Source organism: Alosa alosa, chromosome 21 (genome assembly GCF_017589495.1).
Source record: "Alosa alosa isolate M-15738 ecotype Scorff River chromosome 21, AALO_Geno_1.1, whole genome shotgun sequence".
Classification (NCBI taxonomy): domain Eukaryota; kingdom Metazoa; phylum Chordata; class Actinopteri; order Clupeiformes; family Clupeidae; genus Alosa; species Alosa alosa.
The window spans coordinates 23,903,991-24,048,169 of NC_063209.1; the positions used below are offsets into that span (position 1 = coordinate 23,903,991).

General features: G+C 40.4%; 6 protein-coding genes and 1 long non-coding RNA gene across 11 annotated transcripts; all 7 read left to right on the forward strand.

Moving 5' to 3' along the window:
* Nucleotides 1-5,783: 5,783 nt before the first annotated feature.
* Nucleotides 5,784-8,486, forward strand: LOC125286466 (12-(S)-hydroxy-5,8,10,14-eicosatetraenoic acid receptor-like). The gene has a single exon (XM_048231574.1). It carries the CDS (start codon nt 6,760-6,762, stop codon nt 7,750-7,752), a length of 993 nt encoding a protein of 330 aa, XP_048087531.1. The 5' UTR covers nt 5,784-6,759; the 3' UTR covers nt 7,753-8,486.
* A 15,890-nt stretch (nt 8,487-24,376) lies between these two features.
* LOC125286138 lies at nt 24,377-31,418 on the forward strand. The gene is made up of 11 exons (XM_048230905.1): nt 24,377-24,404; nt 24,634-24,927; nt 25,059-25,361; nt 25,515-25,616; nt 25,717-25,741; nt 26,262-26,311; nt 26,392-26,434; nt 26,522-26,580; nt 30,442-30,476; nt 30,928-30,955; nt 31,122-31,418. The coding sequence occupies exons 1-11, from the start codon at nt 24,377-24,379 to the stop codon at nt 31,208-31,210; spliced, it is 1,056 nt and encodes a 351-aa protein (XP_048086862.1). The 3' UTR covers nt 31,211-31,418.
* A 945-nt stretch (nt 31,419-32,363) lies between these two features.
* On the forward strand, nt 32,364-49,766 carry LOC125286589. 2 transcript variants are annotated; one of them, XM_048231780.1, is made up of 8 exons: nt 32,364-32,421; nt 32,541-32,582; nt 32,683-32,997; nt 33,550-33,849; nt 34,052-34,168; nt 39,930-39,948; nt 44,413-44,450; nt 49,595-49,766. In XM_048231780.1, the coding sequence occupies exons 1-8, from the start codon at nt 32,397-32,399 to the stop codon at nt 49,654-49,656; spliced, it is 918 nt and encodes a 305-aa protein (XP_048087737.1). In that variant the 5' UTR covers nt 32,364-32,396; the 3' UTR covers nt 49,657-49,766. The 2 variants fall into 2 exon arrangements, with proteins under 2 accessions (XP_048087737.1, XP_048087738.1); XM_048231781.1 differs by lacking the exon at nt 49,595-49,766 and adding an exon at nt 44,673-44,759.
* LOC125286590 lies at nt 41,427-42,181 on the forward strand. The gene is made up of 2 exons (XR_007192205.1): nt 41,427-41,756; nt 41,907-42,181. It is a non-coding gene; the product is annotated as an uncharacterized LOC125286590 (long non-coding RNA).
* Nucleotides 49,767-51,410: 1,644 nt separating the features above from the next.
* LOC125286551 lies at nt 51,411-59,232 on the forward strand. Of its 4 annotated transcripts, none has more exons than XM_048231730.1 (7): nt 51,411-51,823; nt 52,857-52,904; nt 54,592-54,888; nt 55,914-56,216; nt 56,411-56,437; nt 56,534-56,647; nt 57,141-59,232. In XM_048231730.1, exons 1-7 carry the CDS (start codon nt 51,799-51,801, stop codon nt 57,146-57,148), a joined length of 822 nt encoding a protein of 273 aa, XP_048087687.1. In that variant the 5' UTR covers nt 51,411-51,798; the 3' UTR covers nt 57,149-59,232. The 4 variants fall into 4 exon arrangements, with proteins under 4 accessions (XP_048087687.1, XP_048087689.1, XP_048087688.1 ...); XM_048231732.1 differs by having other exon boundaries at nt 55,944-56,216; XM_048231731.1 differs by lacking the exon at nt 56,411-56,437.
* A 6,208-nt stretch (nt 59,233-65,440) lies between these two features.
* On the forward strand, nt 65,441-96,314 carry LOC125286139. The gene is made up of 12 exons (XM_048230906.1): nt 65,441-65,540; nt 65,734-66,042; nt 75,284-75,316; nt 88,380-88,679; nt 88,918-89,043; nt 89,702-89,735; nt 89,835-89,857; nt 90,419-90,446; nt 90,656-90,708; nt 90,885-90,909; nt 91,111-91,151; nt 95,916-96,314. The coding sequence occupies exons 1-12, from the start codon at nt 65,441-65,443 to the stop codon at nt 96,017-96,019; spliced, it is 1,176 nt and encodes a 391-aa protein (XP_048086863.1). The 3' UTR covers nt 96,020-96,314.
* A 36,269-nt stretch (nt 96,315-132,583) lies between these two features.
* On the forward strand, nt 132,584-135,242 carry LOC125286686. The gene is made up of 6 exons (XM_048231911.1): nt 132,584-132,637; nt 132,811-132,858; nt 132,967-133,266; nt 133,940-134,236; nt 134,491-134,601; nt 134,844-135,242. Exons 1-6 carry the CDS (start codon nt 132,613-132,615, stop codon nt 134,996-134,998), a joined length of 936 nt encoding a protein of 311 aa, XP_048087868.1. The 5' UTR covers nt 132,584-132,612; the 3' UTR covers nt 134,999-135,242.
* The last annotated feature ends 8,937 nt before the right edge of the window (nt 135,243-144,179 follow it).

The following is a 144,179-nucleotide window of genomic DNA, read 5'->3' on the forward strand; positions in this document are numbered from 1 at the left end:
TCATTTTACTAAAATGTGCGCTATACTGTTATTGACAATGACCATCAGCTATGAATGTCACTGTATAAGCTGCATGTATTTGTATCACTTATGCTCATCTGCTTTGTTGAAAGCACCATATTAGCATAATTTGCATTAGCATATTTTTTAAATAAATGATTTGATGTCTTGTTCATTTCTCTGCTCCTCTCATTTCTCTCTGTTCAGCTGATTGCCTTTGTGAATTTCGGATCAATGGAATGCTACCATCTAGTGGCGAAGGTGGTGATGTTGACTAAAACTAGATATACCACATAGCGGTACAAAATACAACCGCCGCTGAGTCCTGTACATCCTCTCTGTAAATAAATGACGCTTGTCAAATTCTCTCCATTTCCTACTCCATCCCCTACTCTTGCAACTTTGGTGTATGCTTGTAGCCTATGTGTGTGCCTGTGTGCGTGTGCGTGTGTGTGTGTGTTAATGTGTGTGTGCCTGTGTGTGTGTCTGTGCGTGTGGATGTGTGTGTGTGTGCGTGCATGTGTGTGTATTAATATAATTTACAATTAGAGCAGATCCATATTGTTAGTTTTGTCAAGGATACAAGGATACAAGGATACAAGGAAGTTTATTGTCACATGCATATAGTTACTGGAAGTAAGAAATGCAGTGAAATTATGTCTGGTGTCAGCCTATTTGTGCATTAATGGGGGTAAAAGTGCAGTAGAAGAGGGTTTAGTAGATTAAGTGGCAAGGGCTGCATAAAAAGGTGGGGAGGATTGGGATTGGGTGGGGGGCACCAACAAGGAGCACCCAAGAGCAACAGGGGCAAGGAAAAACTCCCTTACCAAGGAAGAAACCTTGGGCAGATCCACGGCTCAGGGGCTAACCCAACTGCCAGGGTCTTGGTGTGTGTGTGTTGGGGGATGACAGGGGAGATGGGATAGTGTGCTGTGTATGTGGGGAGAGAGGGGCAGTGTGCAATATGTGTGTTGGAGAAGCTTCCTCATGAGACAATGTGCTGTGTATTGTTGGGGGCAGTGTGCTGTAAGTATGTTGGGGATGTGTGTTGGAGAAGCTTCCTGATGAAATAATGTGCTGTGTATGTAGGGGGCAGGGACTTTATATTGCAAGCAGAGTACTGTATGTAATGTATGTGAGTGATGACAGTGAAGATGTGTGTGTGGGGCGGGGGGGAGTGGAGCAGTGACTGTGTGTGTGTGTGTGTGTAGTGTGTGTGTGTGGGTAGGTGGGGGCAGTGTGCTGTAAGTATGTAGAGGATGTGTGTTGGAGAAGATCCTGAAGACAATGTGTGCTGTGTGTGTGGGGGCAGTGTGCAGCAAGTATGTAGAGGAGGCTTACTGTAGCAAGCAGTGTGCTGTATGTATGTGAAGTGATGACAAGTGTGTGTATTGGGGGGTTAGGGACTTACTATTGTATGTATGTAATGTATGTGAGTGATGACAGTGAAGATGTGTGTGTGTGGGGGAGGGGAGTGGAGCAGTGACTGTGTGTGTGTGTGGGTAGGTGGGGGGTGGGGGGGGGGGGGGGCAGAAAGGCAAGGCAATCAAGGACATGGGTAGATGGAGGAGAAATCAAAAATAATAAATAAAAAGTGTGCAAAAGTTGGAGAAAGTCAGATGTGTGTGTGTGTGTGTGTGTGTGTGTGTGTGTGTGTGTGTGTGTGTGTGTGTGTTTGTGACGTGTGATGAAATAAGAAAATAAATAAAAGGTCTGTAGCATAGGGAGAGGGATGTAAAAAGTACTAAAAGTCTTGTAGGTGTGTGTGTGTGGGTGTGGGGGGGTCATGAGTGCTGAGGAGTGAATGAGTGGAAAGTCAGTATAGTGTGAGTTCAGAGTTGGGAAATGTTTGAGAGTGCTGAGGAGTGAATGTGTGCAAAGTCAGTATAGTGTGAGTTCAGAGTTCGGATGGCCTGGGGATAAAAACTTCTCCTGAGTCTCTCAGTTCTGGCTTTGTGACTACATAGGCGTCTTCTTGATTTCAGCGGTAGGAATAATCCATTGTTAGGATGAGAAGAGTCCTTCAGAATCTTTTTTGGGCTCTTAGGAGTACTCTTCTGGAATAGATATCTTGTAGAGCAGGGAGTTGAGTTCTTATAGTATATCCTTGCAGCTGAGCGCACTACTCTCTGCAGAGTACTACAATCTCTAACTGTGGAGTTCCCATACCAGGTGATGATGCTACCAGTTAGAACACTCTCAACCAGCTGAAGTGTAGAAGGCCTTCATGATGGATGTAGAAACTTTGAATTTCCTTAGCTGACGAAGGAAGTAGAGTCGATTGTCTGGACTTCTTCAGAACATATTGAGTGTTAACAGTCCATGTTAAGTCTTCAGTAATGTGGACACCAAGGTATTTAAAACTTGTGACTCTCTCTACAGGTTGCCCGCTGATCATTAGTGGGTGTAACTGTAGTTCTGCTGCTGCCTTCTGTAATCCACTACCATTTCCTTGGTTTTATTGATATTCAGTGTCAAGCTGTTAGATTGACCCCACTGTGCCACCTCATCAACCTGATCCAAGTAGAACTGTTCATTGTTGTTACTAATCAGGCCCAAGATCACTGTGTCATCTGCAAACTTGATGATGGAGGTATGACTACTGTTGGCTTTGCAGTCATGTGTGTAGATGTTGTACAGCAGTGGACTCAAAACACAGCCTTGGGGAGCACCAGTGCTGATGGTTAATGAGTCAGATGTCAGACCCCCCACTCTAACCACTTGTGAACGGTTGGTGAGGAAGTCAAATATCCAGTGACACAGGGTGGTGTTCAGTCCTAAGGCCTTCATCTTTGTGACCAAGGTGAGAGGTACTATCGTGTTGAATGCTGAACTAAAGTCAATGAACAGCATCCTCACATAATTCCCATTCCCCTCCTCCAGGTGAGTTAAGGTGGTGTGCATGAGGTTTGAGATGGCATCCTTTGTAGACCTGTTGGCTCTGTAAGCAAATTGGAGGGGGTCGAAGGAGGCAGGGAGGGATGAGCAGATAATGTTTTTCACAAGCTTCTCAAAACACTTCATCACTGTAGGCGTCAGAGCTACTGGTAGTCATTCAGACATGATGGACTTTTGTTTTCGGTACTGGAACAATAACAGACTGCTTGAGGCAAGTAGGAACTGTCTCTTGAGCCAATGATGTGTTAAAGATATAAGTGAACACAGGAGCTAACTGAGCAGCGCAGGATTTCAAAACCCTGTTAGAAATTCCATCAGGTCCAGTAGCCTTTCTACAATTTACCCTCCTAAAGGCATTGCTCACATCGACCTCAGAGACACAGAAAGGTGCATCCTCATTTGCTTCACATGCTGCAGCTAGTCCAATATAGTCTGTGTTTTTCATGTCAAAGCGAGCATAAAAAGCATTAAGTTCATCAGGGAGGGCTTTACTCACTCACTCTCATAGGAGGGGACTTTCTTTCAAAGCCAGTGATGGTTCGGAGTCCTTTCCACAATCGTGCTGGATCACCCTCCAAGAAATCAGCTTCAACTCTGTCTCTATAGCGCCGCTTAGCATCTTTAATAGCTCTACGTAAACTATAAGATGCTGCTTTGTAATCCGTCATATCCCCTGAAATAAGCCCAGCATTATAAGTCATGGTGCGTGTCTTTAATGCCGTTCTCACTTCTCTATCCACCCATGGCTTCTGGTTAGGGAAGCTTCGGATCTTTACAGTTGGGATGATGGAATCAGTTAGCATATTGATGTAACTCAATGATACTTCCGTAAACTCATTGATGTCAGCAGAGTTCGTCTTGAACATCTCCCAGTCAACGTTGCTAAGGGCGTCCTGTAGCCTGGCTTCCGATTGGTCAGTCCAGCGCTTGACCTCCTTCGTCACTGGGGGGTCCGTCCGACTTCTCTGTTTGTACATAGGCAGTAGGAAAACAGCGGCATGATCTGATTTTCCGAAAGCTGGTAGAGACTTCGCTTTGTAACTGTTCTTGAACTGTGTGTAGCAGTGATCCAGTGTGTTGTCACCACGTGTAGGGAAGTGAATGTGTTGAATAAATTCAGGCATGGACCGGTTCAGATGTACTTGATTGAAATCACCGGCCACAATAAGCGCAGCTTCAGGGTGCGTGTGTTGTTGTCTATTTAACACTTCTTGCAATTCTGAAACCGCAGCATCTGTGTTGGCTTGTGGAGGACTGTAGACAGCGTTGAATATTACCGAAGTAAACTCACGGGGCAGGTAGAAGGGTCGACAGACGATCGCTAGATGTTCTAGATGAGGCGAGCAGGACTTTGAGAGAACGGTGACATTTCTAGGATCACACCACTTGCTGTTCGTCATGATGCAAACACCGCCACCTTTCGATTTTCCAGATTCCTCAGTCCTGTCAGAGCGAGCAGCAGAGAAAAACTCCACCGGAGTGATGGCACTCGTCAGCGTCTGTTTCAAACAAAGCTCTGGTATCTTACCTCTCAAAATTCATTCTGCTGTCATGAAGCATTATTATCATCTATGTCGATTATGTTTTACTAGCAAGTCCGTCGAGAGGTGTGCCAAATTGACACTGTGGCAATATTAACATTCCTGGCGAGTGTGGAACTGAAAATCTCCAAACAAAAGTTGCAACTCTGTCAGGAGAGAGTTAAGTATTTGGGTCATATACTCACTCCTGGCTGTCGGGCCCTAGATGCATCTTATCTCAGCAAAAACTGCTTGTCCCAGACCCAAGACAAAGCAGCATATGTTGCGCTTCCTATGAATGGTTGGCTACTGCTGTGCTTGGATTTTAAATGCAGCCTCTCCAAGCATGCATATGCAAATGTAAAAAAACATGCATATGCAAATGTAAAAAAAACATGACTGACAAACTGACAATTGTGATAAATCCTTTATAGATCTAAAACAAGCATTAGTGTCTGGGGTAACTATAACTTACCATTCCATTTATTTGTGTGTGAAAAAGCAGGGTACGTGTTGGGGGTGTTGTGTTAACAGCATGGTGGTCATCACAGACCAGTGGCTTACGTATCTAAGCAATTAGATCTAGTAGTGAGAGGGATGATGTGGCAGCAGCTGCAAGTGTTAGCTTGTTAGATAGATAGATAGATAGATAGATAGATACCTTATTGATCCCCAGGGGAAATTCAAGGTCTTGTTAGCTTGTGCTGACATTGTGTTGTTACATCCACTCACTGTACAAGTCCCACACGAAGTTATCAGCTTGGGCAAGCCTGGCAGTGAACCCCAAGAAGGCTGCCAGCCCAGACGGAGTACCTGGCAAGGTGCTCAGAGCGTGTGCCCACCAGCTCGCCCTCATCTTCACCAGAATCTTCAACCTCTCCCTGGCCCAGGCAGTCATCCCGGCCTGCCTGAAATCAGCCACAATCATCCCAGTGCCGAAGAAGTCTCCCATCACCAGCCTAAATGATTATCGTCCTGTGGCCCTCACGCCTGTAATCATGAAGTGCTTTGAGAGACTGGTTCTTCAGCAGATCAAGGACTATATCCCCCCAGACTTCTCCCCTCAAGGACTATCTCCCCCCAGTACTTTATGACACAATATAGTAGTGAAGCACATTAAACAGATAATTAAAAAGAACTGTATTTCTCCCCTTTCCTCTAAGATACTTGGCCACTGTGAATGTAGTATTCCAGGTATGTGTGTATGTCTTTGTTTGTGAGGTTATCTACATGTGATACAGAAAAGCGTCCTCAGAATATACTGCTGCTCTTGTGCTCTCCAAATGATGAAATGATAAAAAAGGAAAATGCTGATATGAAAATGCTTGTGTATTTTGCTAAACGGTTATGCTTCATAACATGTTGTATATTGTTTTCAATTATATATTTCTTTTTTTCTTTTCACTTTTAACATGTATTGTCATGTGATCTATCAATCAAGTGATCTCTGTTTGTAATGTGACCTACTTGATTGACCTGCTTTGAAAGAGTGGCAGCCATTTTTGAGTGGCTCTGTTGAAGGCCAGTTTAGCCGAAACGCGTAGGCATGTTTAAGCAGCTAAATAAGAAAATACATTTTTATATGCATCCTTCTTGAGTGCCTCGGATTTGTCTTTATCTTAATTTTTTAATAAATCTGGAATCCCTGCGCCGAAGAGCACCATAAAGGAGTTACACCCTGTAGCACTCCAAACAGAACTGTTTTTTCCACTTTTTCATCATATCATTTCCTCGAAAGAGGGCTGTGTCAACTTGTCTGACTTTGCAATGTGGGCATGTTTGAGTAAAAAATATTCCTAAGTTGGTTGAAAACATTTCCTTGGAAGAGGGCTGTGTCAACTTGTCTGACTTTGAAATGTGGGCGGGTTTGAGTAAAAAATCTTCCAACTGTTGGTTGAAAGCATTTCTTCGAAAGTGGGTCGCTCCATCATGTAAGACCTCAAATGTCCAATCACGAGAGCATGTCTGAAGATGTGTGTGTGTTTGGGTCACTCATTTGTATGTGAGCGCGTACTGGTGTGAGGTGAAAACAGACATTTTGGTCTCATTGGCTGTGAAGCTGCCAGTGTCCTGCACCACCATATTAACTTCACACACAACTTCAGATTCTTTCTCATTGGTTATTGCGGTCTGTCACAAGTCTGAACAAGTCAGTGTTTAGTGACAACACCCACCCTATGCTTGGGAAACTTGAGACTTTTCTCACTGACCAAATGCATTCCTATTCTCCAGGGTCTCTGTTTGAGGATATCCACTACATGAGGTGATCATTTTGCTGTCACTTTCCATGAGGAGGTGATCATTTGCTGTGTTTTTCCTGAACTGGATTTATTTCTTCGTAATGGAGGTGGACCATCTGGAGGACAACTGCACGGCCCAGAACAAGCCCCTCTATGTGTTCTACTCCACGGTGTTGTTTGGGGAGTTCATCTTAGCTCTCCCCCTCAACGCGTCGGTCATCTATCTCTTCATCTTCAAGCTCAAGTTCTGGAAGACCAACGCCAGCAACATCTTCCTCTTTAACCTGGTGCTGGCGGACATCTTGCTCCTCTTCTGCCTGCCCGTGCGCGCCTACAACTTCCAGCAGGGCAAGAGGCGCAGCGAGAACGAGGTGGTCTTCCGTGCCTTGCTCTTCATCCTCTTCCTCAACCGAGGTGCCAGCATCGTCTTCCTCACCGTTGTCTCAGCGTACCGCTACTTGAAAGTGGTCCATGCTGGTCGCAACTGCACGCGGGAGATCCACAAGCACTCGCCGCTCATCGCCGGGCTCATCTGGCTGGTCCTGCTGCCGCTGACCATCCCCATGATGCTGCGTCCGCTGAGTAAGAGCCTGTGCAGCGACGAGGACAATGTTGTGGACGTCTTCCGTGAGATCGTGTTCTTCACGGAGAACCTCGTGCCGTTCGTCATCCTCGTCCTGTGCACGGTGGGCATCACCACGCGGCTCCGCCAGAACACGGTGGGCGACCAGACCATGCTGCGGCGGGCGTCGTTCCTAGTCGCGTCCGTCATACTGGTCTTCTCACTCTGCTTCCTGCCCTGCACCATCTCGCGCATGGTGCTCCTGGTGGTCAGCCGAGGGTCCGAGTTCTCCCCGGAGGCCAAGGACGTCGCGCTGCAGGTCTACGATGGCCTCAAGTGTCTGGAGTACCTGGAGCTCCTGCTGGACCCCATAGTCTACTGCCTGAGCAGCACCAAGTTCAAAAGCCTTTACATGGAGACCTACTTGCCTTTTCTGCTGACTAAAAACAAACAGGACTCGTCAAACGTGCCCGCCGCCAGGCAAGCACAGGCACTCCAGGAAGAACCGACTGAGGAATCCGATGACGTCTAATACACAAGAATACTTTCAGTGTTATGGTCTACAGGGTAACAAAAACTAAGATTTATATATTTAAATTCCATTGGCATACTGTCTATAGTGGGTGAGAAGTTGCTTACACTCCTACACATGTTGTTTTTGCAACAAATAAATGTTTCGTTATTGGTTGATACTTGTGGGACCGTGTTGAAAGGTAGTCTGAAGTAGACAGTCTGCAATTGCCTAAACAGGGATATTTCACGTTTCTTTTGTATGGACAACCTTCCTCGACCCAATACACCCCTATCCTCTCTTCTAACCACCATCACCAGCACAATGTTAGCTGTAGATGATATCACAGAAGCCAGTTTGTGGCAAATGTTTTTCATATTCACATAGTTATATAAAAGTCTTGTTCTAAATGATGAGATGATAAAAAAGAAAAATTCTGATATGAAAATGTTTGTGTATTTTGCTAAACGGTTATGCTTCATAACATGGTGTATATTGATTTCAATTATATACTTTTTTCCTTTTCACTTTTAACATGTATTGTCATGTGATCTATCAATCAAGTGATCTCTGTCATGTGACCTACTTGATTGACCTGCTTTGAAAGAGTGGCAGCCGTTTTTGAGTGGCTCTGTTGAAGGCCAGTTTGGCCGAAACGCGTAGGCATGTTTAAGCAGCCAAATAAGAAAATAAATTTTTAGCATCCTTCTTGATCCTCGATTTGTCTTAATTTTTGAATAAATCTGGAATCCCTGCGCCGCTGTTTTTTTCCGCTTTTTCATCATAACATTTCCTCGAAAGAGGGCTGTGTCAACTTGTCTGACTTTGCAATGTGGGCGGGTTTGAGTAAAAAATCTTCCTTAGTTGGTTGAAAGCATTTCCTCGAAAGTGGGTCGCTCCATCATGTACGTTGTTAATTAACCCCTCTCTTCTGTTAATATGTGTAATATATAATATAATATATAGTAATTGACTGCTGTAAAGGTATTTATTTAACTGATATTTATTACACACAAGGTCAAAAGGTCACCCTATTTGCTATGATTTGTCTCCTTACACCATAATAATTTAGCTTAGTTTTATTTGTAATAATTGAGGGGGTTTTGTGTATGTATATGTGCCAAAGCCAAACTGCCGCACTAAAGGGGGCTTCACATTGTACGCGCAAGTGGCAGCGCTGCGCTATGAAACCCATTATTGTCAATGGCTTGCACGCGCAAGAACTGGTCTGCGTTTAGCCGCTCTTGCGCGCGTCGCGGTCAAAGTTGAACCATGCTGAACTTTGACCGTGACGCGCTGTAAATCATGGGTCTTTTGCGCTGAGCCGGCGGAAACCACAACACAAATCTTTGGGACATTACCTCAACCAAGAGCAACCTAGCGGCGAGAGCAACACATGCCATGAACAATGTGAAGCCCCCTAAGGCAAAAGGTTGTAACTTCGATTTTTGGCAAAAATTAGTTATTGTAATTTTTAGGACAATAAACAAAAGTTTTATCATGTACACAAACATCAAGTTTCAATTCGGTTGTTTTTTGGGGTAAATAAGATGATGTTTGTGCCGTAACTTCAAAAAGCCAAGGGGAAATTGTGGTAGAAGCCGGGTGATGCAGATACCATTTTATGCCTTCCTTTCACGCTTCTACTGAACACTCAAATGAAGTTACGGTGTGAAGTTACGGCACGCTACCTTGTTCTGACCGACCATCAATGTGAAAGTATTGCGCGCTGGAGTTAAGGTATCTATGTATCATGCAATTAAATCACCTCAGACACACACACACTTCAATAAATTGTATGCAGTAGGCCTACATGTTTTGCAGTACTGGTTGTAGACAGGGTTCTAAATTAACTTTTTTGATCACCAGCCAATGTGGCTTGTAACTTTCTAAAGTTACTAGCCAATCAGAATTTCTGCTAGCCAATTTGTTCCCGGTAAAAATACGATAATTATGAGTTTATCAGATGAGTGTCACTGAATGCATTTGATCTTTATTAACATTGTTGGCATTTCCACTTTAGAATGGGAGCCAATCTCCCAGTTATTATGACCGCCGCGCAGCGAAGCGGCGGTCATATAGGTTTAGTCAGATTTTTTCTTTTCTTTTCTTTTTTTTTCTTTTTCGCATGCCCAAATTTCCGTCAATGATTCCCGGGACACTGAAAGACCGGGGTACACGAAACTTGGTGGACATGTAACCCCACATGGATAGCATGGAACCATCGTTTTTCGTTTTGATCTGTAGCCCCTCCGCTGAATTGGACCCCGAAAGGAGGGTAGGGCAGACACAGTTTTCTGTGAATATCTCGAAAACCGTAGGGTTTAGGAGGACCATTTTTTTTTGTATGTTGATCTCAAGGGGCCATGTCAACCCATTCCATAACCACTCATTTCATGTATAGCGCCACCTAGTTAAACACAAAAAGAAAAAAAATGAGGTGGTGTAATTGAAGGTATCTGTGACCTAACATAGTCAAAACTGCACAAAATTGGAAGTGTAGGATCATTATGACACCCTATGTATGCACGCCAAGTTTTGTGGAATTCCGTTAATGGGGGGCCACACAATAAATTAATTTATGTTACTATACACCAACTGGCCTGTAGGTGGCGGAGACAGTTTTCTGTGAATATCTCGAGAACCGTAGGGCCTAGGAGGTCCACCTTTTTTTGTATGTTGGTCTTAAGGGGGCATGTCAACCCATCCCATTACCACTTATTTCATGTATAGCGCCACCTAGTTAAAAAATTAAAAAGCAAAAAATGAGGTGTTTTCATCTCAATATCTCTGGCTGACAAGGTCAAAACTGCACGAAATTAAAAGAGTAGGATCATTATGACACCCTCTGAATGCATGCCAAGTTTTGTGTACTTTCGTTCATGGGGGCCTTACAATAAAATAATTTATGTGTACATTTAGTGGCGATACACCAACAAGGATTCGGGACACTGAAAGACCGGGGTACACAAAACTTGGTGAGCATGTACCCCCACATGGATAGCATGGAACCCGTCATTTTCGTTTTCATCTGCAGCCCCCGCTGGACTGGACCCCCGAAGGAGGGTAGGGCAGACACAGTTCTCTGTGAATCTTTTATGGTATGTTGGTCTCAAGGGCCCACATCAACCTGGCTCATAATCACTCATTTGTGATTTGCCCCCCGGTAAAAAATGAAAATCAGTAGGATTAAAAGAAAGCCAAAATAAATATTCATCATCATCATCATGGCTGCATTTTCAGTATTGGCGAGAAGTAGTCGTTTGTCCACTAGATGGCGCATCGTTGCAGTGAGACGTAATTTTGTTGGAAGTTAAAAGTGGGTTGGAAAAAACAATGGACGCTTCATACAAGGACTGTAATTTACCGCAGCTTAACATCTAATAAGGATGGGACGATGTTCACATGAAGTGTAATTCCCATTTCTTCTTGAAGCCAAAATAAATCTGAGGATGTTTATCGGACATGCTTGGTTTTTACTGCAGGTACGTTAATCTTGTAATATCAATAAGGACCAAGGTAATGTTACCGTTAGCGTTGGTTGAGTGATGGAGGCATTTGATTTATTGCATTTGTAGAAAACTATAAATGCGGTTATACCAAGCAAATGTATAGCAGCACTGTTTGTATCTTTCGACTGTCATTTATTGCACGTGCTACAAAATCATTCTGTGCAATGGAAGATTTACCAACGTTACACCGGTCTGATACAGTTTTGCCTATACATCGCGGGAGACTGAGACGCCTGTTTATTTTGTTTTAAGTGCGTGCAGGGTGTGAGAGGGGAATCGATGTGCTTTGATTACAGCTTGGTAGTTGTAGTCTGTGAAATTAAAAAGCACGTGTGTGTGAAGTATCCAAACAATGACACCTTCATTTCATTATGGCTGCTTTAGCAAAACACCTTAAGCTACTGTGTAGTGGGTCCCATTTAGAAGTGGCTACTTCATTCGTGCTTTCCTTGACTCATGGAGCTGCGTGAATGTTATTACAACTTTTCGCCACGATATGACAGTTTAAGTCCACTTGATACTGTAAGGCGTAAGCCATTGGTTTCCAAAGGAGATTTTATTTGTGTCGCCAGCATAGCCTATTGACAATTTATGTTGTAAATAGGCCTACCTTATTATCCTACCTGTAGCTTAGGGAAGCTAACAGCTTTCTATTAGGATCTAGTTTGTTAGTTACCGTTTTGTCATAACTCCCTGATGCATTTTTGCATTTAGAATAGCCAGAGCGTGTATATCTCAATCGAGGAAAATTAAACAATATCGGTGCCTATGGACTAGGCTGGGTGAACCCAGCCTGATCTGCCCGCTATTTATTTTTTGATTTCTTAAAAGATTGAGCTTGGTCTGATGAAAGCCAGACTAGCCATGGACCTCAGTTAAACAATGCAAGGGAACATGAATCAGCCTATATTTGCACTAACAATAACGGACAAAAGCTCTTCAACTTTGGCCCGTTAAAATGTGTATGAACAGTCTAGCGACGCATTTCATCAAGGCCCATTTGGACATGTCCGTTATTTGTGCATTGACAATAAAGTATTACATGAACTAAAGATGACTAAAATCTTATGTAGAAGAAGAAACATTCACAAAAAATCCATCCATCCAAAAATGACCTTTGTTTTTGATAGCTGTTGAAAACGGCATGGAACTGACAGAGATGTTTTTGTTTAAAAATACATAAAAAATAAATAAATAAATAAATAAATAACATTATGCTGATACCTTTTGCTTTTCCCAAATACAATGTAGCCTACAGGTGTAAGTGACCTTTCATCAATCCAGTTGCAATGGATGAACTGTGATGAACTGCCCTACTTGTGATTGTTTAGAGATTTTAAAGGTTTTATAACAATTCTACATCTTCTTTGGCTATTCTACAATCTATTCACCTTTTCAGCACCAGTAGGGTACTTTCTGTGCAGCCAAGACACACACACTCAGGCATGCCAAACAAGCATACACAAAAGTTTCAAGAGTGGGGGATGGAGTAAAATATGGAGACAAATTGAAGTGTGATTTATTTTCGCGTAACGGATGTACAGGACTGAGCGGCGGTCATATTTTGTACCGCTATGCGGTACATCTAGTTGGCTAAATATTGGTCCCTCCTCTGTCTCTACGCACAGTGCGTGATGCGTGTGGTGGTGGTGATCACTGATCAGGCAACTTTTTAAAACTGATAATTTTCGCCTATACAAGCTTCTCACGTTCCTCTCCATCTTCAGCTATAGACAATAAAATAAACGATCTTGCTGCTTCAGGTTTTGCGGCCTCCACTACATGACATCAGGCTCCCACAAAGGAAATAGGCTAGGGCTAGGTAAACACAATGATCAAATGCAAATGAAGGATCAATATGCCGTTTTCCTATACTGAATTTAAAAATATTTATCGGCCGTTATAAATGCCTATACGATAGTTAAATCGGTCGGGCTCTATAGTGTGTGTGTCTGTGCGTGTGAATGTTTGTGATTCAAATTGGAAACAATCAAATTCTTTCTGAAAATTTGAGATTTAATCATCTCAAGGCCCTAGCTTTCTCTGACAACATGCACTGTACCTTAACTGTCCACATGATGAGTATCATTATCACGCTACAAAAAGGAAACCAAAACACATACCACACTTCTGCCACAAGAGCAAAATGCTGTTAAAAAAAAAAGAACTCAAGACCTCAAGAGGCGCCAGGTCTAGCTGTTCTAACTTTAGTCTGAGTGATGGCTGGTTTACTGACAAGAAGCTTGGTTCTCACACCTTGTGAGATGTTTATTCTACAATTTATTCTTGGTAAGTATACACGTATACTCCTGGGATATTGTTTTTAATTGAACTGTTGACAAAAAGATTTATAAATGCCATAATATGCAACAGCATGTCCAGAAAAGGGTAGATTATTTTCTTCTGTGATTCTTCATTGATAGAGTGATTTACCTAATGCTCTTAATTCTAGCAATAGTTTTGGTATTTTCAAAAAGCGTTTAAAGACTCATCTGTTTATCTTGTATGAATAAATTCTTACAGAGTCAGTTTGTATATGTTTATGGATATTGCTTTTTTTTCTGTTCAATTCTAATTATTTATATTTATTATATTAAATTCTATAGTCAAATTATAGTATTGCTTTTTTTACTTTATTCATATTATTATGACCGCCGCGCAGCGAAGCAGCGGTCATATAGGTTTAGTCTTTCTTTTTTTTTCTTTTTCACATTCCAAATTTCCGTCAAGGATTCCCGGGACACTGAAAGACCGGGGTAGACGAAACTTGGTGGGCATGTAACCCCATATGGTTAGCATGGAACCATCGTTTTTCGTTTTGATCTGTAGCCCCCCCGCTGTACTGGATCCCCCGAAAGGAGGGTAGGGCAGACACAGTTTTCTGTGAATATTTTGAGAACCGTAGGGCCTAGGATGACCAATTTTTTCCATATGTTTGCCTCCAGGGGTCATGTTAACCCATTCCATGTGCACACATGTGCATAAACAGATACACACGCACACACATACATTCACAGCAATCATACGTATGACACATACTCACACAGTAGACATATGTACGCATGCATGCACATGCACAAACACACATACGCAGGGAAACACACAAGCACGCACACACACACACACACACACACACACACACACACACACACACACATAAACATAAACATGTACACGCACACATCCACACAATTCAAGAATTTCTCAGAATTATGAACAGGCAAGATGGGGGTGGGGTTGTATAAAATGAATTTTACATGTGAAATCTATGAACTAATCATGTTTTGGTACTTGTTGTCTAGCAGATACCAGTGAGAATTGAGTGTGGATAATGCAATTTAGTGAGACAGTTAGAATCATATAGGCCTTTCAGCGTGATTTATTTTTGTGGAAAAAATGTGCTGGACTGGGCGGCGGTCATATTTTGTACCGCTCTGCGGTACATCTAGTTTTATTTTATTTAGGCTATATGACTTTACTTTAATATTTTAATATAATGTTTATCAAAGACATTGTAAGTCCCTTTGGACAAGTGTCTGCTGAGAACTATAAATGCAAACATAATATGGCAGAGACGTTTTCATATAGCTGCATTAATTTATTTCATACATTTGCAGTTATTGTGACTGAGGAACATCCAACAGTGTCCCAGGGACCAGGTGTGTGATATTTCATTAAATAAAAAAAAAGGGAAATCTGTGATATGTCAAGACCATATAAATGCATTTAAATGTATTATTATGACCGCCGCGCAGCGAAGCGGCGGTCATATAGGTTAAGTCAGATTTTTTTTCTTTTCTTTTTTTCTTTTTCGCATGGCCAATTTTCCATCAAGGATTCCCGGGACACTGAAAGACCGGGGTGCACGAAACTTGGTGGGCATTTAGCCCCACAAGGATAGCATGGAACCATCGTTTTTTGTTTTGATCTGTAGCCCCCCTGTTGGACTGTAGCCCCCCTGTTGGTCTTAAGGGGACATGTCAACCCATCCCATTACCACTCAATTCATGTATAGCGCCACCTAGTTAAAAATTAAAAAGCAAAAAATTAGGTGTTGTAATCACAATATCTCTGGCTGACATGGTCAAAACTGCACGAAATTGAAAGTGTAGGATCATTATGACACCCTCTGAATGCCTGCCAAGTTTCGTGCACTTTCGTTCATAGGGGGCCATACAATTAATTAATTTATGTGTACATTTAGTGCACCAACAGAGTTTTCTGTGAATATCTTGAGAACCGTAGCGCCTAGGATGACCAATTTTTTGCATATGTTTGCCTCCAGGGGTCATGTTAACCAATTCCATATGCCACATGTGCATAAACAGATATTCACACACACACATACTTTCACAGTAATCATACGTATGACACATATACACACAGTAGACATATGTACGCATGCATGCACATGCACACACACAGGCACACAGACCAGCAGATACCCTGACTTTGCTGAATTACTGAAGCTAAGCAGGAACAAAGTAGGAAATTAACACAATTTGACAAGCATGACTTATTTTTGTGGAAAAAATGTGCTGGACTGGGCGGCGGTCATATTTTGTACCGCTCTGCAGTACATCTAGTTTATACCAGTTTCCACTAGGCTGTAGGACAACTGAAACAACACAAAATAAACAGGGCAACTTTGTTGCCTGTTACTGGGAATATTTTATTCCTGGAGGCTAGGCTACTACCTACCTATATTGCTGGTACATTTTACACTAGAGCTACATGAACTCATGCCCTCTAATGTCTTTAAGTAGCCTATTGTATAGTTTATAGCTTAGTGGCCTTGTGCATTAATATGACTTAATGTTTTGTAGCCCACATTTCCGTCAGTCTACAGTCTTTTAGCCCATCTTTACCAAGGGAACCCTTCCAACGCTCTACTTTGAGAGACCAACCACCACTCATGTTGTCGATGTTGGATTTTGGGCTTCTGACGGAAACTGATCATTCTGACCAACAATTAACATCGATTTGACACTCTTTTGCTGTCCATGTTTGCAAATCATTCATTTAGAAAACATATGTTGCCCTATGTGTTATTGTGCAGTGGGCCTTACTAAGTCATCATTACTACCATTATCACAATTAATAAGTCATCATAATAATCATCGTCAGCATGGCATGTCACACATCACTGAGTTCTTGCAAATCACGTAGCCTCAACTAGACTACACTCTCCACCACTCCACTGTCCCACTGCTCTGTATGCTTGCTTACATCTCCTCATTCAAATTCAGCGAACTTCAAACTGTTTCTGACATAGGCTAGCTTACTTGCAATATTGCAGGCCTATATTTTTGAAGCTTCTACACTGGTGTTATTTTTGCACAATTGGCACAACCGGCACCGGCTACATCGATTTAACCATTTTGATGCGCTCACAGAATCCTGGCTCTGAGTCAAAGTGGGAGGAGTGGGGCCTGACAAGAGCTGGGAAAATGCCCGGTATGCCAGATGGGCAGTCCACACTTTCTTGTAAAATCATTTGAATTAATTTAAGAAGAGTTTGACATTTTTTAAAAATGTCTCATCCTGAAAACATGCAAATTTGTCTGCCAGTGTGTTAAGCAAATTTGTCCTAACACAAGCAAATGTGTCTGCCAGTGCATTTAGTACATATGTCATGAGTACATAATATGACTCTCTTAAATTAAGTCAAAATTATCTTTCAAGAGAGCGCTAGGTAAGTCTCTTTATACTAAAAACAATACCAGATTTTTTTTATCTTAATATAATATTAATAACACTGGGTTAGATTTGATTTTTTTGCAGTGTGTGACTGCTTTGAGACCAGACATGGTGTTGTATTTGGAGAATTAGCGCATTGTCTACTTTATTGAACTAACTACTCCCTCCGGGTAGCTAAAGTAAGGGAACGTGGCTGGCAAGGACACGACCAGTGGAGATAGGTGCTAGAGGCTTTGTAGCAAAATCGCAACACTTGGTTTTCGAGGTCGGTCACTGAAAGGAGATATAAAAAAGTTATCAGAGGCTGCTGAAAAGGCAAAAAAAAAAAATGGCTATTACTCACTGGCTACTTGGGGTCATGACTGGAGAATTTGTATTTGTTTGTATTTGTTAGTGCATTAAAGGTAGATAGATAGATAGATAGATAGATAGATAGATAGATAGATAGATAGATACTTTATTGATCCCCGAGGGGAAATTCAGGAGGTTTGGGTCTGTCTGGTATGTTGCTAATCATTAAAGGCCACAGCAACAAAGAGTAATGACCAATCAATTTCCTGGTACTTGCTGGTGTCTTCATCAAGGGTTTGAGTTTGGTTTGGATATGTTTCTGATTCGATCATAAATGGCCACAGCAATTAAGAGGATTGACTGAAGAATTTGCTGGTATTTGTTTCTAGAGAACCCAGTATGGAGGGGGGTGGGTTCTGGGATGCCATATATCACTGTTGAGCCTTCTGGAGGTCTGTTCAGTTAGAGATTGCTTTGTTGGTGATTTTGTTTTTGATGATGAATAGACTTGATTGTTGATGGGACCTGTGGGAAATCCTCTACCTATAGCACTGAAAAGTTAACATTTATCCTGTGTATATCTGAAAAAATGGCATTTCATTTATGCCCAACCATTGTCCACATTACAAATTTAAGCAAGTCCAATGGGTTATTTTTTTAGTGATCCCTGCACGCATTTATGGATCTTCTGCTAGTTTTAAAGTTGGGGAATCCTTTGAGCCATGGTGCAGCACATTTGGATTAAAGGAAGCCAGTGAGCAAGTCTTTGTTTACCTCTGCAAGAATGGAGTTGGTATAGCAATGATTGAAAGCGAAAAAATGGACACCAAATTCACTGTGGGAAACATCACAAAAGACCATACAGCAAACTACAGCTGTATGTTCTCCAGAATGAAACACCATCCCTGCGTGGTGAGAGGCCAGGGGGAAAATTCCATCTCCATCCAAGTGACTGGTATGACCTCTCATCACTTCATATTTGAAAAGTGCAAATATTAAATTGGTTTGTGTAATATTTTGAAAACAAATACATATAAAGAACAGACTGTTTCAGTACCACGCTAGTTGTAAAGGATTACTGACTCCTTTTCTCATGTGTGTGGTTGTGTAGATAGAGTCTACCCAGCAGCCATAGCTGCTAAGTCCATAGTGAGATCAGGGGCAGGAGTGGATCTCAGTTGCTCCTCTACTGATGCGCCCGACACCAGCGTCCTTCTTGCATACCTCTGCAGGAATCACACCATCATCGATGTTCAAATGTGGAATTCTCAGAAGAAACAGGCTAGTTTCCATCTAAAGACAGTGCAGGGGGGCAACACAGACAGCTACAGTTGTGTGTTGTCAGAACGTCCGCTGGCTGCAGTAGAGTTGGAGACCTGTGGAATGAACTCAGTGTTCTTGCATGACAGTGATAATGTGTTCCAGTTAAGTGGTCTAACATGTGAGTACTTCTGACTTTGTAGTTTTTACAGACAGTGTTGGTCCATGTTCAGCTTGCTCTTTATTTTGAAGCAAACCCTATTTTACAAGCCATTTTGTTATTGATCATTTTCTCATTTCTATTTTTTGTGTAAATAGCAATGATAGCTGTTGATGAGTCCAGAGTGAGAGGAGGGGCAGACGTGCACTTCAGATGCTCCTCCACTGATGCTCCAGACACAGATGTTCTTCATGCATACTTCTGCAGGAATCAGACCATCATTGCCATTGAGATGTGGGACTCTCAGAAGAAACAGGCTAGTTTCTATCTCAGAAGTGTCCAGGAGGACGATACAGGCAACTCTAGCTGTGTGGTATCAGAGATACTGTTGACTGATGCATGTGGAAGACATGCCGTTTTCCTGGAAGTTTATGGTGAGTATATTTGCAACCAAGGTAATTTGAATAGGAATTTGAAAAGTAACATAGTAAGTTTAACTTTGTTCTGTTATCTGTGAAATCTGCTTTGTTATTAATTGTTCTTGAGTTGTATTAGTAGCTTCTTCAATACCATGATCTATTTTTATTGAGTTAATTTAATTTCCAACAGTTGCTTTTATTTGATTCATTTTTAATTCAATTTTTAATGATCAAAGCAAAACAACTGCAACATTGCCTGAAATGTCCAGTTTTATTTGGGCCTTTGAATTTTCCTGAAAATATCTATTTTGCTACTAAGCTGTTCTTTTTTTGTCTGCACCTATTGTGTTAGAATCTGAGCCTATTTCACGTTGGAATGAGAACTTACTTAGGATACTGTGTTCCATTGGAGTGGTCATAACTGCTGCGTTTATTCTTCTGAACAGAGTTCAATTCTGTCAACAAAGAGGTAATCACTGAAATAAAAACATTGCTCCTCTAACAACTTTCTACCCTATATACAACCTCCATGGCAACCAGTGATCCAATTTCATTGTTGCAACTAAAAAGTAGCCCTTTGTTCCTCATATGCATGTTCTGTTTACATATTCAGGTGTTGGTGAAGGAATGACCGAGACTAACCCTGGTGTGTGCATTCCCATGGTATCCCAGTCAGCTTCAGTGCAGAATGAGCCGTGCCATGCTCCACAAGACATTTAATCTGAGTCATGTGATGAGTATGGATCATGTCTGTGTTTCCATCTGTCTGTTCTAAGTAACTCATGTAAACAGCTATGTTAGCACATTTATGTTAGTTTTCACATACTGCTTTTAACCAACTTTGTCTTGTAATACTGTGCCTTCTAAAAAATGACAAATTTATATATATATATATATATATATATATATATATATATATGCAAATAACACATAACAATAACAACATGCATTCTTATATCAGTAATTCTGATGCTGATTCTGCAATAAGTGCAGTTAAAGGCAAAAACACACATAAAACATTTTTTTATATACAGCTATATAAATTCAGGCGTTAAGGGGTTAATGGTAACTCTCATAGAACCAAACAGTCTCACAGGAAGTCAGCTATCTAAATTTATTGGTGTAGCATCTTGAGTTGCTGTTGCATCTCATCGTCCAACCTATTACCAGACTCTGATCTCACCTCAGCTCTAGGTTTCAGAAACTCAGTGTTTTTTATTTAGAACAGTGGTTCTCAACCTTTTTTCAGTGATGTACCCCCTGTGAAATATTTTTTCAGCCAAGTACCCCCTAACCAGCGCAAAGCATTTTTAGTTGAGAAAAAAAGACTTAAAACAGAGCACTGTGCCATCAGTGTCTAATTTATTAAACTTTGGAACTGATAAACACATACACAATTCAAACATTTGGAAAAAAACTATTTTGAACATTTTAAATTTTAATAATCCATGACTAAATTTATTGCAAATGATTCAAACTAATGTAGTGAAAACAGTGACCATATAACCATTTAAAACTACTGAAATATAAAATGAATTTTATGAACTTATATTTTCCTGAATTATTTATTAAATAATTGTTTTTAAAGTATTTTTGCATGGATTCTACTTTTTAAATATATGTATATTTTAAAATCTCACGTAGCCCCTGGAGTACCTTCACGTACCCCCAGGGGAACGCGAACCCCCATTTGAGAACCACTGATTTAGAAAGTTTCATGTGAGTCAGTGTATGAGAAACTATTTTTTTTTCTTTTGTTTGTGTTACTTGTCAGTTCCTTTTGTGAAACTCCAAAGTGGTCAGGCTTATCATAGTAGAGACATTTCTGTCTCATTCAAGCAATAGGCTATACATGAATTCCCCCAGCTACATTGCTGGGTTCTCCTTGACCCATGGCCAAAGGGGAAGAGTTTCCATTGCTGGGCCCAACGGCTAAAGTAGTTACACTCTAGGGGCATGAACATGGAGGACAGTTACACTCTAGGGGCATGAACATGGAGGCTCACAAACATGCCCCGAGAGTGTAGCGCTGTAGCTGCTGCAGCAACTCCAGTTATGTAAAACCAGAGACTTTCTAATGTGGAGACACAGCACTCAAAAAATACTCCATAGAAATGCATGGGGCTAGTTTGTCACGCCAATATGGCCGTTGTCTACACATATCCCACCATAGACATAATATACATAGACGCCGCATCGACCGCTACTCCTTACTAGCGCTGACGAGATTTGGAGCCGCCATCTTGGACCGGTCATCCACTCCACTCAGTGTAATCTGTTTGGCGGTGAGATGAGCTGTCAAGCACTTAATTAATCATATCTCACTGAATACCGAACAGATTCTCACATGGCGTTTTTTTTTTGCTGCAAAGGTCATACATGTAGCTATGATATAGGACACATGATTTAGCGTATTTTAATATTCATAGTGGGTTTAACAGTAATAGAATATTCTGATATATGATATAAAGTGACCTGACGTCCGATATCAAAACTGGGAACATAATCCATGTTTGACAGCATAGACAAAACTAGTTTGATACAAGTTTAATGAGTTAAATATAGTTCACAGTTGACAGAAAAGTTCCATCAACAGCATTATTCACAGTCCACAGAAAGGTTCCATAAACATTTAAGTGAGATCAGTGCAATTCAGACATCTGAGGCGTATTCCAAGTAGGCCTATGTGGTTTAGTGACAAACTTGGGTAAACTGACTCAGAATAAGTTGTAAACCTCCCAGTAGAAAAGCTGTATGATACAGGAAACATGGTTGTGTGTTATAATATTCATAGTGGGCTTAACAGTAATAGAATATTCTGATATATATGATATATTATAAAGTGATGACATCCAATATAAAAACTGGGAACATAACTAATCCACGTTTGACAGCATAGACAAAAACTGGTTTGATACAAGTTTTAATGAGTTAAATTTACAGAAAAAAAATCCATTAACATTTTCAGTTCAGTGCCATCAAAAATAAAGTGATGAACAGACATTGGTGTGGCATAAAGGAAATGGAATAGCTGGGTTCAATATCAACAGCATTTGTTAGACAAGTTCCATAAATATTGTAAAGTGCAAATTTGTAGGTTTGTTTCTGATCCTTAAAAAACAGACATTGGTTTGGCATAGTAAGTGTAACAGTTCATCAATTCAAGACAAAAAGGTGACTTGTCACTTGTACAGTGTCAATGGGTTCATCAACAGCATCTGTTATTTACAGTTCACAGAAAGGTTCCAGCCCCAATGAAGAGATTAAATAAAAAGGAATTAAGAAACATTTTAGAAACTGCTAAGATCAACCCGTTCATTGCAATCAGTAAAGAATCAGGGAGTGTCTTCACAGGCTCAGTGAGACAGAGTTACCGTCATGCAGTTGGTTCTATGATTTCGACAACTGGTGCATGCCATTTTGTATGTTCCCACCTTGCTAAAATTGCTTGGGTACACTTTGGCTGAGAACAAAAGTGCTTCAGACAGCAGGTGGGCAAATAAGATGGCATAGTAAACTGGGTAAACTCCATAAAAGAGGACTGAGTCAACCAGACGATGGGAAAATGGGACACAGAGTGGCGAATGCAGGTGATGAAGGTGGAGCTCATAAATCAAACATTCAGTCACAGTGTAGCAGATGCCCTGCAGTACTGGAATGAAGAGCTGCACCTTCCTCAGTTCCAGGGGTGTGAGGAGACCGTTCAGTTCATTCACAGTCTTCTTGAACAAGGCAGTTGTTCTGGAGAGATACAAAATGATAAATAAATGAATTAAAAGGAATTTGAGAGGCATCTTATTCTTGTTAGGGTAAATGACATGTGTTGGGCAAGCTACTTCGACATTTTAGTGAGCTATCAGTTACTCTGCCATGAATAAAACACTACACAAAACTACCACCCAGGCAAATGTATTAGTAGCCTAACACAAACACAGCAGTAGGCTAGTTCACTACATAGGAATACTAAAAAAAAATCCCGGAGAGACACCCCCGGACCCCCGTGTTATTGTGATTATAGCCTATAGATCTAAAATCTAAATGTTTAATGTCTGGGTTCAGTTTATGAAGTGTTGCTACAGCATAATAGGCCTACTGGGTGTTTGTTATTTATGGGGGGGAATCAGGGGGGGATTTTTTTTTGGGGGGTCGTCGGTCCAGTGGTGGGCCGGTCCAGGAGAAAATTGCCAGGGCCGAATTTTGTTCCCAGTCCGACCCTGCCGAGTACCCAAAAAGCGTTGTCAAATGGCCGCCGAGTGGAGGGACTTGCCTAAAAGGACTTTGGTAAAACCGATGTTTTTTTGTACCGTCAGTACTCGGTGACCTCAAGAAACGGAGATCTATGTAAAAAAATACATAGACTGCCCCCCACAACATACACTTTTAACTTTTGCTTGAAAAACCATAATGTGTACTAGTAGGAGCACAATTCACACATGATTTGGCATATTTTGGTGAATTATTAACACAGAGTAACACAGTCTGGAATGGAGTTTATCTGTGGGAGCCTCTTCATACAGAACCCCAGAGGTGTCATTGTAAGATATATTGTGTGTGTGAATATCAAGATAATGTGGAGTGTGCTCAATTTACTTGGTGCTCTCATTTGACTAAATTGTGCTTTCATTTTACTAGAATGCACGCTATAGGCTAACGTTATTGACAATAACCTTCAGCTTTGAATGTCACTGTATAAGCTGCATGTATTCGTATCACTTATGCTCATCTACTTTGTTGAAAGCACCATATTACTAGCATGCTAATTTGATTAATATCATTTTTAAAATAAATGATTTGATGTTTTGTCCATTTCTCTGCTCTCGGTTCATCTGATTGCTTTTGTGAATTTTGGATTCATGCAATGCTACCATCTAGTGGCGAAGGTGGTGAGGTTGACTGAAATAAATGTATCAAATTCTGATTCAACAGCCCTTCCAGTTCTCCTCTTCTCACTGGCAGATGAGAATATCAAAATGCCCAGATTATACACTTAACATTCAGACCTGCAAAAACGTTCTGATGGGTAAAAATACACAGAAAAGGAATGGTAAAACCCCTCCGTTTTGATCACTATTCTTGTAAAGTGCCAACCATACACATAGTTATAAGCTTCACCACTGCTAAACACAATACTAGGCTACTATACATAATAATATAGCATAATAAAGCACAGGACACATAAGCAGTTCAAGTTGACTGCCACTCAACAAGACAGGAAGTGGATTTAAAGATGTGCTCACACAGTCTGATCTGTAGCTATTTGTACATCAGGCTTGAGTGCCAGCCATTCAGACACCGAAAACAACATGATGAAAGCCATCCTCTCCACCCTGTGTGAGTTAATACAACACACCTGTTGATAATATACCAAGAGTAAGCATTTTGAGTAAGTGTGTTGTATCTGATTAATCTGATTTGTCTCAATGTGTCTGCAGTCTTTCTAACATCTAAGGTGTCAAGTCTGACTGCATAAGGTCATAAACCTTATGCAGTCCTTCTTCTATGAAATGGAGTGGCATGTCTTCATGCACCAAATTGTATTTCTTCATTTATTCTTGCACAGCTGTGAAGCCAGCCAGGGTTTATGGATCTTCAGCTGTTAAAAAGGGAAACAATCTCACAGTGAAGTGCAGCACATTTGGATTGAACCCAGCTGGAGGTCATGTGTTTGTTTACCTTTGCAAGAATGGGGTTGGTATAGCAATGATGGAAAGCAAAACGGTGGACACCAGTTTCACTGTGGGAAACATCACAAAAGAGCATTCAGGAAACTACAGTTGTGTGTTCTCCAGAACAAAACACCATCTCGGGGATGTGAAAGGAGAAGGACACAATACTATTTCTATCAAGGTGATTGGTAAGTGTCTTCATTTGCTGATTACATTTGATCATGGCATTTTGTCATAGTGTGTTCAAATTGATAGCAATGCCATTGCACTGGTGGGCATTTTGACTCTAGGCTTCTCCTGTCTGTCAATCTTTCTGCAGATAGTCTATACCCTGCGGTGATAGCTGTTGATGAGTCCAGAGTGAGAGGAGGGGCAGACGTGCACTTCAGATGCTCCTCCACTGATGCTCCAGACACAGATGTTCTTCATGCATACTTCTGCAGGAATCAGACCATCATTGACATTAAGATGTGGGACGCTCAGAAGAAACAGGCTAGTTTCCATCTCAGAAGTGTCCAGGAGGATGACGCGGGCAGCTACAGCTGTGTGGTGTCTGGCCGGCTGCTTGCTGCAACAGAGTTGGGTGCCTGTGGAAATCTGAACGTTTTTCTTGCAGTGTACGGTAGGAATGGCCAACATACTGACACATTTACAGTAGTGCAGGTTAGTTATGCATAATTAATAACTGTGTTATTTTGCCAAGAATGTGCTCAAGAATGTGCTCATGCTTGTATCTCTCTCTCTCTCTCTGTGGGTGTGTGTGTGTGTTTTCTAGAATATCCTTCCTCTGCTTTTAGTCAAGTGATGCTACCAGGAATGTATGTATCACTGTCCCTGGTATTTCTGCTGTTGTTGTTCCAACTGGCCTGGTACCTGGGTAATTTCCACTTACCATTCAACACACCATATCTGAAGTCAAATAAGGGTTTAGAAAATGTTCATATTGACATTTGCACTTATGTACTGTGTGTGTACAGGGAAGAGGATATGGCCATGTAGGAGGTAAGACATATCTGTCTCAGTGATCTGAAAATAAATCCTCAAATTTTGCTCAAAATGCCATTATACTTCAGTGGTACTGTGGAGAACTGTGAATTATTGTAAACGCTGTAAATGTAGAGATGTTATAATGAGGACTGTTCGCTGTTAACTCGTCTTCTGGTCACTGCCATCTCGACTTGTTGCCACTGACTTGGACGGACTTTTTCTCAAGATGGCGGCGACCGGAGGATGAGGTTTTTTAATCAACAAGCTTCCCTTCTTGACGTGAAGGGAAGAGATGTGAACGGCTCATTCTCGTCTCACTGAATCACATGTTTACAGACCTGGCAGCCCATAAACAAATGACTGGGTTTTGTTATGTTCGTGCTTTTGCATTGGTAGCCCATATACCCAGTTACATACATAAGAGCACAGAAAACGTGTAACATTCATTACATGTGTCATGTAAAGGTACAGCACAACACTGACACAAGCACTCTGTCTGTCTTTGATACGTTTTATGTCATACTGTATGCACCAGACACCCACAGGTATCAGGTAACCAGGATGGAGTAGACACGACGTATGCAGGTACGCATCTTCGCTTGTGTTTACTTTGTTTTAGCTTTGCACTGGCCTTTGTGGATAATCTCTGTTTTATATTAATGTAGTGGTCAGTGAGAGAAATCAAAACTCAGATGAAGCGGAAAACATGTAGGTCCCTTTTGTTTTTCATAAACATTGTTGGTCATCGTGGCTACTAAATGTTTGTAATCTGTAGGCTTTTTTCTTTTTTTTCAGGAGCCAAAATGAGTTCTCTGACTTCACTGAAGAGGAGAACAGTGACAGAGGATACGCAGGTGAACTCATGCACGCAAACACACACACACACACACACACACACACAAAAACTTTGGAGTGAGATTTGGTGGGCTTAACCAAAATGTTGCCGCGCACAGAGCAAATTTTACTTTCGTTCATTCAGCATCATTACAGTACAGCAAAAAAGAATAAAAAACAAAAATGTTAACATTGGGGTACCTAGTGGGACTAGGACCACTGCAATAACCATTTTTGGTTACTGGCTGAAGCTGTGTTTCTCTGAAATTCAGAGGTTAGACTTGCTTATTTGTATCTATGGATGGAAATATTTGTGCTGTAGCCTAAACTAATTTGCACTTCATAATTTTAACCTTGCACACACAGATGTTATAGTTATGATGATACTGCAATAAATACACAACCACAAAGCTATTTGCTGAGTTTCACAGTTCAGAAATGGTCAAAAATAGTGTACATTTCAGCACTCCATGAAATTATGCAGAAGGTCAGTGGTGTTGTTCAACTAGTTAATCCTATCATTGTAATGGGCATCTATACACGCTATATCTTCCTTTTTCAGGGCAGTCTGGGCTACCTATATGTGGGAAAGTATGATGGTGATAATATTTGCATATGTCTTATGTCAAGCTTTTGTATATAAAAAAACATTTGTGTTTCATTATTTTTTTTCTTCATATTTTTGCATTAATGTCACTATCAGCATGTCAGTATAAATATATAAGTTGGATTGTCTGGAGTCTGGCAATATAAGAACCATGATGGCTGGATACTCTATGGCTAAGCAATTTACAAAAATTCATGTAGGCTACTGACATAAATAGTTTACATGAGAATACATTATAATGTCAGCCCAGAGTTGGAGACCATGTAGAAATGTACAATTTTAAAACCGGTTTACTCCGGAATCGCTTATTGTACAGAGGCATGCTTTATATCCTTATATTTGGTAAGGTCTGCTGTTTATTGTGATTTAGGGCCCTATTTTCATGACGCAAAACTTAGCAGAAAGCGGATTATTATCCCAACGCAAAGTTTATAATTATCTTACACTCAAGTTTTGCGCCATGTGCCTCTCTTTTATTGAACAATGCACTCAGGGGTGTGGCAATTAACGACCTCTGGTGTGGTCTGGCTGTGGTCTGGGGTCTGGCTTTGATAACGAAAACACTTCCAATGTAGACTGGACAACCCACTAAATTTAATTAAGCTATTCGCTAGTGACCATGCGTTTTAGACCGCTAAAATATTCCCCTCGTTCACGTGATATGCTGTGTGATCTCTGTGTGTACTCCGCAAGCAATTTAGTTTAACCTGGACTTAAGATTTTATTGGGACACAGCAGTTAAAAGGGTCTGATGCCCCTGTTAAGGTAGAATCCCAGAGGATTTTGAAGTTCCGGCTGGACGAATTTATTAGGTCTCAAAAAGAGAACATGTCTGCAGAAAAGAGGACGTCTGGACACCCTACAGATAATCTCATCTGTATTTGACCGACGGGGTTGACACTCCAGCGTGAGAAATCGGGGGGATGGCGTGATAGCGTGTGAACTCAATCAAATGATTGAGTCTCACGGCCAGTGCGTGAGAGTTGGCAGCCCTGTGGTTTGTGCTCTGATTACTTTTTATGCCAGTGTGTGGTCTATTGCTGCAGTCTTTATGTGTAAAAGTGTACCCTGCACATTCAAAATACAACCATAACTGCTCATGGTATTTCTGTTTGTTGCTGGTGTACCGTCTGTTTCAACCACAAGTATTTTGACTTAGTGTCTCTAAACATACACTGCAGAGTGCAGAGCACAAAGCTATGTTCTTTAAAATACACATGCCACAGCATAGTTCAATTTAGGTGTATAAAGATGTCACTGATGATTAAAAACTGAAATGTCCATAACACAGTCAAGTCAAGTCAAGTCAAGTTTATTTAAATAGCACATTTCATACACAGAGGTCATTCAATGTGCTTTACATAAACAAAACCAAACGATAATAACAAATAAAAGCATAGAAGGGCAATATAGTCAAAGAATAGTTAAAAGGTAAAGATCATAATAAAAAGAAAACATAAAACACAAGGTAAAATCATTTAAAAATAAAGAATAATTAGTAAGCAAAAACAAAGGCAAAAGTAGTAAAAAAAAGTAATAAAAGACAAAGTAGAATAATTATCGAGGCAGATTCAGAATTTGTAACTCGGCACAGTTAGCAGAAAGCGTCTGAGAACAGTTTGGTCTTAAGTCTAGATTTAAAACTGGCTACAGTTGGGGCCTTTTTAATGTCATCCGAAAGTTGGTTCCACAGCTGAGTCGCATAGCAGCTAAAAGCTGCTTCACCATGTTTAGTTCTAACTGTAGGTTTTACTAGCAGGTTTTTCACCTGGGACCTGAGAGGACGAGAAGGTGTGTACTGCTGAAGCATGTCTGACAAGTATTTAGGTCCTGCTCCATTTACTGATTTATAAACAAGCAATAGTGCTTTAAAGTCAATTCTGTGACTTACTGGAAGCCAGTGCAAGGACTTAAGAATTGGAGTAATGTGGTCAGTTCTTTTAGTTTTTGTTAGAGTCCTAGCTGCTGCATTTTGTATCACCTGAAGCTGTTTAATAGTCTTTTTAGGAAGGCCTGTGAACAGTCCATTGCAGTAATCAACCCTGCTGGAGATAAATGCATGAATGAGTTTTTCTAAGTCATGTTTTGACATCAGCCCTCTGAGTTTGACAATATTTTTGAGGTGGTAAAAAGCTGATTTAGTTATCGCTTTCATGTGGCTGTTGAAATTTAGATCACTGTCAATTAATACACCAAGGTTTTTAACAGTATCCTTTGCCTTCAACCCTTTTGTGTCAAGGAGAGTGGCAACCCTAAGTCTTTCCTCATTTTTTACCAAATATAATTACTTCAGTTTTTTCTTTGTTCAGCTGAAGAAAATTTTGAAACATCCAGGTGTTGATTTGTTCTATACACTGACACATAGATTCAAGAGGACCATAGTTGTTTGGTGATAGAGCTAAGTAAATTTGTGTGTCATCTGCATAGCTATGATATGAAATCAAATTATTTTGAATGATTTGTCCAAGTGGGAGCATATAGAGGTTGAATAATAGTGGCCCCAAGATCGACCCTGGGGAACACCACAGGTCAAGGACGTTGGTGTTGAGGTACAGTTTCGATGGCAACAAAGAAGCTCCTTTCTTGTAGATATGATTTTAGCCAGCTGATAACTATGCCTGTAAATCCAACCCAGTGTTCTAGTCTGTGTAGTAAAATATTGTGATCAACAGTGTCAAATGCTGCACTAAGGTCCAGTAGCACTAGGACTGATGTTTTACCTGAATCTGTGTTGGTATGTCATTGGAAACTTTAATGAGAGCTGTTTCAGTGCTGTGATTTGCCCGAAAACCAGACTGAAAGTAATCAAAATACCCATTTGATGTTAGGAAGGTGGTTAATTGATTAAAGACTACTTTTTCAATAATTTTGCCAATAAAAGGTAGATTGGATATGGGCCTGTAATTGTTTAGCATGGAGGCATCCAGGTTATTCTTCTTGAGAAGTGGCTTTACAACAGCTGTTTTCAGTGACTTAGGAAAAGTGCCAGACAGCAATGATACATTTACAATTTGAAGGACATCCGCCGCTATGAGGTGAAAAACAGTTTTGAAGAAATTGGTAGGCAGAGTGTCTAAGACACATGTGGAAGGGCTGAGATTCTGTACCGTTTTTTCAAGTGTTTCGTAGTCTATCAAGCACAGGTTTTACTATCTAGATCTACGTTAAACAGTTTGTACATTTTTTGTTTTGTCATTGTTCATGGCATGATGTGATTTTGGGGTAAACAAATGGCTTAATGTGTCAATGCATTTCTTGTACCTGCACCACACAGAGGATGTCACATACCAGGAAATTGAGGATAACAGGGTGAGCCTAACATTAACACACATTAGGCTTCTTGGACATAATTATGTAGGAGATTCATTCAGTTCTATCTGCAAGACAGTATGTATCTGATCCGGTTTTCATTCATCTATGTCTTATTTCAGCATGTATTGACAGTAACTGTATATTGATCTATTGACATCAGTGAATATCACAAACATCAGTAAATATTTTTTTAAACATCAACTCATGTGCAAGTTGATGAAGTGAGAGGGAGAGCTTTTGTCTAAAGTGTATATCTACAGTTACCATAGCAACAGTTACCACTGAGAGTTTGACGTCATATTGTGAAGGGAAATGTGTTGAGAACACAGGACTTGTATTTTTGGCCTGGTGTGTAGGGTAACGGTCACCACCTACCTTTTAATCATACTGCTTTTTTTAATCTCACATATCTCTAACCCTTTTCAACTCTGTCTTATGTCCTTCACAGGGGCAGGAACATGCTGACATGTGGACAGGTCAGTGAGGGATTCTCCACTGTGGCCTCTGCACTGGACTGTGTCAGATTAGATTGTTTCTACCCAGTGATCATCATATTGTGTCGGTACTAGGAGTTTGCACAGATAGTCGGACAAAATCTCAAAACATTTTTCTCTGTGTATGTTGGTCCCTCCCTGACTCCAGGTCCTGACGGAGCAAGAGTGTCACCACCAACCAAAAAGGTTCTCTATGCCACACCACTGAAGAGCAAGAAACCTTGTCATGTGGATTAAAATGTTCTGTCATTTTGTCTGCAAAAGCATTATCTTTGTTTCATAGTCAATGAAGGTCTACAACATAAAGAGCAGTATACTGGAATAACTCTGTGTATGAAATGTGTTAAGACAAACTTGCCTTTTTTGCATCTTTGGCTGAATGATGCAGAAGCAGGCAGTCTGTACAACACTGCCATCCAATGGCAGTATTGGGAAGCACAAGATTTTTTCATGATGTGAAATAAACAACTAGGGTACCTAAAGTATTTGTGTGTGTGTTTTTTTTTTATTATTTATCTACTTTTTTATGAATAACCAACATGAACTTATGAGCTAAAATAATTCCATGAGCAAAAGCACAAATAAAGGATGTTTGGGTGAATGTTGAAATAAAGGACGCAAAGTATCTTGAATTTCCCCTTGGGGATCAATAAAGTATCTAACTGTCTATCTAAGTAGGTGAATGTGTGTTTATTGTGAAAATAAGACCTCAGGACCATATGATTCTGTGTTGGTGCAATGAAGATCAGAAGACAGAAAAGCCGCCACACTCAGCCTTGCGTCAGGGTGTGTGGGGAACAGGGGTGTAGCACAAGATGGGCCCCTATAGGCAGTCCTGATGGGCCCCTATAGGCAGTCCTGATGGGCCCCCGTGTTCCTCAACCCAGGTAAGATAAAATATATTCTAGATTTTTCAAGGGCCCTCTCTCCCCTTGGGCCCCTATAGTGTTTTTACTCCCAGTCCTGGTGGGGAAAGAACACTTAATGCTGACCACAATGCCAAAGATCCAGGCTCATTAGAGTGGCAGTCAGTCAGTTTTTCAAACTCAGCTGTAGTGTCCACTACAAGTGCTGACAACACCCTACCCATCCTGAATCTAGTATAATATGTTTACCCGTCATGCAACAAACAAATATGAAAATGCTGCAACTATGTAATTGACATTATTTATGTCTGTGTGTCCTACACAAACCTGGGGATGGATAATCAGTTACAAATAAATAGCCTACAGTACTTTACTTACTTACTTGTGTTCATTATGTCAAATATCAGGCCCTGGTTTGTTAGCACTCAGGAAAGACTAATAAGTCAACTCTGGCCTGAGAAAGCCTCAGGACCTACTTCCACATACATGTCATTTCTTAGTTCTTAATTCAGTCTGAAGGAAAACCTGCTACAGGCTTGGTTCTCACGAGTTGTGAGATGTTTATCCTACTGCTTATTCTTGGTAAGTAAATACTCATCAGGTATTGTAAATTAAAATGCTGAGTAGTTGGTACATTAAGTCAGGGAACTATTGACAGTGTATTTGCATTGATTTGTTCATTTTTTTTCTTTCTGTTGCAGTTACTGTGACTGAGGCACTTCCCCCAGTGGTCCAGCACACAAGTGTGTATTTGTTTAGTTGCATTGTGATACAGAAAAGTAGGAATGTGTGAAAAGTCAAAGCCATATAAATTCACCATGTGTATATATCATATTTTTATAGGGGCTGCAGATGTAGATCCTGTACACCCTGCACGCATTTATGGATCTTACTCAAGTGTTAAAGTTGGAGGAACTTTTGAGTTGAGGTGCAGCACATTTGGATTTAAGAAACTCGAGGAAGAAATCTTTGTTTACCTCTGTAAGAACGGAGTCGGCATTGAGAGGGCCTCAACCAATATTGACGACTCCATTTTCCAAATTAAATGTGTCACTAAAGAGGATGCCGGAAACTACAGTTGCATGTTCTCCAAAACAAAATGGCATCCCAGTGAGGTGAAAGGAGAAGGAGAGAGTCCCATCTCCATTGAAGTGACTGGTAAGAGCTCTTGTCGCATCAGGATCGCAGTAATATTTGCCATAATTTTTATATAATATTAATATAAATGAATTAGTATACAGGTTTGTGACTTGTTTTATTTACAATTTTTTTTGAAGAGTTAAAGGACAATTCCGGTGTTTTTGCTCTATTTCTCGAGGTCACCAAGTAGTATCGGTACGAAAAAAAACGAAAACAATTGGTTCTACCTATCTTGAGTTGCTGCAGCCAACAGCTAGTGTAGCAAGGCACTTACAGTGCTACACTCTGGGGACATGTTCATGAGCCCCCATGTTATTGCCCCCAGAGTGTAGCACTGTAACTGCCTAGCTGCTAGATAACTCCATTTGAACAAATATGCAAAAGCATGCTTTTTTCTATTGTGTATTCCATGATAAATCAAACTCATGTTTTGGGTTGGTTTCAATTAAGTAAAAATAAAACTGATCAAAACAACTGAGCTTCAGTTTGATTGATATTACTTGAAACCCATGATTTATATAATTTATGAAAAGAGTACTGACTCCTTTTCTCATGTGTGTGGTTGTGTAGATAGAGTCTACCCAGCAGCCATAGCTGCTAAGTCCATAGTGAGATCAGGGGCAGGAGTGGATCTCAGTTGCTCCTCTACTGATGCGCTCGACACCAGCGTCCTTCTTGCATACCTCTGCAGGAATCACACCATCATCGATGTTCAAATGTGGAATTCTCAGAAGAAACAGGCAGGTTTCCATCTAAAGACAGTGCAGGGGGGCAACACAGACAGCTACAGTTGTGTGCTGTCAGAACGTCCGCTGGCCGCAGTAGGGTTGGACATCTGTGGAATGAACTCAGTGTTCCTGCCGGTGTACGGTGAGAATTACAAAAGCATACCCACCATACCACAGACTGGGGCAAATATTACATATTTTATAATATATTATCATAATAGACCAATCTTGTGAAATCTTGTGTTGAAACACACACACACAGACACACACACACACACATACAAAGTGAATGTTTTTAACTTTATAAATGCTAACAGCAATTTAAACTCTTTGGTGTCCAACAGGGGAACAGAATGAAGAGTGGCCTTCCTGTGCGTGCAGTGGAGCTGTGATGGCCCCTCTATATCTGCTGCCCTCCTTCTTACTGCTGGTCCTTCTGCTTTTACTGCTCTGGCGGAATGGTACTTCTGAACTCAGTTCCTTACGGAGCCCAGGAGGTGTCATTGCAAGATATTTGTATCGAGAGAATGTGCGCTCATTATGACCGCCACTAGCATCTACTTCCTGAAATTTTGGTCAACGATACCCGGGACACCGAAACACCAGGGGCACATGAAATTTGGTGGGTATGTAGACCCACTAGACTTTTACGGAAAAAATGTGTTTGTTCCCCGGGGGCCATTCCCTCACCGCGCTGGGCCCCCCGAAACCCAAAAAATGCAGTTTTTCCTAAATAACTACCTGAACCGTGGCACCGAGGATGAAGAAATTTTTATGGTATGTTGGTCTCAAGGGCCCACATCAACCTAGCCCATAATCACTAATTTGTGATTTGTACCCCCCTGGTAAAAAATTAAAATGCAATATCATTCTGCTTTAATCGCCCCTCTCTTCAGTTAAGATGTTCAGAACTGCACCAAATTTTATGTGTATGATTAACCTGACATTCTCTGGGGGTATGCCAAGTTTTGTAGAATTTCATTCATGGGGGGGTCTAAAAAAATTAAGTTATGTGTACATTTAGTGACTGTACACTCATTGGCCTGTAGATGGTGGTGCACACATATACACACGCACACACACACACACACAGGCACGCACATACTATCGGTATCGGCAATTAGAACGGCCGATACATAATTACAAATTCAGTAGGATTAAAGGAAAACCAAATATTCATCATCATTTGGCATCATTTCCAGTATTGGCGTCATGTAGTCGTTTGTCCACCAGATGGCGCATCGTTGCAGTGAGACATAATTTTGTTGGAAGTTAATCTAAAGTGGGTTGTAAAGACAAGGACAACACTGTAGTTTACCGCAGAGAACGTCTAATAAGGGTAGGATGATTTCAACATAAAATGTCATTCCCATTTCTTCTTGAAGCCGAAATAAATCTGAGAATGTTTATCGGACATGCTTGGTTTTTACTGCAGGTAGGCTACGTTAATCTTGTAAACTAGATGTACCGCAGAGCGGTACAAAATATGACCGCCGCCCAATCCAGCACATTTTTTCCACAAAAATAAATCACGCGGAAAGGCCTATATGATTCTAACTGTCTCATTAAATTGCATTATCCACACTCAATTCTTACTGGTATCTGCTAGACAACAAGTACCAAAACATGATTAGTTCATAGATTTCACATGTAAAATTCATTTTATACAAACCCACCCCCATCTTGCCTGTTAATAATTCTGAGAAATTCTTGTGTGCATGTGTGCGTGTACATGTTTATGTGTGTGTGTGTGTATGTGTGTGTGTGTGTGCTTGTGTGTGTGCCTGCGTATGTGCCTGTGTTTGTGCATGTGCATGCATGCATACATATGTCTACTGTGTGAGTATGTGTCATACGAATGTATCTGTTTATGTACATGTGTGCACATGGAATGGGTTAAGATGACCCCTGGAGGCAAACATACAGAAAAAAATTGGCCATCCTAGGCCCTACGGTTCTCAAGATATTCACAGAAAACTGTGTCTGCCCTACCCTCCTTTCGGGGGGTCCAGTCCAGCGGGGAGGCTACAGATCAAAATGAAAAACGATGGTTCCATGCTATCCATGTGGGGTTACATGCCCACCAAGTTTCGTGTACCCCGGTCTTACAGTGTCCCGGGAATCCTTGACGGAAATTTGGACACAAAAAAAAAAAAAAAAAAAAATCTGACTAAACCTATTTGACCGCCACTTCGCTGCGCGGTGGTCATAATTATAGCCTAGGAGGTAGCATTGGTTGAGTGATGGAGGCCAATTTGATTATGTATTTGTAGAAAACCATAAATGCGGTTATAGGCTACCAAGCAAATTGAAAACAGCACTAATTCTATCTTTCGACTGTCATCCCATTCTCTTATGACCATAACCTAGGCTACTAGCAGGAGTAAAAGTGAGTTAGCCACAACACGTTCGCTAACGTGATGGTTTTCTAATGGAAAATATATACTGTAGGCTACCTGAAAGATAACCTGTCTATGATGCATCCTAAACATGCTGGGACATTTCTGCTCAAAGTCTCAAAAATCATCTGAGTCAATGTTCATTCCCAAACACCCACTATGCTACTTCAATCCTCTATTTTCAAAGTTGATTCAAGTAAGGAAGAGCATGGCTTAAAGTAAAGTAACTAGGACTGAAACATAAATTACTGTATCCAATTTGTTTGCGTGCTACAAAAATCATTCTTGATAAGTTTTGCCTATGCATATTTAGGGTGTGAGTGAGGGTGTGGGAGTCGATGTGCTTTGATTCCAGCTTGGTAGTTGTAGTCTATGCGATTAAAAAGCATGTGTGTGTGAAGTATCCAAACAATGATAACACTTTCTTCATTATGGCTGCTTTAGCCACAGACTTTCAGCTACTGTACAGTGGGTCCCATTTAGAAGTGTCCACTTCATTTGCGCTTTCCGTGATTCACGCAGCTGCGTGAAATGTCTTGCTACTGATATGCAAAACTATTAACTTTTTATTAACTGACACGCCATTTTGGACATGTCAGTTATTTGCACCACTGGGTAAAAAAAACTGCATTTTGTTTTAGACTACTGGTATTTAATTTGTGCATTGACAATTAAGTTGAATATCATATGAACTAGATGACTAAACTCTTGCATAATGTAGAAGAAGAAACATTCACAAAAATCCATGACATGACCTCTCTTCTTGATAGCTGTTAAAAACTGCATGGATCTGACAAGGATTGTTTTGTTTAATAATAAATAAACAAATAAATACATTATGCTGCTACCTTCTTCTTTTCCCAAATACAATGTAGCCTACAGGCGTACCTTTAATCAGTCCAGTTGCAATGGATGGACTGTGATGAACTGCCCTACTTGTGATTGTTTAGAGATTTTAAAGGTTTTATAACAATGCTACAAATTTACTACTTTGTGTGCGGCCCGCAAACACACATTCCAAACAAGCATACACAAAAGTTTCAAGAGTGGGGGATGGAGAAGAAGATGGAGACAAATTGATAAGTGTGATTTATTTTCGCGGAATGGATGTACAGGACTGAGCGGCGGTCATAGTTTGTACCGCGGTACATCTAGTTTTACTAAATCCTGCACATGTTTTACTAAATTGTGCACTCATTTTACTAAATTGTGCTCTCAATTTAGTAAATCGTGCGCACGACTTAGTAAAATGTGTGCACATTTTAGTAAATTGTGCGCACGTTTTACTAAATAGTGCACTCATTTTGCTAAATTGTGCTCTCAATTTAGTACAATGTATGCACGATTTAGTAAATTGCGTGCACGTTTTACTAAATTGTGCGCTCAATTTACAACAATTAAAATGAGAGCACAATTTACTGAATTGAGAGCACAATTGAGTAAAATGAGTGCACAATTTAGTAACCCCTGCGACATTTAGTTTAGCTATTCTATTTGCAAAAATGCATAGAGGGAGTTATGACAAAACCGTGACTGTTTAACAAACAAGCTATATAAGGTTCATTCTACAACATAAATTGTCACTAGGCTATGCTGGCGACCCAAATAAAATCTCCTTTGGGAACCAATGGCTTACAGTATCAAGCGGACTTAAGCTGTCACCTCTTGGCGAAAAGTTAATAGTTTTGCATATCAGTAGTAATACATTTCACGCAGCTGTGGGAATCACGGAAAGCGACACTTCTAAATGGAACCCAACCCACTGTACAGTAGCTCAAGTTCTATGGCTAAAGCAGCCATAATGAAAGCGTTATCATTGTTTGGATACTTCACACACACGTTTTTTAATCGCATAGACTACTACTACCAAGCTGGAATCAAAGCACATCGACTCCTCTCACACCTAAACCGCGCGCCGAACAAACAAAAACGTCTCAGTCTCACGGTATAGCCATGGGCAAAACTGTATTGGACCCGGTGTAGCGTTGGTACTAAATCATCCATCGCAAAGAATGATTTTTTTGTAGCACGTGCAACAAATATGTGTAGGTACAGCCCTGCCCTGGATACATCTCTCAGCGTGCGGCTCTAAAACATTTGGTTTAAATGGAGATGTAGATCCGGGTGCGTTAATAAATCTACATTCGGTGAGTTGACACAAATTATTCACTTTGACGAATTTATGTAGTTTCAGTCCTAGTTACTTTACTTTGAGCCATGCTCTTCCTTATTAACCTGACCCTAGCCAGATGAATTTCGCTCCGCCTAGCTCCACTCATCCATCTGGAACCGATCCATTGAAGTGTTGCTTCAGAAGGCTGGGCCTAATCAAAAAATGCTTGCAAATAATTGAATAAGCCACTTGTCCGTCATCTATTGACGTGCTACTTCAACCACTCACATCGAAGCCAACCCGTGACGCTAAAAACAGTCTCACAGTCGCTTCTACGCTATGTCACATCTATGAAACTCCGCCCTCGCCCTGATTGGCTGTACCATAAAATCGGTTGCAGAAATCACTCTCAATGGAAGAGGTCCCAGATGGATGTGAGTGAAGCTAGGCGGAGCTAAGCGGAACGAAATTCATCTGGCTAGGGTCAGGTTACTTCCTTACTTGAATCACCTTTGAAAATAGAGGATTGAAGTAGCCTATATGGGTGTTTGGGAATGAACGTTGACTCAGATGCTTTTTGAGACTTTGAGCTAAATGTCCCAGCCCGGTGTTTAGGATGCATCATCAGGTTATCTTTCAGGTAGCCTATATTTTCCATTAGAAAACCATCACGTAGCGAACGTGTTGTGGCTAACTCACTTAGCTCCTGTTAGTAGCCTAGGTTATGGTTATAAGCAAATGAGATGACAGTCGAAAGATGCAATTAGTGCTGTTATCAATGTTCTTGGTAGCCTATAACCGCATTTATTGTTTTCTACAAATACATCAATAATCAAATTGGCCTCTATCACTCAACCAATGCTAACGGTAACATTATTTTACCTACTCTAGGCTATTGATATAATTTAAGATTAACGTAGCCTACCTGCAGTAAAAACCAAGCTTATCCGATTCGCAGATTTATTTCGGCTTCAAGAAGAAATGGGAATTACATGTCATGCAGAAATCATCCTACCCTTATTAGACGTTCTCAGCGGTAAACTACAGTCTTTTCCTTGTAGGAAGCGTAGTGTTTTTCCAACCCACTTTAGATTAACTTCCAACAAAATTACGTCTCACTGCAACGATGCGCCATCTGGTGGACAAACGACTACATTACGCCAATACTGTAAATGCAGCCAAATTATTATTATGATGAATATTTGGTTTTCCTTTAATCCTACTGAATTTGTAATTATGTATCGGCCGTTGTAATTGCCGATACTGATGGTAGTGCGTACCTGTGTGTGTGTGTGTGTGCGTGTGTATATGTGTGCACCACCATCTACAGGCCAATGAGTACAGTCACTAAATGTACACATAACTTAATTTTTTAGACCCCCCCATGAATGAAATTCTACAAAACTTGGCATACCCCCAGAGAATGTCAGGTTAATCATACACATGAGTGCCCCAGTGTTTCGGTGTCCCGGGTATCGTTGACCAAAAATTCAGGAAGTAGATGACGGAAAAAAAAAAAAAAACTTTGACAATCCCTATATGACCGAGCGGCGGTCATAATGAGCGCACGTTTTCTTATATACCAAAAATATTTTGGAATGACCCCTCTAGGGTTCCGTACAGTAGTTCCTAGTGTCAGTGCAACATATCATAGAGTATTGGTGTCTTCTGTAAATGCTCTGTTTAACTCTGAACCTTACATGTTCACAGGTGTATGCAAGCGTAAGAGGTAAGAGACTGCCATTATATGTTTGCATTATCCTTTACAGTACAGATTTGATTTTCTTGTCTTGCTATCCCAATGACATCTGCTATTAGAGACTAGGGGTGTAACGGTACATGTATTCGTATTGAATCGAAACGGTACGGGCGTCACGGTTCGGTGCACGAATTTACACATAGAATACACGGTATAAAAATAAATAAAACTTCGCGTGCGATTTAATTAATATAATGCAGAACTATTTTTAGATACGCGGGTTCTACAGACAATCTGTAGCCCCGCCTTAGCTCTGAAGCTCTGGTTGGTGCCTATATAGCCAAGCTCCGCCTATGTAGCCTATTTTTTGTCAGGTTGATGGACAACGCAGTGAGTGAGTCAGAGATAACAGCACGAGTATGGCGAGTGGTGGAGACCCACAGGAGCTAGAGGACCCGCCGGCCTCTTTAAGATCCCAAGTTTGGGAAAACTTCGGTTTTCCAGTCAGTTGGAGTAGCACAGGCGAGAGAATGGTTGACAAGACGAGGACTGTGTGTCGGCGTTGCTCAGCAGTTGTTGGGTATGTGAGTGGTAATACATCTAACATGCTAACGCATATCCGACGCCATCACCCAGATGTGCCAGTAAGTGGAACGAGACGAAAGAAAACTGTCCAACTTCTCCTCCCTACAGTGCTTAACCAGCCATTAGATACAAATGCTAATAGGTCCAAACAAATCACTGAAGCATTCGGAATTTACATGTCATCTTCTATGCGCCCGTATTCACTCGTAGAGGAACCTGGCTTCAAATATTTGCTATATGTACTCGAACCACGTTACAATATTCCATCCCGTCCACACATGAGTCAAACAATAGTCCCTTCCATATACAACCGAACACGGATGTTGATGGAGCACGAGTTGTCAGCTGCACCCTCCATTTCATTAACGATTGATGGTTGGACTTCTCGTGCTACGGAAAGCTACCTCACTGTTACTGCTAATTTTATTGACTCTAAGTGGAAAATGAAAGTGTCCGTTCTACAGACGAGGCCCCTATATGAGCAGCACACAAGCACTCACCTAGCTGAGAAGCTACAGGAGGTTGTGGCAGAGTGGAAACTAGAGAGGCCTGGAACAACTATTTCAGTGACCACAGACAATGCAAAAAATATTGTTAATGCCCTCAGAGAAGCAGGGCTGGGTCCGCATGTAGGATGCTTTGCCCATACTTTAAATTTAGCCACACAAAAAGCACTAGCAGTCAACCAGGTATCTCGATTACTAGTAGATTACTCGTAGCACGACGGCTGCGCATGTTTTGGAGTGTAAACAGGTGATCCTCGACTTGCCAAAACACTGCCTCATACATGATGTATCGACACGCTGGAACTCCAGCTACGAAATGGTCGAACGCTATCTGGAACAGCAAGTTGCCATTTACTCTGCGTTGACAGACAAGTCAGTAAAGAACAAGGACGCCTCACATCTGTCAGATCAGGAGAGTGTGGTTCAGATTATGAAACCTTTGAAGACCATCACTACAATGTTGAGCACTGAAACAACACCGTCGGTTTCAATGATCCTACCCCTCAAAACAATGATAATGAAGTCTATGGAACGAAATGACGACGATGCTCCCATCGTCAGGGAAATGAAGCATGCCATCAGAGAGAACATGCAAAACAGATACATTGACCCAGATCTCCAGGATTTCTTTAATAAATGCACTGCATTGGACCCCAGGTTCAAATCGCTCCCTCACTTTGATCCTGTCTATCACCATAAGATTTCTTTGAAGATCTCATCACAAAAATTCTGAGCAGAACAGAGCAGGTATGTATTTAATGCTAAGGTTTTATTATTATTATTATTATTATTTGATTGATTTTTCCTCACTTCTGTCATGTCTTAACATATTGTTGTTACAGTGTTCACTGATGAAACCCAATCATTTACTGTTGTCTTTGTTGTATAATACTGCAGACTGAGACCGCAGAGACAACACAGGACGGGCCATCAACTTCACAGGCTACTTTCTTACCAGAGATGCCAGACTCTGACACATCATCCTCTCCACCTCCTCCAAAGAAGTCAGCCATGGAAGAAGTCTTTGGCTCCCTCTTCGCAACTGGTCAGAGGAACCATCCTGTTTTTTCAACGGCAGGTGACATAGTCACTGCCACAAGATCTACCCTCACTGGTGAAAGTGTGGACAAACTTGTGTTTCTGAAAAAAGACTTAAAAATACAATGAAGCTACCTTTAAGAGGTACATTGTCTTGTGATACACTGCCTCTTTTAAGCACAAATTGTTCTTTTCTTTTATACAGTTTAATTTAACTTCACCCATCAGAAATATGGACTATGGGACAGTTTATGTTCACCACAGCAAGCAGTGGTTTAACTGTAATGTGGTAATACAAAAAAAGTTTACTTCCTAATATTTTCTGAAGTTACCAAATTTGCCAGTTGGCAAAGGTATGCCTGTTGCACTTAATAGCCACAAGATCTACCCTCACTGGTGAAAGCGTGGACAAACTTGTGTTTCTGAAAAAAAAAAACTTAAAAATACAATGAAGCTACCTTTAAGAGGTACATTGTCTTGTGATACACCAGATACACTGCCTCTATTAAGCACAAATTGTTATTTTCTTTTATATTTTATATAGTTTTATTTAACTTCACCCATTAGACATATGGACTATGGGACAGTTTATGTTCACCACAGCAAGCAGTGGTTTAACTGTAATGTGGTAATACAAAAAAAGTTTACTTCCTAATTTTTTCTGAAGTTACCAAATTTGCCAGTTGGCAAAGGTATGCCTGTTGCACTTAATAGCCACAAGATCTACCCTCACTGGTGAAAGTGTGGACAAACTTGTGTTTCTGAAAAAAAAACCCTTAAAAATACAATGAAGCTACCTTTAAGAGGTACATTGTCTTGTGATACACCAGATACACTGCCTCTATTAAGCACAAGCAGTGGTTTAACTGTAATGTTGTAATACAAAAAAGTTGACTCCTTATTCTTTTCTGAAGTTACCAAATTTGCCAGTTGGCAAAGGTATGCCTGTTGCACTTATTTTTATTTTTACATTTATTTTTGTTATGCTATGTAATTTGCACTTTAATAAATAGTGCACTTTAATAAATAAGATGAAAATTTGCACTTTAATAAATAAGATGCTGTATCTTCAGTTTTATTGCTGATTGTCTTATTTTGTTTAGAAGTTACAGATGGAGTCTGGAGATGATGTGGGGTACTTATTGTTTACTCTTTACATCTGGAGATGATGTGGGGTACTTATTGTTTATCTGGAGATGATGTGGGGTACTTATTGTTTACTCTTTTGGAGATGATGTGGGGTACTTATTGTTTACTCTTTACATCTGGAGATGATGTGGGGTACTTATTGTTTACTCTTTACATCTGGAGATGATGTGGGGTACTTATTGTTTATCTGGAGATGATGTGGGGTACTTATTGTTTACTCTTTACATCTGGATATGATGTGGGGTACTTATTGTTTACTCTTCACATCTTACTTTACACACCAGGTTGTTGCCTTCTGCATTTTTGTTTTGCTTTTCTCTCCATTGTACCGAACTCGTACCGAACCGTGATGTCCGAACCGAGGTATGAACCGAACCGTGACTTCTGTGTACCGTTTCACCCCTATTAGAGACACAGACACATAATGTGATTCATATGATATTTTATCATGTATTGTGAGGATCTGTTTAATTCTCTTTGTACAATGTAAATGTTAAAACTCACTCACTGTTTTCATCACTCTTTTAATTTTTCCATGTCATTTTTTCCTGCCTTTCTTTTACAATTATGTAAACAAGAAAAAAAATCACTGTTGTACACACAGTTCCCTGACACATAATGCTGTCTGGTAGTCTTTTGAGGTGTGCACTTAATGTTTTAATGTCATATATCCTCTTTCCCTGGTGTGAAATATGAATACACTTGTGGTGTAGGGATGGGAGAGAGCAGTGACCGCACCCGGTCTTGAATCCAGGTCTCCGGGGGTAATCAACGTGCAACTTGACCAAAACGACATAGAGCCATGGCTCTTTGCTGCATGTTTAGTGCCCCGGAGACCCGGGTTCAAGACTGGGTGGGGTCACTACTCTCTCCCTTCGCTACATACGTTGTCAGAAGTGGGATGGCTGCCGTGAGGCCATTGGAGGCGTGCCCGATGTGTGAGCCGTATGAGGGGCCCCAGGATAGGTTGACCCCTGTGTGGGGGACCCCAGAGATGGGTGTGGAGCACCCTGGGATGGGAGAAGTATGGCTGGTGGATGCGTGAGGGATGGCAGTGTGCGTGAAGTGCATGGGCACGCTTCGCGAGGGGGAGGGCAGTGTGACGGAGTGCCGTCACTACGGTTGAGTATGCGCTCTGACTGCCATGTCGACGAGGTTTAGTACTCTGCTTCCTCCCTTCGCTACATGTGGTCTTCATTATCTGCTTTCTTTACAGGGCCCGCAACAATTGGAATGAGTTCTCTGATTATCATGGTAAGTCTACCAGAAAAAAATAAGGGGGGGGGGGGGCTTCTTATGTACTGTGATGCAACAACTTGAAAGAGTACTTGGAACAACAACTTGGAAACATGTTTTGCACAGTCCTCACAACTTGTAACCAATATCACTTTAGAGTGAAAAATAAACACTTAACTTGGGCTCTTGCTGTGTACCTGGTTCCATAATCTCTATAATGTACATAACGGCTTGCTGCAGGTTTAAGGAGGTTCAGTCCACAGGACTGATATGCACTTACAGACTGCATCGTTGGAGATGATGATTAGCCTGGGAAGCAACCAAATCTGAGAGTTAATTTAATTTGTTCCTGGAAATCCATCTGACCTCCATCTGACCCCCTCTCCCATTGAAACTGATTTCCAATCAGCTGAGCCAATCAATGGGATGGTCTATGATGACAGTCACTTCTGTAAAGGACCAATCTCATTTATAGACAAAAGCCCGAGTCAGGTTACTACGAATGAACTTGCAATGAAGAACTTTTTTAGAATGTATGCCACCCTCTAAAACATGTTTACGACATGGTTATACCTGACATTTTTACAATAAAGGTGTCCTGTAACATGTACTTGGACCCGATTACTAACTGAGTATTACTTTCTTGATTTATGCAGCTTCTCACACTGCACAGTCTGCTACCGGTGTTTTAGCATTAGGGGAAATAGATGGGAGTATTATTTGGAACATTGTGAAGATAGATTTAGACAGCAGAGACTGCACAAAACTTGGGGAAATTTGATCAAATTAAAGACACTTTGTTTTTTTGCAGACGTTTTCATATACCATACTAGAGGAAACAAGACATGAAGGTATGACAGTGGTGAATGAAACAATAATATATGTAAATAATATCCCAATACCAAATAAACAATAGAGCAGTACAAAATATGACCGCCACCCAGTCCAGCACATTTTTTCCACAAAAATAAGTCACGCTTGTCAAATTGTGTTCATTTCCTACTTTGTTCCTTTTTTTGTGTTTGTAAATGAGTGTGTGCAGAGTGTGTGGTTGTTTTTGTGTACTGTATGTGTTTTGTGTGTGTTTTTTTGTATGTTTGTGTGTGTGTGTGTGTGCACGCGTATGTTTGTGTATGTAGGTGTGTTTGTATGTGTGGGTGCATGTGTGTGAGGGTGTGTGTACTGTATGTGTGTTTATGTGTTTGTGTGCGTGTTTGTGCATGTCGTGTGTATGCATAATGTGTGTGTGCATGTGTAGTGTATGTGTGTGTTGACGTGTCTTTGTGTGTGTGTGTGTGTCTTTACAGTATGTATGTGTACATAAATAAAGCAAATCAGGGAACCACCTACTCTTTGCGATAAGTGCCATGGGATTTTTAACCCTTAGAACCCTAAGCTGTTTTTAGGGCATTTTCACTACCTTTATTCATAAGGATTTATTCTGGTCATTGTAAGTGCCACACACACATATTATATGTTATACATATTACATTATACACATACATATATACGTATTGTTTTTTTTCAGCAGAGTGGATTAGTACTACCATTGATTTTATTTTAATTTTTAAAGAATTAAAATATAAAAAGCGTATTATAAAAATTATTATATTTTGACATTTATCTCACCACAGCAAGCTCATAGCTCTACATGCATTTCCTGTTTGTGTAGGGCAGACTGTCCTGAATCGGGTATATTCCCGCAAGGTGCTTTGAAAATGAGAACCAAAATTATTTTTCAGACTTGTGAAGTCTGCTGTTCAGACCCTGAAGGGATTTATTTTCTGTTCATTGCTTTTTGTGAGAGTTTTCTACTTATCTCAGTAAGGAAAATAAATCAAGAGCCTGTGTTGGGTACAAATATGTCTTCTGAAAGCCTAAACAGAGCCCAGCCAAAAACTCCAATAAAATTTTGATCAACTTTGAGGGGCAGCTATGACCATGCAGAATTATCCAGACCAAACTTGATGATTTTGCTACCTACTATTCCTATTTATGTACCAGCATGCAAAATTTGAGCCTCCTACTGTACATGTTTTAGTTCTTGCGCTGTGGGCTTGTGAACTTTGACAAAAAAAAGAGGCTGAACAAAATCGACACCCCCCTCCCCCTGTAAAACTGGCTGTATCTTGGAAAGTATTGATCTTACATAAGATTAATTTTACAGTGAGTCTCCTGGGTAACATAGGTACACATAGGTATTTTTTTCAGAATTTTTTGAGACCTAAGTGCGTGGGCCCTGGTTGAATTGACGTGGAATGACCCGCATATATGATTCTAACTGTCTCACTGAATTGCATTATGCACACTCAATTCTCACTGGTATCTGCTAGACAACAAGTACCAAAACATGATTAGTTCAGAGATTTCATATGTAAAACATTTAATACAACCCCACCCCCATCTTGCCTGTTCATAATTTTGAGAAATTCTTGAATTGTGTGCATGTGTGCGTGTACATGTTTATGTTTAAATGTGTGTGTGTGTGTGTGTGTGTGTGTGTGTGTGTGTGTGTGTGCGTGCATGTGCTTGTGTGTGTGCCTGTGTGTGCGCCTGTGTGTGTGCATGCATGCGTACATGTGTGTGTATGTGTCATACGTATGATTACTGTGAATGTATGTGTGTGCGTGTGTATCTGTTTATGTGTGCATATGGAATGGGTTTACATGGCCCCTGGAGGAAAACATGTGAAAAAAAATGGTCATCCTAGGCCCTACGGTTCTCAAGATATTCACAGAAAACTCTGTTGGTGTACAGTCACTAAATGTATACATAAATGAATTTATTGTATGGCCTCCCATGAACAGAAGTCCATAAAACTTGGCATGCATTCAAGTTCAAGTTCGGTTTATTATCATATGTATTTAGTAGGCCTACAATACAATGAAATGCATTTTGCTCTGTCACTCACATGCAGTATAACAGACAAGGAGACATATAACAGACAAAACAGACATATAAAGTGCATAGTGCAAGACAGAAAGTGCATCCACTATTCAACAGTCTGACCGCCTGTGAAAAAAAAACTTTTACATTATATTACACTATAACATTACATTCAGAGGGTGTCATAATGATCATACACTTTCAATTTTGTGCCGTTTTGACCATGTCAGCCAGAGATTTTTGCTTTTTCATTTTTTAACTAGGTGGCACTATAAATAAAATGAATTGTTATGGGATGGGTTGACATGGCCCTTTAAGACCAACATGCAAAAATGGTGGTCCTCCTAGGCCCTACGGTTCTCAAGATATTCACAGAAAACTGTGTCCGGCCACCTACAGGCCAGTTGATGTACAGTAACATAAATTAATTTATTGTAAAAAAAAAAAAAAAACTCTGACTAAACCTATAAGGATGACGCCCGGTGCCTTGGTCATAATAAAGAGGTCACCAAGTCAAGCATGGAGGACGACAGAGGAGGAGGGGAAAAGTCAGCATGGAGGACGACAGAGGAGGAGGGGAAAGGTCAAGCATGGAGGACGACAGAGGAGGAGGGGAAAGGTCAGCATGGAGGACGACAGAGGAGGAGGGGAAAAGGTCAAGCATGGAGGACGACAGAGGAGGAGGGAAAAAGTCAAGCATGGAGGACGACAGAGGAGGAGGGGAAAAGTCAGCATGGAGGACGACAGAGGAGGAGGGGAAAAGTCAGCATGGAGGACGACAGAGGAGGAGGGAAAAGGTCAAGCCTGGAGGACGACAGAGGAGGAGGGGAAAAGTCAGCATGGAGGACGACAGAGGAGGAGGGAAAAGGTCAAGCCTGGAGGACGACAGAGGAGGAGGGAAAAGGTCAAGCCTGGAGGACGACAGAGGAGGAGGGGAAAGGTCAAGCATGGAGGACGACAGAGGAGGAGGGGAAAGGTCAAGCATGGAGGACGACAGAGGAGGAGGGGAAAGGTCAAGCCTGGAGGACGACAGAGGAGGAGGGGAAAAGGTCAAGCCTGGAGGACGACAGAGGAGGAGGGGAAAAGGTCAAGCCTGGAGGACGACAGAGGAGGAGGGGAAAGGTCAAGCCTGGCTAATGCCTCACTATGCCTGGAAATGTGCAACAACTTCTCTAAATATTAATTAATAAGAACAATTGACAACATTTGGAGGCCCAATATTTCATGATATTGACCGCTGCAAATAATGACTGCTAGATTATGACTGCTGTCATTGGCATGTTGCGTGCTTCTAATTTTCATATTCTGTAAGTACCGTTATCATTCCACAAGTAGTCCATCCACGTCAGTCCGAACTTCATCGTCACTGAGTCATTAAGTAGCTGAAATACACTGGTGCACAAAACATGAAACTATAAATCTCTGCTGTATTTGTGTGAATAACTATTTTTCACTCTGTGTAAACTGACGATCCAGCTTTCAAGAATCCTAGAGGCTTCCCCTGAGGCAGAAACCTGTCCTACACCAAAACATCCCATATGGACTTGTTTTCAATTACAAGAAGTATTTCATTATTATTGAATAAAAATTTAACATGCAACTAAAGCTGCAAAGAAAATTGCACTTTCAGACCTTCAAATTCCGTGACTTTTGGCATTGGTCTAATAATAGGCTTATGCATCCCATTTACTCATCTGTGCATGCCAGATTTTACACCTTTTTTAGGCAGTAGGCTAACTGTGGTTGATCACTAGGTCTTATCATAAAAAAACTGCACCAATTTACGATTTTTTGGTCCCAAAGGAATATTTACGCCACATCCACAAACAGACCCAGAGGTTGTTGTTAGACTGGAGTTTTCCCTTAACAATGACCAAACCAAACCGAACCCACCAAAGCCACCCTTTTGCACATGCAGGGCACAAAGGTCAAGGGTGAGTCGCTGTGTAATGCAGGCCAGGGTGTGCGTTCACAAATAGAACCTTCCTCTGCAGGACCTTTCACTTGTCAACTTCTCCTTTGCATTTCCTCTGTTGTAAATCTCTCGGTACTCATGACCCCATTTTCTGTTCCTAAAAAGATTGCATGGTTCTCTGTTATAGAGCTGTGCACTTGTTTTTTTTCCGCATTTCTGACAGTAACAGGAGGCTAAAAATAGCATTGATCAGTGAGTGACAGTCACTTTCCATGTCTGCTTCAGCTGTATGTTAGAAAACTTATCACACCATTAGCCCCACATTCAAATGTTTGTTTTTGTTTTGTGAACTTTCTTTCAGATGCGGCTCCCAGTGAAGCAACCTTAAACATTTTGAATATCTGCAACATACAGCACCAATGAAGAGGAAGGGAGACACCTTGTGGAATAGTATTGCCATACTTTTTTAAGTATACTCTTTTGATCCCGTGAGGAAAATTTGGTCTCTGCATTTATCCCAATCCATGAATTAGTGAAACACACACAGCACACAGTGTGGTGAAGCACACTAATTCCAGCGCAGTGAGGTGCCTTGCTCAAGGGCACTTCAGCCGTTCCTACTGGTCGGGGTTTGAACCGGCAACCCTCCAGTTACAGGTCCAAAGTGCTAACCAGTAGGCCACGGCTGCCCCTAAAGCACTTTAGCACTATCTCTGTTCTTGAAATATAGAAATAAAATGGCTTAAGCTCCTTAATAAACTCTTGTGCTATGAATGATAAATAGTACTCATGAGTGTCAATTCTTTTTGGTAATAATATAACATATGAAAAACAATAACATTATATGAGAAGATATTTCATGGTGCTTCTGGATTTTCAATTGCATTTATCCAAACGTTCACTTGGACCTTTTTAAATCTCATCAGAGAATTCTCTCATTAGTGGATTAGAGAGACTCACTACTTATCTGTGGATTAGAGAGACTCACTACTTATCTGAATGTTTTCATATGCTGTAATCATATCTTCCTGTATTGCCTGTGTTCACCCGATGGCCACTGTTCTGTCCCTCTCGCACAAACTGAATTCTACTGTCTCTGTCAAAGAGTTAACCTCATCTCTCATGTTCTCAAACAAACACGCCAGTGATTTTAAAACCTGATTAAAATCTATTTTACAATTAGACAAAATGCTGCTATGAAGCGCTTCCAGCACTTAAGAAGATTTGCTCTCAGGGTCCCCCTACAGTTGGGAAGCGATGAAAAAGAAAAAACAAACTCTTTAAAGGTTGTATCAGCGATTTCAGGCCGAAAAAAGGCCCAAACATTAATGATCACATTCATCTAATCTTACCTAACGATCCGCTAGCTGTCTGCCCCATAAGCAGGCCATCAAAAAAACGTGTCTCTGTAGGCACCATAGGCATCGAAATCTGTACACAAAAACAATTGCTACCAACAAGGGTTGGCAACCCACTCAAAAGCAAAATAAAGTGTTTCAACGAATAACTGACGAGATGCGCGTTTAGGAGTGTTAATTGCACGGGAGGGAGGGGGAGGGAGTAGCGAACTAGCTCTCTGTTTTGTTTGAACATCAACAGAAGTGACGTATCCCCGCTATCGCTAATACAACCTTTAAGGGTGCCTTTAAAGAGCCATGACCTATACATAGCATTCAGCTAGACTAAATGCTCACTGTCACAACCTAGTTTTTCATACACACACACAGGCAGACACACTCTCACACACACACCTATTATTAACGGTATATGTCATATTATGAGCTCAAAATGTAAGTCACACAGTCTGTATCTTGGTCTTGTTCCAGATGGGGGAGATTCAGTAGTGGTGCATGCCTAATATGAGTCCATTCTGATATGTTCTGATATATGTGATGTTTTAAGCGACCCACCCCATATAGGTGCAGAACAAAGTAGTCAATGACATGATATCAAAAACATGATATTGTCTAAGTTAGATACAGCATGAAAGGAGAGGTTAGGGTGGAGGTGGTTGCAAAGTGTATTGCAGAAGCAGCAAGACTATAGGTGGGCTAGAGCAGCTTAAAACAGGTGTCCTGCATTCATTTAGCAACCTGTAGGCGTAACAGGGGATCAGCTGAAAGGTCAGCTGGTTGAGATCAGCTGATTGAGGCTTGAGCTTGAGCTTGTGGCCTGCCTCAACTAAGACTATGCTCAATTGGTCTTGTCCTGCCTTGATGATGATGCATGCTTTTTTTAGTTAGCATTTGCATGTGACTTGGTAGAAGCGCACTGTTTTAATGTTCATGTGTTAAGACATTTATGGTTCATCCCCAACATTCATTTTCATATTTCAATTTCATGTTTGACATTCACGTTTTAGCTTTTAATGCTATTAATTGTGGTGGGAGGAACAAGGCAGAACACTGACAGGAAGTTTTGAAGTTGTTCCTGGACGTGTGTGTGTGTGGAGGGGGCAGAGGGTCCAGTTCCAGTTCCATTTTTAACTTGCTTCCATCACTGCACTTCACAGTAGACAAGAGAAGATTCTTCTTTTTGAAGCTCGCAATCACAAATAATTCCACAATGTTTGTAAACTTCTCACTACCAAGTAAGTACAATATTTTTTTCAGAGAATAGCACACCAAATCATCACACACATCACACATAAACTAGAAAATGTAATTTCGAGGAAATTACCAGTGCATGAAAATATAAATATACTGTATATTAACATAAAATGCAAAACAAACTTTTATTTGGAAACAGTTGGCAGGAGTCATAGTTGATAACAACTGACAGTTGAAATGTCTAAACAGTTAAATAGTTGAGTAGTTTAAATAGTTAAATTATTTAATAGTGAATTATTGTAGTGAGGACATGTATTTTGAAACAGTTGTGGGCAGAGGAAATAGGAACAGAATCTGTAGTCTTAATAGAGCCAGATTGTATGCTTAAAGCCTGAGACAGAGTGTATATAGTTTAAAAGTTGAATTTAGATAGTGTAATGGATGTTGATAGACAGAAAGTTGAATGGATGTTGATAGGCAGATTGTTTAATGGATGTTGGTGTATAGTTTAATGGGTGGATGAGTGAATGGTTTGAAGAGGTTAGAAAGTGAATGGATAGAAAGTTGGATGGAATGTGCCTTATATCCTTGTAGAATGGAGAGACACAGAGAGAGTTGGCCTAGTTAAGCAGAAAGCAGTTGATACAGGTGCAATCAGTTTAACTGGCCCTTTGATGGGTCCTAGTAGTGAGCAGCTGGAAGTTGATACAGGTGCAAATCAAGTTAATTAGCCCATTGTGATGTCATCAGCCCATGTTAAGTCTATGGGGAAAAATAAGCTTGTTTTTTATTAATATCTCAAAAAGTATAAAAGTTTACAAAAGTGAAAAATACATTCCCCACGTGTCCTTTTCAAGACCTACGTTACAAAGTTTGAACAAAGTTTCTACGTTAAACGGTTAAAGCTGAATTAGACGCAGAAATTTGGTGGGAAGAAGAAGAAGAAGAAGATTTCGGATAACAGAACAGTGCATTTTCATGCACTGTAATTAGACATAACATAAAGTAATACCAGTAGTCAAGTTGTACAGCATGTTAAATATATTTACATAATGTGATTGTTTCAACACACAGTAACTGCAGCAGTGACATTGGCACATCTGGTTATAGCACAAGGCGCAGGCAAGTGTATAGTTTCATGTGTATATACAGTGTGTGTGTATATATATATATATATATATATATATATATATATATATATATATATACATATATACATACACACAGGTGCTGGTGATATAATTAGAATATCATTAAAAGTTGATTTGTCAGTAATTCCATTCAAAAGGTGAAACTTGTATATTATATTCATTCATTACACAGACATATTTCAAATGTTTTTCTTTTAATTTTGATGAATATAACTAACAACTAATGAATATCCCAAATTCAGTATCTTTATATTATAATATATAACATTACTTAAGACCAATGCAAAAAAAGTTTTTTTCGAAATGTTGGCCAACTGAAAAGTATGAACATGAAAAGAATGAGCATGTACAGCATTCAATACTTAGGTATGAGCTACACCAGGCGCGTAACTTAAGCGTTCCGTTCGAGTAGCGTCTGCTGCAGCAATTAGCTTCCACTATAATAAATGAAACTGGCTACACTAGACGTGATAGTGGCGCGTACATTTGAGAAAAAAAAAAAAGACCAGTCTTTAAAAATGGATTTTACGTATCGCGAACGGAACGCTTCAGTTACGCGCCTGGTGTAACTCATACCTCCTTTTGCCTGAATTACTGCAGCAATGTGGCGTGGCATGGAGTCGATCAGTCTATGGCACTGCTCAGGTGTTATGAGAGCCCAGGTTGCTCTGATGGTGGCCTTTTGCATTGTAGGGTCTGGCATATCGCATCTTCCTCTTCACAATACCCCATAGATTTTCTATGGGGTTAAGGTCAGGCGAGTTTGCTGGCCAATTAAGAACAGGGATACCATGGTCCTTAAACCAGGTACTGGTAGCTTAGCACTGTGTGCAGGTACCAAGTCCTGTTGGAAAATAAAATCACCATCTCCATAAAGTTGGTCCACAGCAGGAAGCATGAAGTGCTCTAAAACTTCCTGGTAGACAGCTGCGTTACCCCTGGACCTCAGAAAACACAATGGACCAACACCAGCAGATGACATGACACCCCAAACCATCACTGACTGTGGAAACTTTACACTGGACTTCAAGCAACGTGGATTCTGTGCCTCTCCTCTCTTCCTCCAGACTCTGGGACCTTGATTTCCAAAGGAAATGCAAAATTTACTTTCATCAGAGAGCTTATCCCTATTGCTTGTACACTTTTTTTCTACCACAACTTTTCCTTCCCTTCGTCTCTCTGTTAATGTGTTTGGACACAGAGCTCTGTGAACAGCCAGCCTCTTTAGCAATGACCCTTTGTGTCTTGCCCTCCTTGTGCATGGTGTCAATGGTCGTCTTTTGGAAAACTGTCAGGTCAGCAGTCTTCCCCATGATTGTGTAGCCTACAGAACTAGACTGAGAGACCATTTAAATGCCTTTGCAGGTGTTTTGAGTTAATTAGCTGATTAGAGTGTGGCACCAGGTGTCTTCAATATTGAACCTTTTCACAATATTCTAATTGTCTGAGATACTGAATTTTGGGTTTTTATTAGTTGTCAGTTATAATCATCAAAATGAAAAGAAATAAACATTTGAAATATATCAGTCTGTGTGTAATGAATGACTTTTTTGAAAGGAATTACTGACATGTATAGTTTATTATTCAATTAAGAAATTTAAAGGCATCTGCGAAATGAAACATATCCATTTCTCATAATAGTTTTTTTTTTTTTTCAGATATAGAACCTGCACGGATTTTTGGCTCTACTTCACGTGTTATAATAGGCCAAGATTTTGATTTGAGGTGCAGCACGTATGGATTAACAAAAGCAAACGAGCAAGTGTTTGTTTACCTCTGCAAGAATGGAGTCGGCCTACAAAGGGCCACAACCACAAGTCACGACATCCCTTTTACAATCAAAAGTGCCACACTAAACCATACAGGAAACTACAGCTGTGTGTTCTCAAGGAATAAGCATACTCCTGCTGAGGTCAATGTAGAGGGAGACATGCCAGTCTTTATCAAAGTGATTGGTGAGTTTCTTATTACACCGGCAAAAGACACAATCCACAATTCTTATATAATGCATGTTCATACAGATGTGATCATAACCTTCAGGGATTGTTTTAAGACTTGTTAAATTGCAATTAACTTATTTGCCTCCCTTATTCACCATTTATTTACCAATGGTCTGTTGTATCTGTAGACTCAAAAAATCTCAAGGTGTCAACAAATCAGGGTCAACAAATACTGGTCAGCTATATGTAGTTTACCTCTCAGTCTTAAAGATTAATCAATTTGTTAACACAATCAAATACTTTTAGAAAGTCATCATAAATACACTATGTTTGATATAGTGTGTATTGTTTTATAATAAATAAAAACACAGAAACAATTTAGTTTAAAGGGACACAAGGAGATTGGGGATAGGAAAAAGGAGGAGAGGCAGGATAAAGAGGGGCCAAAGAAGTAGAGGAAGAAACACAGGTGGTGAGATAAGACAACATGCACAGGAGAATAAGATTGGACTAAACCAAGGGGCCAAACAATATATTGATTTAATTCCCAAATTTTCATAATTTTAGGAGCTGGGCATCACAAAATTTTCCTTAAAGCGTTTTTGCTCTGAGCAAAAAGTAGCAAAACAACAGTGAAACTTGCCAGCATTGAGCATAGAGCGAAAAGCAAAGGGGGCATAGCAGCTACTGCTGGTGATGAAAACCCCTTTGTTCCTTGATTTTTTCCCCAGCAATTTGGCTATGGACACAACTGGACAATGAATTTTGGAATGCCAAACAATATATTGTTTTAGGAGCATGGAAATTAAGGGTGTTCCTTGATTTTTAGCAGTGAATTTTGGAATGTGTGATAGTAAATGTGACAGCCATTTGTGATAACCACAATTTAGCATAATGCATGGCGACAATCAAACTAGAAACTTGCAGTGAAGTATAGTCACATAGTATAGTCACATCTTCCGAGCTTCCATTAAGATAATTTAAGTGGTGACACTTTACTGAAAAAGCTGAGACACTACTGCCAGTCTCTCTTTGAACAGATTTTGTACACCCCGCGATAATTACTGTAGATGAATCCAAAGTAAGTCAAGGGGCAGAGGTGGAATTCAGGTGTACTTCGGAGGAGAGTCCAGACACAGACATCCTTCATGCATACCTCTGCAAGAATCACCGTGTCACTGATGTGAATATATGGGATTCTGTGAAGAAACAAGCTCGTTTTCATATGGGACGAGTCCAAGTAGATGGCTCGGGCAACTACAGCTGTGTGCTGTCCCAGAGGTTGCTGGCTGCAAAGGAATTGGACATGTGTGGAAGAAATGCAGTATTCCTGCAGGTTTACGGTGAGAATTACACAAACAGGAAATTACATGCCAACTGATGTGATAAACTTGACAAAACAGCTTTTTTGGCCACTGACTACTTTAATGAATGAAATTAATTACATTACATTTGTCATAATGCCATAATGTCCTGTGATACTAATGTCCTCCTATGATTATTACTGATGGCACTACATTGCTGGTTTTCTGTCTAGACACACACCCCGTTGGGATTGTTGTCAGTGAGTGTATTTGTTATTTTCTTTGAAATTCTGTAAATAAATATTCTGTGAATATTTACTGCTTAACACATACCATCTGTATCCATTTTGTTTTAGAGTCTGAAGGGAATCCAAAATGCAATGAGAACCTCTTTCGGATGCTGTGCTCTGTTGGAGTGGCTATGATAGCTGTGGTTGTTCTGGCCAGTAGTCATATTTGTCGACGAAAAGGTAAACAATTAATTAAATATATCACTATAGACTATGATTCATTAGGGACAAACTATCTGTTTGACTTTACAAATACAGATATGGCACTTCTTTCATAATTGTTCACTTACTCATTTGCCATCACCATGACACTCACTCACACAGAGCACCTTACCTTACTATGCACAGAGAATCACAGGCTCAGTACCTGCCTCAGTCATTGCAAGCGCCTCATGATTAATCACCCACTATGTGTATACTGTTTTTAGACTTGATTTAGATTTTGTGTTATTTAGTATAATTTGTATTTTAGTATATTCTTTATCTTCTACTGTCCTTATTGCTTAGCAGTGTTTTTTTTAATTTGTTTTATATGATATACTTTTTTTCTGCTGTTATTGAATATGTGTGTGATGTCTGTATGCTACTGAGACCTTGAATTTCCCCTTGGGGATCAATAAAGTATCTATCTATCTATCTATCTATCATCTTCATGTCCTTTTGAACATTTCAGATGTGTGAGGGACTAGAGGAGCCGTCCCGTGTGAGCATCCCCATGGTGACCCTAGCAGTTCCCATGGTATCCCTGCCAGAGAGGACTTAGCCACGCAGTGCTCCACATGCAAATATACTTGTGTGTGTGTGTGTGCGCGTGTGTGTCGGTATGTCTCTGTATGTCTTTATGTGGGACAGGGACAGTGACAGTGTTTTGCGATTCTATATAAGATAACCAGTATTCTATGAAATTTGCAGGTTCTTCACTGAAAACGTTAGCACTAACAGTGATTTTCTAACAACATTAGTTATTATGATGCTGAAATATTACGAAGTAAATTCAGCAGGCTAAAATAGCTTAAATATCTATGTCAAATAAACTGTATTTGACACAATTGATCTTTTTTTTTTTTAAATCCCTGCTATTTCCAATTAAATAATAAGAATTGAGCACTTCTTTTCAACAACAAATTGGTTAGATATTATGGAATGTTGTGTGTTTCAGTTTTCTGCAAACAATAAAGATACGTATTTTAAAATGACAGGAATTTGAGGGTGGTTTGTGCCAACATTATGTTACAATTGTCCTGGTGCTTTAATTTGTACTTATTAATAATGTACTTATAATTATTAAACATTTTGAGGCACACTGACGTATGTGGGTACTTTTACACTTTCCCTGATTGTGAAGTTATCCAAAAGCTGATTTTTGCACCCTAATATTAACATTTGACATGTTTAATATTAGGCTGCAACTCAGCATGCAGAAGTACATGCACAAAATGTAGGCTACACGCATTATGATGGGCATAACAAACAAAAAATACTCTATATAGCCTATATTCATTATTTTTAAGATCAGTTGAAAATAAGGAACTTTTCAAATTGAGAAATATATGCACAAGTGCATGTAAAATGTAGCCTCTTTACAGCCCATTTCAATGAAGTGTTTAACAAACACCAGTATGACCAGACGTCCTGGTTTAATCGGCACAGTCCTGAATTTGAGTTGCATGTCCCGAGTCCCGACACAAGCCTGAAGGGACGCTAAAATGTTCTGGTTTACACCAACCACTGTGAAAGTGTCCCGGTTGTCAGTGATTACATAGCCAACATTATAGCCTGCTCATTAACTAGGCTAAACCCACGAAGAGAGATTATAGCCTAAAGCATCCAGCGATTTCAACAATGTGTGTCCCACATATCCACTTGGCTGGAGGTTTCAGAAATATTCAGTGATAAATCCTCTGTTTTCGTGTAAATGAAAGGCCAAACCACATGGAAATACATGCATTTTTCCTATGTGTAAACCAGGTCTTAGAAACCATTTGTCTAGCTTCTAGCCACAGCGTTTTTGTTGTTTGTCGTACAAAGCCTAATTTGATTGGTCCGAACAGCTCTGGTTCGGGTATAGTTGCTCCACAACGGAACGAGTCCAGACCGAACTTCCCAACCTCAAATGTTGTGGGCAACCGCATTGCAATTAACACGTTAATGCTGACAGCCTTATAATAACATTTAGTAGAGTCGCTAAGGGAAGTAAACAAACACTGTGAGTGGGTTTAGAAATACCTGAATGTGGAAACATATAATTGGTAGGCTACAAAGCAACTTCATGTTGGTTAACAGCAAAAGCACAACAACGTTGCGATACCTGCATCATCAATCAATGACAATCATACAATGAAAATTACCAGGATAAGGCTGGCTGTGAATTATGTGTCCCTACAACATCACTATGCACTAGATTTGTATTTTCATTTTAGTTAGCTAAAACTTCTTAATTTTTCTGAGATGTTACATCACATGATCACATAATGATGTAATTTTCAGAAAAGGTGTGTGTGTGTGTGTGTGTGTGTGCGTGTGTATTCATAGAGCATCCACATGTATTTGAAATTGAAACCCTTCACACAATATTGGTGGTTATATAATATAATGTTTAGACAAGACCAGCAGGTGGTGCAAAACCTTACAACACCATGGTGTCCCACTTTTGTCTGATGGTCTCAACAGACTTGAGGATAGGCTACAGACTAAAAGTTACAGGCATGTTAAATGGTCTGCCCTTTAACCACTCTTTTACTGTGTTTAAAGGGACATTTTGGGAAATGAGCTTACAGTATTAGCTGTCTACAGCAGGGGCGCAGCTACCCATTTTTGAGGGGTATGCTACAACAATATTGCCCCCCCCCCCCCCCCCCCCAAAAAAAAAAAAAAAAAAAAAAAAAAAAACCAAAAAAACAACTAAAGCAAAACAAAAGGCCAATAATTTACACTATTACTGTGCATTAGTGTCTATTGAATATGTTTTTTTAAAGAAATGCTGCCAATTTGATGTTTAACTTGATGTTATACTTGATAAGTATTGATAAATGGTGCATTGCCACTTTAAGAGAGTCTAAACGGTTCTCATAACGTCCTTTTGCCAGCTATTGCTCACAATGGATAAGGCTGATAGGCACTCTAGTCTTGTTTGTTTGCACCACATTGACAACACAATATTAAGTTATTACAAGGAGCCTTCATTGTTAGGATATGGAAACATGTAATGAGTTGCTGCTAGCATGACATTTCTGTTTGCAGTGTGCCATTAAAAGTGCAGTATGAGCATGGTAGCCACCTAGCTATCTGAATGGAATAGGCTATGTTTCAATCGGCATTATGCTTAACAAACGCTAGTTAGTCTGTTAACATTCATATTTGCAAGCCTCCAAGTAGACGTCATCACTTTAAATCCTACCTTTTGCCTTTCACCGTCCACTTATTTAACTGCTGTTGCATCCCTTGACATGCCATCTTCTTTTCCCTCTTTCTTTTTCTATTTTTAGTCGTCAACAGCTTTTTTTGCTGTTTCCATCTTTTTCCATAGACGGCAACTCACTACTCATAGGCCTATCTGCTCACCCAGCGCTCACGGCGCCCCCACTCCCTCTTCTATGTCAAAATTCTATGATGGAATCTTATGAAATAGGGCGCCTACTCTAGCCTGTTACTCCTCTAAAATGTTATAGAACATTGAGAAAATGTTGAAATGATTTAGAAACGGACAGCAGTAGCTACATATAGAAAATACCAAATATATTTTTTTATTTTTTTTACCATCGCTTTGGCGCCCCCATGGAGCTGCGCCCCTATGCGCCGCATATAGCGCATACCCACTTTTTTTGCGCCACTGGCTGTCTACACATGAGTTAATAAACAAGAGGATACCCTTCTCTTCTCTGTGCATGCAATAACCCAATCTGACACCATTACCCAAGCTTAGCAATACACTGAACTGCAACTCCCTATCATGACTTAATGTGCTATCAAGACCCCTTACTGCTGGTCAAACATCAATATGGGAATATAGCACAGAACTTATATGACCTGTTCTTAAAGTTAGCATTAGTCACATCCTCTCACCCAGATCTTGTGGGCAGTGCTAGAGTAGCAGCTAATGAGCTGGGCTAGCACGTAGAAGCCTGAAAAGTTGTGGGTTCAATTCCTGTATTGTGCCCTTGAGCAAGGCAATTAACCCTGAGTTGCTCTGGTGGTAATGGCCCTTATAATATAATTGATATATGTAAGTTGCTTTGGATAAAAGTGTCTACTAAATATATAAATGTATCGCTGTTTTGCCCTAGCACCTGCTGTGCTCAACCTTCTAAATCCTAACATTCAAGAATCCAAACTCCTGATTGGCAATGTTAGCACCCTAACTAGTTAAAGACACACTCTTAAAAAAAAAAGGGTGCTTGTGGGTGCTAAATAGAACCATGGGGGTTCTTTGCCATGAAAATAGAACCTTTTGCCAGAAAAGGGTGCCATTTCTGATTCTAATGATTAATGATTCTTCTATGGAACCCTTTCCCGGAGACGCACACTATGCAGTGGATTTAATGGTAAGTGGCACAAAGTTTTTTTCTCCTTTTTCCCCATTCATAATCATTGCCCGTGTTGCCTGCAAATAGAAAATGAATTGATACTTCTTTAAGCAAAAGCAAGGGGCGTTCCTCGCAAACGTGACACACATGACGGTCAGCTGTCAGAAGTAGTAAATAGTAACGTTAGAGGTTCGTTAAATAATGTTAGCAGCAGCTAGCTATCATAGACATTGATTCACCCTACTGGATCCATAATTAAGATACGTTTTCTACTTCCTTGTCAGCCTGGCAATAAAATCAACTATCGATTATATGATTTCGAGCTTGTGTAGAACTACACTACTGTTTAATATCCTCCCTCTCCCCGATTGAGTTAAAGCTATCTACAGCTAGCCTGCTAGCGCTAGCTAGTGGACATAGAAGCAAAGCAGAGCCCGGACATTTCTCTGATAGAAGTCAATGGTTGCCTAACATACGATGCAAATGATTTGACAATAACTATACTTCATTAGCAGACTGTTTAGTTAAATTACAGGGAAACCAACCAACAAGTTAGGATAGCTAACAGTAGCCAATAGTGCTATAACAGACTTTTTAAAAACACATGAGATAGCTACCAGTTGAACCTAGTTCTATCATGCTGTACAGTTAGGCTCATTGAAAATTACAATGTATTTAGTACATCTGTATAGCTAAGGCTACGGCTCTGGAGTCTGTAAGACAATACAGGAATCTAAAAGAGGATGGAACTCACTAACTCACTACAATATGTACTTAATGTCTCTATGTCTTATTTTTCATTTTAGATGACAGAGCACTGGACTGTGGAAGATGTCTGTCCATCAATTTAATTGACGGCAAGATAGTATCCATTACCTTTGACTATCTTTAAGTGTCCAATTTGTGATGTAAAGTTTTATCTTCCCAAATATTTGCAACATCTACAGTTACTTCATCAGCATCTTCCTGATTTCTGCATTGTTTGCATTATATTTAATGTAATGAAAGTCTATTGTCATACTTGCATTAACAGAACAGCAAATTAATGGGGAGACTGCTGGGGTTGACAGAGGGGATGGTTGAACAACTGTTTCCTCTGATGAAACACAGTCTTGTTTTTTAAGGGGGAAAAGTTATGCAAATCATCGTTGGTTCAGTGAGTATACTTCATTAATTTCTCCTGGTAAAGAGATTTTTTTCATGAAGGTGTTTTAGGACCACATGTTATTTTTTTCTGCCTATTGTTTAATAACGCTCAGCATCTCCTTTGCTACTAAAACCATGAGTAGGAAAATTCTAATTCCAATGATTGTTCTTTCAGGTACCCAAACCATAAAAAATACACTGATGTCCTGTGGTGTCTGATCACTAGATATCCATTTCTTAACGACCACAGCTCATCTGGATATGTATTTTATTTTTTAACGTTTTGTTATGGAAAACATTATTCCTCAATTGAATTCCTATACTAGCCTACTCTGACTCTGTATGAGCCTCATAATTCATGTCTTTACTCAAAGGAGACCATGCTGGAGTGTCTTAGGAATAATTTTAAAAAGGAAAGGTCTCCTTTGATAAACTTGACGACGGTGCAGGAGATGAAGAGAAAGTTTGGTGTCAAAAGACAAAGAATTGTGGACCATGTGCCTCTGGAGGACCCACCTGGACATCAGGTGCCATTTTTACATTCTTGCTTGTCTTTAGTCCGTTTGTTTGCTTGTCTGTATATCTATATACTAGCTAGTCACAGTAGCCACTGTTTGTCAGTACAGATATCTTAATATTACACATTTCTCTTTGCTAATTTCAGAGAGAAAAAAAGTGCAGAGTGGGGGTCCAGATGTCTTCTGATTATGAGCCAACACAAGAGGTTTGTAATATGTTTGTGAATGAAATGCTGAATCATACAGCAGTTAGGTCCGGCTACATTATTTATTTATATCTGATTGAATGAAAGACTATCTGGCTTGAGAACATTTATATTATCATTGCTCACATACGTAAATTCAGTTTTGCATTCTCTACATGTCTTTTTTTTCCAGATTATGTTGGACCTTGAAGCAGTTGGGGAGGACTACCACAGCTTTTAAGAGCATATAAAACGCCATAAACAATTAGTTGTGCCGTCGTCAGCCAGATATTAGTCATATAATGGACAGGATGAGGCAAACTGTCTATAAGAGGGTAGAGCAAATGGGAAAGCCAACTGAGGAGGCGATGGAGATGTTCCCATTTCTTTGGGTGTCAGAGCTGGTGAGTAGCACAGTCTTATAGTAGTATTACTATAATGTGAGTTCAGTGCTGTTCAGGAGTAAGTTCTATAACCATTTATTGGTAACTACAATTTCCTCTGTTTTGTTTTGTTTGTTCATTTGTAGATGCATCATGAAATGAAGTTGCGGTTTGGACTGGACTTAGAGCTAAGCCTGCATAACACCCTCAGTATATTGACCCCTGATGTCATCAGAGTGGCTGACAGTGGGAGTCAGAGGGAGAGGCTGTCAAGCCTACGAGATACGAACACGGATGGTTAAGTCACCAGCTTCTTCTTTTCCCTTGCACCCTTCAATTATTTAATAATAATAAGATCATTAAACTATGTTTTAATGAAATCATTATTTGTTTCTTTTGAAATTTCAGACCTTCAAAAAAGTGCTGCTGTCCTAATTTTGCCTGCCCTTTTCAAGGAGGATGACAAGTTTCTGTATTGTTTAGACAAGGTATTTGATATTTTTAACATTACAATTAACATTGCTTTATGTTGTCAATTCACATCATAGACTCTTACAGGAGATCCCTTGTACATTTCTCATTTGCATAGGAACCACTGTGTTTCCAACCATCATCTTCCAGGGTGGCGATACTCCCCTCTTTGCCAGGAGAGCATCCATAAAGATGGATGGCATCACAATAGCAAGTGGAGAGATGGATGCCCTCCAATGCCTGCTGTATTACATCTTTGGTGTGGAGTACCACATGCAGATTAAGGACACACTGGCTTTTACAGAGCATTATTTGTTCAAGATACCAAGTCAAAAAAGAGTGTCGACTCCTGTTTTGAGACTTTACAATCAAATTTGCTAGTCTTCATTAATATTACCTTTTATTATATTATATATTTAATAAATTTGCTTGATTATGCCTAAATCTGTGTGTGGCCTTCCTGTTCATGTTTTTATGTGTAGAGCCAGGCACAACTCTTTCATAGTATTACAGGGCTTACAGCATGTAAACAAAGATTTGTGTAACAAGTTAATGGGTATATTTTCATTTAAAGTAAAAGCCTCCCTCTTTCCTAAACAATTTTACAAATATTATTGATAATCACTATACAATATATTCATCAGTGATCACTAGTAACCATTATCATTATTTATGATTAAACATTCAAATATGATCAACAAGTAATAAAAGGTTTTGGGGGAATGAATGAACCTCTTAAAAGGTACTATTTAGAACCCTTTTATAAAAAAATGAAAGAACCCCTAAGGGTTCTTTATATTGAACCCTCTGAAATGGTTCTATATGGAACCTTTTGAGGGTGCCATATATGTACCAAGTTATAGAACCCTTAAAGGTTCCATTTAGAACCTTTTGTTTTAAGAGTGCAGAGTCACATAGAAAGACTGCAGAGGGACTACAACAAGGGGCCGCCATGCTATTTTTTACCACAGAGGCAGGTTACCATAGAACATACAGCATTTGCTCCTTAAGCACGTTTCGTACAGAAATACACATGCACACAGTCGCAGAGCTGCAACTCTTTGATATCATACATCCGCTGTCCTCACAAGTGGGGATGTGGTGAGAATACTTGTCTCTGTCTCACAAAAAGAAGAATGGCTTCTCTCGTTGTTGCGATATGTAAGTTGTTGTTTCCAAAATACTTTTTAAAATAATGTATACTCTCTGATATGACATGTGCTTGTTTATTGTGTGTCTTTGTTTCATGTTCAGATGTAGTGTGACTTATTTACGCTATGTCTTATCATTTTGTGTCCATGCTTAGCGTTACTGGTTGCACGGATGACCATGTTGAATGCCGGTAAGATAGTCACTCTATGATTGCGATTGAGACTAGACTAGAACCATGCACCATGTCACTAACCAACATGTACAATGATATACAGTTCATACTTTTTACAATTAGATTGTTGTTGATCCCCAGACAAATTGCCTGTCTAGACTAAATAAAGAGCAAAAGTAAACAAATGTGTACCATCATTTTTTTTGTTCATTTAAAGGTGCTGTTACACACCCAGCGCTTATATCTGCATCAACAACTTCGGTGAAAGAAGGAGACAGTGTGACACTGAAATGCTCTATATCTGATGCTAAGATATCAGAGTATCATCAGAACATGTACCTGTGTAAGGATGGGGTTGGCATACGTATGCAAATTCTGATGCAGGAAAATATCACATCTTTCGCTCTGGATAACTTCACAAGCATGGACTCTGGAAAATACAGTTGTGTGCACTCCACTAAAAAAGTACCATCCAAAGACGTGCACTCAACAGGAAAGAACTCGGTTGTCATAAAACTTCATGGTAAAGAAAAGTTTCTTTACAGTCATGGTTTCACCTTATTTGAAGGATTTATAGACAGTAACATGAAATAGGTACACTGTTCAAAAACATTTTATCTGCAACATAAATTCACCAGACATTGTTTCAATAATAGACATGACTGTTACAGACAGGTAACTAAAATAGCCTTAGACCAATAATTTCCTTTTGACAGACTCAGGATTCCATGCTGTCCATCCTGCAACCATTTCTGGGGAAAACACTGTGTTAACCGAAGGAGGGATTCTGCAGCTCCAGTGCCAGATAACTAAACGTGAATATCGTGATCATCTTGTTTTCCACCTAAGCAAAAATGGCGTTGGCATCCCTGTGACACCAGAGAGGAACAACAACAACTCTCATGCTGTCTTCATGATCAGAAACATCACAACTAAAGACTCTGGCAACTACAGCTGTGTGTTTGTTGACGAATACACGGCCCTGGAAGTGAGAGGAGAGGGAATGAACTTCATTCACATTAAGGGTGAGATCATTTTCCTGTGCTCAAAAACAGTTGTGGGTCACCTGATCCGGTACAGTGTACCAGTTCATCAAACAGATGTTTAATATGTATTAACTGACGAAGGCAAGTTAACACTAACCCTGAACCTAACTGTAAGTTCATTTTCTAACCGCATGTTAAACTAATTGTACACTTGAGGATGTTTTATATTTCCAGGGATATATTATAGCAGAGCCTGGTATTTTTTTTTAAGTTAAAATGCAGTATATTACATAATTATCTTATCAATGTGTAATTGCTATTAAAATTATATTATTTGTACACCATTGTTACAGCCGTAGAGTAGGCATGAAAACTATAAATGGATAGACTATATGACCTGGCCTATTCTATTTATAGTTCCTACAATAGTCAGCCTGTCACAATGAAAAGGCCTCTGTCCCAGAACTCTTTGCCTTATAAATGCACTAAAGTTGTTGTTTTGCACGTTGCATCTGTTGTTAGCACATCTCTTGAGATGTTAGGAGGACTGTTAACTCAGTGCAGAGTTCTCTACTAACTGGTTACCATCACATGTATACAGTTCTTAAGCGGACAGTCCTTGATTATGATTGGCTGAATCGTGCACGCTCAATGCCTCTCTACAACCCAGCCTATCTCCCTCACGTTGACCACATTTCATTCTCACTGCCACAAATAGACAACACCCTTAGCTGTTCTAAACTCACTAGATCTTGAGGCTCATATGACCCATTTTACAGAGGGAATCAGGGACTCTCTTTCTTTGTTTGTTTCTTTCTTTCAGATAGATAGTTAGATAGCTAGATGGATACTTCATTGATCCCCAGGGGAAATTCAAGGTCTCAGCAGCATACAGACAACACAAACACATTCTTTAACAGCAGAAAAAGTAATTAAAGTATATAATATAAAAACACAACTGAGCAATAAGGACAGTAGAAGATAAAGAATATGCTAAATATACTAAAATACAAATTATACTAACACTTAATCTAAATCAATTCTAAAAACAGTATCCACATAGTGGTGATTAATCAATCAGAGGCGCTTGCAATGACTGAGGCAGGGACTGAGCCTGTGATTCTCTGTGCATAGTAAGGTATGGTAAGGTGCTCTAAGGTGCTCTGTGTGAATGAGTGTCATGGTGGTAGTGCAATGGTGATAGTGCAAATGAGTAAGTCCAACAGTGCAACAATGCAGAAATAAAGTAAAGTCTATATATTTAACTATTTAAAGAACATGTATAAATGTGGCCACATTTCGGCTGTGGCATGGAGGGGTGGGGGTTATGCATATGTGCTAATGTGCTAATATAGCACTCAAACAGTGAGGCATAAAGACAGTGGTAAAAGTGGCTAGTGGACAGACAGTATCCAAACATGGAGGGGGTGAAGAGGCAGACAGACTATGCAGAGAAGTCTATCTCTCCTCTTCCCTTAAGTGAGGCATTGAACAGTTCAATGGCCCTGGGGACAAATTACTTTCTCAGTCTGTCAGTTGTGCAAGGCAGTGAGCGAAGTCTCCAGCTGATCAGGCTCTTCTGCTTAACAATAGTGCTGTGGAGTGGGTGACACTCATTGTCCAAGATGTTGATCAGTTTGTTCAGGGTCCTTTTATCAGATAGTGAAGTGATGCACTCCAGTTCAGCTCCCACTACAGAGCCAGCTTTTCTTACCAGCCTGTCAATTCGCCCCGCATCCTTCTTCCTTGTGCTTCCTCCCTAACATACTACTGCATAGAAGAGGACGCTGGCAACAACAGACTGGTAGAACATCCTGAGGAGCTTACTGCACACATTGAAGGACCGCAGCCTCCTCAGGAAGTACAGCCTGCTCTGCCCTTTCTTGTAGAGTGCATCAGTGTTGGCTGACCAGTCTAGTTTATTGTCCAGGTGGAGACCCAGATACTTGTAGGTGCTAACCACCTCCACATTGACCCCATCAATGTGGACTGGTAGCAGAGTGGGCTTAGACCTCATGGAAATCCACCACCATCTCCTTGGTCTTTGAAGTGTTAAGTTGAAGATGATTGAGTTTGCACCATTGCACAAAGTTCTCCACCAGGCTCCTGTACTCCTCCTCCTGCCCGTTCCTGATACACCCCACAATTGCAGTATCATCAGAAAACTTCTGCATGTGGCATGACTCGGTGTTGTAGCAGAAGTCAGATGTGTACAGGGTGAACAGGACTGGAGAGAGCACAGTTCCCTGTGGGCCTCGGTGCTGCAGATCACAGTGTCAGAGAGACAGTTCTTCAGTCTGACGAACTGTGGTCGCTCGGTCAGGTAATCTGTAATCCAGGTTAACAGGTAAGCGTCCACACCCATCTGCAAGAGCTTGTCTCCCAATCTGAGGGGCTGGATGGTGTTAAAAGCACTTGAGAAATCAAAGAACATGATTCTCACAGCACTTTTCCCCTTGTCTAGGTGGGAATGTGTCCTGTGTATAAGTGATGGCATCGTCCACGCCCACTTTCTCCTGGTATGCAAACTGTAACGGGTCTAGTGCATGGCGTACCTGGGGTCTGAGCATACAGTACCTAAGACCAATCGCTCCATTGTCTTCATCACATGTGATGTAAGAGCGACAGGTCTGTAGTCATTAAGCTCACTAGGGTGTGGCTTCTTAGGGACAGGGGTAAGACATGATGTCTTCCACAGTGTTGGAACTTGTCCAAGGCGTAGGCTCAAATTGAAGATGTGCTTCAGTGGCTCCCCCAGTTCAGCAGCACAGGCCTTGGACACAGTCTGTCTGTCTGTCTTTCCTTCTCTCTCTCTCTCTCGCTCTCAAGAGACCTATTTGCCCATTTGCAAGGAAGGTCACGTTCAATTGTTCTCGTTACAGTATGTAGAATAGATCTTTGCATAAGGCCATCCTTAAAAATATTTTTGTTTGCAGTAACAGCCAAAAAATAAATAAAAATGGGTCGGTAGGTAGGTCAATATTTTTTTTTTTCAAGATTCAAAGTTAAAAAAAAAGTACAATTTTGGTCATGGTGATTACATAGGAATGAATTTACACAAATGTGCATATCGTGACGTAACTGACTGGGTCTTCAACCCGTGCCTTCAGGCGCACCATTGCAAACCTCATTCTGATGCAGGTTATATAGACCAGCCTTTCTCAAACTTCTTTGACCTGAGGCCCGGTCATGGCAGACTTTGGGGTCATAGGGCTCATCTACATGTACCCAGAAAGAAGGCTACAATAGCTCTTGGCCACGTTATATTGAAATTTGACAATACAATACTCAATGCTATACAGTGTATTATACAGTCTCTGCTCTGTTTCTAAGGAAGTTCCAAAAAACAACGTCGTTCTATTAAGTTTCGTTAAATAAATAAATAGCCTTCCAACAGGTTGAAGCGGAGCTTTGATACCGACATTATCGATTAGTTTCAGTTTCTCTCGCGCAGACGCGCATTGAATGAATGCTCATACCACCACTTAATTGTAGGGCTCCATGTTTAATGACATCGATAGCAGAAACGTTTGTTTTCTTTTTTCGTCGATCCGCGGTTTCTTGATCAACTGCGCAGCAAATTATCAGATGAAGCACCGGGCCTAATTTCACTCCACGACTCCGCGGACCAGCAGTCTCCATGTTGCGGACCCATATTTTGAGAAATGCTGAATAGACCACAACCAATTTCAATACTCCGACCACGGTCACCGTTAGACTAGGGGAGAAGGGATGAGAAAAGATCTGGCCACAGTTCTTCCAGAACCGTGCCAAGTAAAAGCGTTATCAGTTTGTGTGAATGAAACGAAGCGTAGGCCATAGTGTGACATGCGTAAAACCAATGGTGTAGAGATGACGCCACAGGGTTTTATTTAAGTGAGCCACGTTTGCATGTAGGCAATTTATATTCACAATACTTGGGCCTACTAAAAGAAATATTATTTTATTGCATTTGTATTGGTTGTTTAGAGTAAAAAAAAAACAATCGGTCGGTATTAACGCAAGTTTACAACCGGCAAGTCGGTCGGACTAAAAGGGGAAAAAAATAAATATTTGGGTAGGTTCTAAATTGACAGGGTCGGTCGGGTTACGGCAAACGAAAATATTTTTAAGGATGGCCTAAGGGTTGGCCAAGGGATGGCCATTTTTCAATCAGGATAAGCACGGTTTCATGAGGCCTAAAGAAATAACCCCTTTGAAATATCATTATTTCATTATTTTGTTTTGTGCCTACAAGTGGTATTTTTTGCACTTATTTGACCAGATGTTATCCAACATAATTACATATTTTGGCAACCTTGACAGTGTTCTATTTATTTACAAATGCACATACTGTAATTACACGTATACATAGCATAGCCATTTTCCACTGCTCTTTATACTATTCATCCTGCACATACACTTATTATGACCGCCGCGCAGCGAAGCGGCGGTCATATAGGTTTAGTCAGATTTTTTTTTTTTTTTTTTTTTTTCATGCCCAAATTTCCATCAATGATTCCGGGACACTGAAAGACCGGGTACCGCGAAACTTGGTGGGCATGTAACCCCACATGGATAGCATGGAACCATCGTTTTTCGTTTTGATCTGTAGCCCCCCCGCTGGACTGGACCCCCCGAAAGGAGGGTAGGGCAGACACAGTTTTCTGTGAATATCTCGAAAACGGTAGGGTTTAGGAGGACCATTTTTTTTTTATGTTGATCTCAAGGGGCCATGTCAACCCATTCCATAACCACTCATTTCATGTATAGCGCCACCTAGATAAACACAAAAAAGTAAAAATGAGGTGTTGTAATTGAAGGTATCTGTGACCTAACATAGTCAAAACTGCACGAAATTGGAAGTGTAGGATCATTATGACACCCTCTGTATGCACGCCAAGTTTTGTGGAATTCCATTCATGGGGGGCCACACAATAAATTAATTTATGTTACTATACACCAACTGGCCTGTAGGTGGCCGGAGACAGTTTTCTGTGAATATCTCGAGAACCGTAGGGCCTAGGAGGTCCACCTTTTTTATGTATGTTGGTCTTAAGGGGGCATGTCAACCCATCCCATTACCACTTATTTCATGTATAGAGCCACCTAGTTAAAAATTAAAAAGCAAAAAATTAGGTGTTTTCATCACAATATCTCTGGCTGACAAGGTCAAAACTGCACGAAATTAAAAGTGTAGGATCATTATGACACCCTCGAATGCATGCCAAGTTTTGTGTACTTTAGTTCATGGGGGCCTTACAATAAAATAATTTATGTGTACATTTAGTGGCGTACACCAACAAGGATTCGGGACACTGAAAGACCGGGTACACAAAACTTGGTGGGCATGTACCCCCACATGGATAGCATGGAACCGTCATTCTTCGTTTTGATCTGTAGCCCCGCTGGACTGGACCCCCGAAAGGAGGGTAGGGCGACACAGTTCTCTGTGAATATCTTGAGAACTGTAGGGCCTAGGATGACCAATTTTTTCCGTATGTTTGCCTCCAGGGGTCATGTTAACCCATTCCATGTGCACACATGTGCATAAACAGATACACACGCACACACATACATTTACAGTAATCATCATGTATGACACATACTCACACAGTAGACATATGTGCGCATGCATGCACATGCACAAACACACATACGCAGGCAAACACACAAGCACGCACATACATACACACACACACACACCCACACACATAAACATAAATTTGTACACACACACATGCACACAATTCAAGAATTTTTCCCGTCATCTACTCCCTGAATTTTTGGTCATTGATACCCGGGACACCGAACCACCGGGGTACATGAAATTTGGTGGGTATGTAGCCCCACTAGACTTTTACGGAAAATTTTCATTTCGTCCCCGGGGACCACCCCCCCCCCCGTGCTGGGCCCCTGAACCGCCAAAAAAAAAAAAAACAGTTTTTCCTAAATAACTACCTGAACCGTGGCACTGAGGATGAAGAATCTTTTATGGTATGTTGGTCTCAAGGGTCCACATCAACCTGGCTCATAATCACTCATTTGTGATTTGCACCCCACCCGGTAAAAATGAAAATGCAATATTATTCTGCTTTAATCGCCCTATCTTCAGTTAAGATGTTCAGAACTGCACCAAATTTTATGTGTATGATTGACCTGGCATTCTCTGGGGGTATGCCAAGTTTCGTAGAATTTCATCCATGGGGGTCTAAAAAAATTAGGTTATGTGTACATTTAGTGACTGTACACTCATTGGCCTGTAAATGGCGGTGCACACATATACACATGCACACACACAGGCACCCACATACTATCGGTATTAGAACGGCCGATACATAATTACAAATTCAGTAGGATTAAAAGAAAGCCAAAATAAATATTCATCATCATCATCATGGCTGCATTTTCAGTATTGGCGAGAAGTAGTCGTTTGTCCACTAGATGGCGCATCGTTGCAGTGAGACGTAATTTTGTTGGAAGTTAAAAGTGGGTTGGAAAAAACAATGGACGCTTCCTACAAGGACTGTAATTTACCGCAGCGAACATCTAATAAGGATAGGACGATGTTCACATGAAGTGTAATTCCCATTTCTTCTTGAAGCCGAAATAAATCTGAGGATGTTTATCGGACATGCTTGGTTTTTACTGCAGGTACGTTAATCTTGTAATATCAATAAGGACCTAGGTAATGTTACCGTTAGCGTTGGTTGAGTGATGGAGGCATTTGATTGATTGCATTTGTAGAAAACTATAAATGCGGTTATACCAAGCAAATGTATAGCAGCACTGTTTGTATCTTTCGACTGTCATTTATTGCACGTGCTACAAAATCATTCTGTGCAATGGAAGATTTACCAACGTTACACCGGTCTGATACAGTTTTGCCTATACATCGTGAGACTGAGGCGCCTGTTTATTTTGTTTTAAGTGCGTGCAGGGTGTGAGAGGGGAATCGATGTGCTTTGATTACAGCTTGGTAGTTGTAGTCTGTGAAATTAAAAGCACGCGTGTGTGTGAAGTATCCAAACAATGACACCTTCATTTCATTATGGCTGCTTTAGCAAAACACCTTAAGCTACTGTGTAGTGGGTTCTTAAAAGATTGAGCTTGGTCTGATGAAAGCCAGACTAGCCATGGACCTCAGTTAAACAATGCAAGGGAACATGAATCAGCCTATATTTGCACGAACAATAACGGACAAAAGCTCTTCAACTTTGGCCCGTTAAAATGTGTATGAACAGTCTAGCGGCATGATTTCATCAAGGCCCATTTGGACATGTCAGTTATTTGCACCACTGGTTAGATGTAAAACAGCATTTCGTTTCAGACTAGGCTACTGTTACTTAATTTGTGCATTAACAATAACGTTTCAGACTACTGTTACTTAATTTGTGCATTGACAATAAAGTATTACATGAACTAAAGATGACACAAATCTTATGTAGAAGAAGAAACATTCACAAAAAAATCCATCCATCCAAAATGACCTTTGTTTTTGATAGCTGTTGAAAACGGCATGGAACTGACAGAGATGTTTTTGTTTATAAATACATAAAAAAAAAAAAAAAAAATAACATTATGCTGATACCTTTGCTTTTCCCAAATACAATGTAGCCTACAGGTGTAAGTGACCTTTCATCAATCCACTTGCAATGGATGAACTGTGATGAACTGCCCTACTTGTGATTGTTTAGAGATTTTAAAGGTTTTATAACAATGCTACATCTTCTTTGGCTATTCTACAATCTATTCACCTTTTCAGCACCAGTAGGCTACTTTCTGTGCAGCCGCTTTAACACACACTCAGGCATGCCAAACAAGCATACACAAAAAGTTTCAAGAGTGGGGATGGAGTAAAATAGGGAGACAAATTGAAGTGTGATTTATTTTCGCGGAACGGATGTACAGGACTGAGCGGCGGTCATATTTTGTACCGCTATGCGGTACATCTAGTTACTCTTATAATGTTACTGTTTCTGCACTACAATGGTACTGTTACCACACTGCACATAGCTGTACATGTCTGTCTATATGATTAATACTGAATAACCATATTTATTCTGTTTTTCTTATAATATATTCTTTTAATAAACTGCATATACCTATATTATTCTTACTACTATTCTAATGTTACTGCTACTACATTGCACATACATGTTGTTCATACATTGTTCATATTACATAGCCATATTTATTCTGCTCTTAAGGTACGTTAACTGCTGCTAATACACTGCACATTTATATTTAATTCATATTACTTTAAACCACCTGTAAACCAACTGTATACTACTGTATACACTGCATTATATTTCTTGTCCTGTCTATGCATCACCTGTCTATACTTTGTATATCACATTGCACTTTTCTGCTTTTTTTGCACTTCTGATTAGACGCAAACTGCATTTTGTAGTCTTTGTATTTGTACTCTGCACAATGACAATAAAGTTGAATCTAATCTAATCTAATCTAATCTAATATTTTGAGGTATACAGACAGTGTTTACCCTGACCATGAAAAATAGAGAAAATGCAATTTGTCAAACAGCAACACTTACTGTAATTTCTGTTACACAAGAGCATGTACAGTATTCACATAGAATCTTAAGGCTAGAAGTAGCTGAATTAAGAGAGACTTCTAAACATAATGGAGGTGTCAGTCTTAACTTTGGGACTCCTATTTTCTTCTTTAGACTAGTTCTGTTAGTATTGCATTTGTACCCTATTCTTTATATTTATGTATGTGTTTGTTTGTTTGTTTGTTTGTTGTTTGTTTGTCATTATTCATGGTACTGGCATACCTAACTAGCACAGGCCTGTCACTCATCAGTTAATCATTGAAGTACTGTAATTGCAAGCAAAATTATTTAATTTTAGGATTTGTCATTCCTCCTCACTGGCAGTTGGGTAGAGTTGTGGATCAGTTCTAAGAGAAAATTCTAGTTAAAAATGATCAGTGCTATTTAGGAGGTCTCTTAGCGGTAAGATAAGAATGCTTTGTGAATAGGAGCTCTGTTGTAACCTGTACTCCAATATATACGTTGCATGGCCTCAGACACTCTTATTTCAGTCCACCTCTATGACCTGTGTCCATCTAAGATAGTTTACATAAGAACAGACCTAGCAGTCTTAGCAGCGTGGCCTTAACAGCGTAGCCTTAGACTGGAATAGAAACATCACAATGTTTGTCACTCTTGCTATCCTATGTGAGTGTCAGTAGAATATATAACCTGTAGTTTTTACGCTGTATAGCATATTATTTTATGCTAAAAGGATTATGTGTTTTTTTCTGTCTCTGTTAGTGTTATCAGCTGAGGATTTGAATGCGGACTGTGGTAAGTACAAACTAATCCCATTTCTGATTTTTAAATTTTCATTGCAAAAATTGTAGCTATGGGAGACTAGGTACAGTTTTTTTTTTTTTATATACTGCATTGTAGTATATGCCACATGTGCCTCTGGGCCCGTATGCTCAAAAAATTTTAAGGCAAAAGTAGCAGAGAACCATTGAATTTGGGAGAAATGCCTCAACTTTTTGACTAAGAGGAATTCACAAAGCATTTTAATGCTGAAAGTAGCTCCCCAAGTCTGGGAGAGCTTATATGATGCAGCATTGCAGCAGCAAGTATTTGATAATCTTTTGAATTGATCTCACCAGTGTGTACAGTGTAACAGTGTGTTTTTTGAGGTCTTTTTGAGTTATGTCTAAAGGCAAAGTTTGTTTTTTCAGATTGAATGGTTTTGTGTGAAGAGTTTAGTTTTGACCTGAAAGTAGGACTTTCCTAGCCTCAAGATGTAGGGTCTGGGAACTTACCATAGGCACTGCTCAATCCGAGGTGCGGGATAAACGGTTGTCTTTCAAAGTCCCTTTGCAGGCAATAGGATAGCGCTACAACTCATGAGTTCCATGCGTTTTCCCAACAGCGGAGCTAGTTGGCTGGTTGATCAGACTTTTGCCAGCTTAAAAAAAAACTTAACGAGTCGCAATTCAAAGACCCCTGTTCGTCAGCAGCAGCATCCATCTTCTTTGTTTTCAAGTAGCAGTGAATGCACAAGGAACCGTTGCAATTCTGTCGTCATTATGTTAGCCCATGCTGTAGTCTACGTGATACGCAGTATCGGGGCGCCTGCAGGAATTAATGCTATGGTACGCACACCCATCACCCCCCCGCGAAAAAGAAAAATTCACTCGTGAACAGTATAGTCCGTTTTAGGTCCGTGCATTGGTCAGTCAGCAAAAAAGTAGCCTACATAGCATAACAACATCCACATGCAATAATACAACGACAACGTCTACAATGACCTATTCATTTGGACAACAGAGGACAGAAGTAGGTTGCTAGTGACAAAATATTAGCTGTCAGTGTTTTACAATGTATTTGTAAATTACGATTAATTAAAAAGTGTTTAACTCCTCCTGGTTTTCCCCACCACTTAAAAAGCATCACCATCTCAGTATACCCACTTAAAATAGGCAACATTTGATCACAGTATACCCACTGCAGCTAACTACAACACATAGGGTTGCCAACCATCCCGAATTGGGCGGGACATCCCGTATTTTGGGTGATTTCAGGGACAGCACCACTCCCGATTTTCAATCACAGCTCATCGGCCTTGTTAACTTGTCAATAGGCTACTGTAAACGCACCTGGAACAAAGTGTCCAGTGGCGCCGCAACCATGCGTATCTCGCACTGTGCGCACGGCACCAAGGGACAGAAGGGGCACCACAATGTAGCCAGAGAAGCTTTACTGCAAACTGCTTTTCACTCTTCTTAGAGAACGATTACAATGTGAAAATGCAGCAACAGCATCTTGCATAAGGATGATACTTTTTGGGTCCTCTCAGTCTCTCTATTATGCAGCAGATCTAACGTTATGCTACTCGTTTTAATTGGGAACGAGAGGGAGAGAGGGTGGAAGTTTCCAGCTGGCTTGTGATCATTGGTAATTGATTTCACCTTTTTAATATAAGAAACTTTTAAAAGGAAATCATGAGAACAACAAAAACAATGCGAGGAGATTGTGGAATTATCCGGTTCGCTATGCTACTGACCATTTACAATGTGAGGGCACTTTGACATAGGCTGCACGCACTGTGATTTGGACTGATAGAATATGAAGAGTGGTCAATTGCCTTTTTGTAATGGAATTGGTGAGTCTTGAAGTCTTCAATAATCCGTTTCCCTTAAACTAAGCATTTACATGAAGCACATGATAGCTATGCCAATTGAAACACTTTCCACTTAGATAGCTAGGTGGCTACAAGGTTCATAATTCACTTTTAATTGCAAACAGAAAATATCTAGCTAGCATCATTACATGCTTCTATTTCCACAGGAATGAAGGTTGTTTACACCAACTTAATATACTTATCATCAGTGTTGGCCAAGTTACTTCAAAATAGAAATGTATTATGCATTACTTATTACTGTCATTTCAAAGTAATTTGGTACATTATAATATTGCTGTCTCTGAATTGTAAGGCATTACACTACTATTGCATTACTTTTAAGTTACTTTCACCAAAATATCTGGAAATATGGATTTGCCATTCTAAATGCAGTTTATTACGCTCAATCATAGTCAGAATTTTGTTAAAAACCGACAAAAGGTCAAAGTCTGGTAAATTGTGATATAAATACTGTAACTCTAAGCCTGCTCATTAAAATCAATAGAGAGCCTACTATATTGTAAATCAAAGCTTAAAGAAACTGTATGTAAGATTGTGGCCAAAACTGGTACTGCAATCACTTTCAAACTCCTGCAGAGGGATGTATCCCCTTTCCCTCCCCTCTGACTGGCAGAGCTGGCAACATGGATGCCGAAACACTACTGACTTTGTGATTAGTAGATAGGTGGAGGGTGGCGCATCAGGCCAAAACACAACATGACAACATCAGTTGAGGGCTGCAACTCCACTTTTTAAATGACAATATCCTGGCCAGACTACTGTTGTCAGTGATATAAGTATTTGAAAGAACATGATTTCTTAATGTCTAGTGACATATCAGGGCCATTTATGATTAATTGAAATACATTTCTTACATACGGTTCCTTTAATAAAGACATGTCAAGATGGTGGCCTACTGACCATTTTGGTGCCCTAAGTGAGTGGTTTTGAGTGAGTGACATTTAAATGATAACTCAAACACCTAAAGTAAAATAAAAGGCCTATTATTTACAGACTGTGTGTTTTTAAACATTCATGCTGTTTTCTTATAAATGGTGCACTGTCACTTTAAGAGCATTGATCTTCTCATTGACGTTCTCATAATGCCTTTTTGCCAGCTCTTGTTTACAAGCCTTGTTTGTTGAGTTACATTGATAGCACAATATTAACAATAGTATGCACAATGTTAAATTGTTTTAAGCAGCCTTCATTGCTTTGAAAAGTATGCAATAACATGTTGCTTCACATTTCGTTTTGCAAATAAAAGTGAATTATGAGCCCCTGGTATCCACCTAGCTATCTGAATGGATTATTTTTTTGTCAACTCGGCATATCATGTGCTTCATGTAAATGCTTGGAAAACTAATTATTGAAGACCCACCAATTCCATTCTACTAGCACTACGTGGTGGAGATTGAGAGAACCCAAAAAGTATCAAACTTGCATGTACCATGGTGTTAGTGCATTCTGACATTGTAAACGTTATTGATGAAGAGTGAAATGCAGTTTGCAGTAAAGCTACTATTCATTGGTTACATGTGGGTGCCCCCTCTGTCCTTTGGTGCCCTACGCAAAGTGTGGGATGCGCGTGGTGGGAGCGGTGGCACTGCCATGCTACACAATCTTTTTCTGCATTTCTATCCCTTTATTCTCTTTAATTCAAGTTCACAGCTCAAAGTTGACATGCACTAGAAGTTTGTGTTAAATCAAGAATCAAAAGATTAGCGTGGCACCACTTTAGATGTTTCATTAAATGACTTGTGCTATTTCGCGAGGCATAGTGAGGTCTTTCGGTTTCGCACAAAGTGCACTAACTATTATGTTCTTCATATCCTTGTCTCTGAGCGTAGGCTTATGTCCATTCGCAAATAGAGTCCGCCTGCGAGTCTGCTGCAGCCACAGTCATCTTCAACCAGAATCAGGAGATAACGTTCTACTATTTTGCGCAGATTTTTTCTCCTCTGTTGTTCTCGCGGTGGTGTTTATGAATATGTATCAAAACAAAACACTGCTTAATTTTTGGTTAAAATGCATTGTAAGTGTTACTGAAGTTTGTACCGAGTAAAATATTACCCAATTTTTTTTTGTAATGCATTACATTACCGCGTTACTGCAAACAGCAATATATTACAGTAATTACATTACTTTTGTAATGCATTACTCCCAACACTGCTTATCATTGTGCTATAGGCCTAAATGTGGCACAAACAATGTTAGACTTTGTGGAATGACCATAGGCTATATTTGAATGGAGCTGGCAAAAATTAGCCTGGCGAGCCAGACCCACATTAAAATGTAGGGTCTGGGCACTCACCGTTCGCAGTGCTCAGTCCGAGGGGCGGGATAATCAGTTGTCTTTCAAATTCCCTCTGCACGCAATAGGACGCAATAGGATATTTGTTTTCAAGTAGCAGGGAATTCAAGTCAAACCATTGCAACTCTGCCATCAATCATTATATTAAGCCCACCAAACGACTCTATACACGATTTCAATGCCCTGATTAAGTTTCGATTTCTGGAGCTCACAAGCCAACGGAGAGTTGGAGAGTTGCCCTAGAGCAAAGTAATTTGCTGCCGCTAGGGGCGCGTCTAGATTTCTAGGCTAGGCAAAAATCGCATTTGAAGTGAAGTGAAGGTTGAGGAAGTTGGCAACCCTAATAACACAGTGTATCCACTACAGCTAACTAGACTACAGTGTTGCTAGACTACCCTGGCTGCAAATTACATTTGCTGCCGCTAGAGTGCGTCTAGATTTCTTAGCTCGTAAAATAATGCATCATGCAAAAATAGAGAGAGAGAGAGAGGCCGGAAGAAAAGAGAGAGTCGCCTCAAGCCAGGGGCAGAGCAGAGGAGCAAGAGAGCTCATCTCCTAAAGTAATAGTCCTTTATCCCCAAGCACATCCATCAACATATCCACCAACCCAACAGACACCTCCCAGCTGGCCCAACCCAACAGACACATACCCAGCTGGCTTCAAATAACAGCCCAGTTCATTGGCTAGTTGGCATGTAAAGGATAATATGTCATGAGGTTCTGCCTGGTAACACTGATTAAAGTCTGATGACCTCCACAGTGTAGTTCTTAGTTTATAACACCAGTTACCTGCCTGTCTTGGTAAAACTCTTTGCCTGTGAACCCAAATAACAGCCCAGGCTTTTATTTTCCAAAATTGACTGTACTGCCGTTTCAACTGTTGTGTGTGTGTTTCCCCAGGACTTCCCGGATCATCCAGCTCCGGCCATTGTATTTGAGACAGGCATCTTGAAATTGGAAACCCCACTTAAATAAAACTTTTTCCCTCCTGCAAAGATGAGAAATATTATTGAGTTAATTATTTCAAACAAGCTGAATGTCTACTCATATTACTAGGCTATTCGATGATAGGCTTAAATTACGGATCATTAATTTAGTGTTGAGATGTTGCTCATTGAGTGTTAATAATATAATAGAGATAACAATCCAAAAAAATGCCAGGACAGATGAAACACGTTTTAATCAAACATACAAAGATACAAAGATATCATACTATACTGAAAGCTAAAATGTTGTCTCCAGCAACCTACATGTAGGTTCTGTCCTCTGTGTAATACAGTATTTTCAGCCCTGAACAAAAAACAGGCCGGTCTTGTATCTGAGACCGGCCTTTGTTTATACAAACCTGTAACCACATCAGGCGCGTAAAAGAGACAGGCGTTTAAAGTTTTTACCTCCAGCACAGATTAGGTACAGTAAATTGTAGTGAAACCATGATCAGAGTGCTGCCCACATTACGGGACTAACTTGATGCATATTCAATTTGAGGATTTGGCCTTGATGCAAGAATTGAGTGAACTGCATTTAAAACCTTTGTTTAAGAGATTGCTACAACATAATTTTGTACGTTTTGGGAGGTTAACGCACCAATTTAAGTTTAATTTCACTGCTAGTTACACCCTGCTGGAAGTCGTCAATCAATTAACCTTTTCCAGACCGATTCTTAATTACAACTGAGAAGGTCTGCGTGCTTACCAGGCTATTGCATTATGTTACTGTAGCTGGTAAGGGAATGGATTGATACCTTGTTATCTGATGTTAAAGGGAAACTTGGCAGGATTTCCGCCTCTGCTGGAGAAATTGTGCATTATGCTATTTCAAACTGTGGAAAAAGGTAACGATAAAGCACATGGATTTGTTTACAAGCTAGCAAAACGGTTAGCATAAGTTTGGCAGACAATGTATATGTTACAAGGTAAGAAACACGATTTAAAACGAGTTTTTGTTTCTCACTTCTTTCCGGGACGGTAGTCGCAATGTTGCAAGGTTGGTTTTCCCGCCTGGGGATTTTAGGCAGCGGAAAAGTCACCATTTTCACCGGAACAGGTCATTTAACCATCCAAATGATTTCTAAACGGGTTTATTACGTTGAAATAGTTGCCAAGTTCCCCTTTAACATAGAATGCAACTTTGGTCTGTCAAAAACATGCTCAGATGCTATTTTACAAGCATATTTACAACCCTATGGTTGTAGAGTAAAAGAAGGAACCTGGGTAGTACCGTTCTTGCTAACATCGCTGTCAAGAGTCCTTGTCAGTCTACCCCAATCCAAACATTTGGACAGTCGATCTATGTAGCGTCACGTGACTTTGTCATCTCCGTGTTTTTGGAGGCTGTGCAAGGGATTGTGGGATATGAAATTAAATTAAAAAGATGCACCCAATGCATCGTTGAAAATCACTGAAAACGAAGTACAGATCAAGGGAGAAAGCTTGACCTTTGGGTAGCCTTGTCTGTCATTCAACAAATGCAATCTACCTAGAGCACGTTCAAAACGTTTGGACATGCGTGTAATCAGGCTGGGGGATTTTAGCAGATATGTAACATCCCCATGTAGTCAGCTGAAAATATGGCTTGACCCCAAAAAAATTTAACAAAAGGTTTCTCAGTGGTTTACAGTAGTATCAGATGTACTTAAAAACATACTAAAAGTTTACCAAAGTTTGACTCCAAGAAAGGCCCCATTTTCAAAATGGCAGCCATCAGGTCCTTGAAATGACCATTACTCCTTTGTATTTCTCCTAGACCAGGAATACTGGTGTCTGATACCAGTTTTGGCCATATAATATTCTAATTAGTATATTTGCATGAAAAATAAGTGATTACAAGTACAATTATATATTAAAGCAATTGGTTATAAGCATATTTATGTGAAAAATAAGTAAAATTTCCCTTAAGTAATTCCATATTTCTCCTTTATCATATCGTTTTTCCTAGTGTTGGTGGTTTCTGTGGTTCATAACCATTATTTTGATTCCAATAAAGAATAAATTCATTAGAACTGTGTGGTACTGTAAAATTAGTCAAAACAGGGCTGCCGCGTGAAGGCTCAGTACTGCTAACTGCCTTGTGTTTTTTTGTGTTTATTTTTTATATAAATATATTTTATATATTTTATAATGTGTTTTGTTTTGTTTTTGCCTTTTGATTTTTATATATTTTTTAAAATATTTTCTTATTTATACATATGTTTTTCTATTTTCTTCAGTTGTTTCCTCTTATTCTGGTTTATTTTTTTGCGCTGGGACCATCACTAGATTCACCATTAGTCGTCACACTCTTCCTCCCATTGAGGTTGATTATAGTGATTCTCACAATTCCCAACTTGACATGGTCCACAAGCAGGCATGCATGGTAGTCCATATGTCCTGCAACTGCCCCATTGTGTTCGGCATGCAGTTGTGCAATTACAGTGGATCATCTGCAGGAGGCTTTCTGGGGCAGCAGCCTTACTGGTCATAACTGGCAGGAACCGGTTGTCCACCAGTTTCCATTACCAATCCACTGGGTTCATGTCACCTTCCTTTCCAATCCACACCATGATCTGGAGGTAAACTCTTTGGCAGTGGTATTTGGATGAGGACTCAGTTGGAGGCAGATGTTCTGGGGTAACAAATGATCTGGCGGTAACGATTTTCTTGCTAAAAAGGTTGTAGCGCAAAGAGGCAAGTGAATCGGTACTCTTTCCGCCAAACAACACTGCCATTGCCTTGGTCCCATGGTCCTCTATGACATTCCTTGCTTGATGTGAGAGCAGAAACACATTTGCACAGGACTGGATGGTTGAGTCACCATTCACAATTTTCTGGAATGCTGTCTGTTTGCCAACACTAAAAATGTGTGAAGTTGTATCACATCCTGTGAAGGCATGGATAAACAGCAACTGGGAGCACAAGTCACTACCCAGGACTTGTTTCATCTCACTGATGTTGTACACTTTAGTAGCTTTGGACTTGTCTGACCGAAAATAGAGGCCTCTATTGTTCGTCCCAGCATAGTAGAGAAGAATGAGTAAGTCTGTATCCTCCCCTATCAAGGTTGTGGGCTGATGTTCTGAGGCCTTGATTGCAGCTTTGACAATGTCCACGTCTGCATCACCTGATGCATTGATAACAGTGCAGCCCTTCTTCTCCAGCTCTTCGGTCATAAGATTGATGAAGTCCTTGTTTGTTGCAAGATCTGGAAAGGAAATCATCCTTTCTTCCCACAAACTCAGTCTCCGCATTGAAGTTAACGATAGGGTGAGTGTTTTCACCATGTCTCTGATGTGTATTGTCTTTGATGGAAGGACCTTCACCATAACCATCAAAAACGACTGTTGCTTTACCATAATGGCGTATGGTAAAGTCTGCATATGACTGTGCAATGGCACCGTAACTGTCACCCTTTTTCCATGCCAAGCGGTGAACCAGGGAGCCACCGTCAAGGACATAATGCTCAGTTGGTGGGATGGAATCCAGGACAGTTTTGTTGCATTTCTTGCTTGAGAACTCAGTGACTGCCTGCGCTAGTTGGGGATTCTCGGTGCTGCTCGCTGGTCGTGTAGGTGAGGTCATTGAACTCCTGCATGGCATTGTTGTATTCAGATGTGATGGGTGTAGACATGGTCCACAATGCTCTCATTTCTTCAGTCATTCCACTTCCATGGGTCAAGCCTCCACTGCTTTTCAAGGATCGCATCAATGTCTGCTCGATGACAAGGTCAGAGCTAAGACCTGCCCAGTACTGGTTGCTGCGGCAGATCACATGGAAACCCCTGGAAAACTTGTCATGCACGCACCTCCGATTTCAGGTAGTTGTAGTGCCCAGCGGCAGCAAATATTGGCAGACAGTCCAACATTGCTCCCAAGTGCATCTTCCAAGATCCTGTACGATCTGCTTTGATCAGAGCTCGGGCTGTCTGCAGCATCGTCTGATAGTTTACCCACAGCCGGCTGGTTTTTGACCTTGTGCTAAGGTTTGCCCTCTTTGTGTTCACCTGTTCCTTGATTTGGTTCAGCATATCTGATGCTGCAGCACTCTCCAAAGTTGTTTCTTTCGTTACCAGGGATGAGTACATCTCTCCAGCTTGGTTCAGCAATGACTCAAACTGTGAGTCATCCTCTTGCAGCTCTGACACAACTAGGTGATTGAGACATCTGTCCACCAGCAAATGTCCACGAAAAGCTCTTTGCACTGACTTTCCAGTCATCATGTGCTGGACGGCATTTGATCCATAGACAACTTCCATAATGTTCCTGAGTCCTGTGCCTTCCATCAGTGTGCCTATTGCACCAAATAGGTTCATAAAAGTATGAAAACCTCCAAGCATTAAGACTATGCTTTTCAGGGGACTACTCTGTGGTACATCCACAATGATCTCTGCTGCTTTCCAGTACAGTGGCTGATCAAAGGTAATAATGGGTGGAGCATTGTGTTTGATAGCCAGGTCACAAACAAAACCCAAGGTGGACAAAATACACGTTTTGTCTCCAGAGTACAAGTCACCCTGGGGTCACCCTGGGGTTTCTTGTTTGAAGTTCAGTGAGAGCTCCCTGAACTGTTTTGTCATAGTTGATCAGTGCTGGGAGGTCGTTGAACACAATGGTTTGGCACACATGTTTCGCAAAGCGATATTCAATGACTGGGATTTTACTTTGCACTGCAAAATCTAGGTTGGTAATGTGTCTCCTTGGAATGATACGGTCCTTTTTTTTCGCCCTAGAGTGATTGCTGCTCTAATTCCCATTCCGTGGAAGGTCCCCTTACCATCAATAGTAAGGATGTTGTGGTCAACATTGTCCCCAGCAAAAGGAAGTTCTATGACTTCTATGTCATTTGCTAACATATCTGGGGCAACTGAATCTGCTGCATTCTTTTCAAAACGCAAAACTTCCTTGTATGATGAAGCAAATCCCATTCCATGAAGGGTATACACCAGGAATTGTGACCGATACATATGATGTGCCTGCACTGCAAGGCCAAGTTGTAATGGAGCTACCACAGCACGTGGTCTTGCTGCCTGGACAATTGCCTGTCCAATTCCTGCAACCTTTCGGCTTGTCTCCTTACCCACAAAAAGACCATTCAAAAGTGTACGGAGAGTCTCAGGAACAAACGAAAGGGCAGAGTCAAGCTCAAGTGACTTTGTGCTGTATCTGTAACGGAGAGGACATTAGACTTGATATCACTTTTCATCAGTCGCGCAGCTGTTTGAATGATCGCTTGTTTCTGGGATTCCTCATCCTTTTCTTGCTCACTGAAATAAGATCGTAGTATTTGTGATGTCAATGTCATCCTCTCTCAACACAGGTATTAGAAATCTGTCTAATGTTCTGTTCATGGGCGTAGATTTGCGTGGGGACCGAAGGATGTGTCCACACCAATGTCAAATTAGGACTGAAATGTCCCCACCAATATTCAGGTTGCACATGCGCTACACAAAGAGTTAAATCATTTGTCACTTCAGTGCTGCGGATCATCTCGTACAGATCTTGTAATGTGCAGTAGGCTAGCCTACAGTGTATGAGGGTAAATTGCGCTGATTTGAAGTTACCTATAATAACTACCAGTGAGCCGCAGTCTCCTGCGCAGCATTGTGCAGCGTTTCAGCTTCACTTATGAATATAAGTGCGTCGATGTGCGGCATATGAAGTGCGTCGAAATTCACCCATTCTTCTCTGTTGAACTCCTCGAGAAGTAGGCCACTCATCACACATGTGTCACAAAAGAGCCATTTCTCAGCTTTTAAACGGTGCTAGCCACTATTTGCTGTGATGAACAGTTCGCGAGAAAAATAACTTCAAGACATTGAATAATTATTCTCTGCGCCCATCTCCACATCCATTCGTCTTGGTGGAATACACACTCTTCACGCAACACATGACAAACCATATATCAGAATAAACAGCAGACCTTACCGAACACAAAGGTGTAATGCATTCCCGTGTATAGTTAGCTGTTCCAGAGTAATCCGGTTCAACATGGTCTTTCGGCTTTAAGCATTTCTTAAAACTGAGCTGTGCTTACATCGCCTAGATATCTGTAAATATTAGAATCAGAGAATATACAGGCAGCTCACGGTGAAGAGTCTGTCAATGTATTCTTAATGATTTCTTTTCACAAAATGCTAAGCATGCATGTATTTAAGTTTCTTAAAACTGAGCTGTGCTTAAATGGGTCAATGCATGATTTCATAACAGACCAAATAGAAAATAAATGTTAAATGTTAAATATAGCCTACATATCTGTACATATTAAAATCAGATTATGTAGGCTACACAGTATAGTTAGATCAAGTTGGACAGTAGCACATTTTAATCATGGATAGTTGGACAGTAGCACATTTTAATCATTGTATATATCTATAGTGGCTGGTGAAAGAGTTGAGTGGCTTTTTTTTTCGGGCGGGGGGGGTGGGGTGGTCAGTGGGTAGTGTCCCCACGAAAGCTCAGACCAAACCTACGCTCTTGGTTCTGTTGACAGTTGAGTTACCATGGCTGCCATAAATAACTGCCAGAAAACAACTGCCAGAAGGAGGGTGGGGTTTAAGTAGTTTTAAGGAGGAATTTTGTTCGAGCAAAATGGTATGTGCTGCCAACAACATTTTAATGGGGCAAGCAATAACTTAATATCAGTATTATCTTCCACCATCTTCTGAATTGCTGGAAATTGTGAATTTAGTTTTTTAGTTTAGTTTTTATCTATAGAGGATGCATTACATATGTATTACTGTACCTTATTCAAATTTAAATGAATGACCAATTTAGAAGGTAGTTGTTTATGAGCAAAGTTTATATATATAACTACAATTTAAGGTACTTTTGACTTTAGGGTTAGGTGTTTTTTTTCCATATATGCAGCCGCCTAATGAGCTTATCTGGCACCCACATGAATAATTAAGTGAGCTTTAACGCTGATTGGCTGCCTTTAAGTCTGATCACCACTCACAATAAGCCACAGCAACTCCAGCAACCTGAATCTTCATGGAAACATAATGTGTAAAGGGAACATAATGTGTGGAGGGAACATATTGGGTGTTTCGAAACGGGTAATGTTGCTGCCTTTTAAGATATCTAACTGGGGAGCAAGGCAGCAAGTGCGGTTCAAAACCGAAAAAACAAATTCTGCTGCCTTTTAAGATATCTTAGAATTCCCAAATAACGGTCATTTTTGGAGGCAGCATCGATGCACACTTCATGCTCCCTCCTACCCATAATCCCTTGCGGCAACGTCTGAAACAGCTGTGAAAGGTAAACAAACATGGCGGATGACATCGGTAATGGCTGCTGAATCTGTTTAAAATGTCATTTGTGTGACCTTATTTTGCTTAGATTTGTAGATTAGAGATGAGAAATAAACAATTTACTATCTGATTATGCCATTGTTGTAAACCATTAATAGGGTCTGGTCTGATATATCTGCCAGCCATTAAAAACTAATTTATACCGTTAGCCTGGGCTAGCTTACGTAAGCTAATTTAGTTTAACGTCAGGCCTTTGCTAACGCCATACCGTAGTGTTAACCAAAGATTCTAGAGTGCTACACTCATTTTAAAAAAGATGCATTTAATCCAAAGTCATGTCTAGTGAGACAGCTCTCTATGTAGGGAGGGAGGCAGTAGGCAGCTGTCTCCCGTTTCGAACACACCCAATCTGTGGAGGCGATCAGAGGGGTGGATTGTATCACAGTATGTGTTCACATCATATTCTGTCTTTGATCAGATTCACCCATTTTTTTACGGGTCATTTAAAAAATTTGCATATGAGGGTGGAAACAACCGTGTTTCCTGTTTATGGTAGCTTTGTGTCCATGCACATAACTCACCATTTATTTGAAATAAACCATGTAGTTATGCATTTTCAACCAATAAAATGTTATGAGTGGACTGTCTAACCAGAGTGTTCATATGGTCTGCAATCCCAACAAAGGTCAAGAGCTATGCCATCCAGCACATATTTCTCCTACAGTACAGACTACAGTATTCAAAAGAGACTCTCTACAAATCACCTGTTCCATTGAGAATCCTAAACATAAGTCTGGTCAATTCCACATGTACCTTTGCAAGGATGGACGAGGGATCCGGATGTTTCCAATAATAGGTGGAGGGTTTTTCACTGTGGAAATCAATGTGTCAGGTGACTACAGTTGTGTATATTCAGCAGCTAAAATGGCTACTCCACAATGTCGTTCAAACCCAGCAGCAAACTCTTTCCTCCTCACAGTCTATGGTAAGAGGTTGCTATTATATACATGTCTATTGTCTCTTGTCTGCTTTCACCACCTATCTTACTGAATGCAAAAAAAAAGAAAAACATTGTTGACACTTTTACATTTTTTTAACGGTACATTTAACTTTGACATTTTCACACTTTTATATTAATTTATGTAAGTAGCTTGACACACCTGGACAAGCCCAAGGACATCTGAACAAAATAAAGGACTTTCTACTCTTGCTTAACTTCACAGACCCAGATGTTTCTCGGGAGTCCAGTGGATCAGGATCCTCAGCAGGCCTTGCAGCCATGACAGTGATCTTTCTGCTGGTCCTAGCAGCACTCTTAGGATATCAGAAAAGGGATTGCCTGAAACGCTGTGAGTATGAGGGACCGACTGTTGTTAAATAAACACATTTAATAATCAATAAATTCTCATTACTTGACTACATTGCAATAAGAACATTTTCTCTATTGGATGCTGCCATGCTTTTGGTGATTTGATTGCTGGAAATTCAAAGATTGTTTTTTGATGGGCGACATATTGATGGAGTGCAGTAATGGAGCAGTTGTCTGAATGTATGAACTTAAAGGAACACATCAATGTTTTGGGAAATGTGATTATATGCCGTCTACTCCAGAGCTAGATAAGAGGACACACACCCTTTTCTTCTCTGTGTGTTCAATAACTATAACTAATGCTATAGCTAGGCTAACTAGGCTAACTTCTCTGTGTGTTCAATAACTATAACTAATGCTATAGCTAGGCTAACTAGTCTAACTTCTCTGTGTGTTCAACAACTATAACTAATGCTATAGCTAGGTGAACAGGTGTAACCCACTTCCAGTGCATTATGCTATAGGCAAGGCATATGCTGTCAGATTGGGTTACTGCATGCACCAAGAAAAAAAGGATATGTATCCTCTTATTTAACTTTGGGGCAGACCTAAAAATAAGCTAACTTCTAAAAAAGTACATGTGTTCCTTAAATAAGAGGTTTGTGAAACATTACTAACACGACTGTTGTCTGTTGCAGTGATATGGTCAGACAGAGGACGACAGAGACAAGGGTACACTTTTAATATTAATTAAATATTAATTAAAGAACAACACAGCTTTAATACATGTTGATATTTACCACATGGAATATCCCTCATCCTCTTTTCTAGTGGGACTCAGGGTCATATGCCAGGTTAGTTTCTCATTTGTTGCTTAAGTGATTGAAAGGTGTACCTTCTGCGTTGTTTTCCGACGTGGGGGTCCGTCAGATAGACATTCATGTTAATCCCTCATCGTCAAATATAGACGAAAGGAAATAAATGTCCATCAAAGGTGATGTAGCCTACAGTTGTATGTAGGTGTGTAGCCTACAGTTGTAACAGCGTGCAACAGTCGTTTTACTCCCCGTATGCGCTCATTATAAAAGGCTCTGCTCCTGCCTAGATTCGAACTCAGAACTGCCTGAAAGTTGCAGACCTGTTCTGGAAATACGTGCATTAACCCACTTGACTGTCAGACAACGTTATCTGCTTCGAGTAGGCCTATTAGGTAGGACCGTACAGTCCTCAGTACAGCACAGTACACTCCTCAGTCCTACTCGAAGCAGATAGCGTTGTCTGACAGTCGACCATGTCTGACAGTTGTCTGACAAGTGACCATGCGTCAGACCTTTGACGAGTAGGGAGTGAGACTGGGTTGCTTTAACCCCATGCTCTTACACATGTTTTGTGTTTTCTCTTTGAACTTTAAACAGCAGGAGGAACTGAACAACAACATCAAAGGTAAGTGAGAGTGATTGTTGAGGAGGTTTGGTGTGTGTTGGGGAGGTGGAGGTCATTTAACCTTGTGGGTTACAGTAATGTCACTTTGGTATTTCACAACTTCACACTCTCCAAATAGCACAAATATACACATGGCTGTATTGGCTTTGTTTAGTGTACACTGTCTGTGTTGAACATGCATATGCAAATAATCCATTTGTGCTCGACAGCATGGCAACATATGAGGAAATTACAGGATACGCCTCAATATCAGACCTTCAAGGTAGCTGCATCTTCACTGTTTCCTGTAGTTCATCAATGTCTTGTCGTGATCTTGTCATATGGCTAAACACAGTCATGTTTGTTTCTGTAGTGCTTTTCCACATCTCTGTGTCTGTGAGTCCGCCATCTTGGGTGTTCTGTTTTAGAACTTAACTGCAATCCCTTATTCACTCACAGGTCAAAACACAGCTGCTGCCATCAGGTACTTTAACAACTGATTTATTCATTCTTAATCAGTTAGCACATTGCCTATCAGATAGATTTGTTTGAAATTACAGTTTATTATATTATATTATATTATATTATATTATATTATGGTATATTATATTATATTACGGTATATTATATTATATTGAAAGTGTTGAAAAGGATGTCACCTAATGGTACCTGTTTCTCTCTGTAGTAGTACCATTGACACTGTGTATATCATGGTACAAAATCAAGGTAAGGTCCCTCCACATCTAGTTTGATGTGACCAAAAGTCAACAGTTTTTCTCTCTCTTACTTTTATGACTTTCCTATACACATGTGGGCTGATGAGGCGTAGATGAGAGTGGAAGACCACTCGAGTTCAGCTGAACTGGTAATAGTGTGTGGTTTTAAGGACTACACAAGTGACATTATTGTGTGTCTTTGTGTGTGCATGTGTGTGTGTATGTGTCTTTCTGTGTGCATGTGTGTATAAGTGTGTGTGTGTGCATGTGTGTGTGCATGTGTGTGTGCATTTGTGTGTGTGCGTGTGTGTGTTTTCGTGGTGAACTATAGCACTAAAACCGTTGCTCCTGATTTGGGTGACATGTTTCTCAGCCATCTATTCTGCTACATTAATAAATAGGCAAGCTTACAGGCTTACAAGACAGTCCTCAGTAGCTGTGGTCTACCACAACAGATGAGCCTCCAGCATCATGAGACAGTTGTGAGTGGCTGTGGTCTAGCAGAATGGATGAGGCTCAATAGGTATCTTAGCTTAGCTCAACTGACAGTGTGTTGTAGGTGCACACTGTGCATGGGCTTGCTATACATAGTGCATGCATGTCGGTGAGAACTTTCCACTTTCTCAGTGGAAATTCAAATACATAGCAAAGCTGCAACCGAAGACATGCACCTTTTTCAGTATACAACTACTAATAGTAACCTTAACAGAGTGAATGCATGAAGGCATAAAACTGCACTTAAAAAAAAAAAAAAACAACAAAAAAAAAAACATGTTAACACATTCACAACAAAAGCTGTGAAGTAACTTGGGTCTGTGTATGATTCATTCATTTGATATTCAATTGAGAATCCAAAATGAAAAAAGGACTTATTTCATTATTTGTTTATGAATGTGATACAAACAAACAAATAACGCTTTGTTTTGTCAGACTTTTGTTTTCCTGGCCAGGTCAAAAGTAGAACATTTAAAAAATGGCCTGAAGGTGGTCCGTGTATCATTTGTTCATTTGATATTCAATTTAGAGGTTTAAAAAACGGCCTCAGGCCCAAAACTGATTTTGATATTTATTTTTTCCGATTGCTCTGACCCGGACTTCCATTGCCAGCTGCTGCTTCTAGGCCTACCAGTCCGATTATAACTTTACCACACACAATTTAACCTAAAGATCTATATTTAAATGACCACTAGGACAGAGCAACAGAATCTCTTTTTTTCCCCTCAGTCGGCAGTCTAAACGAATAGGTTTTTCTACTCCTATGCTCGATTCAGTAGCGTAGCCAGACATGTTCAAATGGGTGGGCACAGAAAGAAAAGGGTGGGCAAAGCCAATTTGATTGAACATAGCCTAAGAGAAGCCTAGATGAGATACACCATACGTGGAGTGGAATTTATTGAACGCATTTGATCACAGCTGACAAATTAGGCAGAAACATTTTAAACTGGAGCAAAACAATGCATGGATGTAGGCCTAGCTTCGGCGAGTCACATAAAAACACAATTGAGACAAAAGATTGACCATATTGTACAACTGCAAAGCCTTATCATAGGCATGTTACATTCATGACATGAAAAGTAGAACTTATTGAACAAAAATGGCAAATTACACAGTCGGCTAAACATTTTAAACTTGCGCAAAACGGCATGAACACAGCAACGGTGCGTCGCATAACTTAAAACACAAACTGAACTACTGCAAAGCCTTTCCTTCCATAGGCATGCAATGTCTATGACATAAAAAGTGGAATATGAACGCATTTAAACGGAGCTGCCGCCTGTTCGCGATTTGACTGATTCTTGAGCTCTCAGAGCAGTGTTGACTTGCGCGTCTTTTTTAGATGGTGAACGTAATTGGATGGCTCGATTTGAATTATTTGCTCTGTTTGTGAATGAAGTTGTAGCCCCTCTTTCCTTTGATCAATGTGCTTGTTGAACGATGTGTGTCCCTAGTTTCCCTGTGTAAGGGTGCCTCAGACTATGGATAATTATTCTGTACACCGCTGTCTTGACGTGTCAACCCTCCCCTGTGAAGAACTATATTCAATAGCAGCCTAGGACGTGGATTGACAGTAAACCAATCAGTGGCTGTAAAGGTTGTTGTGCCGTCCAATGGGGAGTATGGAGAGGGAGGGACTTGGAGAAGGAGCGCGAACGAGTGAGAGAGAAGATGGCAGCCTCCGTGGACTACACACGTTAGACAAAAGTGAAGGTACTCTATCGAGTTGCATTAAGTTAAGTATTAAGTAAAGTATCTTTAAGTTCAGTTCAAAGTAGTGTCATTGTGTTCCGGTTGCGGACGAAGGATACCTGGAACGGTTGTGTCACGGAGAAGAACAAGTCTACACTTCAATCAACTTTGCGTTGTTGCCGTTCGGAAAGTGTATGACGTCGTAGTGTGAGGTGGAATTGCCTCACTAGTTATCCTATTGTGAAGTTAAATTAGTTTAGAGAACAAAGTGTTAGTTTCGTCGTCTTTCTAGATCAACGTGGGACGTTTCATCACGTCAGCTTGCAAGAGAAGCCAGCGCTTGTTCGTCAAGCTCACTCTCTCCCCTCCCCTCCCCTCTCTCACTCCCGCGGCACCAACGGTGTGGTCTGTGAGTATTCCCTGCCACATGAGACTCTCCACTCCAGTTACTGGCACGAATAGACGTTCACCCCGTGAACTGGCTAATACTTTTCTTGTGGAACACTTTTAAGTGACCATCCTGTCTGACACTGAGCGAACATTTAACTATAAGTGACAACAGTCGTTGACAGCGGGAATTGAGTCATGCCAAAGCATTGAACTTATTGGGAGGGACTTTTGTGATACTGAATCACGTGTTGTGGTGCTTACAAGTGTATTACAATGTGTTATGTGCTGTTGATGTTATGATGTGTAATTGAAGGGGGTTTACTAAATCTAAATGCCTGTTGAAGGGAATTGTTAAGACCTAGTGAATACGGAACTATAGCCTAAAGGTGAACTAAGAAAGGGGCTTATTTGATTTTGTGTTAATACTGTCATGATTTGGGTTTCATGTAAATTGATAATTGCTTGGTTTGGTTGCCCCTCATTTTCAGTTTGTCAGATTTCAGATTAATACCTCACCAGTGAGTAGGTGTAAGGGTACCAGGTTTTCATAATCAAAAAGGTTTGATTCCAGTTAAAGCAAATGAGAAATTAAAAGTAATTTTGTTGACCATAACTTAAGCGTTCTGGTGTGAGGTTACACCTGTCATAGCTACTGTCTTTGGTGTAATCTCACCAGAAGGCTATGGCAGCTGGCTGCCTTCCAATGACGTTGGCGACAAATGACGATCTGAGCTGATAGATCTAACATCTAGGCCTACTTCCCTAACATGGGCTGATACTACATAGCCTAGGCCAGTCATTACTTCTATAATCATGGGGCAACGCTTTGGGCGAACTCGATGTTCATAAACGAAACAGGCATGATAAGGGAGATGATTTTCTGTCGATTCAACAAAACCGAGTTTGCCATCGTTGCGCAAGTCGCCCAATTTCTCGCTATAGTTGTTATACAATATTTTCTGTCGCTATGGGATGGCCAAAATTAGTCGCTAAATCTAGCAACAAAGTCACTAAATTGGCAACACTGAGCACTGACAGGTCTAGACCAAAAAAGTGACTTGGATAGACTTCCAGGTCACAGAAATCGGAACAAATAAATATCAAAATCAGTTTCGGCCCTGAAGCCATTTTTTAAACGTTATACTTTTGATCTGACCATAAAATCAAAAGCCTGGAAAACAACGTGTTATTTGTCTGTTTGTATCACATTCATAAACAAATAATGAAATAACAAGTCATTTTTTTTTTTTTTCGTTTTTGATTCTCAATTGAATATCAAATGAACGAATGATACACGGAACGAAGGCCAAATATGATTTTGATATTTATTTTTTCCGATTTCTGTGACCTGGAAGTCAATCCGACAGATTTACCCAGAAATTATTTGTTGACTTCCATTGCCAGCTGCTGCTTCTGTTTTGCAGTGTTAAATCAGACTTCAATAAATTGATTAAAGAAATATGATAAATTGATTAAACCTAGCACTACAAACCATCCTCAGGAAAGAAGAAGAAGTGGAACATGGAAGTAGGGCATTTCAGGAGAGAAAGAACAGCAGTACATTATTTGTACTTGTTTGCTCATAAGTGATATCATCAAATAACACTCGAATACCCATGGGGAAAAATCATAATGACCATGACAATGATCGCCCTCCAGGAGGTCTCATTCCTACAAATCCGGCCTACTACCTACTATAAGTTTGACACCCCTGGTCTAAACGAATAGGCTTTTCTAACTTGTAGGCCTATGCTATGCTCGATTTGAATTATTTGCTCTGCTGCTAAATGAAGTTGTAGCACTATCCTTTGATCAATGTACTTGTTGAACGATGCTGGCAAGCGTATCCCTAGTATCCCTAGGGATGGCCAAAAGTCACTAAATATGTCAGATTGACTTCCAGGTCACAGAAATTGGAAAAATGAAATATCAAAATCAGTTTAGGCCCTGAGTCTGTTTTTTTAAATGTTCTACTTTTGATCTGACCATAAAAGTCTGACAAACAACATGTTATTTGTTTGTTTGTATCACACTCATAAAGAAACAATGAAATAACCAGTCTTTTTTTTTTCATTTTGGATTCTCAGTTGAATATAAAATGAACGAATCATACACGGACCAAATCATACACAGACCCACTTGAAATATATACCATGTGCAAATGAATCTTCTCATACATTTATGTTCCCATTTGTAGACCAGGTGGCAGAAGACCCAACATATTGCAAAGTAAACAAGAAAGGAAAAACTAAAAAACCCAAAGGAGAAACAGATGTATACGCCTTGGTCGGTCATCCGTGACAATATCCCGTTATTCTTTCTCTCTCAGAATGCTCAACGCAAACAGAAACTATCTAACTCTGTAATGTAAATGTGATACTGGTGAAGAGGTTTTATGGTGGTCATTGTAGAAGTGTATATTGTGTTTGATGTCTTTATCCTAAATGTCCCTCTATGTACTATGGCTATATTGTATCATATACATTTAAAGGAAGAAGGAGAGAGAACATGTGACAGCTATTTGAATACTCCTGTACTCCTGTATATCAAATGTATGACAAATAAAAGTTAAACATTTAAAACTTTGAACACATCATATACATCTGAATTATCATCATTTTTGTTAGAGAATGCATATTAAGGAATTCAATAGCATCCTGATTCATAGTATGAAGACTGTCATTCACATTGCCAGGCCATTTCTGCCTTGAATGTTTCAAGTGTAGCCTCGAATATAATCTTGAGAAATCCGGCTGATTTTTACATGGATCTTACAGAGTCCTTACGTGACAAAACGATGCATTTTCTACTAATTAGCTGTGAAGAAACCATCTAAATTCAAAGTTTGTACTGCCACATCTGCACACTACTCTGTTTGCCTTTTCCTGCAGCAACTGAATTCCCACGATACTTCAGCACGAGCTAGCTTTCAGTAATGTGCAAGCTTAGGCATCATTTGGACCGTTTCCATGTACAGTAGTTACATAGTCATTATATGGTCATAACCATTACAGTGGTCAATTACCTATTTTTGAGGGGAAATAAACAAGTTTCCATTGCAAAGCCGGCATGAGCTCGACAACAGACTTTCTTGAGCTTTCCTGGAAGCGACTAATGGAAACTGAGGCTACAAACTTTGAATTCAAAGGGTTTCTTCACAGCTAATCAGTAGAAAATGCATTGTTTTGTCACGTGAAGGACTCATGTTCATATTGTACAGACCTTTTGAGTCTGTTAAAGAGGAAATCCAGCCATTTTAACTCCGAAATCCTTCTGAGTTTCCCTTAAGGTCACTCCGTGTTGGGGTAAGCAAAAACAACTACAAAATTGATTCATACCAATATGAATTTTCTCAACTACAGTGTAACAAATTGTAATACCTTGTTTCGACTCGACAAACTCACCAGGGGAAGAGACAGGAACAAAGACGGTGACAGGGACTGTAACGAGGACTGTAACTAGGATGGTGACAGGGAAAGAGACACAGACAGGGACATAGATGGGCATGGTGATGGGAACAGAGATGGGAACAGGTAGGATGGGAGACCACAGGTGAAATGAGAACAGACAACACAGGTGAAACGGGGACAGAGAAGGGCTCGGGCAGAGGCGGGGCCGGACAGTCAGACCCAGGCGAGGCAGGACAGACAGGCAGAGGCTGGGCTGCAGGCGTGGCATTGGGCGACTGGGCTGCAGGCGTGGCGTCGGGCGACTCGGCTGCGGGCACAGGAGCGGACTTGGCTGCGAGCAGACTGGGCTGCGGGCACAGGAGCAGGCCCCTCGGGGTTGAGCACTGCTCTCCCATGCCCACATCCACGGCTGAAGTGCCCTTGAGCAAGGCACCTAACCCCTCACTGCTCTCCCATGCCCACATCCACGGCTGAAGTGCCCTTGAGCAAGGCACCTAACCCCTCACTGCTCTCCCATGCCCACATCCACGGCTGAAGTGCCCTTGAGCAAGGCACCTAACCCCTCACTGTTCCCCGAGCGCCGCTGTAGCAGGCAGCTCACTGCGCCGGGATTAGTGTGTGCTTCACCTCATGGGATCAAAAGAGTATATATACTTATACTTATACTTATACTTGTGGTTAACAAGTATAATGTTTTAGAATATTTGTATAATATTTGTCATTGTAATTGTTTTTATATAATTATTTAAGAGTGACAGTTGGAGGACGTGGTTTGGTGTGGTGGTTAAAAAATAGTTCCTGCTTGCTTCTTTGACTCATAAGACATGGACAGAAGCACGTAGTCCACTACCTCACACATATACTACAGCCCATGGACGTTGACTGCCTGCAACTTACTGAGGAGCTCCAATATACGACTATCTGGGGAAGAGATAAACAACAAGATAACTTGACAGGTTTGTTCACAAAGTCTTCTGTTCAATTGGACAGATATCTGAAAGGAGTTTGTGTCAGCTGTGGTGTTCCAGAATCACATGATCATATCAACTTGGCATATAGGTATTAATTGCAATGGAGCTACATCTCATCCTTACATGTGAGTGTATCTAAGGAAATGAGTGTTATTTTGTCTTTTTTTAAGTGAGGCTCTTTGATTGTAAAACAGTATTTCTTTTCATTAAATGTATAAATCTACCACTATGAATCTCATTACACCCAAATGCATATGTAGATACCTAAACATACATGTATCTAGTGTGCTTCTAAATTTAATCAATAAGATATATAGAGTTGAGACAAAAAGATGAAAATAAATCAATTGTTGGTGTTCAGCAATCTCATGTTATTTTTCATCCCACTAGTGACATGGATTTCTGACCTGTATTGTCAGACAGGTATTTACATTTGAGTACACCTAAACCTTCAATTTATTTCCAATGTAATGTTATTGTTTACCTGTAAATTGACATCTGTGTGGTTATTTGTCATTTTTAATAATATCACTGTGTATTATTATTTGTTTTTAGAGCTTTACACTTTCAAGCCTGCACAAGTTTTTGCGTCAACTGAAAGCCCAATTGAGGGGGGAGATGTGACTTTGAAGTGCGGTGTATCTGGTGGAAATTCCCCTGAGAGCCTCCATATGTACCTTTGCAAGAATGGTGTTGGTGTTCAAATGGAGCGACTGAGTGATGGTGTTGATGCTATATTTACTCTCACTAATGTTACATCACGAGACTCAGGCAATTACAGCTGTGTTTATGACTATAAGAAAATTCCATACAGTGAGGTGAATTCAACGGGCAAAGATTCCATATCCATCCAGGTTCAATCTGAGATTAAATCCCTGCCAGGTACAGTTACTATGTGTACATATACAGTACCAGTTTGTTAAAACTGGTTAAAATTGATTGACAGTTATGTGAAGAGGATTGCTTTTATCTCCTAGCTCCAGATGACTGGAATACATATAAACTGTCATCCATTCAGTCGATTCTGCTCTTGATTGCGTCTCTGTTGGCATTGCTGGGGATATGTTACATTGCCTATAGAAAAATCTACAAAAAATGTAAGTATTGAATTAATTATCGTCTCATCAAGATGAGACCTAATTTCTCAGTTAGGGTGGTCTTAAAAGATAAGATAAGACTTTATTTAATCCTACACCGGGGAAATGTACTTGTTACAACAGCAAGGGCACATTGTTCCAGCAATAATAAGAATAAATAGTAGAAATAGTAAACAATATAAGAATTAAAAACATATTGTTTAAAAGAATATAATAGTGCATACTTGCATGTGTATGTGTGCTGGAAGAGTGCAATGCAAGCAGCACTGTGGTCAGGTTTCAGAAAGTGGATGCTGCGTGATATGCAAGTGAGTGTTTCTAATATGTTAGCATGGCTTTGACTTAGGACTTTGGCTGACTTCATAACTAGATATCCTAATAAGCTTTTGAAATGTAAATATTTATTATTTACTGATACAATTAGCTCATCTGTTTTATTTGTTTTCTTTTCTTTACTTTTCCCACAGTCAACACAGGATCAACAGCTTACACGTAAGGAGATGTACTTTATATGTAAATTATTTTTACATAGAAACCTTTTTTACATTAGAAACATCCTGCTAAAATAACACAACAATCCTGATCCTTTTATATATCCTCTTTCCACAGCCTTGACAATAATGTTATATATTATGACCACACTGGAGAGCCTGTGCAGGACATCTACGATAGTTAGCATTGAACGATGCATCATTCAACTAACCGACTTCTAACTAACGACGGTTTCCCGAAACTGTCCAACATAGTAGTAACCATTTGAACCATGATAGTTGAGGGGATATTCCAGAAAGGAGGTTTAACACTGAGATAACACTGAGATAAACTGTAAACTCTAGGTTGTCTAAACCTGTGAGAACTAAATCCAGGCTGTCGGTTCCAAAACACCTGTTATGAATTAGTTCAATCAACCCTGTGTTTGTTAACCTACAGTTGTGCGCATTCATGGCGATTTTATAAAGACATCATCTATTGAGAGTCAAAATGAAGAGCACCATATTTTTCAGAGGCAGAGCAGCAAGTTCTCCTCGAGGCTTATGAGGAGAGAGCTGTAATAACAAAAAAAGATTGTCTGCTAAAGAACACAACCTTGCTTGGCAGAGAATAGCCTAATTGCGTAAATGTGTAAGTTTAGAATAGACATTACGTATTGACTGCTTTGTATGATGCTTTGTATGCTTGACTATAGACTTCCTTGTCACAGATTGAGTGTGTCAGTCCACGTAGGTCCATGGGAAAAACTTTTTTCCCAGTGAAAACATCATCATTCACGTTACCTCATGTGGGAATAAGAGGTGGGAAACTAGGGGAAGATTTTGCTAACGGAGTTGCCCAGTTGAGGGCTCGTCATCACTTTTGTCGTCACGTTGTTGTTCATTTGTAGACCATGTGGACTTTCATGTCCAACAACTTTAATGTGAATTAAGGAATTTGCATGTTTTGTCACTTGAAAGCTGCATATCCTTCTTTCAAAAGAGTATTACACCATATTTTTAAACAAATACAGTTGTTTTAGTCAAGGCTAAATTCATCCAGGATAACCAATAAATCCCAGCTAAATCCCTTATCTAGGTTTGGTCTGAGCTTTGGTGGGGACACTACCCACTAACCCCAAAAAAAAAAAAAAGGCACTCAACTCTTTCACAAGCCACTATAGATATATAAAATGATTAAAATTATGTGCTACTGTCCAACTACTATCCATGATTGAAATGTGTTACTGTCCAACTTGATCTAACTACTGTGTAGCCTACATAATCTGATTTTAATATGTACAGATATGCAGGCTATATTTAACATTTAACATTTATTTTCTATTTGGTCTGTTATGAAATCATGCATTGACCCATTTAAGCACAGCTCAGTTTTAAGAAACTTAAATACATGCATGCTTAGCATTTTGTGAAAAGAAATCATTAAGGCTACATTGACAAACTCTTAACCGTGAGCTGCCTATATATTCTCTGATTCTAATATTTACAGATATCTAGGCGATGTAAGCACAGCTCAGTTTTAAGAAATGCTTAAAGCCGAAAGACAATGTTGAATTTTGCTACAATTTATTTCAAAACAGGATTACTCTGGAACAGCTAACTATACGGGAATGCATTACACCTCTGTGTTCGGTAAGGTCTGCTGTTTATTCTGATATATGGTTTGTCATATGTTGCGTGAAGAGTGTGTAGGCCCATGATATTCCACCGAGACGAGTGGATGTGGAGATGGGCGCAGAGAATAATTATTACATCTCTTGAAGTTAATAATTATGACCGCCGCGCAGCGAAGCGGCGGTCATATAGGTTTTGTCAGATTTTTTTTTTTTTTTTCGCATGTCCAAATTTCCGTGGATGTACCATTGGATTCCTTGGATCGTACCCTTGTGGATTAATCCCTTTGAGGAATTACTATGAAGCAGCGCGGATCCTGAGCAAAATAGGACCGGCTCAAACTACTTTGTGTTGCGCACGACGGAATGGATCGGCAGCATGGCAAGATGTTTTCCTTTCTCTTGTCGAGGTGTTGCGAAGATCCATGGTTCAAGTCGTAGGCCTACTCTGCAGTTCCCCTGGCTAGTCTCCCGCTGGTAACTCAACACTCATCTCCGAGTTTACGTTTCCCTTCCTCCAGTATAACAACTAATTCAACATATTCCACAACTCACTTTCCTTCAGTGACACAGAGACTCTTTCATACTTTTACATTTTGTTTAAATATCATTTCATTTTCGATTGTATGGAGGGACAATGATTATTTAAGTTGTGTATGAATATTTTGGTTTAATTTAAACTATCACAATATATGATTTGAAACGTATAAAACGTGTTTGTGTTGTTTGATTTGTGTGATAGTTTCGCTGTAAAGGTGGCTACATTTGAATTGGCAGCTAAATACTGCCTGGGACTCCAGAGACAATTTAATCTCTACATTTTAAAAAATAAGATTCAGATTAGTCACGTTACAACACAGTAGACATATATACGCATTAGGGGTGTGAATCTCTCATGTAAAAGACGATACGATTCGCAACTAGATACATGGGCACGATTCGATACAAGAAAAGATACATGTTTATAAAAAGCGATTCGATGCAATTCGATGCAGTTCAAGAATGGAAAGCATTCTGAAAGATTTTTTATAATTTGCTCAAGGTGCACATTAATTTTATATTATCAATTATCATGGTCATGGTTGTCAATTAGGCAACAAAATGTGTGAATATGATTATCTAAACTGAGGTTTGTTTCATATACTGTATTGAAATGAAAAAAGAATAGTCTCAGTCAAGCACAGCAGCCAAATACAACATAAAAATACATTTTTATAGACTTTACAGATTTTATATCTGTTATATGATTTTATATCTGTTTATATCTGATTGTTTTCATGGAGCTGTAGCCTTGTAGAGGTAAGACAATACCGAAATAAAATAAAACAGTGCTTAAGACAATCATATAGGCCTAATCTACAAGAATAAAATAGGCCTACAAATCAATGAATCTTATTTTGTTCCAACAGTAGACCTAATGCAGAAACCTAAAATGCCACAAGTCTGAGTGAATATGAACAAAATCATTGGCTAATAATTTATGCATCGTTTTAGCAGCAAGGGCCAAATTATTATTTAACATGAAGGAAATCCCTTCATCAAAGGTAAGGCTACTCTACAGACTATTGTTGCTGTTTAGGAATGCTATAAGTGCTTAATTTCGCACTGGATTTCGAAAAACAAAAGCCGACCGAGTGCAAGTTGTCACATGGTTAAGTTGCAATAGATGTATGGGTAATGAGGTCATTTGACAACTTTGGGCAATGAATGTAACCAAAAACGAACTGCATTACCCACAATTCCGTGCCACATATAGTTTCAAAACCGGAAGTGGGATGAACGCGCTGCTTGGAACGTAAATGAGTCTGAGCGAGCAGAAAAGGTTGTGCACCGATTCATAACAAGTAAATCGATATAACGACCAGTTCATTTCATTTTTTTTCCGATACGGGGCTTCACATATCGATGTAGCCGTATCTTACACGTTAAAAACGGATACCGATACGTATCGGTTAATCTTTACACCCCTAATACGCATGCATGCACATGCACACACACAGGCACATAAACAGGCAAACACACACATGCACGCACACACACCCACCCACACACACATAAACATGTACACGCACACATGCACACAATTCAAGATTTCAATTTCTCAGAATTATGAACAGGCAAGATGGGGTTGTATAAAATGTATATTACATGTGAAATCTATGAACTAATCATGTTTTGGTACTTCCCGACAAACACGGGATGTCCCCCGGACCTTATGCCGACATTCACGACGTCCCCGATTGGTCCCGAACGTCATGTTCTCTAGCGGACGTTCCGGTGACCTTATTGACGTCCGGAGCAAGTTATCGTTTGGTTATTGCGTGGCGTCCGGGCAGGACTTTCTGGGGCGCCACCGTCAGGTCCCCTCGGATGACATTTGCATTTGGTAATTTCAAATACCTTCTAAGGACCCGACAATAACGTTATCCCGGGACATGGGGACGTTTGTTTATTCACACATGGCAGCTGAGTTGAGAGCGCTGGGCCGCCTGCAGGGACGGAGACATCACATCCATGAACGACTTCACGTTACCGCCTGGGGATGACTAAAGTATCTATCTATCTAGTCTGTTAGTCTCTCTAGCAGTAGCTGCATTAGCCTACCGTATCATACAGTTACCTACCGTATCATACACATATCATACAGTTTATGAAGTTGTGCGTCTATTTGCTCATAGACGCACAACTTCATAAACTGGGAAAAGGGTTGTTAACGTTAAACTCAAAATGTAGGCCTATGTGCTACATAATTCAGCATGTCTGCAGACATGCTGAATTATGTAGCACATACATTTTGAGTTTAACGTTAATGTATAACGTTACAAACTAGGGAAGGGATTTTATCAAATTCATGTTAGCTGATGTGATGCTTGGTGTAACGTTAGCAAAGTCGCTGTTCTTAGCTTCTAGCTTAGCCTACAATGCGCATTTCTTCAGATAACTGTCATTACGTGATGCATGTAACATGCTCTAAATAGGCAGTGGTTTATTTAACGTAGTCACATACTTATTATCTGTTTTATTTTCAGAAACACACACATGGCCGAATTGGGACTGAACCGACTTTTGGAGCTGAATACGATGCAATAAAACTAGAGAAATGTTAAAAACAGACCACGTAGCATTTGTTTAGGGTTGTCTAGCAACAGAAGTGACTACTTAATTTGTAAAGCAAAACGATCTAGCTCTACATTGCAGAAGAATTAAGGATACTGCTTCTTCATGACTTGTTTAAATGTCATTGTAATATATTTGACGCATGCTCGCATTTAAAAGTGTCACGCATAGCTGTCCCCGATGTTACAGCAGCTCCTTGTGGAAACAGCAAAGAGTGCACATATCCGATTAGATTTCTGACGAGGCGCAAGCTCTCTGCCTCACCAGAGCCTTACTGTTTATTAATAAAACAGTGATATAGAATAGAAACATCTGGGCTACAAAGAGCATTCAGAGAAAACGATACATTTTTCTTTATCTGCAATGTTCCAGGAAGATAGGCTTACATTTATAGGCTGTCCCTGTTTGATCACAGGTCCAAGAAAACGAATGGATATAACGTCAATGCATTCTAGTTATGTTTCATGTACTTTATTTCATGTTGAGTTTTGCTTCCCAGCATGCATTGCGATTAATTTAGTATTTTTGGCTATTATTAGTTTTTAATATTTTGAAACAATATGGTATGAACAATTTATCTTAGGCTAGCCTAGGCCTACTCTGATGATGTTTTGAACAATGTGCTACGGGATATGCCCATTAAAACGTCGTATTAGTTTATTAAGAAAATGACACCGTAGATGTGAAAGCAGCACACACATCCTAGCCCGGTATAAATGTCCATGTATACTCATCATTAGTGTAATGCATTCGGAGGACGTGATTTCATGCGTGAAAATATGAGGTGAGTGAAGTTGATTGTGTAGCCTAGTTGTAGAACAAGTCGATAATGCGTGTTCATGTTCCTTCTCTCCTAGCAACACTGAGACAAGATGTAATAGCTTACCATACTAAATCGCGCTTCATGTTTTTTTTTTTTTTTTACTATCGCAGAAATATAAACGTCGCGTGCATAACGCCACGGTGACCATTACAGGACGTCCCTCTCAAAGTCTCGTGGGGCGTCTTTTAGACCTCCGAAGAGAGGTCCGCGGGGACGAAGGGAACCCTACACAATGTCGAGGAGGTGACGTTCGCCAGGGGACCTTTAGGGGACGTCGCCAAGACTTTATTTTGTTTACTGGGTTGTTGTCTAGCAGATACCAGTGAGAATTGAGTGTGCATAATGCAATTCAGTGAGACAGTTAGAATTTGCTCCATGGTCTCCAGGCTGCCTTAGCAGCGTGAATCAAATCGCGCGCAAGGCAGCATGGGAACACCCAGGCTAAGCCAAAATACTACCTTTATTGTTTTTGTAGAGAAGACAATTACATTTGTATTTATACAGGGTACAAAATAGGCTTAGTTAGGCCTATTTATGACATTATTTATTTATCCATTAATTCATGCTCAACATTTATTCATCTTCGACTCAAAGACATTCATGGCTAATGTCTGAAACACTTCGTGACACAATGCTATCCTTAACTTTTACCAGCAGAGGTCCTCATAGAGTTCTGAAGCTTCGAGTACTGAACCTTTTTTCGATACAATTGGATTAAAAGCTTCACTGGTTCAGAAAGCTTCAGTTCGCCATCACTACTGTACGTACACACCGCCGCCAATTTGAGCTTCCAAAGATTCACGAAGTCATTCATTTTCATGGAAGCCGGCTTCTCTCAGCTGCCAAAAGCGGCAAATCCGTCTGCGTCGCGTGTTGGGCATCTTGAGCGTTAAGAAGAAAATTGAAAGTAAGTCAACTTTATGGTAATGTAGCCTGGAAAATCCAGACCCTGATAATCTAGAAAGATTAAGGGTCTGGCAAAGAACAATGTAATGGCCCAACTCGAGGGGCGGCAACAAGCATGCATTTAAAAATCTCACTGCACGCAATCGGATAACACTAGACCATGTTTACTCTGAATGATTTCGGACTTTGACGCAATCGGATAACACTGCGACCATGTATACTGTCCTCCAACGTTGCAGCGCTGTCTTCATCAGTTTAGCTGGTTCCCCGGAATGTTAAAAAAGTAAAAGTAAAAGTAACATGCATCATTGCTCTTTGCCAGAGTGTCTCGCAGAGACAATTCCATTATGCTCTCGCGAGAACTCTGGATTTCCAGGGGGTAATGAGCTATGACGCGGTTCAGGGACCAACGACCAGCAACCAATCGGAATAGTCTGCCTTTAAATAAAGTAGCAAGGTAGAACATGATCGAACTTAAAATGCTGTCACGTCAGAGTGGCCAAAGCTTCCCTGTACTTTTTTGACAAGCGTCCTTGACAGGGAGACCAGAGCTTCTTTGGAAGCTCAAGTCGGTGGCGGTGTGTACCAGGGCTTTGAACCGGTTCAAGGAACGAAAACGAAAACCGGAAACTTTTTGTATTTTACAGAGAACAGAAACGAAACCGGAAACATTATTATTTTTTATGTTCTGGAACAGGAACACTTATTAAAAAATAATGGTAACCGGTTAATACCGGTTTTATTTCGTTCCTCAAAGTTTTCGTTGCCTAATTAACTAAAAAAAAGTAATTATTTTCCTGCGCACGTTACCATGACGGCTGAGGTTCACTTCCTGTGTGACATCACATCAGACATTCGCTGACTGAATGGAGAGAGAGCGGTGGATTACAAAGTCTCCACTCCACATCTTAAATAAGAGGTAAATTAAGATCCATCGTTAATTAAAACTCTCATTCCAAACACAATATCAATAGCTATATTTGTCGACTCCACGTTAATGATGGACTAGCTTAACATTAGGCCTACTGGATGGCCTTTCCCCGACAGTTGCAATTTGTTGTTGCCTGAGTGGCATAACCCGCGTGTCTTAATAATGTCGTTACGTTTGTGTGGAAATTTTCTCTTTTAACAATAAACTACACATTTGAAATAATTGTAGGCCTATTTAATTATTATTATTATTATTAATAATATAATTATTATAATGTAATAATGGTTGTAATATTATTACATTTGGTTTAAGCTGGATGAGACAGATGTGACATAATTCTATAGCATTAAACAGCTGACAGGAACGAAATTAACCGTTCCGGGAACAGTATTTTTTTGTTCTAACCGGTTCGGGAACGTCAATTTATTGGTGGAAATCATAACCGGAAACGTTATAATTCCGTTTCTGTTCGAAACGAACCGATTGGAAAAAAAAATCGGTTCAAAGCCCTGGTGTGTACCTACAGTTATTGGTTCAGCCAGCTGCCATTAAAATCAGACCTCCATGTGAATTTTTTAGAGCTTTATTCCATTTATATACCATCACAAAGCACAACAGATTGTCTGCCTGATACCATATGGTTATCATTTTAATTATGGCAGCCTTATAATTATACACATATTTGTTGTTTGCTCCTTTTGTTGATAAACTTTGATACATTTTTCAAAGGTGTTTTCAACTAATTCGGTTATAAAGACAATATGAAGGTATTTATACTCATACTATGTGCATCTTCACAATGGAAAGCACTTTCTTAATGGCGTTGCGTGCTGAGATAAGGAAGCACTCACACGTGGGTGCATATATTTGTATTCATTTGGTCTACCACGCCTACTCTCGCTGTTTTACAGAAATAGCAGTGTTTCCCCATTCACAAAAGGAAAACGTTACTTCATAGTTAGTCCCTATCAAAAGCGGTTGAACACTTTATGTGAATGATGCTGTTTTCTGCATTTTTTTTAAATTCCAACCGTGGGTTCTTTGAAGGAGAAACAAGAATGCTGAATTACTTACACCTGGCTTGACATAGTCGCTCCTACTCATCCTGTATTGGTGTTAATGAAACGTGTTGAGCTAGGATGACCAGACAACGCTATGTCAAGCCTCGCTTTATCACATATCTTGGATATTTTCATTCTGCCTTTGTGAAATACCCCTCAGGTTGCATTAGTTTGTTTCTGTTGCCGTTTGTGGAGCCTGGGCTGTCTAAAGAGACAGATTTTTTACAGTGTGTTCAGGGGACAGGCAGCTAACAGATAGTGAGGAGATGTTTGCTGTATGTGACAAAAAATGTTTTAGTCTTAAAAAACGTGACATCGCTTAGAGCAGGATACAGGGTGAGTGTCGGAAGGCATTGGTATCCTCTATCCCCCAGAAAATACCCATCACATTCTCCTGTAATTGCACATACAGTAGGCATATAACATGAAAGGACAAGTTTGGTATTTTACACTTGAAGCCCTGTTTTCAGATAGTTTATGATTAAATAGAACGTTTAAGATTGAAATTTGGACACATGCTGCTGTCCTGAGAATTTTCGGTTTCTGTGGTAGCACCCCCCTGTAATACCATACTGTTGTGTACACATAATTAACAAAACCAATTTAATTACACACTGCTAGGAAAAGTAAGGGGACTACTATTATGAAGTATTATTAAGAGTCCAGCAGTGTTGGTTGTTATGGAAACGGCTGTGTGAGGTTAATGGGGTGCGCATGCGATGTAGAGTGAGTGAACAAGTTGAGTAAATGTGTAATATGCATTCTGTGTGTCTCTGCTCATTTCTAAACAATATTGGCGACGAGAATGGCCGAATTTGGTTTACCCCCACCTGCACACTTTCTTGCCGTCCCCGGAGATCTTCCGGTTCCATGGGCAAACTGGCTGGAGAGTTTCACAGTTTATCTGGACGCGTTAGACTTAGAGGATATTATTGACAAGAGGAAAATGGCTCTCCTCCGCCATTATCTTGGAGTGGAGGGGCAACGCATTTTTCACAATCTTGGGACGCCTGCCAACTATGATGATGCAGTTACCCTCTTGACGACCCATTTCACTGGTCGCCAAAGGATTTTACTCTGACGGTACAAACTTCGAAAGCGCCTGCAACGACCCGGTGAGTCTGTTCGAAGCTACGTGACAAACTTAAAAGACATGGCGCGCTTGTGTGACTATGGGGTTCTGCGAGATCAAATACTTCGGGACCAGTTCATTGAAGGGACATTGTGTGAGAAAACAAGAGAAAAGCTGTTACTAGAAGCGGATGATTTGACTTTAGACAGAGCTGTGGAGATAGCGCTGCAAGTTGAGACAGCCATGGAATGCACTTCTCTGCTAGCAGGCGCGCGGCCCCTCGCGGACAGCGCTGCACAGCAACTTCAGCCTGCCTATCACACCAGCATGCACTTCACCGACGACAGCCGGTGTTCAGAGCAGGGTTTTCCGGTGCAATTCACTCAGAGACAGAACAGTAGGCGAACTGCAGAGGTATGTGGTAACTGTGGTTCTAAATCACACAATTCTAAGGCACCGCATTGTACTGCCAGAGGACAACAGTGTAGAAATTGTCAGAAGCAAAACCATTTTGCCAAGATGTGCCGTTCAGCCTCTGCCACTCTCCCACAACACACAGGACCCCCACCAGCTCGGCACAACTACACGGAGATCAGAAATGTGACTGCTGGTCAGGTGCCTTTCAAAACATGTACTGTCCAGTTAGCCGAAGTGACCCTGCACTTATTAATGGACACTGGTGCGGCTGCATCACTCCTAAACTCAAGCACTTACTATAAGTTTTTCTCTCACCTGCCATTAGGACACCCTGCCACCGCTCTATGTGGCTACGACAGCTCCAGGATTGATATCATAGGTGTGCTCCATGTGCCCGTTCACTACGGCTCCAAGCATCTACCATCTTTCCCCTTTCACATTGCAAGGAAGGGAGCCAACCTTCTAGGCCTGGACCTGTTCACAGGCCTGGGATTCACTCTCAGGGATGATGCTGGCTCCGACATTCACCACATCACCTCCACCTGGCAGCAAAAGTGGCCGGCTCTGTTCGATGGCCTAGGCTGTCTCACAGCCTTCACACACAGGCCTTTGGTGAACCCTGATGTGTCACCTGTCATCCAGCCCCTGCGCAGGATTCCCTTCGCCTTGAGAGACGAGGTCACCCGCGAACTTGGGACACTCCTGGACATGGGAATTATTGAACCAGTCAATGCTGCTCCCTGGATTTCAAACTTAGTCATTGAAAAAAAAAAATCTGGGGGAATAAGAATATGCGTTGACCTACGTTTGGTGAATAAGGCAGTTATTCCAGACAGATATCCTTTGCCTACCTCAGAGGAGCTCACTTCACACTTTCACGGCTCAACAGTCTTCACAAAGCTTGACTTACGTCAGGGCTACCTGCAGGTACCACTCCACCCAGCCAGCAGGGACCTCACTGCTTTCGTGACGCACGCTGGGGTGTTCCGATACACTCGAATGGCTTTTGGATTAAGCTCCGCCCCTAGCTGCTTCCAGAAGGTGATGAGCACAATCCTAGCTGGCATCCCTGGGGTAGCGGTTTTCCTGGATGACATTGTTATCCATGCTCAAGACATTGAGACACACAACAAGCGCCTCCAGAGGGTGGCTCAGGCCCTCCTTCAGAACAACCTGACTCTGAACAAAGAAAAATGCTGCTTTGCTGCCCCAGCCATCGACTTTGTGGGGTTCCGCCTGACAGCCAAAGGCATTTCCCCACTACAGTCCAACGTCGACGCCATACACAGGATTTCAGAGCCGACCTTAGCCTCTCAAGTGGCCTCGTTTTTAGGCATGACTGCGTACTACCTCCGTTTTCTGCCCCACTACTCACAGACCAACGCACCTCTCCGCCACCTGCTTAAAAAAGAAGAGCCATGGCACTGGATTACAGCATGTTCAGAAGCCGTACAAACTCTGAAAGCCCAGCTCACAACACCCCCTGTCCTAGCCCACTTTAACCCTGAATGTCCGACTCCTAGTCACCTGTGATGCTTCAGATCGGGCTATTGGTGCAGTCCTTTCACAGGTGCAGGACGGGGTGGAGAGACCTGTAGCCTTCGCCTCCAGGGCATTAACACCAACAGAACAGCGCTACTCTGTTGGTGAACGTGAGGCGCTCGCCTGTGTGTGGGCCTCAGAAAGGTGGCACCTTTACCTCTACGGACGTTGTTTCACCATCAGGCCCTGACTGCATTGCCGACAGCTTCAGGATCTGGTCATAAACCCCTGCGACTGCACAGATGGGGGGAAAGGCTGAGGCAATATGACTATGAACTGAAATTTACCCCAGGAAGGGACAATGTAGTCGCCGACCTACTCTCTCGTTCCATCGATGCTCCCACACCAATGGTCTCCTCGGACGAGGACACAGAGACTGAATTCATTCACATGCTCCACACACCCTTGCAGTCGGCTGTGTCGTTGGAGGAGTTGCAGCGCGAGTCTGAGCATGACCCCACACTGGCCTTGCTACGTACGCGTATACGCTCTGGATGGCCAGCAAAAGTTTGTGATGAGCTCATGCCATTCGCAAGGGTGCGTGATGAACTGTCATGTTGGGGTGATGTTTGTGTCTCTAGGGGCTTGTGCACCGTGGTGCCCTGCAGCCTGCGGGCCCGCGTGCTATCCATGGCACATGAGGGGCACCTAGGCATTGTTAAACTCAAACAGCGATGCCGAGATCTCATCTGGTGGCCAGGCATCGATCGCGATATTGAAGCCCTGGTTAAAGACTGTGTTCCAGGCCTCCTCAGTGGGAAAACTGGACCTCCAGTGCCAACCCCTCTGCAGCCTGTTCCATGGCCGTTCCACCCATGGGAACATCTCCAGCTCGACATCTGTGGGGAGATCCATGGCCGTGGAATTCCATCATCAGCGTTTCCTTGTGGTGCTGTACGACCTCCATTCAAAATGGCCCGAAGTGGTTCCAGCTGGAACTGTCACAACACAGGTCATCACAGACATCCTAGAAGCCTTGTTCGCGCGTTGGGGCATGCCTCGCGCCATCACGACAGATAATGGGCCCCAGTTCATCTCTGCAGACTTCTCTCAGTTCCTCAGTGATAGGGGAGTCAAACACATCCGCACAGCATACTACAATCCACAAGCAAACGGCGGTGTGGAGCGGTTCAACCAGAGCCTAAAGAATAGCGTCCGAGCCCACCTGGCTCAGGGGTGTACATTCCAGACGGCACTCAACCAAACCCTGATGCACTACAGGGCCAGCCAACACACCACAACTGGGGCCTCTCCAGCACTCCTCATGATGGGTCGGGAGATGGAACTGCCACTGGACAGACTCAAGGCACGAGGCATGGCAGTGCCTACAGCCAGCAGCTCTCACGCTCAAGCCAAAGCCGCCATAAACAGACATCAACAACGGATGCGGCAGTATTTTGACCGGAAACACAGGGTCAAGAGCACTTCTATTACCGCTGGTGACTGGGTTCGAGCTCGTAGGCCTCATCGGGGCAACAAGATGGCTTCATACTGGAGCCAGCCCTTCCAGGTGCACAGGCAGCTGGGCCCAGCCACATTCATGCTTAGTGATGGATCACGATGGCATGCTAAGAGACTGAGGAAAGTGCGGAACCCAGGTGAGGAAATGGTGGCTCCACTGCCATCGGCCCCACCTCCACTGGTGCCAACACGTATAGGGCCACAGCAGGCTTCCCATACTCCTCAGGCTGCACCATCACCAGCGCCCCAGCAACCGCAACCTGCGCCTGACCTGCAACCTCCTCTGCTTTCCCCTGGCCTCCAGGCAGATCCAGGGCTGGGCAGTGTCACGAGTTCAGCTATGGGGACTTCCCCAGCTGCTTTGGAGGGGCCGCAGCCAGAGGTCGAGGAGTGCCGACCCGTAAGGGCCAGAGCCCGCCCTGCCTACTTAAAGGGGACATATTATGCAAATTTCACTTTTTGCATCCTTTTGTACCTCCATTTGGGTCTCTACAGCTCCTAATAAGACTACAAGCGCGAAAAAAAGCCATCCATCCGTTTTCTGTGAGTCAGTTGAACGATTTTGGTGTCAGGAATCATAGGCTTCTATGAGCCATTTGAATGGCTCCCTTATACTGACGTCAAAATAAGGAAATTTGCATAGACCCACCCTGGCGCCACCCCTCACCTCTCAACCCCCACATAGCCCCACCCACTCGATTAGTTTGCTGGTTTAACAAGCACGGACATCGAGCACAATGGCTACAAGCAAGAGCAAGTCACACATGAAGTGTTGTGTTGTTGGCTGCACAGAACAATACAAATCCTTGCACTTTCTCCCAGCCAAAGAGAACAGAAGAACCAAGTGGCTCCATTTCATTTTCGATGGCCATGTTCCAGCAACAGTCGGCAAAAATCTTGTGTGTGCGAACCACTTCAAGGCAGACTGTTTTGAAAACCTAGGACAGTACACTGAGGGATTAGCCATCAAACTTCGTTTGACAGAGGGATCTGTACGTGGCAAGTCACAAGATGAGACATGTAAGTACTTTCAAATAATGACTTTTGAGTTTCTATCGCAGTTATGCATGAACTAACGTTAGGTTGTTCGTGTTTTGTCATTTAGCACAAGCTAACGCAAACATTACGGCTAACGTTAGCCCTGCATCTGCTTGAAGTAAGCATTTTCTCCATTCCAAATTGCAAATGCAGCACACAGCCGATGGAGTCATATTTGACAATCCCAGTCAATAATATCTGAAAGTAATGATTGTTAAAATGTTGTCTAGACACTAGACTTCCATTACATATTGTCATGTTATCCACAATTGAGGCGACCAACAGCTAAAAGCCCTTAGTATAAGCTAATGTTAGCTTGTAGCCTCACTTTATAACGTTATCCAGTGTTTGCACATTTCCCCTATAGCTCCATTTCATTTAAGCTGCAAGGGTTTGTCACAATTTGTAGTCATTTTGTCCTTACTGATGAGGAGTTAGATATGGTCATGTTATCTACAATGAAGGTGGCCAGTAAGCTCTTAGTCTAGGCTAATGTTTGCTGTTGTAAATAAAAAGATAGAGTACTGACAGTGCAAGAAGTTGTAGCCTCAGTTTTTAGCTCAAAGTAAACGTGCATATTATGTGCATGCCATTATTTTCATGTTTGGTTTTCTCTTTACTGCGCAAGACTCTACCTGGCTGCTCTGCATTACAATGAGGATGCTGCACGAGACCAGGCCACCTTATCCTCTGGGGACCCTCTCTACAGGATGCATTTCCCAAAGTACAGGAAGGGAGAGTGCAGGGTGAAACCCATCAAAACCCGGACAACATTCCGTAAGTTACATAATTTTTTATTTATCAACAATAAAAGATCTGTTAATTTTGCATGCTATTGCACTATGGTGTCTTTACAATGAACAAAACAATAAATAAATGTACAATGAAATACTTTACAAACTATGTACATAGTTATGAAGTGTGAAATATTGCACAGGGTATGTGGAAGACTTGATGGGCTTCATCATGGGCGAGGTCTTTGTGGACCAAGAAGCATACAGGGAGGAACTCCTGAAAATAAGCATTCCTCCAGACCAGTCCTCAGAGTTTGACCACCCAGAGAAGGAGGAGGTGATCGCCAACTACAGTATGTGTCTCGCCTCAATCCAGGGGAGGCAGTTTGAAGCCCACGTATTGTCCTTGGCTGTCAGGAAACTCAGGAAACGCAGGACCACACATGACGGGATGACGACCCTTATTCTGCATCCAAGGAATCCCCAACACCAACTGACAAAGCTCCTGTAGGCAAGCTATCTGTAACGACTAAAAAAAAAAAAAAAAAAAAACATTGCAGTAGTTAGCAGGTTACATAATCTGTCAGTTCTACCAGAAAGACTCAGTAGACAGAATAGAATCAGTTAACAATTTAATTAGTAAAGGAACGGCTTGGATGCAAGCATGATAGAGTCCTGAATAGGTAACAGTCATTGGCGTAGGCCCCGTCTCGGATCCGTCCAGCGATGAGCGGATCTCGTCTCCTGCCGATGGATGAAGGCAGGGGCGGGGAGCCTACCCCCCACGACGAGACGGGGACCAACTGGTGGCGGTGGCTGAAGGAAGATGATGTGGTAGGCAGACCGTGCCCAATGGACGTGGACTGCTGGCAGAGGTGGCTGGAGGGGACGTCAAAGTCAGCATACTGAGAAGCAGAAGCAGTGTTAGGTGGTACGTATTTAAAGAGCCCACTGAATTCCTATAGGCTAGCGCTGATTGAATGAGTGAATGATCAGATTGCAGGGCTTTCCCGAAAGTAGGCAAAGCTAAGATTGGCTCCGTGTAAGCATGGGAGGAGTAAGTTACACTACGAGTCTTCCTAGTAGAACTTTCGCTGAAGCTATCATTTCTGTCAAAAGTGCAATTGTCATATTGCATATGTCATGTTTTATTTCTGTTTTGTGTAATAAATATATTGTAATGTCTTAAATGCGTCACGAGTGTATGTTTGATACCTGCTGAATTAGCAGACAATAGCCATATATAAAAAGAAAGAAAACAACAATTGGTGTGCAAGGCCATTAGTGACCTATGAACATTAGTAAGACTAACATCTGCTTTTGCTGATAAAAACGGTAGCCTGTCACTTCTCATAAACACTGGGAAAAACTAATAAGTAGCTTACTAAATAACACATACTGCTCTATTCCCTGTAGCCATAAGGCCCCATGGTCAGCTATATGTTCAGTGCGTTCTGAAGAGAATAAACATTCAGGCACACCGGGTATAAACCAGTCTGCTGCAGACGTCGTGTGATCTATAATGGTAAGGTGAGTGCTATGCTAGCACAGTCCCTAGCATTATTTGTAAATGAGTGAGTAATATGGCAGCATACTCACTAGCTCATTTGGAAATAAGTAACACGGTAACATATTTTGCAGGCCTTTCTGTAGCTTAGAAAAGTTACCTGTGTAATATCCTGGCAGCATATAGGCTACTCTGCCTCAGTTGGCATTGCCCAACAATTTCCACAAGCACACCCAGGGACGGATCATGGCTTGTGCCAAGTGTGCACGTGCACAGGGGCCCTCAGCCAATGGGGGCCCTCGGATTTAAAAAAAAAATTGCCATGAATTTAGGCTAGATTATGCCCGGTGCTTCTGTCTGTTAATTTGCGGCACAACTGAATGGTGTTATGGAACCGCGGACCGAAAGAAAAATAAACTAAATGTTTTCCTGATCAATAAATACTTCTTAATTCATAAAATATAAAGGCATAACATTAGGTGCAAGTGGTAGGCTATGAGTGCTCATTCAATGTGTATGCGTGTTTGCGAAAGTGAAACTGACCCACTCGTGGGTAGGTGAATAAAGTGGATTCCTGCAATGTTCATGAAAACAGCATAGCGATTGGATAGCCTAATAAATCGCGACTTGTTGTAGGCCTAACAGTAGCTTATATCGTAGCAAATAGCCTATGGCGATGCCGATGACAGATAGGCCTACACTTATTTCACTCGTCTCGCTGGAGTGAGCGCATAATGTGGGCTGTTGCGCAAAGAAATTAATTAGGTAGATGATCTGCATCTCCATTTACCAAACGCTATAGTTTTGCTAACATCTCCACTGTTAACGTGAAATATGTCTCCATGCAAGGTAGTGTCAAGCAGCAGTGAAGTGAAAACCTTATCATGCAGGTAGCCAATAGGCTTGTTCGACTTCGGCTGAGTCTGACTTGGTCTGGCTTTCTACGTAAACGTGATCTTCAGAGGCTAGCCGGGAGGAGCTACAACAGAGGGCAGCTCATCCCGGACAGACAGGCTACAGTCTGCCTGACGTGACTCGCGGGAGACATCGCGGAATGTTGTTTGCAATAAACACAGCAGAACTTTCATTCTTACTCATTAAAATGAGCATGATGACTGACGAAATAAATTCTTATGATGTAGTTTAAATAAACCACTGTTGTCATACAGTTACAGGCCTGCTTTGTAGCACATAAATTCAATATCAAGTGTTTTCCCTATATGTGTGTCTATCTATTTAATCAACAGCAGAAAATAACAGAATATCCAAACATTTTCAGTAGGCTAGCCTACCATTGTTGCAGAAATCACGTATGAGAAGGTATCCCTTCGATTTCTGTTTATTTTCGCATATTCCAACATAAAGAAGCAGCATGAGACTTCTGTCAAAATCGTCATGAGGACATTCCTCCCAAATGGCCCTATCACGTCTTTGAACTGACGTCATGAGGGCGTGTTTCAGCTCGTGCAGCTCGTGGAAGGCAACTGCAAGATCTGTCTGCAGGCTAAGACTCCCGCGATATTTTAAGGTCATGTGACATGGTGTCACGGTGGTAAGTCCCTCCCCGGCTGACAGAAGTCGGACAAAATTTCTAACCAGTAAGCATTGCGTCCATCCCAGTATGCATTGTGTTCAACCCAGCATGCATCACATCAAGTCAGATCTGCACAGATCTGCCTGAAGTCGAACACGCCTAATGTTCACGTCACCGGAGTCAGACAGAAAACGGGCCTTGCTTGCTCTGTTAAAGTTTGTATGCCCATTCCAAACTGGGTTAAAAGGGTATATTTAACAGCCAGAATTTCGACATTTTCCCTGGGGAGACACCCCCGAACCGGCCCGTCAGAAATATGACAACTGTTGTCCGGTCCGTTGGAAGTGAAAAAATGTTGCTGTAGACTGTTTGGACAGCAAAGAGAGATTACAGCCTAATAATAAAAACAGCTGCTGGAATTCATTTCTGTGTGGGCCTGAGTTATAATATATGACATAATGTACTACATTTTCATTGTGTGAAATTGTGCACCAGCCTGCACAGCGACAGCAAAGAGAGAAGCGCTGGCTGCACTCGCACGTCACTTGCACACGCATGCGCAAACGCGCCCGTCGCGGTCAGGGGGAGGGGGGGCCTTTTTTGATATTGTGCACAGGGGCCCATATTTGTTTAATCCGTCCCTGAGCACACCTATATAATAATTAAAATAATAACAATAAAAAAAAGCTAATCAAGTGCTGTGAATCTAGTGAAGTTTCAAATACAAGCAAATGTATATGTAAAAAGACTGGCTTTGTCACAAAAATTTACATTACGTTTACTTCGTAACAGGCTGAACAGGGTAAAGGCTTAATAGCCAAGGCTAATTTGGCATGTAGGAGAGATAGCAAAGACATTGATTTAAAAAGTTAACAAACCATTTAGAAACTGCTTGCAGCATTCGTGAAGGTGTTTCTGTAGGTGGCTCCTCTTCATCTTGATCTGGGTCCGACTCTGGGTCGAAAATGTTGGGCCAGAGTCATTTTCACCCAAGCAGTGGAGGTTTTCACGTGAAGAAAACGAACAGCGTAAACATCTGACAGGTGGGCGTGGCCAGCAGTAGCTTATTTGCATAAAAGTGACAGAGTACTTAAACGGCTCATTCTGAAAGGGACTGAAGCTGGCAAGAATAGAGGCTGCAGAGATCTCTTTATGTGAGATTGATTTTGTGCAAAAAACTTTATGAACATGTTTTGTATAGCCCATAGACCTATTCTAACTTGTTTAAAAAGAGGTATAATATGCCTCCTTTAAAGGACTTTGTCACAGAGTGACAGTGTAGGCCGTGCACTCTGTATTACTGTTCAATTGTTCTGGCAAAGACTTAGTTATGCAGAAGTCTAGGTTCTTGGGAGGGAGGGGGAAATGTTGTGTACACATAATTAACAAAACCAATTTAATTACACACTGCTAGGAAAAGTAAGGGGACTACTATTATGAAGTATTATTAAGAGTCCAGCAGTGTTGGTTGTTATGGAAACGGCTGTGTGAGGTTAATGGGGTGCGCATGCGATGTAGAGTGAGTGAACAAGTTGAGTAAAAGTGTAATACGCATTCTGTAAACACAATACGTACCTCACAGCACACAATACGTACCACACAGCACATCCACTAGCACAGAAACCGAAAACTCTCAGACCAGCAGCATATATCCAAATTTCAATCTTAACCATTCTATTTCATCAGAAACAATCTGAAAACAGGGCTTTAAGTGTAAAATACCGAACTTGTCCTTTAAGTTAGAGCCTATGCATTAATTAGCCTAAATGGATCTAATAATATGAATTATAATGCACCCTGCTGAAATGTGTTGCTCAAATTAGATTCACAGGGACCCTGGCCATTTCGCCTCCACGTTTGTGATAAGATGTGTAGCATCACACATCATTATAAAAATAAAATTGTGTTTTAAACATCAAGACCATTAAGAGAACAAAAACAGAAGTGACCTTTAGCCTAGCCATTAGATCTACTTGGACATTTATGTTGTGGAAACTGGAAACCTTTCCTAGAAAAAAAAAAACGAATTAAGTTGTTCAGGAACCGCTTTAGCACAAGGCAAACTTTAGACACCGACCGACAGTTGCTTTGCCGATATACTCTGCATCTCCAACACTTTACAAAAACTCCAGGTCTCCAAAAAATGGAAAGCGATCGCTGCTGCACATAATTTGGAGAGGGGCAAAAAGTGTATTTAAAAAACTATTTCATCCATAATGTCAGCAGCATTCTTATAAGTGACAACACATATACCTGACTGAGCTGCTATTTTAAACTTATTTATTCATTTTCTATCCTTTTTTACTTGATTTTTCACTTATTTTAATGATATCTTCTGTGTGTCTGAAATGTTGTCTGTATGTCCATCTGTCTTGTATGTCTAGTGAGCCAAAGAAAAACGTTCACCATGGTGGACATTAAAGATTTATTCTATTCTATTCTAACTGAGGGCGGATCCACGATGTGTAACGTTAGAAATGTAATGTAGGGATGGAGAATGTTGTGCAAGTATAATGATTCCGCTGAAAAATGTTTGCACTCTCGCAAAAACTTCATGGCCTGAGTACTTAGTTAAGTAACCCACTTTCTGGAATACCCCCCAGTAGGCTGAACTGTCGTGGTCAATGACGTACAGCACATGGACTACTAGCACACTTGCAAATGACACCGATTTGGGCTACTTAAGTTTTGTACGTAAATCATCTCTGTTTTTTTCTTTTATTCCATTTCTGGTTTTTTATATCAAAGGTTAAATATTCTAGCTGGTTGATCAGAAATTAACACCTTGCATTTTTGTCTGCAGTTGTATAACTTGCATGCAAGTGGACTTTTCAATAATGTATTTTCTGCTTATTTCAAATATCAACCGGCAACCTGAGTGCATTTATGATTATAAAATTTAACACAAATAACTGACATCAAAGATGTCTTAGACATGAATATCCCTGGAGCTATGCATCAACCACATATTGAGAGCTGTAATTCAAACTATCCATAGATACCATCTTACCAACCGTGTTTGCAGACTCTCGTTGGAACTAAGGTGTGTGAAAAGTATTACTGTAGCAACGCACACATCAACTGATTTTTAACGAAGTGCTAGCCACTGGCAATACGTTTAAATGGTAAGGAAGTGCTGCACAGTCAGGCTCCATGTGACAGGTTTTTACTTAACTTCACTTTTTCTGAAAATCTGATGAAGAAAATCTTATGAAGGCCTTATAGGCCAAAATATAGTAAAGTGAAGACCTGTCATATGCATTTCTTACCGTTGGAAATATGGTGTGTGTCACTTAACAATGCACCAGATGTGTTCTTGTGAGGATATTTCTAGTATGTCTTTTATGTTATGCAGAGAGAGTGGAGCACACATATTTCAGTGTTCTTAGTACATATGACTATAAACTTGAACTTGAACCGCACAGCTTCAGGCAGTTCAAGTTGAAGTTCACATGTTTACAGAAATAGCATCTTTACCTCGCCCTGCGTCAGTCTGCTCCATCAGTATTTTTGTAAACGTTGTTGGGGTTTCTATTTGATCAGTGAGTGAGCATAACAAAACAAAAAATAACGGCACACACGGTGAAAGCCATCTTGATGCATTAATAATGTATTTCACATGCAGAACAGAACAACCTGAAGCCCAAACTGAACTGGTATACAGTAAAAGCAACACCAATGAAGACACAGGACTTAAATCCACTGTATTCTATTGAAATTAGAACCAAATGTCATACTATGTTATTGACAGGGTGATTCACTCAGTAGCCTACATGTTGAAACAAATCATAGTACATGTTGTAAATGAAAGTAAATTTCTTTCTTTCTGCATGCGTGATAAAAATATATGAAACTTTCTTACACCTGTGATAACTTGTGGCCTTTGTAAGGCCTGTTATGATCTCTGATGGCATGGTTGTGCATTGCCAATGACTAACAGTAAAGCAATGCATATCTTTTAACACATTCATCAGGGAATACATACAGGCACGTTTAAGGAGCAATGTTGTGACTAGTATAATTACAATGTGTAGAAATGTAAAATGAGACGCAGCAAATTTGTTTAACATATATACAGGATACAGGATCCTATATTTGGAACTACAGTGTATATTCTCATTCAGGCGAAGCACTGCTACTTGGGCGGAGTGATTTGCATGCAGCACCTGAAAAACCCCGTTGTTATTTTTCCACATCCCAAGTAGCTAGTGCGTAGCCTGAATCCATATGACAGATACTTGCTATGCAGCTTTTGCTGATTTTTTCACGTAAGTTTATATGTTATGTTCTCTATTTTGTCTAATATACTGTATGTGCTCTAAGTTTGTATGTTATATGTTCTCTGTTTTCTAACAGTGATCTGTTGGCATTTACAAATGCATTTAGAGTAAGCATGTGAACACTTGATATTGATTACATGTAGCCTAAACCAATAAACTCAGTGGAAACAACAAAACACTGATATTTAAAAATATATTATTGGTAAAAATGATACATAGGGTAACTCAATAAACACTTTACTGTGAAAAGGTAAAAGAGAGACAGGTATTGTACAATAATCACATGCTTTGGTATTTTTTTTTTCAGATTCAGACTTATAACCACCATGTTTTTGTAGTCACAATACACTGTATATCGTAAACGTGCTAATTACCAACCATTTTGTGCGAAAATTCTAAAACAACAATGTTTTTTAATACTTCAAAATAACATTTGATAAATGAACCTTACATTTCTCAGTAGCCATATGTGTGTAGATTTGAACAAAATCTAGTTTGGTTCTTACCGGGGCTTTTACTGCCTGAAATATCCGATTTTGTTTACCACACTCGGAGTTTAGTGCTGGGCCGGTGGGTGCATATTCCCAACCAAAGATTCTAGAACAGAGCTCCGCTCTAGAATCTTTGTTCCCAACCTTTCTCACGGCACGTCAACGGTTAGCTCGAAAATTCTCGTTGCAGTTCAAAATTCCACTGGAGCTCCAAGCGGATTTATATGCAGCCTTACAACACTGTTTACAGCTCTTCGAGTCACGGTAAAACGTAATTTTTGGTACACAATTAGATACACTTATGGTGTGGGTGCTTGCGTTTCTTTGGGAATCCGCCATCTTGGTTTGTATAGAAATTAATATTAAGTGACACATAGCCTACACGTAAAAGGCTGGACATACGGGGCGGTTGGTAATATGTGACGTTCCGATAGCTGTATAGCAAATGACTGGACTTTTATCACAATCTTACCATGAATTCGCAGGCTTCTTCCTCCCCCTAGTTTTCCTGTCTATTGTGGATTGGACACTTAAATCAGGTAGCTTATTTCTGCAGCATTGGTGTGATTATAATCGCTAATGTTTACATTCTAACAACACACACTAAATGCCCCTCTGTTACTCTCACTAGCTTACTGTCAGGATGATCACTGCCCAGCATTGGTCTCAGAATGGATCAAAAGCACTAGCCAGGTTGGCAATGAATCTCTTGTCATCTGGCCAGCAAGGATCTTTGCATCCAAGGTTTGTGTGTTTGAGGGCGAAGAACTCATCCTGAAATGTAGTCTAGATGGCATGGGCACCACAGCGGGGGAAAACAGCTTGAACGTGTACCTATGGAAGGATGGCACTTGGTTCAGCATGAAGCCATACAGGGAGACTGAAGACATGAGTTTCAGTATCAGTAGTGTCACCTTGGGGCACTCCGGCAACTACAGCTGTGTTTATACGAAAGACAGACTTGAAAATGAGAAAATCTTTGAACCTGGGCATAACATCCTCTCCATTCCTGTCCTCCGTAAGCACATTCAATGATAATATGAGACCCTCAATAATGTGGCATGGAAACTAAGATTGTTTGCTCCCCCCATATACTTGCTAGCTATAATGGCTTGATAGAAAACAATGTTTTTAGTTGATCTATTAGGAAGTGTCAAAAATACAGTGCAATGTAATGAGAGAAATTTGTTTTTAGTCGAACCAAGCTGTGATATCATTCAAGTACAGCTCTGTGAATTAATTAATCATGTGTTTTTGCTCAACAGATAAGATGTCAGTGCCTACTGGTATGTTACTACAATTTGAAGTTAAGGTGATAACTGACAAAAGTAGCCTATCACTTGATGGAAATTAACCCTTGTAAGGTGTTCATATTTTTGTTACTCAGCCAATGTTCCCTGGTATGGTGGACCCACCACATTATAAGGCTTTTAAATCAATACAGCCATAACAATTTCTGTAAAATTACTTAACAGATGTTTACTTTAGATTAATTACCAATGATGTAGACATCATTTATGGTTCATATTTGCCATTTACCCCTGTGAGATAGAAAACACGGAAATTATGAAAAAAGATAAAAAAAAAAAATAGAAACAAGATTTTTGATCATTATTGGTGCTTATTTCTTAGAACTGCTTATTATGACCGCCGCGCAGCGACGGCCAAATTTCTGTCAGGGATTCCCGGGACACTGAAAGACCGGGGTAGACGAAACTTGGTGGGCATGTAACCCCATATGGATAGCATGGAACCATCGTTTTTCGTTTTGATCTGTAGCCCCAGCTGGACTGCACCCCCGAAAGGAGGGTAGGGCAGACACAGTTTTCTGTGAATATCTCGAGAACCGTAAGGTTTAGGGGGACCATTTTTTTTTTTGAATGTTGATCTCAAGGGGCCATGTCAACCCATTCCATAACCCATTCAACCCATCCTCATTTCATGTATAGCGCCACCTAGTTAAACACAAAAAAGTAAAAATGAGGTGTTGTAATCGCAGGTATCTGTGACCTAACATAGTCAAAACTGCACGAAATTGGAATTGCAGGATCATTATGACACCCTCTGAATGCATGCCAAGTTTTGTGGAATTCCGTTCATGGGGGGGCCACACAATAAAATGTTTAATAATTTATGTTACTATACACCAACTGGCCTGTAGGTGGCCGGAGACAGTTTTCTGTGAATATCTCGAGAACCGTAGGGCCTAGGAGGTCCACCTTTTTTTGTATGTTGGTCCTAAGAGGGCATGTCAACCCATCCCATTACCACTTATTTCATGTATAGAGCCACCTAGTTAAAAAATTAAAAAAGCAAAAAAATTAGGTGTTTTCATCACAATATCTCTGGCTGACATGGTCAAAACTGTACAAAATTGAAAGTGTAGGATCATTATGACACCTTCCGAATGCATGCCAAGTTTTGTGAACCTTCGTTCATGGGGGGCCTTACAATAAAATGATTTATGTGTACATTTAGTGACCGTACACCAACAAGGATTCCCGGGACACTGAAAGACTGGGGTAGACGAAACTTGGTGGGCATTTAACCCCATATGGATAGCATGGAACCATCGTTTTTCGTTTTGATCTGTAGCCCCCCCGCTGGACTGGACCCCCCCAGACAGGGCAGACACAGTTTTCTGTGAATATCTTGAGAACCGTAGGGCCTAGGATGACCAATTTTTTCTGTATGTTTGCCTCCAGGGGTCATGTTAACCCATTCCATGTGCACACATGTGCATAAGCAGATATACACGCACACACATACATTCACAGTAATCATACGTATGACACATATTCAAGAATTTCTCAGAATTATGAACAGGCAAGATGGGGGTGGGGTTGTATAAAATGAATTTTACATGTGAAATCTATGAACTAATCATGTTTTGGTACTTGTGTAGCAGATACCAGTGAGAATTGAGTGTGGATAATGCAATTTAGTGAGACAGTTAGAATCATATAGGCCTTTCAGCGTGATTTATTTTTGTGGAAAAAATGTGCTGGACTGGGCGGCGGTCATATTTTGTACCGCTCTGCGGTACATCTAGTTTTCTTAGAAATCAGAACAGGTAAAAATGCTTGAAATGTAACAATTTTGGAACTTTGTGTGGGAATAGTAGGTGCATAAAGACAGCATTCCCGCACACCGACACATACACTCCAACACGCACACATAGCAAGTCCAGCCCAGTGAGGTGAAGCACGCACTAATCCCGGCGCAGTGAGCTGCCTGCAACAACAGCGCTCGGAGAGCAGTGAGGGGTTACTTCAGCCGTTCCTACTGATCGGGGTTAGAACCGGCAACCCTAGCGCTAACCAGTAGGCCACAGCTGCCCCCAATTTTCAAATATTCTTATATTATAGAATATTCAAATATTCACTCAATATGTTATTTAAATGACTTTATATTGAATTAGATTAGATATTTTCCCCAATGTATTTTGCCGATTTCAATTATTTATTAGGAAAACAATAACACCTAAATGTTAAGATTATATAAGAAGACAACAGGTGTTTGCTACTTTAAAGCCTGAGCTACTGTTGAACCATGTCCTAGGGGTATGTAAAATCCAGCTCTTAACTTTCTATGAGTCCAAGTGGCTGTGTAAATGATCACCTGCTTTCAACATTTAGGAACACCATTTCTCACCTCAGCAGAGTCTGATGTGAGTCACGTGTGGAGGGTTAATGTCTTCAGACTCATCTGTTCAGCTGGAGTGATTGTGGCCGGTGCTCTGGTACTTGCTGCTACATACTCCTTCAATAGAAAAGGTAACAGCTTTGAGTGTCTTTTTTTATTTGTAAATAAAAAAATAATTGAAGTCCAATACACACATCTGTAAGAATTGCCTGTCATGCAGCTGAAACAGCTTTTCTCAGTACTACCTTTAAATGTACAGTTGGCAGGGATAAAGGAGTAGACGCTGAGGATTGTGAGTAAGTTATCTTGTACTTCCATTCTTAAAAAATAATTCTTACAAGAATTTAAAAAATATATTATCAATATCATGTTCAGCAACTTCAAAAATTGCAGACATAAAATGTAACACCATTGAACTGAATCTCTTCTGATGAAATGTTTTCTCACAAAAAATAAAATAAGGGACTGAATATTTACATTCTACTTTCCTATTTTTATGTTTTTCAAAAGTTTAAATATCAATCAGTCATCTCCCAGACCAGTGCTACAGAAAAGTCGCAGCCAGGACCTGGAATCAGATGGCCCCCAGAATAGGGCATGTGATTATGAAGTGGCATCAGTGTAACCATATAGCTTTAGGCCTAAGCAGTTCATTAACAAAAATACTGTAGAGGGACTGTTTCAACACTCTGTTTCAACACTCTGCTTTGGAGACTTAGTGAAATGTAGTGCGGTGGTAGGGTAGTGGTAAAAGAGGGTTAGCATGTAGTAGTCTGAAAAGTTGGGGGTTCAATTCCCGGCTTCCACTGTTGTGCCCTTGAGCAAGGCACTTCACACCAAGATGCTCTGAGGTCAATGGCCTCTGGTAATATACTTGTCATATGTAAGTAGCTTTGGATTGAAGTATCTGCTAAATCAATAAATATAATGTGTTCTTACCAATCTAGTTTCCTGTGTTTAAATATTTTATTGGCAATAGGCCCAGTTTAATTATGAAGAAATAAAACAAAAGAAATGTGCTGACTCGTTGGACATTTGATCTTACAGGTGATTACTGAATTAGAAATGGGAAATGACTGAATCCTGAATCTCTTTAGGGGAAAGGAGCACAGGAGTTAGAGAGATTAGAGAGAATTTTTAACATGATCTAGGATAGGCCATTTCTACTCTAGCTGTAGGCTTTCCCCCCGGCATTGCACTGTGCTACTACTTTGGTGGGCACTGTTCCCACCTATGTTGGCCGGCCATCAAATGATTGACCTCTTTAGAAAGCTTCGACCCTGTATTTTTTTAGGAAACATCAGGAAACATTTAGGAAACATCAGAATTAATGTGTGATTTGCTGGCACAGAGTTACAGAGGCTAGAATTTTACAACAAACATCTTTGAACTGACCACAGTTCAACACTAATTCAATTGAGAAACACAACAGCCCTAGCACAAGGTCTTGTGAAGCAATGTGTAAAAGTAAATCACTCTAGAAGAAAGATGAGTAGATTACACAGTTATTTGTAAAGGTATGGCCATGTGTTTGGCAAAATGCCCTATGGAGACTAGGGCTGGGCGATATGGCTGAAAACTGTATCATAGTGTTTCATATCAGTCAAAGTGTTTCATATCAGTCGATATCGATAATTATTGATTTTTTTCTCCATTGGACAGGCCCGTTTGAGTCTTGGAAAATACTTTTCCATTTACATCGGGATTGAGATGATGTATGGATTCCCAAGAGTCCAAGCTTTCAAATGGTGTATATTAATACTATGCTACATAGCACACTGCCTCAGAACAGGTTCTTCCACTCAGGCTAAAATGACCTTTGTGTTGATACATTTTTACACATTAAATATACAGTCTTCACAAAGGTTAAAAAGAATATGTGGAATCATACTTCGTTAATCAATGCATGTAGCAGATTTTTAATGTATTAAACTAAAAATCATTTACACAACACCTTCCAATGTGTCAAAACCAAACAACTGTGCTGAAAGTGCTCATGTCACTCCTCTACCCCAATACTGCTCTTCAACAGTTCACTTCCTGTCTGTTGGCTGTACATGTCAAGTGATGGCTAAAAGTGAGCCTTCTACTGGTTATTGTTACTGTGTGACACCCAACTACATCTGATTCTTTGCTCTGCTCCACTCTGCTCTGCATCTCGCAGAAATGGGACTCTTTCTCATTGTAATATGTGAGTACATATTTCAGGCATTTATTATTTATTTGACATATTTTTTTGACATATTTCAGGCATTTATTATTTATTTGACATAGGCCTAGTATGAATCATATTAGCAATGAAATTTTTTTTTTTAAATATGTGTTTTAAAATGCTTAATTCAGATCCTTCTAATCAGTATGTATTCTTTTACCAAGCCTTTGTGTGTGTTTTGGGAGCATCTTCTCAGACAGGTATATAAATTGTTTTTCAATTGAAAATAAAACAATAACATCACTTAGTAGGATGCACTCAAATCACTTCACATAAAGAAAGTCTATCCTGAGCATACTTTATCATTTTAGATATCAGCCCAGCCAAAATCTTTTCAAGTACAACTCAGGTGTTAGATGGGGACACCTTGGAACTGAGGTGTGCCATTTTTCACAAAGATGTAGCTCATAGGGGTGAGCTAAACATGTATCTCTGCAAGAATGGAGTTGGAATCAAGATTAAAATAATTACAGGCTTAAAAGAAGCAAAGTTTAGGCTTCCAGATGTTAAGAAAGAAGACTCTGGGAATTACAGTTGTGTGTACTCAAAAGATAAACATGCAGCTCCTGCAATAACTGCTGTTGGCCAATATTCCATGTTCATCCATGTCACAGGTAATTTTTATTTTCATCCTTTAAGTGCACTGTTTGTACAAAACCATATGCATGCAACATTTCTGTAAGGAGTAGCAGTCGGATTGATCAAATTCAATGTCAAGTCATACAAGGATGGTGATTTGATGTAAAGCAGCAGTGTTTTTTTTTTTTTCAGTGTGTTTATCCTTACTTTTTCAAAAATGTATCCCTTAATAAGCTGCACCTGCAAAAAAACTTCCAAGGTGTGAAGGCCTTTTCTGGCTTCAATGTAAACATTAGTTCATATTTTACCATTACCATTTTCTTATGTTTCAGACTTTGTGGTGGCCAGTATTTCTGTAAGAAACAGTCATACATTTGAGGGCGATGATGTGGATGTCATATGTACTATCAAGGCCAAAACCCAGAACACATATGTGTACATGTACGTGTATCTTTGCAAGAATGGGACTGGAGTCAGCATAGAGGTAGCTCAGGCAAAGGAAACCATTTTTACACTCACACAAGTCAAAAGAGAAGACTCAGGCCATTACAGCTGTGTGTGTACTCATTAAACAAATATCATCCTGGCAACGTGACTTTGACAAACGAAAACTACATTCTCATCACCATTGATGCATTGAAAGGTATCAATAGCAAAACACTGTAAAAATGTGCATTTTAATTCAATGGATCCTCTTTGAGAACAATTTGGAGGAGCAGATGTTTTGTTATCTAATTCAATAGAGATGGATGTCCATCAGTGGTGGGTGAATGTCATCAGACTTCTGTGTTCAGTTGGAGTGGTCACTGCAGCTGTGGCCTTTCTAATCATCAGTAATTTCTGGAGCAGAAAAGGTAACAAAGTAATTTAGCATTGTGTTGTTTCATTTGCATTTTCAGTGTATACAGATGTTTAATCAGACACTTGAGTCTGAATAGAAACAAATTAAAATCACCTTGTGATAAAAATTTATTTTCCATTTTTTTTCTTTTGTCACTTTCTGTACTCAAGAGGCAAAATACATTGTTCAGTACAACCCATCTACCAGTAAGTGCCCAGACCTGAAGCCTGAAGACAACAAGCCCAGCTGCATAGAGAGCTCTGTAGAGATGGCACCGACGTCACTGCCCCTAACCACGTCCACAACCTCGGAATCATCTTTGACCCCACCCTCTCCTGGATACCACAAGTTAACCACATCACAAAAACTGCCTTCGTCCACCTCCTCAGCATTGCACGACTCCCCCAGCCTCCAAGCCCTCATCACCTCCAATCGACCTTCTCTACAGCTCACCTTACAAAACTATCAACAAACTTCAATACGTCTAGAAGCAGCGGTAGATGAAGTACTCAATTTCTTTACTTAAGTCAAAGTATAGATACTCCTAGTCAAAAATGACTCTACTGCAAGTGAAAGTTGGCATGTCAAATTTTTACTTAAGTGCAAAGTACAACGTATTTCTCTAGTGATGTGTTGTATAATGTTTATTTTGTCGATGATGTAGAGGCCACAGACTGAAATGAAATGCACATTCTTCGGTTGGTCACTTCTTGCTACTGATAAAGCAAAACTGCCCATTTTCAATAGCCCTGTTGTTCAAGGCCACTGTGCTGTTGGTAGGAAAAAAGAGCAAGAAAATTCGGTGCAATATTGACCATTGTTGTACCAAATCTTAGTTAGCTCAAACAACAGGTAAAATGAACAGTTTTTTTCTGTTCATAAGCATAATTATGTACGTTTTTTAATTGCACTGGGATGCCAGCTTTATTGAATCAAGTTTATTACCTAGTCAATCAACATGACTTTTACAAAAAATATAATTTCTGGTTCCTATCCTTTGGCTTGTAAACAAATCAACATGCGTGGTGTTGGGGTTGGGCTCTGAAAAAATCCCTTGTGTGTGTTTATAGCGACTTATTTAACATGTAGGCCAAGTTAAAAGGAGATGTATGGTGAATGTCACAAAGAATTATCTGCATTACCTACCATTGCCATCATAACCACTGCCAAGTTTGTATTGAGTTATTGACAAAATTAAGATAACACAACAGTATGATCTACATGTAAACTGAATTTTTTTCTCCTACACACACCAACACTGAAAAACCCTCACACAGACATTTTCAATCCCTGTAATTTGGTAACTTGTTCCCTGATTGGGAAATTGAACTGTGTCCAAATTGTTCAGAAGCTTCGAAACAATTCCGACACCTCAGAGCTGTTTAGGGTGAAACAAATCTGTCAAATGCTTCGTATTGGAGATGTAGTCTTTAAGGTTTGTGGCTCGCTGTGTTACCTGTGTTCAGTCTTTGTCAAAAGCTACATGTAAGCAGTCATGCCCTTGGTCAATTACTGGATGGGAGACCACATGAAGTCACAATAAAGAGAATCTTATTGCTGCCACTAGTGTTCTCTAAATCACTTTCTTCTTATAAAACTCTCGATTTTTGACCATTCTGAGAGTTTAGTTGAAACTGTGTGGTTAATGATGAAGTAAGAAAACTTATAAACAGATACGATCTGAAACAATACCTTACAAATCAAACAGGGATCGAACCACATTTGAGCAGCCTGGGCTACCCTCACTAACCACTACACCATCATGGTTATTGCTTAATAAAAGTCTACACTGTTAATTGAACGCGCGGGCACGCCTGCCGACACCGGTGAAATGCACCGAAGGTTCACTTAACTTTGGTCACATGACATGGGGATTTTGAACGATGTTTCGAAGCAGTGGTCACATGACATGGCTGTTTTGAACCACGTTTCGAAGCAGTGTTTCGAAAGCCTCGACACTGATTCAAGACGTCGGTTTCGAAAGTCACACCCCTAACAGTATGGATCATCCCAAAGTTTGGGACAACCAAACAGCAGTGCAAGCAAATCTTTATTGTTACAGTAGGTTACCATAAGTGTCTTTTCTAGGCCTATCGCAAATGGTCCCTGGTCCAACTTACCGTGATCAAAAATTCATAGTTTACCCACCTCTTATTTGACCACTACACCCCTGAATAAAGGCATTGCTTTCATTGCTTTTTTGAGATGTGATTTTGTGGGAGAAAACTCTTATATTCTTTTATCACCATGTATGTTTATTTTACCATTGTATTAAGTGCTTATGCAAACATTGCTTCAGAACCTTGTATGACCTTAGGTTAAGAGAAGTTGCATCGCACGACTGTCTCAGACCAGTTTGACCATAGGCTTAGAGAAGTTGCACTGCCCGACTGCCCGCGACTGGTTCTTGTTTTATAAGTTACAGTACAACTTCCACCTCCATGAAGCGGCTAACCACATCTCAACTGTGAAATGTCAGACATCGATTAAGCAGAAGTGAGCAGAGCTTACAGCCAGATGTCGTCACTGTAACCTAAATGTGTGTACTGAGTACTGGCCCTAAAACCTGCTGTTGTCTGTTTGTGGCAAAATATATTTATTTTTCATTCCATAACTTTGTTCCATAACATGTCTGACCAAAAACATTAGTATCATAAAAAAACGCTTGATTTCAGTACATTGGTTGTAATTTTAGCTCGTAAATGACGTCTGCGATCAACCCAACACCATAGATGGCATCTCTATCTATTACTCACAAAAAACTCCCAAGGTTTCTTCCTTGGTAAGGGAGTTTTTCCTTGCCCCTGTTGCTCTTGGGTGCTCCTTGTTGGTGCCCCCCACCCAATCCCAATCCTCCCCCACCTTTTTTATGCAGCCCTTGCCACTTAATCTCCCCCCCCCATTAATGCACAAATAGGCTGACACCAGACATAATTTCACTGCATTTCTTACTTCCAGTAACTATATGCATGTGACAATAAACTTCCTTGTATCCTTGTATCCTTGTACTCAGCCACTTCCTCTGTATTTTTCTGCATGACTATGTTACTAAAACTGAGCCACCTTCAGTATCACTGTGAGGTCAAGTTAATCTTGTCATTCAGCCGCCCTTGTCTCAGCTATGTGGCTCCGACTACTTATGCTATGTGAGTATGTTACGGCATCCGTATGAATGTTTATATAATGCTTTAGTTGTAGTTTGGTTCAGCCTTCAGTTTCTGACAAACTTGAAGAGCAATATAAAAAGCCACTAATATTTTATAATTTGTTGACAATATGATATTTAATTGGAGACCTAATTCAGAACATTTTCACCAAGGCTTCTTCAACGAAGCCTTAGGACATCTAAATGCCTCTTCTCAGGCAGGTATGTCAATGATTTGTTCTGTATGTTATATCACGCGTATTCAATATGTCATATACAGTACCAAATCATTTATATTTATCAGACATAATGTGCTTCGCTATATTTCAGAATTCAACCCTGCGGTAATTTTTTCACAAACAACAGAACTTCTGGAAGGGGACATCTTGCAATTAAAGTGTATGGTTTTTATGACAGAAAAACCAAAGGACGCATTATGCATATACCTCTGCAAGGACGGTGTCGCGACCAGAATAGAGAGAATTACAAGGTCAAAGAGCATTGTGTTTAAAATTCCACAAGTTGCGATAAAAGACTCTGGTAATTACAGCTGTGTGTATTCAACAGAAAAGCAATTAGTCCAACGTGTTACAGCTGTAGGCCACAATACTGTCTTCATCCAAGTCAGAGGTAATGCGCCAAAATGCATTTTTAAATTATTTTATTATTCTTAAATGTACTTTGTGAACAATAGAGTACTGAAGCCATGACGTAGCATTGTCAAGGCAGCAAACTGAACTGGATCAAACTGAACAAATCAATCTAACCATAATAGTCACCATAGCGGTGGCTTTCTTAATCTATATCAATAATTTTACAACGTTTCCAAGACGTTAGTAAAAACAATTTACATTGTAGGAATCACATACTACAACATATATTCATACCAACAAGATCAAATTTGTGACTACAGAGTTTTATTATAGCATGGGTTTCCTCCGAAAAAGAGACCTGCATGTAACTTCACAGCATGCGGTTAAAATCCTTAAATTCACGGACGTGTCTTGGCTTTATTTTTGAGACAAAAAAAGGTCACACTTAACAGCCGCCAGTCTTTGATGAGACATAAAATATCTTTGATAAGACGTAAAACACATTTAAATAGCTATAGCCTACATTTAAAACTATTTATGAGCTAGAAATGAAGCCACATGTCTACATTCATTGCTATTTAAGCCACTTCGAAAGTTTGTTTAGATCCAGTGACACTGCTATCATGGAAAAGGAACATCACACTTCGGTACTCTATACTTGATTTAAAACAAAACAAAACAATATATATATATATTTGGTTATGTTTCAGAATTTGGTTTGGGCAACATTTATCGAAGAAATGCTGTCATATTTGAGAGTGCCAGTGTGGATCTGATATGTTTTGGTGTCGAGACCAAAACAGACAGATCTTTACACATGTACTTGTGCAAGAATGGAATTGGGGTCAACATGGATGTGGCTCGTTCCGATGGGATAGCCATTTTTATACTCGGACAAGTCAGAAGAGAAGACTCTGGCAATTACAGCTGTGTGTACTCAATAAAGAAACATCACCCTGGCAACGTGACTTCCACAAATGAGAGATCTGTAATCATCCAAGTAACAGGTGATGTATTATAAAGGCAATTACATGCAATTACAGGCAATTACTGCTGTGTGTCCTCACTTATGAAAATTAGGTAGCAATATGAATTTGTTGAAACACGATGTTGAACAATATGAATTTGTTTGACGAAATTAAATCTACATCACTGTCCAGAATGTAGCCTACTGTACTATGGGCTCAATAGCACATCTGTAATGAACACTCTTTAAGGGTTATATAGATAAGCTGATGTTACTTCACCTGTTTCAATATAGAGATGGATGTCCATCAGTGGTGGGTGAATGTCATTAGACTCTTGTGTTCAGTTGGAGTGGTCATTGCAGCTATGGCCTTTCTGACTGTTCATAATTTCTACAGCATAAAAGGTAACAATGCCATTTATCATTGTGGTATCACTTCATGCTTTTAATTTCATCAGCATTTCTAGTCTACAAATGGTAAAATCCGACTCTATGTGGACACCACACAGTCAGAGTAATGATTTGGTGATAAATCTATTACATTTCAAAATGTCTTTAATTTTTTTTTTTTAAATTAGATTTAAATTGAAATTTGTGTAATTTAATGTGTCACTTTCTTAAAAAAAAAAAAAAAAAAAAAAAAAAAGCAATGTTCTGTGCAACGAATGCTCCAGCAACGAGGTCAAAACCAGATGACACAAATAGCAGCTCTAAAGAGACTCAGCAGCTCACACAAGAGAGAAGAGAATCCAGACAAATACAACTTTCTTCAACTGTTTCACCACAAGGGGAAGTGTCATAAAGACTTCAACCTAGCATTCACAACAATCTTCATTATTTTTCAATTAAATTTACTCAAAGTCACTCCCCTGAACCAACACATGTGACTGTACATGTATTGATTTGGTATTTCTGTCCAAAGTATCTTAGAAGTCACGTGGATAATATTTGTTTGAATGCTCTGCATGTATTGGTCTATGATGTTGTATGTTACATGCACAGTAAATTCAGATCAATACAAAAAAGTAACAATGTACACATGTAACTTGCAGAACAGAAATAAATATTTATATTTAATTCAATAGTTTTAAGTTTTATGTTTATGCTTTCATTTAAAGCAAAGAGTCCATGTACAACTTCAACCAGCAATGATGCTTTGATATATGTTTGATATATACTGTATACCGCATGAATAAACATGTCTTGCAACTGAAAAAATGGGTCATTACACATTCCTCATGTTAATCATAACCCTGAGCCTCAAACTATGCTGCTAACAAGGCTAACAGAGGTTAAAGTTATTTTCCGCAATGGGCGATTTTAGGATCTGACCTTTGGGGGTATTCAGCCCCCTGGAAACACCTGACATCCGCTCTTGACGAGGAATTATGAGGCTACTGAATTTAATCCAATTTATACATTTCTTAGAAATTTAATATGCATTGAGACATGAACCACCTTCCTCCATGCCATGGACAGTACAGTATTTCTGTATCCTATTTACACAGTGCTGAAACACATTGGTTTTCAACGTAAACTACACATGGTAAATATGGAAAATTGATGGTAAAACAATTAAGACATCCATGAAATGACACTAAATATAATGTACTTTATTTTTTATGGGTTATTAGTGAGGTGGTTAACAATAAATGCCCTTTTCCCACCTGCTTCTTCCAGGTCTTGCACCCCCTGTGTGGCCTCTCTCTCCATCCTCCTCTCTCTTTACAGTACGTACATACAAACGTCTTGTAAGGAAGTAGTTATAAACCTTTATAATAATAAATAAAGCAAACAAGCCCAGTGGGCCAATTTCTGGGGTAAATAATTTAGGCCTACATTATAACCTGCCAATGTGCAGTGGAATAGAGCAGTTTTAAAAGATTGAGTAAATAAATATGGGAAAATGTAATTAGTGTGGCCAAAAAGATGCTTATTAGAGTATGGCCTTCTTGACTACCTGTTCATGTTCTCACCTGTTTCATCTTGTTCTCTCTCCTTTTCTCTCTCTCTCTCTCTATCCTTGTCTCCCCTGCTTTGTACTGTCCATCAAAAAGACAAAATAATACAGTATAACAACTAACAACAAATAAATAAATGCTAACTCATTAGCATGTAGGCTATTCATTTATATTAGATACTCAATGGCATTACATTTTCTCACCTGCACCTAGCTGTTTTATTGTTTAAAAAGAATGTATGTCCATCAATGGAAAAGCAGACATTTGCAAAGGGTTAATGTTCCAGTGTTTAAGATGGCATCCTATAGTAGCCTATAGTGACATGGATCTCCTTTCTATCAACAGCCAGTATGGAAAGCAGGCTTATGTAGTGTAAAAAAAGAAGATTCATGTCATTCAAATGCTAGCACTATGTTTAGTCTGCTAGCACTATGTATATCGCCCTGTTGCCTGCTTCACGTCGTGGAAAATCACAATAGCTGTTCAATAAAAATCTAATTAGCACTCTGATACAACCTGATCCAAGAAGACACACTCACAGACAGACTTGAGAGAGCTGCCGTTGATCACACAGTTTTAATTCACACGTACTGACAATAGACACAGCCTGACAAAGTCTGACCATGCACCACAAAGCCGTAGAGTAAATCAAGAGGTATCTGCAGATAACCTGTCCCCCTTGAGAAAGTGCCCACAATCTGAAGTCTAATCATGATGCCATGTTCTTTATACGATGCATAATGTCACAGGGCCTCCTAGTTTCCATACATCATGTCAAATCAGAAATCGAGGTTCTCCCCCTTGACAGGTGATTGACATGCTGACAAGTCAATCAGGGCCCTGGTCAACCTGGTCACCTAGTTCCATTTTGTTGATTAGTCATCATCATATAATGTTTTTGTGTTTTGTGCACAAATGAGATGTTGCAATGGCCCTGTCCCCTACATAAAGTGTTCCTAACTATCCAGACATATCACATGAGTTTTTTTAGAGGGCAGTGCAACAAGTTTCTACCACAAAGTGATGCGTAGGCCTTCAACTGTTCAGACATATCACATGAGTTTTTAGGGGAGAGTGCAATCATTTTTCCACTGCAGAGTGATGCATAGCTTTCTCAATGGAAATTTACCACATTCACCAACCTGACTAGAGACTAGGCTTATTTTGTGCCACATTAACTTACTGATAGACTTGCCGCTGCCGTTGCCGCTGGGCAACAATTTACTCTTTTGAATTGAATAGCTAGCACTAGCTCCTAGCACCCTAGCTTATCATGCTACGAATCATTACAAGCCTATTCTGCGAACTTAAACATAAACCAATTCAAGAAGAGTCATTGATAAAATCGTCTTGTGGTCAACTACCATTTCATAGACATCTGACAGATTATATCAAGGTCCTAAAATGAAGCATTACCTGGGCCCAGTTTCCCAATAACGACAGAGACACGCTCTTAAGAGGGTTTTCTACGATTCATCTTACGATCGTTCGTTTGGTTTTTCTGACTGTTTCCCCTAACATGCTCAGAAAGCATGAGCGACGCGTGCACTGCTCTTAAGATGCTCTTAAGGGGAGCTGTCCACGTTAATAGTTCTGAAATATGCTCTGATTTGATGGTGATGTTAGGTGACTGCACGTCACAGCTATAGGCCTACCGTTTAAACTTGTTAATCTACACATTAATTCACATCAATACGAAAATAGTTTCTAGAATACTTTGACATCTGCATCCCAAGTAGGTTATATACCACACACAGACATAAATAATTGTAATTATTTAAGATAAGACTGTTGCACCATGCAATAATTTTTCGCGGTGTCACTTAAGAACACGTTTGAAGATAAGAAAGAAGTCGAGTAAGAAAGACAGACTAAACCACATGTAGGCTACAAGATAATGGCAAAATATTCTGGCAACGTCTCGTTTCATAACTTGATTGCATTTTTGTCTGCTTTTCATCACATTATTATGACCATTAAATGTAGGCTATGCTATTTAATTTGCACGCTAAAATCTGATTCATCACAGGTAAACACAATAAAGAATGGGAACGGACGTTGGATTATGTATTCTAAGTTGTTATTTACTCTGTATGTCCTGTTGGTGACCTCAGTGAAAAGTACTGTTAAGACGCTCTTAGCCGGTAACGAAAACTCTGGAGCACTCGTAAATCTACGAGTGTTTTCACAACGTTCTTAAGCTACGATGGTTTCGGGAAACAGTCGGCAAATCTTAAGACATTCGTAAGAGGGAATTTACGACGCTCTTAGGCTTAAGATGCTTTCGGGGAACTGGGCCCTGGTCATTAGTGTTTCACACTGCTGCTTTCGTCGATTTTGTACGGTTCTACAGCTGCACCGGAGGTTATCTGCCATGCCTCTAGGAAGGTTATCTGCCATGCCTCTAGGAAGGTTATCTGCCATGCCTCTAGCGACGTTTGATGCGCTCAGGATGCATTCTTTGTTTAGTTAAACAGGAGGCGCCCACCCACCAATCAGAGACAAGAGATTCATGTAGGGATGTTTTGCTTGATTTTTTTCTGGCCCATTTGAGCCTGTTACCATTTTCTCCGTCTCCAAACAAAAGAAGTTTGCGGGGGGGGAAAGGATATACAATTTGAGGACTAAACGATAGGATGGGTTAAGGCAAGTTTTGGATGGGCTTGAGCCACCCCCCCCTCCCAAAAAAAAGGGCTAACTCGCGCTCATTATTCTACCTGGTCATATCAAAGGAAGAAACCCTATTCACTTCCAGTGTTGGGAGTAACGCGTTATAAAAGTAATGTAATTACTGTAATATATTGCTGTTTGCGGTAATGTAAGGCATTACAAAAAAATTGGGTAATATTTTACTCGGTACAAACTTCAGTAATGCGCGTTACAATGCATTTTAACCCGAAATTAAATGGTGTTTTGTTTTGATACATATTCGCAAACACCACTGCGAGAACAACAGAGGAGAAAAAATCTGCGCAAAATAGTAGAACGTTATCTCCTGATACTTGTTGAAGATGACTGTGGCTGCAGCAGACTCGAAGTCGGACTCTAGAAATTGCGCAGCAATAAAGCAGCTGGGCCTGACAGACTGTGCCCAAGGCTACTCAAGGCCTGTGCTGCTGAACTGGGGGAGCCACTGAAGCACATCTTCAATTTGAGCCTACGCCTTGGACAAGTTCCAACACTGTGGAAGACATCATGTCTCACCCCTGTCCCTAAGAAGCCACACCCTAGTGAGCTTAATGACCACAGACCTGTCGCTCTTACATCACATGTGATGAAGACAATGGAGCGATTGGTCTTAGGCATGCTGAGACCCCAGGTATGCCATGCACTAGACCCGTTACAGTTTGCTTACCAGGAGAAAGTGGGCGTGGACGATGCCATCACTTATCTTCTACACAGGACACATTCCCACCTGAACAAGGGGAAAAGTGCTGTGAGAATCATGTTCTTTGATTTCTCAAGACAGAACCGTAGGGCCTAGGAGGTCCACCTTTTTTTGCATGTTGGTCTTAAGAGGGCATGTCAACCCATCCCATTACCACTTATTTCATGTATAGCGGCACCTAGTTAAAAATTAAAAAGCAAAGAATTAGGTGTTTTCATCACAATATCTCTGGCTGTCATGGTCAAAACTGCACGAAATTGAAAGTGTAGGATCATTATGACACCCTCCGAATGCATGCCAAGTTTCGTAAACTTTCGTTCATGGGGGGTCTTACAATAAAATAATTTATGAGTACATTTAGTGACCGTACACCAACAAGGATTCCTGGGACACTGAAAGACCGGGGTTCACGAAACTTGGTGGGCATGTAACCCCACATGGATAGCATGGAACCACCGTTTTTCGTTTTGATCTGTAGCCCCCCCGCTGGACTGGACCCCCCGAAAGGAGGGTAGGGCAGACACAGTTTTCTGTGAATATCTTGAGAACCGTAGGGCCAATTTTTTCCGTATGTTTGCCTCCAGGGGTCATCTTAACCCATTCCATGTGCACACATGTGCATACACAGATACACACGCACACACATACATTCACAGTAATCATACTTAATACACATACTCACACAGTAGACATATGTACGCATGCATGCACATGCACAAACACAGACACATACGCAGGCACACACACAAGCACACACACACACACACATACACACACACACATAAACATAAAAATGTACACGCACACATGCACACAAGAATTTCTCAGAATTATGAACAGGCAAGATGGGGGTGGGGTTGTATAAAATTAATTTCACATGTGAAATCTATGAATTAATCATGTTTTGGTACTTGTTGTCTAGCAGATACCAGTGAGAATTGAGTGTGGATAATGCAATTTAGTGAGACAGTTAGAATCATATAGGCCTTTCAGCGTGATTTATTTTTGTGGAAAAAATGTGCTGGACTGGGCGGCGGTCATATTTTGTACCGCTCTGCGGTACATCTAGTTGTTAATATTGTGCTATCAATGTAACTCAAACAAACAAGAGCTGGCAAAAGGGCATTATGAGAACGTAAAGATCTATGCTCTTAAAGTGACAGTGCACCATTTATAAGTAAAACAGCATTTCTTCAGAAATTAATGTTTAAAAACACACAGTAATGGTCTGTAAATAATAGGCCTTTTATTTTACTTTACTGTAGGCCTAGGCCTTAAAGTTACAGTATTTCTGTCACAATTGACCAGACTTTAACCTTTTGTCAGTTTTTAACAAAATTCTGACTGTGATTGTTCCTTGTATTGCATCATGAGCACTGCACCTATTGCATTCTACTGTTGTTAGCCTTAAGCCTAGCTCATTCATTATGCTATACCACATCACCCTCCATTCTACTGTTGTTAGCCTTAAGCCTAGCTCAGTCATTATGCTATACTATGCACATCTCCCTCCATTGGAAGAGCAATCAGCTGCATTGTGCGTAATAAACTGCATTTAGAAAGGCAAATCCATATTTCTAGATATTTTGGTGAAAGTAACTTAAAAGTAATGCAATAGTAGTGTAATGCCTTACAATTTAGAGACAGTAATATTATAATGTCACGAATTACTTTGAAATGACAGTAATAAGTAATACATAACACATTACGATTTTGAAGTAACTTGCCTGTTGAATACTGAGTTGGGTTGAGTGATTGCAACTTTGCGTTTTTGACTTCCTCTCAGCCATCACATCTGCCAACATCCAACCCTCACCATTAGCCTACTCGCCCTGTTTGATGTCCTACCCCGAAAACTAATTTGCATGTGAAAATATAACCTTGCCACAAATTTGCTGAGACTGTTCACCAGAAGCCTGACATTTCTGTAAGGCTTATCTAGTTTTGGCTTTTCTTTCTTGTATAATAAGAGCACAGCTGCTTGTTTTATAAAATATTCAACAAATTAGTTATGTTTTACAAGCATTTGTTTCTAGTATGTCAGTTACATCTTTAATTCAACTTTTCAACAAAGATGGAAAAAAGACCCATCACTAACCAAGCCACTTCCTGTTTGTACTATTCCTGGTGACTTCACAGTGGCCTTATGGGCTAAAAAGTCTCCTTCAGTGTTACTCAGTGAGGCCCCGGGCTCAGATCAACTTCTTCAGCTCTGCATGTCTCAGCAATGTGGCCCCTACTCCTTATGATCGGTGAGTGAAATGTTGTAAGTTGAAGTTGAAGATGACATGAACTATGCATGGTGATTTCTATGTATTTTAGACATTTTAAAAATACAGAGGACAAATTTCCTTCAGAAATATAACTTAACTTAATTTAAAATTATAACCGAATTGCATTCTTGAATTTGACCACTAAGTATACATTAGCAATATATTTTGATGTTAAATATGTATTTCTTCCTTGATAAAGCCTTTTCATGTCCATCGTCTTCTCTGACAGGTTTGTGAAATTTAATTAGTTTGTCTAATTCATATTTGATACGTTAATATTACACATATTTACACAGGGACACTGGTATTCAGTGAGAGTTGGGGTTGCATAGCATATTAATGCTGCAAAAATCACGCTATCAAGCTCATAATTCCTGTAATGAACATCACACACACACACACACACACACATGTTATGAATCCGTAGGCTACGCAATTGATATATTTGTAATCAAAATAAATGAAATATCGGGCTGTATGTTTCTGCATTGCTTCAACAACACACGCATCTTCTATTCTACAGTAGCATACACTTCAGGGTTCCATACTCTTTGGTGGCAGTCTTTTGGCAGTCAACTTGTGCAAAAAAAGACCTGTTGCTGACCTCATGTACCTGATTGTGGATAGAAATAGCTACATGCAAAAACCAGAAGCAAATGTGACATTTGTCACAAAGTCAGCCAGAATGGAGAGGCGGTGGGGTTTGGGACAGCAACGTAGACATCAGGATTCAAGATTCAAGTTTGAATTAATATGCTCTTCATGATGGATTTTAGCCTAAATGCAAAATTCAATATCTTAACCAAGGAATATCTTAACCAAGGAATTATATAGGCTACTTTTTTATATAATACTTTGAATACAGTTTCTACACAGAATCCAACAGATTACCAATGACACCATTATGGTTATTGATTTCTTATGCACCAAAGGAAATGATAACAAATCCCAGGCTAAATGCCAGTTGAATTTGGAAGGGCCACAATAGTCCATATGGAAAAGCAGACACCAAAGAGGAGGGAGAGAGAGAGAGAGGGAGAGAGAGAGAGAGCTCCAAGATGTGGAAAAAGAGACACATTTTCATACTAGAGTTTTCCTTGTCTAAATTCTGGTGAGATTTGGAGCATAATTTAACCCCCTTGCTCTCTCATAAGGGTGCAGCTCCCTCAGCTCTCCTACTCCCAGCATCCCTGTATGTTAAAAATGATGCATATATTCATGGATCATGGAAGCCTTTACCTTAAATTTCAGATGTACATCCTGCTGAAATCTTTGCAAGCGAGCCTGAAGTTTTAGAGGGGGATACTTTGGAGCTAAGGTGTATTTTTCACACGAGTGGAATTCATAGGGCTGAGCTACACATGTATCTTTGTAAGAATGCAGTCAGTATGGAAATACTTAAGGCCTCAAAAGAGACTACATTTAGGCTTCCAGATGTTAAGAACTAAGACTCTGGGAAGTACACTTGTGTGTACTCAAAAGCTAAGCATGTAGCTGAAACAGTGACTGCTGTTGGCCGAAATTCTATCTTCATCCAAGTCAAAGGTAATGTGCCATTTTCATACTTTAAAACAAAACCGTTCCGGTACAACACAGTGATATGATGTTCAAATTCAAGTTCAAGTTAGTTTTAATTACCCCTTATAGTTGCTCAGCTAGCAGTTAAACACATTCAACATGCACAAGCAACAACAATGCATACAGCACACCCGCTAAAAAAAAAAAAAAAAAAAAAAATTATCCAGCTAATGAGGAGCTAAAGATGGCATGTTGGTCAGGCAACCAATAGCAGTGGGAACAAATTAGTTGTTTTCTCCTTTGGTCCTACATAGGGTGCCTTAGTATATCTGCACCCTAAAGGAAGTAGTCTGAACTCACTGCACAGACAGTGGCTAGTATGAGCAGTGATTGATTGGGGCTTTTTGTGATCCTAATTCTGTACAATTTAGGGAGGTTGTTGAATTTGAGACCTGTAATCTTGCAGCACAAACTAACAATACCCTCATATATACAGTCTATGCTACAAACCCATCAGTCGCGCTAGTGACGTTAGCTCATTCACAGCCACACTAGATTGTACAAGCATACCAGCAACAGGTCTTGGGCTTTCCTTGCCAAAGAAAATACAATGAGTCAGAGGATTAAACACATCAGGTAAGTTGTATTCGTCCATAGACTGTACATTACATACTGTTAAGTGACATAGCAGGCAGCAAGATGCAACCGTTAACTAGCATAACAGCTCTTATCGTTTCATTACGTTGGTGACGTACATCGTTCGATACGAGAGATGTAGTCCACTGAGTGGATTCGCACAAAACCAACATAACTTTTGAAGTCTATCGAACAACAGTACTTTCT

What these genes read in the sequence shown, in the direction of transcription:
- LOC125286466 (XM_048231574.1), top strand. Translation starts at nt 6,760, where the DNA reads ATGGAGGTGGACCATCTGGAGGACAACTGCACGGCCCAGAACAAGCCC.
- LOC125286138 (XM_048230905.1), top strand. Translation starts at nt 24,377, where the DNA reads ATGATGAAAGCCATCCTCTCCACCCTGT. An exon ending in CGTTTTTCTTGCAGTGTACG is followed by an intron (nt 25,362 to 25,514) that starts GTAGGAATGGCC and finishes TGTGTTTTCTAG; the next exon opens with AATATCCTTCCTCTGCTTTT. An exon ending in AGGATATGGCCATGTAGGAG is followed by an intron (nt 25,742 to 26,261) that starts GTAAGACATATC and finishes TGTATGCACCAG; the next exon opens with ACACCCACAGGTATCAGGTA.
- LOC125286686 (XM_048231911.1), top strand. Translation starts at nt 132,613, where the DNA reads ATGTGGCTCCGACTACTTATGCTAT. An exon ending in GCTCCGACTACTTATGCTAT is followed by an intron (nt 132,638 to 132,810) that starts GTGAGTATGTTA and finishes ATTTTCACCAAG; the next exon opens with GCTTCTTCAACGAAGCCTTA. An exon ending in AAATGCCTCTTCTCAGGCAG is followed by an intron (nt 132,859 to 132,966) that starts GTATGTCAATGA and finishes GCTATATTTCAG; the next exon opens with AATTCAACCCTGCGGTAATT.
- LOC125286139 (XM_048230906.1), top strand. Translation starts at nt 65,441, where the DNA reads ATGGACTCTGGAAAATACAGTTGTGTGCACTCCACTAAAAAAGTACCA. An exon ending in AAGGGATTGCCTGAAACGCT is followed by an intron (nt 89,044 to 89,701) that starts GTGAGTATGAGG and finishes TGTCTGTTGCAG; the next exon opens with TGATATGGTCAGACAGAGGA. An exon ending in AACACAGCTGCTGCCATCAG is followed by an intron (nt 90,910 to 91,110) that starts GTACTTTAACAA and finishes TTCTCTCTGTAG; the next exon opens with TAGTACCATTGACACTGTGT.
- LOC125286551 (XM_048231730.1), top strand. Translation starts at nt 51,799, where the DNA reads ATGTTTGTAAACTTCTCACTACCAA. An exon ending in GGTTATAGCACAAGGCGCAG is followed by an intron (nt 52,905 to 54,591) that starts GCAAGTGTATAG and finishes TTTTTTTTTCAG; the next exon opens with ATATAGAACCTGCACGGATT. An exon ending in AGTATTCCTGCAGGTTTACG is followed by an intron (nt 56,217 to 56,410) that starts GTGAGAATTACA and finishes TTTTCTGTCTAG; the next exon opens with ACACACACCCCGTTGGGATT.
- LOC125286589 (XM_048231780.1), top strand. Translation starts at nt 32,397, where the DNA reads ATGTTTATCCTACTGCTTATTCTTG. An exon ending in CCCAGTGGTCCAGCACACAA is followed by an intron (nt 32,583 to 32,682) that starts GTGTGTATTTGT and finishes ATATTTTTATAG; the next exon opens with GGGCTGCAGATGTAGATCCT. An exon ending in AGTGTTCCTGCCGGTGTACG is followed by an intron (nt 33,850 to 34,051) that starts GTGAGAATTACA and finishes GGTGTCCAACAG; the next exon opens with GGGAACAGAATGAAGAGTGG.